Here is a 144,179-nt window from a genome sequence, read left to right on the forward strand (position 1 = left end):
TCTTATATTTGTGGTAGGGCACATACCTCAAAAACTATAAGAATCTGGTTGTATATTTTTCAATTGTTAGTTTCCCTAACTTGTGCTCATAAAATTGGTTTTCCTCCATGCCATAGTACTCTCAAATAGGTATTCTCCTCGAAATATCTCTCAAATATCCTCCAATACAACTCCTCCTCTTAAATGTTCTTGACATTCATCAGGTCTTCCCACCAAATATCAACCTTGTCTCTCAGGCTGAATGTGGCTAATGTCTCCTTCATATTTTCAAAGTAATCATGCACCATGAAAATTTCCTCATTCCAAGTAGGCGTGCCTCTACTTCTTTGACCTTCATCACCTCTCCATTGAATGTAGGAGGTATAACCTTTTTACATTCTTCAGGCATGAAATATTTTCCTTTCCCTTTCTGATGGAAATGTCTATTAGTTGCAACACTAGAGAATTTTTCATGACTTCTCGATCTCCTATAATAGGGTACTTAGTGGAGATTCACCTCTCATTGTATCCTCACTTGCATGCCTATGTCTTTTCTTCGATCTACTACCTTCTACACTGTCGGTATTCAATTCTTGCCTTCCAAATCCTAATGGACTTTCCCTATCTTTATCTCTTCCTAGGTGGCTAACACTTGGATCATGTTTCCTTTAACTTTGTAAGTCTAATAGACTATACAATATGATGGGATTTACTTTTTTTTGCTTCTCCTCAGACATACCAATCCTTTCATTGTTAGCTTTGTAACTTCTCATGTCATCTCTTATGCTTCTAATGGTGTCCATCCAATAAGGAGAGTGTTCCTCCATCCTCTTTCCAACTGACTCTGCTTCCTCTTAATGCTGAAATTTTTCTTCATCATTTTGCTTCATCCTATTGTCATCCACAATGTATTCTTATGTTATGTCATACACATATAATTGTAAGCCAATTTGTAAAACAAATAAACATGCTCATTGTTACCTTGGAAAATTTTCAATAAGCTTATGGATGTGAGGCTATCTGAAGCACTACTTTTCAAGTTAGTATGACTATTAGAAAATAATAGTCACATCAAAATCAGTACTTGGATACAACATGCATTCCATGATCAAATGGTACAAACAACCTATAACAAACAATCAACATAAATGCTACACTCTATAACAAAATTCTTTGTTTCATCCTTCTATACCTCTCCTGTCCAAGTGTTGAACTTATGCACTATTTTGCCATATTGTAACAGATTTCCAAATCTTATCTTAATAGATAATGTAGACCCTTCACTTTTCATTTCATCAGTCTTGAACCCTTAAGTCCAAGTGTTGAACCTAGATTCTTTAATACCACTCTTTAATGCTCCCTCCCACCCCATTGGACTAATCTCGGTTGAATAGGAGGTGTTACTTTCAATTAACCCAACCTCCAAGGCCTCATTATGAAAATGGGTTTACAAAATTTCTCCTTTCCCTAAGAGTTAGCGGAATTAACCTTTGGATCGTACCATGAAATTCATCTAGTCAAGAGATTTTCAGTGATATAAAATTCATCTCAATTTGACCTATGGATTGATGGTTATTCCCATTTGAAGTTTGGACCCCATAACCCTTTCCACATCAACATAGATTTTCCACATCACAGTCATGTGGCACTTCTACCTCATGTGAAGTCCATCGTGGCACTGCCACATCGTACTTCCTTAGAGCCACCATGCCAATTCTTAAGATTGGAACTCATTCAATCCTCCTCGATGCACCATACATTGTTGCATCAGATAACAAGATGATTTCCATCTCGTGGCTTCTAACTTGGTCGCATCATGTGGTGATGTGGCTTCCAACCATGTGTGCTACCTCATCAACACCACATAGGGCTCAATGCTAGGTTGCACCACGAACCCCTGTCAAATTGCTTTCAATGGCATGTCAACATGACCTCCACATCACCCAATTCCAAAGCATCTTGTTAACATCACAATGTCATTATGGTGATTTCACCCAGCCAAGTGACATGCTCTCAAGTTATGACACGTCATACAAATTTTTTCCAGTTGACCATTCCAAAAGGACCATAGCTTCATACCACGTGTCATATTGATAGTGTGTCAATTTGTGATCTAGGTGGCTCCAGAGACACTCAGAAGTCAAAGATGGCTCTAAATAACTCAAAAATAAAAGTCCTCATATTGAAGTGAAACTGGGACTAGATCGTAGTTCTCATTGCCCTAATTTCAATGGTGTGAATGACACTCAAATCCGAGATTGTATGCTCCTAATATTTGTAGTCAAATCTTTGTTCAAAGTTGGAGAAGTGGTAGGCTTAATGAGGCAACAAATGTACCAAGACCCGGTGCATGAAATCCAACCACCAGAACGGGTGAATTTTTTGAATGGTTAAAATGGCCAATGACCCTTGTTTTCGGAAAATTAAGAAAATGACATATTTCTCATAGAAAAAAAATTGGGGCAAATTGGCCCGTCAGACCCACCCACCCCACCAGCCACATTGTATTACAAAAGACATAAAATGTGATTGGGCGTTGGGTAGTCAAACCCTATCGACCCCAAACCTTAACGTTACAACCATTACACAATGCATATGTTAATGCTCCCAAATATGAAACAAAACCGGTGGGAGTTGAACCCATGAGCAGCAGTCCACCGACCCCTCCCACACGGTCGTCCTATATACCACAACAAATCTGCCAATGCTATATGTTAACCATTGGTTAACAAATGGTAACTGTGTTTTAGTTAATCATCGTTACAATAATATACAACACTCCAAAATGTTATGTAACAGTCGGAACTCATAAAATGTATGCCTTCGAATAACATTAACCAACGAGTTTAAATAAAGAAATCATGCCAAAATAAAAAATGATTTGTGCCATTACGGGGAGTCGAACCCTGCTCTTCTGCCCCACAAGCTCAATGGGCTAACCATATGCCCAAACGAGATTTCTTTGTATTGTCCGCCTCCAACATTACATATAAGCCACTCAAATTAGTCGACCAGACAGAGGAGCATAGAGCCAATGCCAAACAAAACCATGTGTGCATCCACAGAGGAGGAACCATGAAGGCACAATTTTCGAGACATATTTGCAGGGAATATTCTTTGATGCTAAAAAGATCCCATTATAGGGCTAAAGAGGTGAGTGACAAAATTTTTCAGGCTTATAGCCATTTTTGTATGTTTTCTTGCCATGAGTCTAAAGGTGCAGTCAAAATCTCCATCTAGGCAACGGAAATTTAGGTGTCCAACAACAAGGAATCATTAAAGAATCTTGTGGAATCTAACAGATTCCATTGGGGGTTTATTTTTGACCGAGGAATAATGTTGCCAGCTTTATAGTCATTTCTCATAGAATTTCGTAGGAAGTGCAGTGGTGTCCTCAGAATCTTCATCCAAGCGGCGAATTTTTTGGCCATCTTGAGGAAGGAATCTTTGGGGGAATCTCGAAGATTCTCGAGGGTCCAGAATTTGACAATTTAAAAAAGGGGTAAAGTTTATAGTCATTTAACACCATTTCGCGCCACGAATTCAACAGTGTTTTCTGTTTTAATAGTCGACCTTTGCATTTTTTGGTCATCCCCGAAATTGGAGGTATATGATGCAATTATGTCATGCTTTGCTTTGATTTGCTGAGATGATGCTTTGTTGCTGAGATCCCTAATTATCATTATGTTGAGGGGTACTTGTATGCCACATCATGTGAGATTTTATTAGCTTTCAATGCTGAAGGAATCCCATTTGAGTGAGAGTTCCAATATGGAGAACGTCTCATGGAGAGACATGTCACTCTTGTTGAGGGAATTTTCCCATATGAGTGAGAGTTCCTGAGAACGTCTCATGTAGAGACATGACACTCTGGTTGAGGGAATTATCCTTGTAATGACAAAGAACATACCATGTACATCATCATCACTTGCACCATTCAATGAAGTGGCCACCCCACTCTTGACACCAGGGCCCGGAGACGTAACCCACACTAGTTGAACTTCATTATCAATGTCTTTATGTTCTATGATTTGATGGTTGTAGTATGTTTCTTCTTCTTTCAGTATGCACATGTGGTTGTGTTATACTTTTTTACATGCAATTCTGATAACATCACAAAATAAAAAGATCTTGGTTAATTCCAGTAGTTGAAGAGATTCAGATCAATTTTGGTATCAAAGCAGTCTTCTCGCTTATGCAAATTGTGAGTGTGAACAATTGAACATGCAACAAGAAAGAAAATGGAGGATGACAAATATCTTTATGAGGCCTTCTACAGGATGTCAAAAATGATATATGTAATGTATGCAGGCTATGAGGATAAGATAGAAAGAGAGGAATAGGAGAAAGAAAGAGCAGAGGACGATGCTCCATCTACCCCCTCAATTGAACATTCATCTTCTTCATCGTCTTCTCATCATTCAAATGAGGAGATCAATTAGAGCCTTTAAGCAGAGAATGTTGAATTGAGAAGACTTCTACAAGAAGAAAAAGAGGAGAAGCAGAGTTTGCATCTTTAGTTACGAGCCATAGAAGAGGCCTTGGAAAAATTGAAGTGCAGTGAAGGCTTATCAAAGCCATCATCACCTATTTCAGAATTGACAACTAATGTAAACAATGTTGATCGTTCTTCAATTTCATTTTCACATGACACTATTTTTTTGGAAACGTGGAGGTACCCATTTCAGGAACTAATATGAGACTCCTTACCATGATGGGGCATAAAGGAGGAGGATTTCGTTTTAATGGCCAAGGAATGCCTCAACCATTGGAGGCTGTACAAAGACCTTGACTTATAGGTTTGGGCTACACTGAAGGAGAGTGCTCAAAGCTATCAGAAGCTTCCAATACATTGTTGAAACCATTGAGGAAAGAGAATGATGGGAACAAATGGCCATCCTCCCATGACAGTGCACATTGCAGAGGAAGATCTAAGGCAATATCTCATTACCAAAATTGCACTAGAGACATTCAAGAGAGGTATAAAAAGTCTCAGTATTCTAGAGTTCATTTTGATTGCAAGAATGTTATTAATGATGAATAGAAATCATGTCATGGAAAACTATGTAATTTTTGTGGTTTATATAACCATGTGGTTGTTGAGTGCTTGAAGAGAATGGTAACAAGAAACATGATGAGGTAGGAAAGGCCTTCTCAACAATAGGAAAAGAAGCAGGTTACACAGGTTTTCAGGAAGAATACTTTTTCCAGTCATTACAACAAATGTGGACCTCAAAGAGCCACATGTTGGAGGCTCCATCCAGAGTACTATCTCAGGGACAAAGCGCCTGTGCAGAAATCAGCTGGTGAAGGCATTCAACAAGCAAATCTGCCACATTCCTTGTGGTTCACTTTGTTGAGTAAGAGATTGTTTTACTAGATTTGGTAGCTTTTCATGGCCGCATTTTGTAAATCATGTGTTGCGATTTAAATTGTAAAAGTGATGATGAGTTTTCCATCGCTTATTAAAGAAACAATGATTTTTTGACCTTTTATTTCATTTCTATTCTGATGTAAACTTGACCAAAGAGTATGTCTTATAAACTCTTAGCAAGTGTGGGGATGCTTGGGCCATGGTTGGTCATGCAACTGAGCATGTAATTTCGAAAGATATTGTAATACAGGTTTGCAGGGGATGAAGATGTCGGTTCATCAATTATGGCTCCGAAGGACATGGGTGAATGAGAAGGAAGTGTGACCTGTCAGGACACTTGTGGGGCAGACAATGTAACACAACAGTTGCAAATTATGTTCATGATTTTGGAGGGACAAAATATCCTTAGTGGGGAGGAGTGATTGTGGTGGCGCTAAAGATGCTCAGAAGCCAAAGAGGGCTTAGAATAAATCAATAATGAAAGTCCTCAAATTGAAGTGAAACTAGGACCAGATCGTAGTGCTCATCACCCTGATTATAATGGTTTGAATGAAGCTCAAATATGAGTTCGTATGCTCCATATATTCATGGTCGAAGTTTTGGTCAAAGTTAGACAAGTGGCAGGCTAAATGAGGCAACAAATTGATCGAGACATAGCACATCGAATCTGACCACCGGAATGGACGAATTTGTCGCATGGTTAAAATGCCCAATGACACTTATTTTTGGAAAAATAAAAAAATGCCATATTTGTTAGAAACAAGAAGGTGGGGGGGCAAGTCAGGCCCATTGGACCCGCCCACCCTACTGGCCACATTGTATTAAAAAAAAACATAAAATGTAATTGGTGTCGGGTAGTCAAACCTCGCGAACCCAAAACCTTAACTTTACAACTGTTATACAATGCATATGTTAATGCACCTATTGTAGCAGCTACAACAACCCTCCAAAATTTTTCCTTAGCCTATTTTGGAGCCTCCCTGCCAACCTTCATAGTAGCTTGCCTTGCTTTGTCAAGTCCTCAAGCTTCAATGTCTTTCATGCTCAAAGGTAGCCTATTGATCACAGTTTGATATTTTCCCTTCACAGGCTACTCATCGAGACTTGGTCCAGCTGCAGGCTGAGAAACTTCCAATTAAAATTTGCGCATTTCTGAAGGGGAACTAGCCTTCCCTCTAGGAATTGCGCAATTCCCTCTAATAGCCTGTTGGGCTCTAGGATTATGTAATTCTGCCAGCCAACACTCCCAGCAGGATTTGTGCAATTTTTTCCATCAACAAGTTGTTCATCCCAGGATTTGTGCAAATCTGGGAAGCAGTCAGCTGCTCTGCCCAAAAATTGTGCAATCCCCTTGGGCAGCCAACCCAACTTACAGTCTGAAATGCGCATTTTCTCCAACAGTTGAGCAGTCGCTTGCATGTGCAACTGAGTTGATCGGTTCCCTCTATGAGCGAGCAAAATCAACTTGCATGCATAGGGTTGCTTCTCCCAAGGAATCATGTAAAGGCATACCCAGTTTCAAGTATCTATGTTTAGCAGTTGGAGGTTACATGCAAGGAACAATTCAGAATCCTCCCTTCAAGTGTCACTTCCCCTAGATTTGTGGCATCTATGTCACAACCTCGATGTTATCAAAACTCATCAACTAGACACTGTAGAGCTCATTCCTCATGTCAACCTTGCAGCTATGGCATCCCACATCACATCTAGGAGCAATCGGCACATTCAGCTCAGTTATTTTGGGGTAAGCCCACTTCCCATGCCTTATGCTGCATTTATGTCACTTTTTATGTTTTCACTTGTGGGAGTACTATTTGCTTGATTTCTTCGAATGCTCGATGTCGTTTACATATATTCTAGCTTGTCCTAGCTTTGTTTCAATTTTCGTTGCTATCTCACCACTGTCACATGCATGAAACTGTTTTGCACAGATATTCGGCCAACCAGTGAGCGACCTCACCCACATGCATGTTGATCTTTTTTCTCAATCCTCCATTCATGTTTTTCATGCACTGTTTATCACTTTTGCTATCACTTAGTGTCATCATGAATTTCATCGGCTTACTTGCTTTCAGTTGCCCGTCGGCGAGTCGGGCCAACCTTGGCCCCGTTTGTGCCTTCACCAAGGCTGCATTGCGCAATCTGGAGAAGGAAGGCTCACCTTCCTCTCCATATTTGTGCATTTTGGCCCAACACTGGCCCCTTAGAGTGAATTGGGCATTTCTGGAGGTTAGTGCCTGCATGGCCCAAAAATTTGTGCAAATATGTCCTTAGGTCAAAAGTCTTTCCCAGCTGGAATCACACATTCCACAATCCCAGCAGCCAACTTCCCAACTAGATTTTGCATTTTGTAGTTCCAGCAATAAGTCAATCTCCTAGTAGCCAGGACTATGCCTTGTGGAGTCTTGGCAATCTGTCTCCTGACCTCCTGACTGAAATTGTATAAGCTTCATGATCATTCACCCAGGTATGTTGCAAGTCAGTTCTCATGTTCATTTTGCTTTTCGACTGACACATTGATTGCTATGAGTGTTTCCATGTCTCCAAGTATCATAGGTGTTCATCTACCTCTCAGCAATATAGGTAAAATGGTTTCCAAGAGAGCAGAGATGAAGACATCGTTCAGAGCACACTTGTGGATGCAGTCAATCATATGTCCATGGGATTACCTACTCACGAAGACATCAAGTTGTTCATGGACAAGGACATCAAGCAACAACATCACAGCGAGCAACATCATGAACAATAGCTGAAGGTAACATACCAAATGCAGTGAATGGAACAAATGAAGTGAATGCAGCAAATGCAAGAGGAAGGTTGTTGACAACATAGAGGCAGAGGAAAGTTGAAAGATAAAGAAGATCCACTGATAATGAAAGAAACTTTGGAGACTCGGGCTATGAAGTGACGACACAACATGAAGATTGTGTGAAGCTAGAAGATGGAACAAAGAAGGAGTTGTGTGAGCTGAAGCAGCAACTCACGAAGAACATGAAACTGCACAGATAATCCAATGAGTTGCAATAGGAACAGAAACAGCAGTGGGTGCAACATGCACTCACGAATGAACCTGTGCTAGTACAAGTTAAGGATCCATCCCAGTAACTGACACAGAGAAAACATGGTGAGCAGTGTTGTTGATCGCATGCAAAGGATCCAACAAAATGCATGTTGTTGACCACACGCATGCAATCCAACCCATTCAATGCACTCACCAAGGTGAAGATAAGAAGCAAGTCAACCTGGGGCTAAACATGCACTTTGGAAAGTTGATGCGCATGACCACCAACACACACTCGAATATCAGCATGGACACTATGCATCAGCGTGTTGCTAGTTCAACCGTAGCCAAGAAGTCCATGTGCATGTTAGCAAAAGATTTGGATGAAGGGGCCGAACCAATGCACCGGTTGTAATGGAGGCAAGAGTTTGCTTCAGCAATATGTCACCATGAGGTGCATGCACACCATCATGGACAATGAAACTTGGCATCAGCTCACCAGCTTCACCATCACAAGCAAGTCAAAGAGTTGGTCTCACCATAGTGGACTGGGTGTTAGTGATGTCTTGCAAGGATTGCTCAAGCCATGTTGGCTCACATGAGTACATGTGCATTGTAATGTTGAGTCATGTCAAGTGTAAGTTGAGTGTCAACAGTTGGATGTAACAGTCATAGAGTAGGTGAAGAGTCATGAGGGTAGTTGAACTAATACACGGGGGAATGTCAAGGGTCACCCCACCCTTTGCTATAAATAGTCCCTCATAACTCATTGTATATGCTTTTGGTCAGCCAAGCTTCTACTAAGACTATCTTGAAGAAGGCTTGGATAGTATTGTAACGCGTCTTGGCTTCTCCACTGCACGGAGCTAGTACATCTATTTGGAGGAGCAAGCAGATGTGGCTATAACGTCCCACTCATGGGGCTAGCCGTTTTACATGGTGTATTATATGATTGTGACTTACACTTCTTTTATAATAAGAGCCAACACATTTTCATGCATATGTTGTTATTGTAGTTGGACTGTTCTAGTTACCTTAATGACATATGTTTTTTAATTTACGTACTTGTGTATGAACTGATTTGTATGCAATTATATGAATCTTGTTGCTAATGTGTTGCATATATTGTTAATGTTGTCACTGTCCATGTCGACTGCTCTACTGGACATCAGACAAACCTTTCTCATGAACCTGGTTATATCAACCATCACACTCATCTCAGACTAATCTGTGAGTGTTGTTCATGTTATCTTACCTTTTATGTTGTGACTACCACATCTGTTTCGACTGCTCTGCTGGAAGATGTGCATGTCCATTGTATTGTGTGTTCCTAGCCGAGTTGGGACTGATCCCTTTCAACCTGGAACCCACCTTCACCTTCCTGTCCCTTTGAAGTGTTGGAACCTCTCATACTCATTCCTTGAATCACTCCATAAGTCACACCCTTGCTACTGACCGAGTTATCTTACCTGCCTCTGTGCAACATCATGGTCAAGGCATTACCTTACGACCCACTGTTGGGATTCCTACACCAAACAGTATGAGGTCTAAGTGGGACTTCTCCTTGACATGTTGGTGGGTCCAGCACCATCAACATTTCTGGCCCTAGAAGGAGGGCCTGATGACAAGAAGTGACCTCTAATCTAGTTTTGAACCTTTGCATATCATTCATGGAGTCTTGCATTCTTCCTCCCCCGAGGTGTTTTTTGAATCGTGAATATGTCTTATCTCGGGGAAGATTTTCATTCTCTTTTCCATCACACGTATGATGGTGAAGGCAAAGTGGCCTGGCCTCAGCACTTAAATAAATTTCTTTCCATGATTTATGAGGAAGATGAGTTTACTGATGAACAGGTCAGTCTGTTGCTTTCATTCACACTTCATGAATCTCCATTTCGTTGGGTGCTCAGCCTATTGGCCGACACCGTGCACCCATGTGAGCACTTTTGTGATCTTATTGAAGACACATTCTATCATTTTGATCCAGAACATCTTGACCAAAAAATGTTACATCAACAGAGGGATCCGCATGAATCCATTATTGATTTTTGGCAGCGCTTCCGTGACTTAAAGTTTCAATCTTCGAGGAGCGAGATGAAGTTTCTTATCTCTGGGACCAGTTCGAGTACTGCCTTAAGAAATATTCCCATCCCAAGACGAAGCTTCAGATCAAGCCTCGCTCAAAATTCTTAGTTGGTGGAACTACGCAATCTCATGTGGGAGCAGACACTGTCTCAACAGACTGTCTGCCTCCCTCTCATTCAACAGTTCCACCATCACCCTATGATGTTGAGGACCATGTTCACACACATGTTCATCCTTCACACCCTCCCAAAATCACTCCACTCAATTTGCGCAGATTTAGTTGTGATTCTTTCGAGTTCCCATGTGCATTCTTTTCGTCAACCTCTGTATTCACACTCAAGTGTTCCTCCGGATGATGATGTCTTGTGTTCATCCATTCCGAACTATTCACTTGTTGTAAATGAGGAACAACCCACTAATAGAGTTGGTGTTGCACAACCACCACGTGCTGTCATTCATGAAGAGTATGAGTGGGAGCTTGAACATTAACAGTTGGCAAAGGATGACTCCCTTCCATCCGAGCCCCCTTCTTTCTTTCCTAACTTCTTTGGTGAACCTGTCATCCATGATTTTGCATGTGTGTCTTCATCAACAAATGCAGCCATTATTGATCACTTGTAGGACTCACCCGATGTTAGCCCATCATTTGACAATGGAGAGGATAAGTTATTCATTGAAGATCCACTTGATCCTTCATCTGTCTTTTCTAGAAACATAGAGGATGAGTTCGTTCACTTTTAATCTACCCCTCTATTTGATTCATCTGATCATGAGGATGCCAAAGAATTCATTGATTTTTCTAATTGTGGCAGTCGTGATCCATTTTCTTTCATTTTTTATCATGATCATGAATCTATCACTGTTGATGTTTCAAACCCACCGATTTATGATGATCTACCTGATGATGAAGTTGAGACACCCGAGACTGTCAAGGCACTTCAGCCCAAGTTGATGATTATGTCAGGCCCTCGCTCTCTCAAGGTTAGTTTCACTTTTGATCATGAAACTGTTCAATCATCCAAGGCTCATCATCACTCATCTGTATGCATTGAGGATCCATCTCACACACAGATCACACTTTCTCCACTTTTACTGCATGATCCCATTGCTCATGCATTGGAGGAGTCTTAGATTGCAAGCACTTGTTCGCAACATAAGTTATCTTTGTTTATTTTGTTTGCTTGCATGTCTCAGTCAAGAGTGTGCTTTTGCTTCAAAGTTGCACGTAGTGTCACACAACACCATGATAAGTCCACGAACTGTCCGTCATGCACATGCACTCACTTATGTCCCGTGGGTACTTTGAAACATGAAGTGTCATTGTATTCACTGTTATATCTTTCTTGTATGCTGGTCCGCACAACTGGGTTACTCACGAACCAAGCCTTCACCAACATGGGTCTACCAATGCGCTGATGGCTGCATTGGAAGTATCATTTCACGTGATCAAACCCATGCACCATTAGTGTAGGAGTAGGAGTGGTGTTTGCTTTCAGTTGTTTGCTTGCATGCTTGTTTTCATACATGCTTTGTTTGCTTGTTTTTTCACTTGCTTGTTTGTTTACTTGCTTCGCTTTCATTTTTACTTCTTCTCTTGCTTTGCTTTATTGATTGCTAGTTCGTTTGCTTGTTTTGCTCATAGGTTAGTTTGCATGAAACCATGTGTGACTCATGAAACAAGCTGGGTAAAGTACAAGGGGGCTTGTACAACCATGACTACTTCGTTATCTATCATCGTTCCTCTGTATGGTGAGCTTGTTACTCTTATTCCATGATACATAGAAGGAAAAAACGTATTGTTCAAAGTGAACCTTGTTGAAAGCACAACGCTTGCACGCTAATTGGTGTCACCTACTCTAGTCAGTTGTTTTTGGGTTAACCCTTGTCAGCTCAGTCAAGTAGAGTAAGGTGAGGGGGGAAACCTTAACAAGCATGTCAGAGATACAATAAACTACTTCTCTGTTGGAACAACCTCCTCTGCTCTCAATAAGTCGGGATCCCTCTTCCACCTCTGAAATGAATAATTGTTATGCACAATGAAAATGAAAAGAATGAAAATTCAAAAAAATCAAATGAAAAATGAATAAGGAGAAATAAGAGAAAAGCTTCTTGTGCAGGGAGGTGATGCACGTAACTCCATCGAGGTACTGACCAGGCTCGCTGGCAACGGAACCATGCTTTTTTTCCTATGTGACTCCACCAAGGTACTGTCCAGGCCTGCTGGCAGTGGAGCAACACCATAGATGAAACTTAGACTCTGACAAATATACTACTTGTGCACTTATATACCTCTCAACCCTAATCAAAACAACTGTGTTGCCTTGGTTTGGAATGTGCTTCAATCGGCCAAGAGTCTAGTAGATGATACATCTTACAATCAAGCTAGGGTTAAGCCAAGATGAGTTGAGAGCTGAACAATACTTCCGGAGGTGTTAGACTTGCTTTTCATGAACAAGGTCCATTGAGAGAAATGGAGTTCTACTAGTGTGTCACTAAGTGTTGTAATGGCTACAACCACCCTACAAAATTTTTCCTTAGCCTGTTTTGGAGCCTCCCTACCAACCTTCACAACAAATTTTGTTGCTTCGTCAAGTCCTCAAGCTTCAGTGTCTTTCTTGCTCAAAGGTAGCCTGTCAATCATAGTTTGATATTTTCCCTTCATAGGGTACTCACCTGGACTTGGTCTAGCTATAGTCTGAGCAACTTCCTAGAGAAATTTGCAAATTTTTGGAGGGAAACTAGCCTCCCCTCCAAGAATTGCACAATTCTGTCCAACAGCTTGCTGGTCTCCAGGATTGCACAATCCTACTAGTCAACTCTCCCAGCAGGATTTGTACAATGTTTTCCATGAACAGGCTGTTCAGCCCAGGATTTGCACAAATATGGGCAGCAGTCAGTTGCTCTGCCTAGAAATTTCACAATCCCCTTGGGCATTCAACCCAACTTACAGTAAAAAATGCGCATTTTTCTCCAGCAGTCGAGTAGTTGCTTGCATGTGCAGTTGAGTTGACTGGTTCTCTCCAGGACCGAGCAAAACAAACTTTCATGAATAGGCTGCTTCTCCCAAGATAGCATGTAAAGGCATCCCTTGTTTCAAGGATCTACGTGTAGGAGTTGGAGCTTACATGCAAGGAACAATTTAGAAACCTCCCTCCAAGTGTCACTTCCCCTAGATTTGTGGCATGCACGTCACAACCTCAATGTTATCAAAACTCGTCAACTGAATGTTATAGAGCTCATTCCTCACATCAACCTTCCAACTATGGCATACCATCACATCTAGGAGTAGTCGGCACATTCAGCTCAGATGTTTTGGGCTAAGCCCACTTCCCATGCCTCGTGCTGCATTTCTATCACTTTTTGTGTTTTCACTTGTGGGAGTATTGTTTCCTTGATTTCTTCAAACACCTACTATCATTTACATATATTATAGCTTGTCCTAACTCTGTTTTATTTTTTGTTGCTATCTCACTGCTATTGCATGCATGAAACTATTTTTCACGGATGTTCGCCCAACTGACGAATGATCTCACCCACATGCATCTTGGTCTGTTTGCTCAATCCTCCATTCATGTTTTTCATGCACTGTTTATCACTCTTGTTATCACTTAGGGTCGCCCTGCATTTCATCGACTTACTTTCTTTCAGTTTCCCATCAACGAGTCAGGCCAACCTTGGCCCAGTCTCTGCCTTCACTATGGCTGCATTACGCAATATTGAAGAAGGAAGGCTCATCTTCGTCTCCAGATTTGCACATTTTGGCCCATCACTGGCCTCCTGGACTGAATTGCGCATTTCTGGAGGCCAGTGGCTGCTTGGCCCAAAAATTTGCACAAATTTGTCCCTCGACCAACAGTCTTTCCCAGCTGGAATCGTGCATTATGTAATCACAGTAGCCAACTGACCAACTGGATTACGCATTTTGCAGTTCCAGTAGTCAATCAGTCTCCCAGTAGCCCAGACTATGCCTTATGCAGTCTTGGGAGTCGGTCTCCCAACCTCCCAACCAAAATTGAGCAACCTTCATGATCATTCACCCAGGTATGTTTCAAGTTAGTTCTCATGTTCATTTTGGTTTTCGACTGACAGATTTCTTGTTATGAGTGTTTCCATGTCTCTAGGTATCATAGGTGTTTATCTACCTCTCAACAGTACATGTACAATGGTTTCCAAGAGAGCAGAGACGAAGACACCATCCAAAGCATGCTTGGGGATGCAGTCGATCAAGTGTCCATGGGCTTACCTACTCACGAAGACATCAAGTTGTTCGTGGACAAGGACATCAAGCAGTAGCATCACAGTGAGCAACATCATGAACAACAGCTGAAGGAAGCATACCGAATGAAGCGAATGCAGAAAATGAAGTGAACATAGCGAATACAAGAGGAAGGTTGTTGATAACATAGAGGTAGAGAAAAGTTGCAAGATCAAGAAGATCCACTGATAATGAAAGCAACTTTGGAGACTCAGGCTATGAAGTGACAGTGCGACATGAAGATCACGTGAAGGCAGAATATGGAACAAAGAAGGATTTGCATGTGCTGAAGCAGCAACTCAGGAAGAACATGAAGCTACACAGATAGTCCAATGAGTTGTAGCGAGAACAAGAACAACAGTCGGTGCAACATGCACTCACAGATGAAACTACGCAAGTACAAGTTAAGGATCCATCCTAGCAGTTGATATAGAGCAAACATGGTGAGCAGTGTTATTGATCACATGCAAAGGATCCAACAACATGCATGTCGTTGAGCGCACGCATGCAATCCAATCCATTCAATACACTAACCAAGGAAAAGACAAGAAGAAAGTCCAACTGGGGCTAAACATGCACTTCGAAAATTTATACGCATGACCACCAACACACACTTGAAGATCAATACTGACACTATGCATTAGTGTGTTTCCAATTCAGCCGTACCCAAGAAAACCATGTGCATGTTAGCAGATTAGTTGGATGAAGGGGCCAAACCAATGCACCGGTTGCAACAGAGGCAAGAGTTCGCTTCAGCAAGATGTCACCATGAGGTGCATGCACAGCATCACAGATGACCAAGTTGGGCATTAGCTCACCAGCTTCACCATCACAAGCATGTCAAAGAGTTGGTCTCACCACAGTGGACCGAGTGATGGGCCTCTAAATTAGACATAAATTAAGGCCCATGCCTCTAATTTAAAACATAAATTAAGGCCTATAACCATCCTTCAGCACATTAAACCTCTCTTTTTGCATTAGATAATATATTTTTAACTTTACTATATTCATTAGGAAGGTTTATGAAAAATTGAATATTTGTGGCTAATATTATTTATTTTTTATGGAATATTATGATAATATTGGGCAGGTTATGAAGAGTTGGAGGAGGAGATAATTTAGGGACTTGTTCCCCTCTACTGGAGGATCAATAATAAATAATAATTCAACAAGATATTATGGAATTATGACAAAAATTGTGGAACTCCAATGATTGAGAAAATCTAGGAATGTGTTCCACTAATCAAGGGAGCAGATCCACCAATCAAGGGAGCAGATCCACTAATCAAGGGATTTCGGTGGGGAAATTTTCCTCCATCCATGGGGAATTATTCTTAATCATGTTTTATAAGTACTAGGTCAAAGTCCTCTAGGGAATGATTGAGAAAATCTAGGAATGTGTTCCCTGCCATTTAATGCAAATTCCTAGTATTGGGGACTAGATCCATTAATCAAAGGATTTTGGTGGGTAAACCTTCCTCCATTCATGGGGAATGATTCCTAATCATTTTGTATATGTATCAAATTAAATTTTCCTCTAGGGAGAGATTTTCATTAGTGTTATTGTGAAGAGAGCTTGTATTTTTGCAACTCCATTGTATTTTCTTGCATGGATGTAATTTTATTGATGAAAATAAAGAAGATTGGTGTCATGTTCAGCTTCTAAATATTGTTCTCCTCCATAGGTCTTTGATTTTCCTTGGGATTTGCCATTCCAGGAACCTCAAATCCCTTTTGTACCATTTTCTTTCCTTCTTTACATTGCTTATTCACATGCATCTCTAGTTTTTATTTTTTTCTACTTCTGCATTTAGTATTAATGATTTCTTGTTGTAGGATTGAGTTAAATGGCTGATGTAAGTTGTTTTTCAGGATCACAATCATTACATCATCCTTGGAAAATCTTTGGAAGTTCATTATAATCATTGAGTTTCTTGGGTTAGTCTTCTTATTCGCAAATCTAGATTGCTGGACCTCCTTTTTAACAAAGAACAATAAATTTATGTTATTTTTTAGAGCATGCTAACGAGATTCAATCGACTTGATTACACTTGCATTAGATCAAAAAAACATTCTAGTTCATAAAAAAAATTACCCCATTGCATCTGCACTTTATTTGGTTAGGCATTTTTTAGATTTACTAGCTCACTAGTTCTCGAATTCCTAGATTTTCGACTAGTAATGTTTTTTTATTTTTTATTTTTAGAATGGGTTAATAGAGATATTTTTCAGTGATTCCACTTGGAATAGGGACCTAAGACATCCTATTTAATACAAAATTTTTCCCATCCAATTTGGATTTCATTTTCTTGGTCATTAAACCCTCACCAATTTCATCATTTCATAAGGAAACTTCTCCAAGCTTTTTGAGCAAATGCAACCATATCCTGACTTTGGTTTTGAGTTCCGAGTGATCCTAGGAATTTTCCCACACCATTCCACCCATCAAACACATTTCCTAAGCCTCCCATTATGTCCAATACCTCACATTTTTCTCTCAGTTGTATCATGTAGGTTTCCTGTAATTCCTACAGGATCATCCTGTAAGTTTCTAGTACATCCTGTAGGATTTCCTGAAACAACCTATTTTGAGGCCGAATTGATGGAAAACCTCTAGGAAGTCACCAAAAGCCTCCGAAGGGTCTCCCACACCATCAAACCATCTCCTAACCCTTCCATCCAACCTTCAACATCCTTAAATTCACTTGCCACATCACCAAAAGAAATTAGTTTTCATACTTGATTTTGCATAAAAAGACAAAAAGACAAAAATAGATTTATTTCATTCCCTTTACTTGCACATTAGTGATGTTTGATGCTTTTTACTTCCATTCTTAGATAGTAGCATTGTTTTCATGATAATTTAGCATTATTGCAAAGCATAGTTTCTTGGCAGTTAGTTAGAAAATGGTGTGTTTTAGCATTTGATTTCAATTTCTTTCCTTGTACTTTCTTTCTTGCAATAGGTTAAGGTTCCATTTTGAACATTTCCTTTTTTGCAATTAGTTTAGGATTTGACTTCAGTACATCCACTCCATTACATCATGACAGCAAAGGAAGGACACATTGTATGCTGCACATATAGTGTTGACACTTCTTAAGTTAGTACGAACCCCTGGTTGATAATTAAAGTCGGTAACCTTGGGAGTTGCACCATTCTTCTTGGAATACCGAGGCTCATCACCGAGTGTTAGTGATGTCTTCCAAGGCTTACTCAAGCCATGTTGTCTCACATGAGTACATGTGAATTTTAATGTTGAGTCATGTCAAGTGTAAGTTGAGTGTCAATAGTTGGATGTAACAATCATAGAGTAGGTGAAGAGTCATGAGGGTAGTTGAACTAACAAAAAGGGGAATGTGAAGGGTCACCCCACCCTTTGCTATAAATAGTCCCTCATAACTCATTATATAGGCTTTTGGTCAGCCAAGATTCTACTAAGACTATCTTGAAGAAGGCTTGGACAATATTGTAACGCGCCTTGGCTTCTCCACTGCACGGAGATAGTACATCTCTTTGGAGGAGCAGATGGATGTGGTTGTAACATTCCCCTGATGGGGCTAGTAGGTTTACATGGTGTCTTGTATGATTGTGACTTACACTTCTTTTATAATAAGAGCCATCACATTTTCATGCATATGTTTTTATTGTAGTTGGATGGTTTCGGTTACCTTAATGATATATGTTTTTTAACTTACGTACTTGTGTATGAACTGATTTGTATGCAATTATATGAATATTTTTGTTAATGTGTTGCTTATGTTGTTAATGTTATCATTGTCCATGTCGACTGCTCTGCCAGGCATTAGATATGCCTTTCTCATGAACCTGGTTATATCAACCATCACACTCGTCTCAGACTGATCCGTCAGTGTTATTCGTGTTATCTTACCTTGTATGTTCTAACTACCACTTATGTGTCGACTGCTCTACTAGAAGTTGTGCATTTCCTTTGTGTTGTGTGTTCCTAGCCGAGTTGGGATTGATCCCTTTCAACCTAGAACCCACCTTCACCTTCCTCTCCATTTGAAGTGTTGGAACCTCTCATACTCATTCCTTGACTCACTGCATGAGTCACACCCTTGCTACTGACATAGTTATCTTACTTTCCTCTATGCAACATCATGGTCAAGGCATTACCTTATGACCCACTACTCAGACTCCTACCCCAAACGGTCTGAGGTCTAATTGCAACTTCTTACTGGGGATATCCCCTTGACATGTTGGTGGGTCCAGCATCGTCAACATTTTTGGTGCTAGAAGGAGGGCATGATGACAAGCAGTGTCCTCTCATCCAATTTTGAACCTTTGCATATATTTCATGGAGTCTTGCATTATTCTTCCGCTGAGGTGTTTTTCGAATCATGAAGATGTATCCATCTTGGGGAAGCTTTTCAATCTCTTGCCCACTCACACGTATGATGGTGAAGGTGAAGTGGCCTGGCCTGAGCACTTACATAACTTTATTTCCATGATTTATGAGGAAGATGAGTTTACTGACGAACAAGCCAGTCTGCTACTTGCATTCACACTTCATAAATCTCCATTTCATTGGGTGCTCAGCCTACCGACTGACACCGTGCACTCATGTGAGCACTTATGTGATCTTATTGAAGACATGTTCTATCATTTTGATCCAGACCATCTTGACCGAAAACTGTTACATCAATGGAGGGTTGCGCATGAATCCATTATTGATTTTTGGCAGCGCTTCTATGACTTACAGTCCCAATCTCTGAGGAGCCAGATGAAGTTCGCTTATCTCTGGGACCAGTTCAAGTACCACTTTAAGAAATATGCTTGTTCCAAGAGGAATCTTGAGATCAAGCCTTGCTCAACCTTCTTCATTGATGGAACTATGGAATCTCATGTGGTTGCAGACATTGTCTCAATGGACTGTCCACCTCCCTCTCATTCAACAATGTCACCATCACCCTATGATGTTGAGGACCATGTTCACACACGAGTTCATCCTTCACATCCTCCCAACATCAATCCACTCAATTTTTGCACAGATTTGGTTGTGAGTCCTTCAAGTTCCCATGTGCATTCTTTTCTTCGACCTCCCTCTTTGCACTCAAGTGTTCCTTTGGATGATGTTATCTTGTGTTCATCCATTCCAGACTCTTCACTTGTTATGAATGAGGAAAAACCCAGTAATGGATTTGGTGTTGCACAACCAACATATGCTGTCATTCATGAAGAGTATGAGTGGGAGCTTGAACATCAACACTCAGCGAAGGATGATTCCCTTCCATCCAAGCCCCCTCCATTCCTTCCTAACTTATTTGGTCAACCTGTCATCCATGATTTTGCATGTGTGTCTTCTTCCATGGATGCACCCATTGTTGATCACTTGCAAGACTCATTGGATGTTAGTCCATCATTCGACAGTGGAGAGGATAAGTTATTCATGGAAGATCCACTTGATCCTTCATCTGTCTTTTCCGAAAACATAGAGGATGAGTTCGTTCGCTTTTCATCTACCCGCCTGTTTGATTCATTTGATCATGAGGATGCCGAAGAATTGATTGATTTTTCTTATCGTGGCGGTTGTGATCCATTTTCTTCCATTTTTTATCACGATCATGAATCTATCGTAGTCGATCTTTTAAAGCCACCAGTTTATGATGATCTACCTGATGATGAAGTTGACACACCCAAGACTGTAGAGGAACTTTAGCCCAAGCTGATGGTTATGTCAGGACCTTGCTCTCTTGGGGTCAGTCTCACTTCCGATCATGAAATTGTTCAATCATCCAAGGCTTCTCATCACTCGTCTGTATTCACTGAAGATCCATCTCACACACAGATCACAGTTCCTCCACTTTTACTGCACAATCACATTGCTCATGCATTGGAGGAGTCTTACATTGAAAGCACTCGTCTGCGACGTGAGTTATCTTTGTTTCTTTCATTTTCTTACATGTCTCAGTCAAGAGTGTGCTTTTTCTTCAAAGTTGCACGTAGTGTCACACAGCACCATGATAAGTCCATAGAATGTCCGTCATGCACATGCACTCACTTATGTCCCGTGGACACTTCGAAACATGAAGTGTGTATGTCTTCATTGTTATATCTTTCTTGTATGTTGGTTCAAACAACTGGGTTACTCGCAAACGAAACCTTCACTGACATGGGTCTATGAATGTGTTAGGGCCTAAATCTACCTTAGGCTGAGAAAGGTAGGATCTAGGGTAACATCAAACCATGCTTAACCTGGTAGCTAGCCCTACCAGGTCAGGAGAGGGATCTCTCCTTGTCAATCTCAGCAAAAATATGATCAATGAGGGCTTGAGATGACTGATATAAATACTGATCTTAGGCTAGGTATGTGTGCAAAAGAGTTTGATTGAATAAAATGATGCTTTTGTTGGCTCAAATGGAAAAGCAGATTTTGGGTGTGGGGAATGAGTCTCAGTTTTGTAGAGATCTCAATGGGGCAAGGTAGGCAACTGATTTGGCATTTCAAATTGAATGAGATGGAGAGATTAGATAGGTGAGGAGTTGAAGAGGGAAAGAAAGCTTAGGGATCCCAGCTGAAAACATCAAAAGTTGAAGCAAGCCCTAGGTAGAGCACCACAATTTTAATGGATTCTACCTTTTCCCTTGTTGGTTTTAGTTAAGAAGAAACAAGATAGATAATGGAATACATAACACATAAGTAAATCCACAATTACAGAAGAAATCACTATACCAAAACAAAATGCCACATGAATCCCAAAGAGTTCTGTAAACCCTAGTCTCAATTCCTTAGCCAAAATGTTGATATGAGTATACAATGAAGCTCCTTGCTTTCTCAAAAGTCCAACCATGCTAATGACTGAAAGATCACAAGATATAGACAAACCATAACTCATCCTTTCCTCTAGGGGTCAACCTCACAAGTTTAGGAGCTGTTCCAACTAATTCTAAATTGAGAACTAGAAATCAAGCAGTGGAACAACTTGCCTCTAGAAACTAGGGAACTGATTCATTCAGTTTCAAAAAACTTTATGATAGATGAATCTACCTCCATAAGTGAAAATTAGACATAATTACCTCAAGATCCATCAATTTACATTAAATGACATCACAAGTTTGACATTGAGAAGGAGAAAAGTCAAATTGTCAAAAGCCAGGGGAAAAACAGAGTTTTCTTGGTCAAACTAAGCAAAATTTACCCAATGCGCCGCGTTGATTTCCCTATGCGTAGCGCCTGTTTGCAGCCACTTTTAGAGGCCTTTCCGATGTCCAAATTTGCTCCAAGTATGCTTCTTGTAAAGGTCCACCTGTCTACTTTCCAACCCAAGTGAAATTTTTGAAATTGGCCTTAACTTGCCCCTCCAAAATTTAGTTCGCCCAACACTACTTCCTGTGTGTCAAAATAGGGGCAATAAGGTCATTTTTTGAGTGTTTTTTACCTTTTTGAGGGCTCAAAACCTGTCAAAATTTCTTGGCCATTGGTAGGCAAGCATATTTTTCCATGCCAAATCCAAAAATGCTGAGTTTTGTCAATTGGAGGCTACCATCAAAAGCGAGCGCCAGGTGGCATGGCGCATAGGGCAGAAAATTCTGTTTTTTGAGCCAAAAATTCCGAAAATGTAAAAAGTGCCCCAAATTTTTTGAAATTTGGGCTGAGTACTCTCCATCAAGTGATGTGTTGGGCCAAGGAAGCCTTAGCCAATATTTGAAGTTTATCTTGCGCTTTTTGCCTCCTCGATCTCTTCTTTAATTTTGCTTTCATGCTCCTGATTCTTGCTTGGCACACCATATTCCTTGACAAATAATGATATGCCATGTTTCTCAACATATTCTTCCCATTGATGACTTTCTCCAACCTCTTCTCTAAGTGTATATTAGCTCTTTCAAGCCATGATTCTCGATCGGCATTGATTTCTTGCTCAAGTGATGTGAGCTTCACCTTCCTTCTTTTGGCAGCTTAGTGGTTTTCTCGTATGTTTTGCAACTCCATAATCACTTGCTGATCCTCAAGCTGCTTGTTTCTTTGCTCTAGGTACATTATTATCCACTCGGATCTTTCCAAGTTGAGGGACAAAACATTGATGTCCACCTGTTGCTCTTGGATGACTTCCTTGAGCTTTGAGCTTTGTTGGACCAAATCAGTATCATCACCCTCAATGAGAATGAACTCAATCTCCTCCTCACCTGATGGTCCCTCATCATGTACTGGCCTCTTTTCCTTGTCCTGAACCTACTGTGCTGATGAAGGAAGCGAGACCCCTTCCACCTCGGGTGGAGATAATACTCGCTTTGCTACTGCAAATGACCATCTAGTGCCCCTCTGATAGGTGACAAGCATCGGCATACTAGCGATCTGTGTCTCATGACCCTCATGCTGATGTGAAAGTCCACCTGTCTCATGTAAAGCCTCTGGAGGTCCCTGAGGAGCTGTTAAGAACTCACGAGTAATGAAATCCGCCCAAGTGATGCCCTGCAAACCAAGTTGATTGATGACCACAATCTTAATGAGAGCAAAATGATATATACTATTGAACTACTGCTGAGGAGTCTTTTATGTACTAGGGTGGTCATCTTCTCAATATTTCAGCACATGAAGTAGGGGAGATTCGTCATCCTCACCCTGGTAAAATGCATTAGCAACTTGATATGATAGGCATATAAACGAGAAAACTGGCCCTCACAGTTGAAATACTTCATTATCAGTTTCATCAAAGGAGCATAGGAATCTTTCAGGTACCGAAAAGGAAAAACACTACTGAGTTGTCTCAAATAACAGGGCTTGATGTATGGTTCATAATGCTTCCAATCAATTTGCTGCCTTTTGTTCCATTGCTCTCCAATATTAGGAATACCGGTTGCTAGAGAAATAGATTTTGGTGTTAAAGTGAATGTTACACCAGCTAGAGTGGCTTGACCATCATGTAAATGAAGCACAAACAACCGGGCCAACTCATGGTGAAACTGGACTCTAGCAACCATCTCACAGAACTCATAGCAGGATTGGTGTTGGAAGCATGTGATGGCGAGAGGGCAGGCCTGTAGCTCAGCAAGGGTAGTAGGTTCCTCTTGTATATGTTTGCCACCCTTATGAGGCCTCCTCGGTGCATGTACCTCTGTAGGAGAATCACTGTGTGTCTCTTCCTCACGGTCATATGAAGGATCTGACTCCATTTTTTGCTAGTAAGTGAATTTTCTTGATGAGTAATATGAAATTTATGGTGTCTTTAATTTTCTGCCACCAAGGGAAAAGTTTATGAGGGACTGTGGAGGGAGAGAGTATAAGGGATTTTGGGACTGTTGGGACAGGGGTTTTTTAGGGAAACAGGGGATTAGGGAGTGATATTTAAGCTTTAGGGACAACACTTGGGTTTTAGGGATTTATATTTACAATTTGGGAAAATGGGATTTGAGGATAGGGGAAGATGATTTTTGGGAATATGGGAGTTAGGGAATGGGGGAATAAGATGAGAAAATGAGTGAAGGAGTGAAAAGGTGAGGGAATGGCAGAATGAACTTGGCATCCAAAATAACCAATGCAAACCCTAGGCAATAGTTTCTTGAGAAATGGCAAGGAGATATGGTTTGATTTTTCTTTTAGACAACCACCATAAATTGTATGAAAAACTCCTTTAATAGCAATGAAGAGATCATGACTTACTTGTACAATGAAAGATTAGAGCGATTTTGGCGATTTGAGGGAGTTATTGAAGAAATCAAGCTTGGCAGCTCTATGCGCTGCGCCTCAAACCCAACGCGCCACGCCTTCTGTGTGCACCGCGCTAGAACAACTTTACACTGGAAATCGCTATCCTATGCACCGCGCCTTACACCCAGTGTGCCGCACCTCTGATTTTGCACAGTTTTCTCCAAGTTTCTCTCCTTTTGCTCAAACATCGCTTCCACTTTACTCACACTTTGTTCTTTGAATGCAAATGACCCTTTCAATTGAGAAGAATGATTTATACCCAAGAGCTTTAATTTTTGTTTCATAAAACCCACTTTTACAATGTTTGCAATATGACTTTACTTTTCCACTCTGGTTTTTGAGCTTTTCACTTTATTTGAACCTTTTGATGAACTGAATGACTTAATTTGGCTTGATTTTTGTTTGCTTGCAGGGAATGGAGCTACTAAGGCTTAGGAAGGGGACCAGGGTTGCCTCTAAACTGCTTTACATACAAAAGAACTGAAAATACATGAATTAATACAATAAAATCTAAAATACTCTGTTTTTCCTCAAAACAGAGTTTTCAGGAAAAATACATCTCTGAGGAATTGATTATGATATTTATTGGTACTAGAACCTCCTCATTTGCCTGCTGACTGTTATTGGATATTTTAAAACCCTTTTTGATGAAACCCTAGACCTAATGACAGTGAAACCCTAAAAGAATGACTCTTGAAATTTTTAAAGAAAAAAGGGTGACTGCATATGATTTTGATGAATAAAAATGGGTCAGCAGGTAAAGGACATGAGGGAAAATGTACAAGAAGCCACTACCATTAGATGATCCATGCTCCTAATGGAATGCAACTGACTGGGCAGGACACCTAATATGCAATGCAACAAGAGGATTTGATCTCTGACGGAGGGATGAAGATACCGACAATAACATTGGCTCCAATGGGGATGGTAGCTCCTTGGAGGTGCCAAGAACTATGAATCTTTACGAAAGCACGCAGTGCCTTCATCCATTGGGCTATGGAGTCAATAACTTCGACAAATCAATACCAACTCTTTGACTCAATTTTAGGACTAAAATGTGACTCTAAATTCACTCAATTTTAAGACTGAAATGGACTGAAAGACTTGACTCTAACAAACCAAACCAAACTAAAATCAAACCTCAATTTTATAACCTTCACCCCAGGCCCCAAACTGAAGAATGAAAATAGTACACACTTGCAATGGACTTTAAACAAACCAGTATGTACAATGACAACAGAAAACATTTCACAAATAGTACCGTTTGAGTAGCCGACCATTGACCGGCCCACCAGGATAGTCTTCGCCATTCATTTCTTGCAAAAGGAAAGCATTTTGGCCCCGATATGCAACGATCCTGTAAGGTCCTTTCCAAAGATTTTCAAACTTGCCATGTTTACCTTTCTCTTCATTCCTTGCATCCCATTTCAACACTATGTCTTCTATTTGAAACCTGTCCGCCTTTGCCTTTCGATCATATATATTTTTGATTCTCTCTTGCAGCTTGAAAGTGTTCTGAAATACCTCCTCTCTAGTTTGCTGCAAATGAATCATTTGATTGATTCTCCGCTGCATATGATCATCTTCGCTACCCGCTTCTTGTAGGAGTTTGACCACCGAGACTGCAAGAGAGGTCAGAAAAATTGTGTCCACACCATACACGAGTTCCAAAGGAGACATGCCTATAGATTTATTTTGAATCACTCTATCTGCCCAAAGTGCATTGACCAGCTTTTTATGCCAACTTTTCTTGTTCGTTTCCAGTAGCTTTTTGATAATGTTGACCAAAAATTTATTTGAGGATTTTGCCAATCCATTACCTTGTGGGTAATAAGCAGTCGAGTGCCCCAAAGTGATTTTATATTTATGAAAAAAGTCAATCATCCTCTTATTTTTGAAGGCTGCTGCATTATCAGTGATCAACTTATTTGGACAACCAAAACGAGACAAAATGTTGTTTTCAGGAAATGAGATAATTACCGAATCAGTGGCTTGCCTCGTGGGAATCACCTCAATCCATTTATGAAATAATACATTGCTGTGAGGATCCATTTATGCTGCGCCGAAGAAGAAGGATGGATCTTGCCAATGAAATCCAAACCCCACTGCTGAAATGGAGCACTTACTTCAATGGGCTTGAGTGGTAAAGGCTGCAACTTCCTCTTACCTTGAAAAATTTGACATTAATGGCAGCTTGCTACTGTTTTGTACACATCAACAAAAAGAGTTGGCCAATAATATCCCACTCTCAAGATTTTATTGGCTGTTCTTTTCTAGAAAAGATGGCCTCTGCAATCTCCCTTGTGAAAGTCTTCCATAACCTGTTTTGCCTCTTCTTCAACCAAACAATCGAGCAAGACACCACCGGGATCTTTCCAATAAAGCACATTATTCATGATACAAAACTTTGCAGCCTTCAATTTCAGTGTCCTACTTTTGTTCTTAGCCACTCCGAGTGGTGATGACAAATTTTGGAGTACATAAACAATGTCTGAATACCACGGAAAAAGCAGAAAAATTTCTGATACCGGAGCAGGCAGACTTTCCTCATTTTCCTCGGACATAGCAGCATTGAGATTGATGTCCAAGGCGTGCAAATTTGACTCATCCATTAGCGTAGCCAGCCCTTGTCATTTGATGAGCTTTGTCGGTTTGATCTCCACGTCATATTCCAACAAGGCAGCAATCCATTTGCCTCTCCTCCCTTCTGGATCTATTTGCACTAAGACATCTTTAACAAAAACATTAGGGACATAAGCAAGGATGTGAGAATGTAAAATATAAACTCGAAAGTCTTTCAATGCCTTTACCAAAGAAACAACCTATTTTTCAATAATATTGTGCTTTAGTGTTGCATCCCTTATCGTTCTGATGAAAAATGCAATTGGTTTCTTAAGATGGTCTCTTTTCTGCATCAAGATCGCTGCCATAGTATGATCTGAAGCAAATGAAAACAAAATAAAATCCTGAGTATAGTCTTGGCTGATCAAAACTGGAGCTGAAGAAAGGGCTAATTTCACCAAATTAAAAGACTTAATTGCTTCCTCAGTCCATCTCACTACACTATCTTTTTTTAGCATGTTTGTGATTTCCCTTAAATGTTCTGCAAGATTAGGCACAAAGCGATGTAAGAAATTCATCTTACCATTGAATGATTGGATTTCTTTCTTACTTCATGGAAAGTCAATCTTTTGAATGGCTTCCACCTGAGCTGGATCAATACGGATTCCCTCCTTTCATATAATATGACCGAGAAGATTACCTTCATCCATGGCGAACAAACTTTTATTTGGATTGAGAGATATACCATACTTCCTACACCACTGAAATACAATATTCAAATTATAAAGGTGCTCTTCATTTGAATTAGAGAAAAATGTCAAATCATCAAGATAAACAACTAGAAAAACATCTTTTTCATTACCAAATGCGATATCCATCTCCCGCTGAAAGGTTGCACCAGCATTTTTCAATCCGAAAGGCATCTTTGCATAATGAAAATTTCCCCACAGATTGGTGAACTCTGTTTTTTCTTTGTCATCCTCATGGACCAGAATTTGGTTATACCCAGAATACCCATCAAGTAGCGACATGCGGGAAGCCCAACCTACTCTCTGAAGTATGTGATCCATCTTTGGCAAAGGATAGTTATCTTTCAAAGATACTTTATTCAGATTTCTAAAATCAATACATAGTCAAATCTCACCTATTTTCCTGTGCATGGGCACCAAATTAGAAATCCAATCGAAAAACCATATGGGAACAATGATACCTACTTTGTACAACCGATTGACTTCCTTCTCAATTGAGGGCAGCAGCTTTGTATTTATTCTTCTTAGCTTCTGATGAAAAGGCTTTTGATTTGGCTTGATCGAGATGATATGTTGAATGATGCTTGTGTCATATGACTTCAAATCTGAATAATCCCAAGAAAATACATTAGTAAAAGAAGATAGTAAAATGATATACTTTGCTTTTACCTGTGGAAGCAATGCCTTTGATAATTTCACCATGTTAGGATTTTCAGCTGATCCAATGTTCACATCCTCAACTCCTTTTTCGGTTGGCAGCAAGCTCGGTTTTTGAGCCACATCATCCTGATCGAAAATCTCCTCTAAAGGTATTAGACCTTTAGGAATGATGTTGTCTTTCAGCTGCAAAACTTCCATCTAATTGACTTCTATATCTGCCTCACCATCATCATACTCTACATCAATATAAGTGTCTTTGAATTTACCTTCATTTTGCAGAAATTCATCAATCTCATCATCATCTTGAAACACTTGCCAATACCTTTGGTTGTTGGGACAACGGGGCGATGCTTCACGTGAATCTCAAACTTGTTGTTTGAATTCATCAGAATTTTCAAATTACTTGCTGTTGTTGCAAGTGAATCCGCAATGACATTCTGAACACGAGGGACACATGTCAAAGTATAATCTAAAAATACTCTCAAAATATCGAGTACCACATTGCAGTAGGCCCGCATTCGAGGATGTTTAGCTTGGTATTCCCCTTTCACTTGCTTGATAACTAACTCAGAGTCGTCATACACTGAAATCCTTTTAGCATTCAATTTTCTAAGAATTTTCAAACCAACAATTAAAGCCTCATATTCAGCTTCATTATTTGAACAGTCAAAAGCTAATTTATAAGAATAGACCCTTACATTGCTTGGCACTTTGTTTGGGGCGAAAACAGGGCTGTGTTTCCAAATGAAAATTCCAACACCATCAAAATCCATGCTCCATAGGCCTGCTTCATCCTCTTCCAAATGCTTAAATTCTGTTTGTTCTGTTTCTCCTCCTTGCTGCCCATCAATATGTTGCTGCTGTCAGAAGGCTGACTGCTCAACCATACTATCAAGTCTTTGTTTTTCTTGCTTTAAGACCTCTCTAAAATTTTCAGTGATCTCAGGAATGTCTTCTATTTCAATTACTTGGCTATTTACATCATTAAAGCTATCTGAATACAAAACAAATTATTCCAAATCAGTATGTACATAGTTGATTGGATGATTTACCGGTTTCTCCTTGCTAGTGATCATGTACTTCATCCTTTGTTCCCTGTATAGTTTCCTCATCTGACAGAAGACGAGAATGGTAGCATAGGAGAAATCAAGCTGCATTGTCCCTTTAATCCTTGCTCCCCAAGATCTGGAAAGAAGCATGCCAAATATAGGAGATATATCTGCCACAACCACATCCATCAAAACATTTTTAGCTGGAATCTGATCCAAACTGACCACCAAATCCTTGATAAGACCAATACATCTTACTCTACCAGAATCAATAGAGTAAAGGTCATGATATATTCTAGCGATATCCAATTCCAATTTCTCCATGATGGCCTTAGGCATGAGATTATGAGAGGCTCTGGAATCAAACATAGCATTATGTAACACATAGTCATGCACCCTGAGACTAATGTAAAAAGGAGCTACATCACTATCTTGAGACTGATCTTCCAATGTGGGACCAAAAATCAATTCAGGTCTATCATATTCCATGTTCACCATATCAGATGATGGATCCAAATTCAAAATCTTAAACACCTGACATTTAGAGTTGCCGTTCTTCATCAATTCAGTCAAAGGAATAGATATTTTTAACTTAGCAATTTCATTTTCTAAGTTAAAAACTGAAAATTTCTCTTCCTCTTTCGCTGAAACCTATTTATTTTTAGTTTTCTCCTTTGACACACTAGGCTGATTGGATCTTTCATTTGTTGATGGCGTTTTATTGGTGATGGGATCAGCTGTCTCTTTTCCCTTTTTCTGCACAATGGGAGGATCATTCTTTGGCGTTGCTGCCTCCTTCCTTTTCTGAATTGGATTTATGGGCACATCTCTACTCCTGAGGGAATATTGTCATTGCTGGGCTGATAAAGCATTCATGTATCCTCTTTGGTACTCATCAAACTCTTCCTCAACAACTGTTTCATTTGCCAAAATGAAATTTTTGTCCCTTTGTACAGTTGAATTCCCAGAATAATCCTCATCTTCAGTGATAAAAATTGGCATATCATCAGGCATAAAGAAATGATTCTCTTCTCCAATTACATTCTCCTCATCATCTGATTCCAAACCATGTACAAAATTCTGCTCCAAGGGTGTCTTCACCTGCCATTGCGCCGTTTGGTCTTGTGTCCGTTGCTCTCTTTGTTTGATTCTAAATTGTGGTTTCTGCTGACCACAGAAGTTGGGATTTCTAACTTGTGGTTCAAACTTGTCAATTTTCAATCTGTCAAACATCTTCTCCATCTTCCTCAGCACTTGATCTAAAGTGGAAACCTCTTCCTTTATTGTTACCTTCTTTTCAGCCTTTGTTCTAACTCTCTTGGCAAGGAGATTAGCTTCAACGCTGACCACAATTTTCTGCATGTCTTCCAAAGTAGCTAGATCTCTTTCTCTTAATTGATAGGCCATATTAGGATCGAAACCATCTGGAAACTTAATCAAATCCAGCCTCATAGGTGGTTTTATATGATCAGGAATTGCATTGTAAACTGAATTGAATCTAATACAATAATCTTGAACAGACTAACCAACATTCCACTTGATGTTCTCATATTCAGAAAGGATCTGAAGGGGATTTTTCTTCACTTCCCAGTGATCCAAGAATTGTCTCTGCATATTGTCCAATGTAGGGATACTTGCAGCCGGCAAAGCTCTGAACCATTTCCTCACTTCACCACCAAAGGTTTGTACAAACAGTGTCATTGTCACATTTTCTGCATCAATATCATGAAGGTTGAAGAAATCTGTCATCCTGTCCACATGTTGCTGAGATGTAACACTGTGAGGAGTGCCATCAAACAATGGAATTTTTTTTGATAATCGGTGGGCATATCATCTAGATTTTGAGGCAGCACAAGGGGTGCAAAACGAGCAACCATTGCTCTTGGTGGATTTTCAATCGGTCTTGGAGATGTTGGGGGAGTGGGTACAACTAGTGTATGGGGTGTATGAGGTGGGGATGGTGGTGAAGAAATCTTGGATGCTTGAGGGGTAGAAGGAGTAGATGGAGGTGACACCACTGCAGATTTTTGATCAGAGATAGAAGGTTGCACGGGGATGGTGGGAATGAAAGGAGGTTCGGTGGGAATTCCAGAGCTAGATGCGATTGCAGAAGACCCAAGGGTTGCAGATGCAGTCTCTAAGAAATCAACGATATTTGAAGCCACAATTGAAGTTTGGAGCTGATTCAAGATATAATCGTCAATTGATTTATTGGCCCTTTCAGTTTCAATATTTTTAATAAACTCTGGATTTAAGGCAGTAGAGGCGACAACACTTTCAGATTTGGTTTCAAACAAAGACAACTCAAACTACTCATCAAACTCAAGATCTTCAAGATACTCAAAAACAACAGGACATGAATGAGATTTGAACATGGGAATAACAGAAATTTCTTGGCGAAGGATTCTCGGAATAAGATTAGGATTTTCGTACACAGGAAGTGGATCAGGATCCAGATTTGCTCTGGTATATCTTCTGGAAGCCAGTGTGTTATTATTTCCAAGAAATCAAATTGACATTAGCAACTTGTTCAGCCTATCAAATCCTAAAATTATCATCCAAAAGCTTAGAATTATGAGATTTACTAGGGCAATTTGCAGATTAGAAACTCCGTTTATAAGACTATACCACAGATTGACTGAAGTAGCTTTTATCTATTTACGCTAATGCAAAGCAAAAGCGTTTCGAAGGCTACTTGGCTAATCTTAAAAATCGGTCTGTAGTTTATAAAATGAAGAATACCAACAAACAAACAGTTTGATTACCCAGTACGGTTGCCACTATGTTAGTGCCTAAATCTACCTTAGGCTGAGAAAGGTAGGATCTAGGGTAACATCAAACCACGCTTAACCTGGTAGCTAGCCCTACCACGTCGGGAGAGGGCTCTCTCCTTGTCAATCTCAGCAAAAATATGATCAATGAGGGCTTGAGATGATTGATATAAATACTGATCTTAGGCTAGGTATGTGTGCAAAAGATTTTGATTGAATAAAATGATGTTTTTGTTGGCTCAAATGGAAAAGCAGATTTTGGGTGTGGGGAATGAGTCTCAGTTTTGCAGAGATCTCAATGGGGCAAGGTAGGTAACTGATTTGGCATTTCAAATTGAATGAGATGGAGGGATTAGATATGTGAGGAGTTGAAGAGGGCAAGAAAGCTCAGGGATCCTCTTCAAACAGCTGAAAACAACAAAAGCTGAAGCAAACCCTAGGTAGAGCACTGCAATTTCAATGGATTCTACCTTTTCCCTTGTTTGTCTTAGTTAAGAAGAAACAAGATAGATAATGGCATACATAACACATAAGTAAATTCACAATTACAAAAGAAAGCACTATACTAAAATAAAATGCCACATGAATCCCAAAGAGTGCTGCAAACCCTGGTCTCAATTCCTTAGCCAAAATGCTGATATGAGTATACAATGAAGCTCCTTGCTTTCTCAAAAGTCCAACCATGCTGGTGACTGAAAGATCACAAGATATAGACAAACCATAACTCATCCTAGCCTCTATGGGTTGACCTCACAAGTTTAGGAGCTTTTCCAAGAAATCAGGCAATGGAACAGCTTGCCTCTAGAAACTAGGGAACTGATTCATTCAGTTTCAAACAACTTTTTGATAGATGAATCTACCTCCATAAGTGAAAATTAGACATAATTACATCAAGATCCATCAATTTACATTAAATTACATCACAATTTTGACATTGATAAGGAGAAAAAGTCAAACTGTCAAAAGAAAGGCAAAAAACAGAGTTTTCTTGGTCAAACTGAGCAAAATTTACCCAATGCGCCGTGCTGATTTCCCTATGCGTAGCGCCTGTTTGCAGCCACTTTTGGAGGCCTTCCCAGTGTCCAAATTTGCTCCAAGTATGCTTGTTGGAAAGCTCTGTCTGTCCAATTTCCAATCCAAGTGATATTTTTGAATTTGGCCTTCATTTGCCCCTCCAAAATTCAGTTCTCCCAACACTGCTTCCTGTGTGTCAAAATAGGGGTAGTAAGGTCATTTTTTGAGTGTTTTTTACCTTTTTGAGGGCTCAAAACCTGTCAAAATTTCTTTTCCATTGGTAGGAAAGCATATTTTTCCATGCCAAATCCAAAAATGATGAGTTTTTGTCAATTGGAGGCTCCCATCAAAAGCGAGTGCCAAGTGCTACGACGCATAGGGCAGAAAATTCTGTTTTTTGAGCCAAAAATTCCAAAAATGCAAAAAGTGCACCAAATTTTTTGAAATTTGGGCTAAGTACTCTCCATCAAGTGTTGTGTTGGGCCAAGGAAGCTTCAGCTAATATTTGTATTTTATCTTGCGCTTTTTTCCTCCTCGATCTCTTCTTCAATTTTTCCTTCAAGATCCTCATTCTAGCTTGGCACACCATATTCCTTGACAAATAATGATATGCCATGTTTCTCAACATATTATTCTCATTGATGGATTTCTCCAACCTCCTCTCCAAGTGGATATTAGCTCTTTCAAGCCATGATTCTTGATCGGCATTGATTTCTTGCTCAAGTGATGTGAGCTTCACCTTCCTTCTTTTGGCAGCTTGGCGGTTTTCTCGTATGTTTTGCAACTCCATAATCACTTGCTGATCCTCAAGCTGCTTGTTTCTTTGCTCTAGGTACTTTATTATCCACTCGGCTCTTTCCAAGTTGAGGGACAAAGCATTGATGTCCGCCTGTTGCTGTTGGATGACTTCCTTGAGCTTTGAGCTTTGTTGGCCCAAATCAGTATCATCACCCTCAACGAGAATGAACTCAGTCTCCTCCTCACCTGATGGTCCCTCATCATGTACTGGCCTCTTTCCCTTGTCCTGAACCTGCTATGCTGATGAAGGAAGCGAGACCCTTTCCACCCCAGGTGGAGATAATACTCGCTTTGCTGCTGCAAATAATTGTCTAGTGCCCCTCTGATAGGTGACAAGCACCGGCATACTAGCGGTCTGTGTCTCATGACCCTCATGCTGACGTGAAGGTCCACCTATCTCATGCAAGCCTTTGGAGGTCCCTGAGGAGCTATGAAGAACTCACGAGAAATGAAATCCTCCCAAGTGATGCCCTGCAAACCAAGCTGATGGATGACCACAATCTTAATGAGAGAAAAATGATATATACTGTTGAACTGCTGCTGAGGAGTCTTTTGTTGTACTAGGGTGGTCATCTTCTCAATATGTTGGCACATGAAGTAGGGTATATTCATCATCCTCACCATGGTAAAATGGATCAGCAACCTGATATGATAGGAATATAAACGAGAAAACCGGCCCTCACAGCTAAAATACTTCATTATCAGTTTCATCAAAGGAGCATAGGAATCTTTCAGGTACCGAAAAGGAAAGACTCTACTGAGTTGTCTCAAATAACTGGGCTTGATGTATGGTTCATAATGTTGCCTATCAATTTGATGCCTTTTGTTCCATTGCTCTCTAATATTAGGAATACCGGTTGCTAGAGAAATAGATTCTGGTGTTAAAGTGAATGTTACACTAGCTAGAGTGGCTTGACCATCATGTAAATGAAGCACAAACAACCGGGCCAACTCATGGTGAAACTGGACTCTAGCAACCATCTCACAGAACCCATAGCAGGATTGGTGTTGGAAGCATGTGATGGCGAGAGGGCAGGCCTGTAGCTTAGCAAGGGTAGTAGGTTCCTATCGTATATGTTTGCCACCCTTATGAGGCCTCCTGGGTGCATGTACCTCTATAGGAGAATCAATGTGTGTCACTTCCTCATGGTCATATGAAGGATCTAACTCCATTTTCTGCTAGTAAGTGAGTTTTCTTGATGAGTAATATGAAATTTATGGTGTCTTTAATTTTCTACCACCAAGGGAAAAGTTTAGGAGGGACTGTGGAGGGAGAGAGTATAAGGGATTTTGGGACTGTTGGGACAGGGTTTTGTTAGGGTAACAGGTGATTATGGAGTGATATGTAAGCTTTAGGGACAACACTTAGGTTTTAGGGATTTATATTTAGGATTTGGGAAAATGGGATTTGAGGATAGGGGAAGATGATTTTTGGGAATATGGGAGTTAGGGAATGGGGGAATAAGATGAGAAAATGAGTGAAGGAGTGAAAAGGTGAGGGAATGGTGGAATGGACTTGGTAGCCAAAATAACCAATGCAAACCCTAGGCAATAGTTTCTTGAGAAACGGCAAGGAGATAGGGTTTGATTTTTCTTTTAGACAACCACCATAAATTGTATGAAAAACTCCTTTACTAGCAATGAAGAGATCGTGACTTACTTGCACAATGGAAGATTAGAGCGATTTTGGCGATTTGAGGGAGTTGTTGAAGAAATCAGGCTTGGCAGCTCTATGCGCCATGCCTCAAACCCAACGCGCCGCGCCTTATGTGTGCGCCGTGCCAGAACAACTTTACACTGGAAATCGCTGCCCTATGCACTGCGCCTTCCACCCAGTGCGCTGTGCCTCCAATTTTGCACAGTTTTCTCCAAGTTTCTCTCCTTTTTCTCAAACACCGCTTCCACTTTACTCACACTTTGTTCTTTGAATGCAAATGAGCCTTTCAATTGAGAAGAATGATTCATACCCAAGAGCTTTAATTTTTGTTTCATAAAACCCACTTTTACAATGCTTGCAATATGAATTTACTTTTCCACTCTGTTTTTTGAGCTTTTCACTTTATTTGAACCTTTTGATGAACTGAATGACTTAATTTATCTTGATTTTTGATTGCTTTGTAGGGAATGGAGCTACTGAGGCTTAGGAAGGAGACCAGGGTTACCTCTGAACTGCTTTACATATAAGAGAACTGAAAATACATGAATTAATAGAACAAAATCTAAAATACGCTGTTTTATACATCTCTGTGGAATTGATTATGAAATTTATTGGTACTAGAACCTCCTCATGTGCCTGCTGACTGTTATTGGACATTTTAAAACCCTTTTTGGTGAAACCCTAGACCTAATGACAGTGAAACCCTAAAAGAATGACTCTTGAAATTTTTAAAGACAAAAAGGTGATTGCATATGATTTTGATGAATAAAAATGGGTCAGCAGGTAATGGACATGAGGGAAAATGTACAACAAGCCATTACCGTCAGATGATCTATGCTCCTAATGGAATGCAGCTGATTGGGCGGGACACCTAATATGCAATGCAACAAGAGGATTTGATCTCTAACGGAGGGATGAAGATACCGACACTAACAGAATGCGTCGATGGCTGCATTGGAAGTATCACTTCACTTGATCAAGCCCATGCACCGTTAGTGTAGGAGTAGGAGTAGTGTTTGACTTCATTTGTTTGCTTTCATGCTTGTTTTCTTACATATTTTGTTTGCTTGTTTGTTTACTTTCTTCACTTTCATTTTTTCTTCTGCTCTTGCTTTTCTTTGTTGATTGCTACTTCGTTCGCTTGTTTTGTTCGTAGGTTAGTTTGCATGAAACCATGTGTGACTCAAGAAAAAAATTGGTTAACGTACAAGAGGGATTGTACAACTATGACTACTTGGTTATCTGTCATCTTTCTTCTGTATGATGAGCTTGTTAATCTTAGTCCATGATACGTTGAAGGAAAATACGTATTGTTCAAAGTGAACCTTGGTGAAAACACAACGCTTGCACGCTAACTAGTGTCACTTTCTCTAGTCGGTTGTTTTTGGGTTAACCCTTGTCAGCTCAGTCAAGTAGAGTAAGGTTGGGGGGGAACCTTAACAATCACGTCAGAGATACAATAGACTAATTCTCTACTACAACAACTTCCTCTGCTCTCAATAAGTCGAGATCCCTCTTTCGCCTGTGAAATGAATAAGTTCTATGCACAATGAAAATGAAAAAAAAATGAAAATTCAGAAAATTCAAATGAAAAATGAACAAGGTGAAAGAAGAGAAAGGCTTCCTACACAGGGAAGTGATGCAAGTAACTTCGTCGGGGCACTGATTAGGTTCGTTGGCAGCAAAGCCATTCTTGTGTTCCTATGTGACTCCACCAGGGTACTGTCTAGGCCTGTTGGAAGTGGAGCAACACCAGAGATGAAACTTAGACTTCGACGACTATACTGCTTGTGCACTTATATACCCCTCAACCCCAATCATAACAACTATGCTTCCTTGGCTTGGAATGTGTGTCAATAGACCAAGAGTCTGGTAGATGCTACATATTACAATCAAGCTATTGTCAAGCCAAGACGAGATGAGAGCTGAATAATTCTTCCGAAGGTGTTAGACTTGCTTTCCACGAACAAGGTCCATTCAAAGAGCTGGAGTTCTACCAGTGTGTCGCCAAGTCTTGTAGCGGCTATAACCACCCTCCAAAATTTTTCCTTAGCCTATTTTAGAGCCTCCCTACCAACCTTCACAGTGGCTTGCCTTGCTTCGTCACCTCCTCAAGCTTTAGCGTCTTTCTTGCTCAAAGGCAACCTGTCGATCATAGTTTGATCATTTCCCTTCACAGGCTGCTCACTTGGACTTGGTCTAGCTGTAGGAGAAGATTCCCAATGAAATTTTCACATTTTTGGAGGGAAACCAGCCTCCCCTCCAAGAATTGCACAATTCCCCTTAACAGCCTGCTGGGCTCCAGGATTGCGCAATCCTGTCAGCCAACCATCCCAACAGGATATGCGCAATTTTTTCCATCAAAAGGGTGTTCATCCAAGGATTTGCGCAAATCTAGGAAGCAGTCAATTGCTCTGCCCAAAAATTGCACAATCCCCTTGGGAGGTCAGCCCAGCTTACAGTTAGAAATGCACATTTTTCTTCAATAGTCGAGCAATCGCTTGCATGTGCATTTGAGTTGACCTGTTCCCTCTGGGACTGAGAAAAATAGACTTGCATGCATAGGCTACTTCTCCCAAGGCAACATGCAAAGAAATCCCTTGTTTCAAGGATCTATGTTTAGCAGTTGGATGTTACATGCAAGGAAAAATTTAGAAACCTCCCTCAAAGTGTCGCTTCCCCTAGATTTGTGGCATGTGCATCACAACATTGATGTTAGCAAAACTCATCAACCGGATACTGTAGAGCTCATTCCTCACATAAACCTTACATCTATGGCATCCTACATCACATCTAGGAGTAGTCGGCACATTCAACTCAACTGTTTTGGGGTAAGCCCGCTTCCCATGCCTTATGCTGCATTTCTGTCACCTTTTGTGTTTTCATTTGTGGGAGTACTATTTCTTGATTTATTCGAACACTTGTTTTCATTTACATATATTCTAGCTTGTCCTAGCTCTGTTTCGATTTTCGTTGCTATCTCACTGCTGTCGCACACATGAAACTGTTTTGCATGGACGTTCACCCAACTAGTGGACTGCCTCACCCACATGCATGTTGATCTGTTTTCTCAATCCTCCATTCATGTTTTTCATGCACTTTTTATCACTTCTTCTATCACTTAGTGTCACCAAGGCGAGTCAGGCAAACCTTGGCTCGGTCTCTGCCTTCACCAAGGCTGCATTGCACAATCTTGAAAAGGAAGGCTCACCTTCCTCTCCAGATTTTCTCATTTTGGCCCAACACTTGCCTCTTGGACTAAATTGTGCATTACTAGATGTTCGTGCCTGCTTGGCCCAAAAATTTGCACAAATATGTCCCTGGGTCAGCAGTCTTTCCCAGCTAGAATCACGCATTACACAATCCCAACAGCCAACTGCCCAACTAGATTGCACATTATGTAGTTCCAGGAATCTGTCAGTCTCCCAGCAGTCCGGACTGTGCCTTGTGCAGTATTGGTAGTCGATCTTCTGACCTCTCGATCGAAATTGCATAACCTTCATGATCATTCACCCAGGTATGTTGCAAGTCAGTTCTCATGTTCATTTTGGTTTTCAACTGACAAATTTATTGCTATGAGTGTTTCCATGTCTCCAAGTATCACAGGTGGTCATTTGCCTCTTAGTAGTACAGGTACAATGGTTTCCAAGAGAGCAGAGACGAAGACACCATTCAGAGCATGCTTGGGGATGCAGTCGATCAAGTGTCCATGGGCTTACCTACTCATGAAGACATCAATTTGTTTGTGGACAATGACATCAAGTAGCATAATCATAATGAGCAGCATCATGAACAATAGCTCAAGGCATCATACCGAATGCAACGAACGTAGCAAATGAAGTGAACACACTGAATGCAAGAGGAAGGTTGTTGACAACTTAGAGGCAGAGCAAAGTTACAAGATCAAGCAGATCCACTGAAAATGAAAGCAACTTTGGAGACTCAGGCTATGAAGTGATGGCGTGACATGAAGATTGCACGAAGGTAGAAGATGGAACAAAGAAGGAGTTGTGTGTGTTGAAACAGCAACTCAGGAAGAACATGAAGCTGCACAGATAGTCCAATCAGTTGCAGTAGGAAGAGGAACAACAATGGGCGCAACGTGCACTCACGAATGAAGCTGCACCAGTACAAGTTAAGGATCCATCACAGCAGTTGGCACAGAGCAATCATGGTGAGCAATGTTGTTTAACACATGCAAAGGATCCAGCAACATGCATGTCATTGAGCGCATGCATGTAATCCAACCCATTCAACACACTAACCAAGGCGAAGATAATAAGAAAGTCCAACTGGGGCTGAACATGCGCTTCAAAAGTTGATGTGCATGACCACCAACACACACTTGAATATCAACACTGACACTATGGATCAGTGCATTGCCAGTTCAACCGTGCCCAAGAAGACCATGCACATGTTAGAAGACAAGTTGGATGAAGGGGTCGAACGAATGCACCAATTGCAATGGAGGAAAGAGTTCGCTTCAGCAAGATGTCACCATGAGGTGCATGCACACCATCACGATGACCAATCTTGGCATCAGCTCACCAACTTCGCCATTACAAGCATGTCAAAGAGTTGGTCTCACCACAATGGAGTGAGTGTCAGTGATGTCTTGCTAGGCTTGCTCAAGCCATGTCGTCTCACATGAGTACATGTGCATTGTAATGTTGAGTCATGTCAAGTGTAAGTAAAGTGTCAACAATTGGATGTAACAGTCATAGAGTAGGTGAAGAGTCATGAGGGTAGTTGAACCAAAATAAAGGGGAATTTCAAGGGTCACCCAACCATTGCTATAAATAGTCCCTCATAACTCATTGTATAGGCTTTTGGTCAGCGAAGCTTCTACTAAGACTAAATTGAAGAAGACTTGGACAGTATTGTAACGCACCTTGGCTTCTCCATTGCACGGAACTAGTACATCTCTTTGGAGGAGTAGGCAGATGTGGTTGTAACGTTCCAATGATGGGGCTAGCAGGTTTACATGGTGTATTGTATGATTGTGACTTACACTTCTTTTATAATAAGAGCTAGCACATTTTCATGCATATGTCGTTATTGTAGTTGCACTGTTCCGGTTACCTTAATGATATATGTTTTTTAACTTACATACTTGTGTATGAATTGATTTGTATGCAATTATATGAATCTTATTGTTAATGTGTTGCATATGTTGTTAATGTTGTCACCGTCCATGTCGACTACTCTGTCGGGCATCAGACATACCTTTCTCATGAACCTGGTTATATCACCTGTCACACTCATCTCGAACTGATTCGTGAGTGCTCTTCATGTTAACTTACCTTATATGTTGTGACTGCCGCATCTGTGTCGATTGCTCTGCCGAAAGCTGTGCATGTCCTTTGTGTTGTGTGTTCCTAACCAAGTTGGGACTAATCCCATTCAACCTGGAACCCACCTTCACCTTCCTCTCCCTTTGAAGTGTTGGAACCTATCATACGCATTCCTTGACTCATTGCATCAGTCACACCCTTTCTACTTATAGAGTTATCTTACTCGCCTCTGTGCAACATCGAGATCAAGGCATTACCTTATGATCCACTGCTGGGACTCCTACACCAAATGGTCTGAGGTCTAATTGGGACTTCTTACGAGGGAGATCCCCTTGACATGTTGGCGGGTGCAGCACCATCAACAATACCCAAATATGAAACGAAATTGGTAGGATTTGAACCGACGACCAACAGGTTCACCGGTCCCGCCCACGTGATGATCGCACATACCACAACAAATGTGCCAATGTTGTATCTTAACCACCGATCAACAAACCATAACTGTGTTTCAGTTAACCACCGTTACAAAAATATGCGCCACTCCAACATGTTAAGTAACCAACGGAACTTATAAAATGTATGTCGTTGAATAACATTAATCATGAGTTTAAATAAAGAAATCACGCCAAAATAAAAAATGATTTGTTGCATTATGGGGAGTTGACCCCTGGTTTTTAGCCCCATAAGCCCAACAACCTAACCATATGCCCAAACGGGCTTTCTTTGTATTATCTGCCTCCAACATTACATATAATCCACTCAAATCAGTCGACCAGGTGGAACCATGAGCTCATCCATAGAGGTGGAACCATGTCGAGACACTTGTGGAGAGGGCATCTTTGCAGGGAATATTCTTTGATGCTGAAAAGATTCCCTTAGAGGGCTAGAGATGTCAGTGACATAATTTGTCAAGATTATAGTTATTTTTACATGTTTTCTCACCAATAGTCCAACCATGTAGTTCGAATCTCCAACAACAAGGAATCTTTGGAGAAACTTGTTGAATATAAAAGATTCCCTTGGACGCTAATTTTTTATCGAGGTCGAATGTTGCCAACTTTATAGTCATTTTTCATAGAATTTCATAGGGAGCACAATGGTGTGCTAAGAATATTCATCCGAGCAATGGATTTTTTGGCCATTTTTAGGAAGGAATCTTTGGGAGAATCTTCAAGATTTCCGAGGGTCTAGAATTTGACAGTGTGAGAAAGGGGCAAAGTTTATAGTCATTTGACACGAATTTAGTGGTTGTGTTTGTTTCAACAACTGAACTTTGCAATTTCCTTTGATCCCCAAAAGTGGAGGTATATGATGCAGTTATGTCATGGTTTTATTTGATTTGCTAAGATGATTTTTTTTTTGTTGAGATCCCTAACTATCATTATGTTGAGGGATACTTGTATGCCACATCATGTGATATTTTATTAGATTTTCATGCTCAAGGAATGCCCATTTGAGTAGAGTTCCTCCAAGGAGAACGTCTCATGGAGAGACATGGCACTCTTGTTGAGGGAATTTTCCCATATGAGTCAGAGTTTGTGAGAATGTCTCATGTAGAGACATGCCACTTTGGTTGAGGGAATTATCCTTGTAATGACAAAGAACATACCATGTACATCATCATCATTTTCAACATTCAATGAAGCAGCCTCCCCACTCTTGACACAGGGCCTAGAGACATAACCCACACTGGATGAACTATGTTATCAATGTGTTTGTGTTCTGTGATTTGATGGTTGTCGTATGTCTCATCTTCTTTCATTATGTACATGTGGTTGTTTTATACTCTTTTACTTGAAATTCTATTAACATCACAAAAGTAAAATATCTTTGTTAATTCTAGTAGTTCAAGACATTTGGATCACTTTGGAACCATTTCCATGTCAAAAGAGCACATCCTCATTTTCCCTCATGGCTTTTGGCACCTCAGCTCAAGTCTTGGGCCCCATTGGTCCCCAAATCCTTATGTAGACAATTATTTTCCTGCTCAGCAGAAGGGAAAGACTTTCAGTCATACCTTAAGTCAACATCACCTCTATTATCATGAGAGGTAACAAAACCATCCTTCCTCTACGGCATGACAAAAATGTTGGTAGTTAGTAATAGACATATTCCTGTATCATTCCTTCGTTTGACTGCACCCACTTCTCCATGAAGTTTCACTGCAACCTTGGCCAAATGCGATGTGATAATACATGAATCCATGTCTCTTACCTTGCAGAGTGAAATATCCTTTCCCCTTGACATAAATGTATCCAACAATAGACGAACATTATTTATCCTCCATGGTTTTGACTCTTTCCAAGTCTTAACAAAGTTCATCCATCCTGAGTGCAAGCCTGTCATTAAAAAACAACTAAACTTAGAGTCTCAAGGACTCCTATGTGCCACAAAGCTATTGTAAATGACTGAAAATTCTCTGTACCATTTATATAACAAGGATAAATCACTTCTTTCCACACTAAAACTCTAGGTTTTAAAAAATAGCTATATCAAGGGAATAGACTCTCAACGTGTCTACAAGAGGCTCTAGCAAACTCACTAATATGAATTTTTCACATAAAGTAAACATAGAATTCCACTAGTATATACATAGCTTCATGCATTCATGCATATCAACCATAAAAATAACACATAGTGACAATAAACTAAGCTCAACAATTTAACCATAGTTATTAGGTAAGTGACCATGTATTGAAGAGTTTATCAATAGTCACAGGGTCTTGAAACCCCTTCCAAACCATCAGAGCATTCATACATGTATGTCGTCACAAGAAACTAGGAATAATACCATTCCTTCATAAGAAATCCAATTACATTCATTGTTATAACCCATAACAATAACATTCAACATTCATAAGGAAACAAAAGTACATGTAGATACACGTATATGTTTAGCTTAATGACTGGAAATTAAGGTAAGTACTTCAACTCTCTAGCTAACTATAGGCTAGTTACACTAGAATCATTCTTATAGTTGACCACCTACGATCTGGATTTAGACTCTAAGGAGGTAATTCCTCAGGATTTTTGTCACTAGCAAGTAGTCAACAACTTGTAAGAAGCAGAGTCCATTTCTTAGGTGATTTCTCGACAGCCCCTATTACTAACACCATAATGACTCTTTGTTCAGTAGAACATCAACCATAAGGGTTGATTCAAGGCTTAGTTTCATCTTAATTCCAAGAGATGGAATATATGTGTATACAAGGAGGTTTATCCGTGGATTAGTTACTACAAGAGTCAAGAGTACACTTCTAGGAGATTTATAAACTATTGAGCAAGTACCTGAGTGGTTCATCAACCTAAAGGCTAGCCACTTAGGGGTTTATCAGACCTTTCAACTAATTCCTGGGTGTCTCAACGTATCAATTAGTTTATCAACCCAACTACTATCCTAGTGGTTTCTCAGCCTTAAGGCTAGCCACTAATCAAGTGACCATCAAATCTTTGAGCAAGTACATAACTGATTTATCAACCCTGGCTAGCACTTGAGTGTCTCAACTCCACTAAACTGTCTTCTGGTCAATCGATACATAAGCACACTTAGAAGCCTCAACAAACACAAGGAATACCCTCCCAGTATAACACAAGATCTCACAAGTTATCACTTCCTAGAATATTTACATCCATTGCCCAATCATGTTGTGTTCTCTTCTCTCCACATTTGCTCATTCTTTTTCTCACCGAGCATTCTTCCTTTTCTCTGCTCACTCAATCTCCTTGTTTAACAAGATTATTCATCCTTTTCCACACCTTGTCTCCCTCGGACTTATCCTCTCGTAATCATGTGTGTTGACCACACTCACGTCTCTATAAGAACTGAAATTGCATGTTCATCTTGCATGCAGGGAACCCATTTTCTAAATTCAATGATGCACCAACAGTGTTGCAAATCTATCAAAGAGATATGCAGTGAAATAAATACAATGGCTTAGGTTTGCAAGCAACTTCTCCACCTCCTCAACTAATATGTTATATTTCCACATTATTTACATGAATTATAATTCATAATAGTATTTTACAAAAAATTGTCAGAAATCAATTAAATAAAAAAACAATTACAACTAAATTTTACATTATATAAAAATAAAAAATTATTTCTAAAAATATATTCATCTAATTAATTTATTTTATTTAAAACTATAAATATAAATATATTAATTATTAATATAATTCTCTAGGATATAATTCTTAACGTCTTTATAATAATAGTAATAAATTATTAATAAATAAATAAAAATATATATTAAATTAAAAATATAATTATAATATATATTTTGATTTAACTTAATAAAAAGAAATATATATTTTTTTAAACACTTACTCTTTTTATATGCTTTCAATTTTTTCCCTTATAGTCTATTTAGGCAAGAAATCATAGCCTTTGTAAACTGTAGCTTTGGAGAGATGCGAATACAATTTGAGGTGAATACAATTTTGAAACGTCAACAGTATTTTGAAACAGACGTCCAAGCATTTATGTTAGCCGTCATAAGTTTCACTGGCTGGGTTATATGCGGGAACGATTAAAATGAAATAGAGAGCTGGATATTGTTCTCAACAAGTTCGCACCCACAACGGATAGGATACAGACCCTTATTTTCTTGATTATGATGTGCAAGAGGAAGACCTCGTTAAAGAAGCTAACGAAGTGGTTTTGATTATTATGTGAATGTAGTGGTTATCAATATCAATATCTAGGCGCTGAACCAAAAAGATAAAATAAAATAAAAGAAAAAAAGGTGTTAGATCAATGTATGCAAATGAGGAAATTCACATCATCTGATTGCGGATAAGTATTTGTTAAACCGATAGGTGCACTCTCCACCCTAGTGTGGTAGAAATGTTGTAATGTAAACATTTTAACTCAGGGAAATAAAATACAAATACAAATAATAAAACAAAAATGACTTGTCCCATGGTATTCATGTGGAATATAACCTATCTAAAGCGGGGAATTGAACTTGCCTAGATCCATCTTAACTCTAGATCTATCAAACACATAGAGGGATCAAATCTCTTAGATTTGCAAACCTCTTTTAGAGCGAAAATAAATTTTATCCGTCTAGACACTCGGTAGATCTGGAGTTAAGATGGATCTAGGCTAGTAAAGCAAACATTTGACATTAGATTTTATTATTTTGGAATGGAGTTTATTGTTTTTCTATCTTGTGAAGCATGTTTTATTAAGAAGAGAAATTTAAGAAAGATAAATATAATTGATATAATATAGTAATAACATTATACCTTTTTTTTGGAAAATTCTAAATCAATTATCTTTTGATCAAATTTTGTTGAATTATTAGTGAAGTGAGTCTTAGCACACATTTTCACCTCTTGCACTTTACAATCATAGGATTCCAAGTATATCTATATGCTTCATTACATAAAATACTACGACCAACATAATATGTGTTACCAAAACCATGTGCTTGAAAATCACATATTGTAAACCTAACAAATTTGACTTACCCCAACGATCCTTCTTTAAACTTGGAGAAATTCTTTAGATCCAATATGGAAAACCCACATGTCCCCCTATCACTCAAAACTTTGTTAAGGGTATGCATGTCTTACAAGGTCTTATAGTTGTATGCCCATTTACATGTAGTTTAAAAAAAAAATATCTCCAAAGTAAAAACTTTTTGGTCGCTAGTTGGATAATTACAAATGCCACCATCCTCTCATGTTCTGATTGTTTTGACCTAAATATGAAGACACATTATCACATCCATGCAATTATGTGATCTTCATGAATTTTCAACAAGTTTTACCATTTGTTACTTCTCAAGCCGACCCATCATGCTAGTGGATCCATCCACTTTCAATTCATGCCACGTGATCATCTTCATGATAGTATCATGTAACAAATCACAACATTAGCTCTAATACAACATGTTAATATTAAAGAGTAAGAGAGAAAATATAATTAACCATAACAAAACAACACACATATAAATCACACATATGATTTATCTTAGAAAATCATAACTAGGAAAAAAACTAGCCATGAAACTTTGATTTCCATTTGGCCAAATCTAGCCAAGTTACCACCCAAATAAGCCCAACACTTATTCATTCTTACACATTCCAATGGGGGATTCCAAGCCCGTTTATATGCTTCATTACATAAAATACAATGAGAAACATGTTTCGTGCCACCAAAATCATTTACCAAAATATCAATGTACTAGACCTAACAAATTTGAATCTATGATTGAATCAAGTTTATTCAACAATGTCACTATTCAAACATAACATGCGAAAATTATTTAGATATTATATCAATAAACTTTTGTGCCTCCTCCTATCACCATATTATTTATTAAGGATACATATTCCTTACTAGATATTATAGTCATATGCCCATTTACATGTACTTAAAAAACAAACCTAAACAATAATATTTTTTTTGGTTGGTATCTAGGCACTTAAAAATTGTCACCATCCTTTCACCTTTCCATTACTTTAACTTCAATCTATAGCCATTTTTGTACATCCACGTAGTTATGAAACTTCCATGAATATGCTAATGAATACCAGTTGATACCTCTGATGATAACCTATCATGCTAGTTGATTTGTCCAAACTTGGTTCATTCCATTTGATCCTCTTCACAATAGTCTCATGCAACAACTGACAACCATGGTTATAACTCCACTGGTTAGGACTAACATGTTAGAGAAAGTTGGTAGTTCTTGTCATTAATGTCAAGTTTAGTTGTTGATGTCAAGGGTTGTCATTGATGTCGAGTCATCACATGGTCAGAGGCAATTTGTTGATGTTTTTATTTATGTATGTTGTGTTTTTTGATTACCTGATGTATATCCTAGTAGCCTACTTTATAAGACATTTTTCCTGCAGGTAACAACTTCCAAAGTACATGAAAAGTCCTTAGTTAAATAGTCCTCTCGAAGACCTTTCCAAGAGTATATAACACTTAGCCTAACTCCCAAGGAACAAGGAGCGATAAGGTTTTGGAGCTTAGACAAGGTTTCAAAGGCTCATGGTTCCAATGCAAACCCGTCACTGGATTGGCATCAAAAGATAATATAATGAGCATAGCACTGACCAACACATGGTCGAGAAACAAGGCACTAGTCATAATTCTCGATCAACAAGGAGATGGTAGCAAATGCCTAAGAACTTATGACACTCCTTGGATCAAAATATCCTAATGATAACAAATGAGTGACAAAAAATAGCTAACAAGGTTGTCGACCATACCCCTTGGTCATATGGTGCTTGGCCTAAGCACCCAAGTGCTTAACAAACCATCAAGTCTAATGTTGTGTACTAGCAGCTGATTCAGGTGGATCTCCAGACACCAGTGCCATGAAAAAGTCTAAAAATTCAAAGTGGCAGAAAGTCGATTAACTTGACATTAGATCGAAGTGCTCATCACCCTGATTCCAACGGTGTGAATCCAATCCGAGTCCGTATGAAGAAGATAGAAGCAATCAAATTTCACGGTTGACTTACCCATGTGGCAGGCTTAAGGAGTGTGCAATTTGGTAGAATCCAGCACCGAAATCTAACCAGTTTTCTGGGCAAAACTATGGGTCCGTTAATTTGTCTAATGTCCCCTAACCCTCGCCACCATAACCCTCGCTCGCCCCCGGTGGAACTGTATTTATTTTTAAATATAAAAAAATACAAAAAATATGGGGTGGGCGGCCATGACCCCGCCACCCTAGAACAGACACAACAATCTATGTTAAAAAAAGGGGCGGGCGGCCATGATGCTGTCACCCCCAGAACCACCACAGCATATAATATATATATATATATATATATATATATATATATATATGGGGGGTGAGTTGTTAACCATGCTGCCCCTCCACTCATCACCACACTATATAAGGTGGAAGGATGGGGATGGGCCACCGCTCCAGTGGACCCGCCACCCAGTATAACGAAAAAACAACGGTAATGTAATAAAATGGGAGGGGTTGGATTTGATACCCCGACCCCTCCTCAACGATTACATTATCTAACCAATACATCATCGGTCCCTCTTGGGATATCCACCCAAAAACAAAGTATATAAATCTTTCTGCACGATGCGACCAAGGGGGAGAGTGCGAACATTTTTTGAGGTGGATAAATTGCAGGAGGCGGAACCGTGAGCAGGCCTGTGACAGGGGGCGGAATCTTACCTGAGCACATTTTCCAGGGGGTCAGTTTTGGTCTAGTGTTAGAATTGGGCAAGTTTTATATCAATTTTGCACCTCTCGGCGATAAGAACTCGATGTTGATGCCAGTTTCTACAGCATAACTCTCCATTTTTTGGCCATTTTCCAGATTGGAGGTATAAGACTCCTTTTGTAAATGTTTATTGTACTTCTTCTTTCTCATGCCACTTAATGAATGAAGGCCTCCCCATTGATTGAGTAGAGCCTGGAGACGTAGTCTGAATTGGATGAACTCCGTTATCAAGTCTCTTGTTTTCTTTCATGCTTTTATATGTTTCTCCTCTTCTCTCATGTGCACATTAAATTTCTATGATTAAGTTGCAATTTATCCATGTAATTATTTAATACATCTATAAGAAAAAGATCTTGGATCAATTGGTATCGAAGCAGGTCTTTGTAGATGTGAATTTCATGTTTGTATGCTAACAAGAAACAAGCTCCGAAGAGGCAAAGGGAAACTAAAGTCTTTCGATCCTGAAGTGGGGCATGCACATCGAAGGAGAAACAACAGATGAAGAGGCTCATTATGAAGAGGAGCACAACTACCACAAAACCTTCTATACAATGGCATAAAAGGTTGATCAGTTCCTTTCAGGGCTGCAGAAAGAAGAAGAGAGAAATCTAGAAGAACAAGGTTCAGTGCATGGAAATGTTGGAGAAGAACCCAATCCTTCTCCTTCCATGAGTGAAAGTTCTTCTTCCTCTCATCACCATCATCACAGAAATTCAAGGGATGCATCTAAGAAACCTTTCTTTAAATTAGATGTCAAATTTGATCTTCCCATGTATAATGGTGAGAGTAATGCAGAAAAGATTAATAACTAGATTAGGCAGATTGAAATCTACTGCAAGATTCAGTAGATCTAAGAGGACGAGGCAAAGATCCAGTTGGCCTCTCTTCGGTGGAGTGGCGCCACTCTCATTTATCGGGAGAGCAAATTGCGAAGTAGTAAGGGTGTGGGTAATATTCTTTCCTCATGGCCCAATTTTATTTCTTCATTAAAGGAGAAATTTTATCCCTTGGATTATAAGAAAAAATCCTTAATGGATTGGAAATACGGAAGGCAAGGTAAAGGTCAGGATGTTCAAAGCTTTACCAAGGAGTTTAGAAAACAAGCACTTAATTTGGGCATTGCACTTGATTCACCTAAAGTATTAACTAAGTATATTGGATCATTACATAGGCATTCATTATTATTGTTTGAACCAACTACTATTGACTCGGCCAATGTAAAGGCAATTCATATTGAGAACAGGGGAAAATGAAGGAGATGATCATTCCAAGAAACCACCTTTCAAACCTCCAAATGGAAAACCCAAAATGAAAGGAAAGGGAAAGGAGAAGAGGATGACATCAACCAAGAAAGATGAAGGAGAAAGGCCTTATTTCACTCACTTCAAAAACTTGGAAGGTCATGATGACGATCATTGTTGGAAATTGTACCCGAAAAAGAGACCAAAGAAGTATGGAGGGAAATACAAGAAAAAGATAGTGGAAACTATGCAACAAGACCTTGGATCCAATTCTGGAGATGAAGCATTGACCACGACAGTAGGAAGAAAAGGTACTCTTACACCTCATGTTAATTATGAATCACATGAAGGCAGTCGTTCAACATATGAGTCTCCTCCTAATGAATGAAAGAGAATTGAGTTATTTCATATTAGAACTATCATAAATCATACAAAAGTGGAAACTCTATTTGATACCGGATCCCAAGCAAATTTAATTGCAGAGTATTTGGTAAAGAAGCTAGGCTTAGAAACCAAACCACATCTAAAACCTTACCCACTTGGATGGATACATGATAAAGCAAAATTGAATGTAACTAAGCAGTGCAAGGTTAAATTTGTGATCGCTTCTAAGTTGGTGGATGAGGTAGAACTTGATGTGATACCATTGGATATCTGTGTGGCATGGTGTTAGGGAGTCCATATTTATATGATATAAAAGTAGTCTTCTTCCATCATGAAAACAAATACCAAATCACAAAAGATGGGGTAGAATATATTGTAAGGGCTCATCAAACTAGAATCAATGCCAACCTTGTAAGTGTAGGACAAAGGAAGAGGTTGGTGAATTCCAGTAAGGGCTTCATGCTTATGGTTGTAAGGGGGAAAGATGCAAAATTATCCGATGCTTTCCATGGCTGTGATCATGTGCATAAAAAGGAATTATCTGAATTAATTTCTAACTATGATGAGATGTTTCAGGAACCAAGGGGATTATCTCCGAAGAGGGAAATCCAACATGAGATCCATTTTCAGCATGACTCTCCTCTACCAAACATTGGCATGTACAGGATGTTAGCTATTGAGATGGAGGAGATCAAAAAGCAGGTGCAAGAACTATTGAACCAAGGGGTCATCAGACCGAGCACTTCTCCGTGTGGATCACCGATTGTCTTAGTTCTGAAGAAAGATGGCACTTGGAGGATGTGCGTGGATTACCGAGCGCTAAGAAAAATCACAGTGAAAATTCATTACCCTCTACTGTGCATTGATGACTTACTAGATTAATTAAAGAGTTCTATCTATTTCACCAAATTGGATTTGCATAGTGGTTATCACCATGTCCAAATAGCAGAGTAGGATGTGTGGAAAACTGCCTTCAAGACCAAACAGGGGTTGTTTGAATGGATGGTGATGACATTCAGACTTTGCAACACTCCAATGACATTCATGAAGGTCATGAATGATCTTGTTAGGCCTTTCATTTATGAATTTGTTCTTGTATATCTAGATGATATTCTTGTCTTTAGTAAAAATTGGAATGAACATGTATGCCATGTAAAGAAAGTGCTTGATGTATTGAGAAAGGAAAAAATCTATGTAAAATTGTCAAAGTGTGAGTTTGGGAAAACCTCTTTTCTTTACCTAGGTCATATTGTTGGTCATGGTCAGTTAAAAATTGATCATTCTAAAGTTGAAGCAATTGTAAATTGGCCTAAGCCTACTAGTGTAACCGAGATTCGTAGCTTTTAGGGTGTAGTACAATATTGGAGGAGATTTATTGCTAATTTCTCTATTATTGCAGCACCTATACACACACTGAAAAGTGTAAATAAAGTATTTCAATGGGTAGGAAAGCAGCAGAAGTCCTTCGAAGCATTGAAAGAAAAGATCAGCACCACATCGGTCTTGGCCTTACCAGATCTCCAACATCCATTTGAGATTGAGATAGACACTATCAGATATGCCATGGGAGCTGTACCGATGCAGCAAAAGAAGCCGATATGTTACCATTCAAAGAAATTCTCTCAGGCTGTGATAAACCATCCCACTTATGACAAGGAGTTATATGCCTTGGTCCAGAGTGTGAAAAAGTGGAAACACTACTTGATCAACAACGAGATCAACATCCATACGGATCATCAGCCCTTGCAGTATCTTCAATCACAAACTAAGTTGCAACAAGCTTGTCATTTTAGGTGGATGGGTTTTCTTTAGAAATTTCATCTAGTAATAAAGTATAAGAAGGGAACTAACAATAATGTGGTCGATATGTTATCTCTCCCTCCTATTTCTGCTTATATTATTTTTCATAATGCTTCATTATCTTTTGAAATTTATGCTGAACAATATGCTAACGATGATGACTTTAAGGGTATTTATGCAACACTAACCCATGGTTCACAGGTGGAAAACTATCACTTGCAGGGGAAATTGTTGTGTCACCTTGGTAAATTGTGCATACCCATAGGGGAAAGGGTACGTGTAATCTGGGAGGCCCACACCTCCCTTGTGTCTGGTCATTTTGGTGTTGAAAAAACTTTGTGTCATGTACAAAGATTTTTATTTTGGCCTCATATGAATAACATTGTGACTCCTTATGTGAAGGGATGTGTGATGTGTTCTATTTCAAAGCCGTCCAATAGAAAACTTGGGCTCTACATACCACTCCCTATTCTGAGTCATCCATGGGGAAGTGTGTCGATGGATTTTGTAGGAGGATTGCCTTTGTCTAGAAAAGGTCACGACTATTTGTATGTCATTGTTGACCATTTTAGTAAGATGTCTATTTTAATGCCTTGTAAAAAGCAAATCAATGCAGAGCAGGCTGCTTATCTTTTATTTCAACATGTTTCGGTCCATTTTGGGTTTCCCACATCGATTGCATCAGATTGGGACTCTCGCTTTCTTGGAGAGTTTTGGACTAGCTTGTGGAAGATGACGGACAACAAGTTGAAAAGAAGCATAACATTTCAGCCAAAAATCGACGGACAGATAGAGGTTGTCAACCGCACCGTGGTACACCTGTTGCAACAATATTGTGGAAAATATCCTAATTTGTGAGATGAGAATCTTCCGTATGTGCAACATTCCTACAATTGAGCAGTGCAATCATCTACTCATCATTCACCATTTGAGACATGTTTTGGATACCTGCAAAAAGATCCTTTTGATATGGTCTTTGGAAAGGAATATGACTCCAGTGGACGTGATGACAGGGACAAAGCACAACGGTTCATTCAGCAGATCCAGTTGATTCACCAAGTAGTACAGGAGAAGTTGGAGAAAAGTCAAGCCTGGTACAAGGCTCGACATGTCAAACACCGAGTTGACATCAATTTTAAGTGGTTGACAAAGTGTGGTTCCATATCCGCAAGGACAGAATGAAGGGAGAAGATAAGAAGCTGCGACCAATCCGATATGGTCCATTTACCATCTTTATTAAGGATACATATTCCTTACTAGATATTATAGTCATATGCCCATTTACATGTACTTAAAAAAAACCTAAAAATAATTTTTTTGGTTGGTATCTAGGCACTTACAAATTTCACCATCCTTTCACCTTTCCATTACTTTAACTTCAATCTATAGCCATGTTCCCACATCCACGTAGTTATGCAACTTCCATGAATATGCTAATGAATACCAGTTGATACCTCTCATGATAACCTATCATGCTATTTTATTTGTCCAAACTTGGTTCATTCCATTTTATCCTCTTCATAATAGTCTCATGCAACAACTAACAACCATGGTTCTAATTCCATTGGTTAGGACTAAAATGTTAGAGAAAGTTGGCAGTTATTGTCATTAAAGTCAAGTTTAGTTGTTGATGTCGAGGGTTATCATTGATGACGAGTCATGACATGTTCAGAGGCAACTTGTTGATGTTTTTATTTATGTATGTTGTGTTTTTTGATTACCTGATGTATATCCTAGTATCATATTTTATAAGACATTTTTCCTGCAGGTAACAAGTTACAAAGTACATGAAAAGTCCTTATTTAAATAGTCCTCTCCAAGACCTTTCCAAGAGTATATAAAATAGCCTAATTCCCAAGGAACAAGGAGCAATAAGGGTTTGGAGCTTAGACAAGGTTACAAAGGCTCATGGTTCCAATGCAGACCCCTCACTCGATTAGCATCAAAAGATAATATAATGAGCATAGCACTGACCAACACGTGGTCGAGCAACAAGGTGCTAGTCATAATGCTCAATCAACAAGGAGATAGTACCAAGTGGCCGAGCACTTATGACATTTCCTGGATCAAAAGATCCTAATGATAACAAATGAGTGATGAAAAATAGCTAAAAAGGTGGTCGGTCATAGCCCTTGGTCATAGGGTGCTTGGCCTAAGCACCCATGTGCTTAACAAACCATTAAGTCTAATGTTGTGTACACAATAGCTGATTCAACTGGATCTCTAGAAACCAATGGCATGAAAAAGGCTAAACATTCAAAGTGGCAGAAAGTCAATTAACTTGACATTGGATCGAATTGCTCGTCTCCCTAATTCCAATGGTGTGAATGGCACTCCATTCTGAGTCTGTATGAAGGATATAGAAGCAGTCAAAGTTCAGGGTAGACTTACCCATGTGGCAGGCTTAAGGAGGGTAAAATTTGGCAGAATCCGGCACCAGAATCTGGCCATTTTTCTAGGCGAAATTGTGGGTCCGTTAATTTGTCTAATATCCCCTAAGGTTCTAGAAAATTTCTAAAGTGGGCGGCAAGCCATAACCCCTACTGCCCCTGGTGGAACCATATTTATTTTTAAATATAGAAAAATACAAAAATATGGGGCGGATAGCCATCACCGCACTGCCCCGGAACTGCCACAACAATCTATATTAAAAAAAGGGGGTAGATGACCATGACCCCACCACCCCTGGAACCACCACAACATATAATATATATATGGGGGGGGGTTGTTAACCTCGCCGCCCCTCCACTCATCACTACACTATATATGGCGGAAGGATGGGGACGGGCCACTGCTCTGGTGGACCCGCCACCTGGTATAAAAAACAAACAACGGTAATGTAATAAAATGGGAGGGATGGGATTTGATCCCCTGACCCCTCCTCAACAATTACCTTATTTAACCAATGCATCATCGGTCCCTCTTGGGATATCCGCCCAAAAACAACGTATATAAAATTTTCTGCACAATGCGGCCAAAGGGGAGATCACACACATTTTTTGAGGTGGATGAGTTGCAGTAGGCAAAACCATGAGCAAGAGCCCTATGATAGGGGGCAGAACCTTGCCTGAGCACATTTTCCAAGGGGTCAATTTTGGTCCAGTGTCCGAATTGGGCAAGTTTTATATCGATTTTTCACCTCTCGGTGACAGGAACTCAATGGTGATGCCAATTTTTGAAACAAGGCTATCCATTTTTTGGCCACTTTCCAGATTGGAGGTATGAGACTCCTTTGGTAAATGTTGATTGTACTTCTTCTTTCTCATGCCACTTAATGAATGAAGGCCTCCCCATTGATTGAGTAGAGCCCGAAGATGTAGTCCAAATTGGAAAAACTCTGTTATCAAGTCTCTTGTCTTCTTTCATGATTTTATGTGTTTCTCCTCTTCTCTCATGTGCACATTAAATTTCTATTGTTAACCTGCAATTTATCCATGTAATTATTTAATACATTTATAAGCAAAATATCTTGGATCAGTAGCAGTGGGTAATGAGCGATGAGCAGAAAAATGACATGATGTGGCAGGGACATGATGTGCCCAAATGAGATGATGACATGTGGTGGTGATGTGTAGAGGATGAAACATGAGACGTTGTGGTCATGTCCCATGGCAGGTTGATTTGGCCCTTTTGGGTGGCCAAGTAGCCCTTTTTTTAGTGACATGTGGTGATGACATGCCATGACAGGTGTGAGAGAGCTAATGTGGCACTGATATGGAAAATGATGTGGTAGAACTTTGGCACATGATGTGGTAGAGCTTTGGAATTTGTGCCAAGTAGTTGTTTTGCGAAGCTTCACAGTGTTAATATATTTTGATGTTTTTTTGTGTTTTGGATTTCATAGGTAGAAGACTATCTATGCATCTAGTGGTCTAGAGGTGCACACAACATGCTTCATTACCAATGGAGTGGTTAAGCATATTTTTTTTATATGACTTTCAGAACAGGTTCCATTATGAAGCAATCTGGGCATCTGAGAGTTGAATGGTGCAAGCAATATAATACATGGAGAATGGGTCAAACGTTGGATCCCCAAATGCATGATTGAATTCCATTCTCAAAGTAAGGTGGACCCCATAGTGAGATTCATCTAATTGTGTTTGATTCTAGCAGATAATCCGATGGTATAGAAGTGCACGTAGCATGCACTAGAACAAAGTGCCCAAATCCGACTGGAATCAAGTGCTAAAGATGCATGTCGAGGTTCCACATAAATAAGGTTCTAAGATTGTAGACATCTAGGCATTCATAAGTCAAGTGGTAGCTCACATATGGAGAGTTGATATTGTCAATTGTTGTTTATGGCAAGTGAGATATTCCAAACCCGACCACTTTGTCGATTGTTGGAAAGACAAGGGAGCCTCAGGGTGATTTTCCAACAATCAAATGTAACTGACTCACATGATTAGTTTGGAATGCTCAAAAAATGTGGGGGTGATTTAATTACATATGCAATAAATCACAAACCCATCGTCTTTGTTAATTATTGGATAAATTGAGGGACCCTACAGTGTCATTTAAGCCAATGATTGAAATCAAAGCACTTGGCACACCTATAGATGTGTTGTATGTTTAACTATTGGGTGAATTTCTCTAGTCCAAGGATGAGCACCTTTTTTACTTAAGCTTGCGGTTCAAGACTGTGATCATGTCCACTTGGGAGCTCACCATCAAGGTTTTTGAATAAAAATTTAGTGTTTGAGCACAAAAATATAATTAAGTGATTAAAGGTTATCTTAAAAGAAAAATTAAATGTGCAACATCTATAAAATGGAAATCAAATGACATAGGAACAATGTGTGTTTTTCCATGCAAAATGTAGAGTAAGAACTATAGTTGACCTACAAAAGCAAAGACATTCAATTTGTATGAGGAGAATAAAGGGGTGCCAAACTATAGAAGTTAAAGATTGTATATTTGAAGCAAAGTGAACTGAATCAGTGAATTAAAGGAAAAAGGGTTGTTGTAGAATGGTGTAATCAGTTCTAAGAATTAAACAAATGTTTACGAAATATTTTAATTTCCATGAATCAAACTTTGAAAATTAAATGAAATGAGGATCTGGAAGGATAAGAAAGTAGGTGCTTGCGAACCTAGGGGATTGGAGCCTTCTTCGAGTTGGTTCATGTAAATATTAGGGAGTTGGTGCTTCCATCAAGTGGATTCTTGCAAATAAAAGGGGGTTCAGAGCCTCATGTAGGTTGGTGCCTACATAGTTTGATATAATTTAGAGCTTAAATTTACATCAAAATAAAAAAGAATTTTTAATTTCCTCTTACATGGGTTTCCACATAAACATTTGGTGTTCAAATATTTATGAGATTGACGTGTCTTTCCTTGTTGGATGTGTTTAATTGGTTAATTAATTATTAAAACTGTTAAAATATTGATTCACCCCCTTTCCTCTTAGTATTTTCCTAGTTTCTAGCAATTGGTTCCTTCAGCAACAGTTTAACAACTATAAGGTAGATAAAAGACATGGGAAACCAAGATGGAAACTTCACCAACAAGGTCCATTTTTCACCAAACAAATTATGCATTTTGGAAGGTAACAAAATGAACTTAATTAATATCTCTTGGTGCAAATGTTTGGGATACAATGTAGAATGACTATAAATAGCTAGATGTATTGCTTGGAAAATATGATAAGCTCAAGTTTACCTACAATGTTGAAGAAATGAAAGAAATCCTAGGTGGTCTTCCTAAAATTGAGTTAGTTAGTGTCATGTAATGCAAAATATCCAAAGGTATATGGGATAAATTTATGAGTGGTTATGAAGGAAAATGTAAGGTAAATAAAGTCAAAATCCAAGTCTACATAATGTATTTTGAATCATTAAAGATGAATAAGGATAAGGACACTACTAAATTTTTATTTTGGATGGATTAAATAGTTAAAACCATATGAGGACTTAATGAACCTATGGGTGATTGGTTTGTAGTTCAAAAGGTGATGAAACCTCTTGCTTCCAGATTCAATGAGAAAGTATCAACCACTGATAAGATGCAAGATGTCAACACATTGATATTGGATTAGTTGCATGGAACATTGATTTCCTATGAAATGTAAACCTCAAAAAGTAGATTTATATCAAAAGAGACATCCTAAAAAGATGATAATAAGAGCAAAAAAGATCAAGAAAACATGATCTATGGATTTTATAAAGAAGAGAAAAAAAAATCAGAAGATTGAAGAGAGTATCTGGAAAGCACAAAGGTAAGTTACCCTTCAAATGCCTTAATTGTGGAAAGTTAGGCCATTATGCATCTAAATGTCCACATAAGAAACATAAGAATGAATATGACCATAAGGATAAGCAAAAAAAAAACTAAATAAGGAAAATAACTTGAAGAATAAGATTTATTATATAGAAGAAGACATCAATTCCTTAGAAGATGAAGATGAACAATATTATCGTGAAGAATAATGAAAGAAAGAATGAAGGTTTCATTCTCATGGCCTTAGAAACTATAGATGAAGTACAAGTTGAGTTTTATGAATAAGAAGATGAAGTAGATTTGGAAGGTGAACTAATCAGTTCCTTAGAAGAAATTCAAAGGATTATAAAAAAGAATAAGAAGCAGAAAAAGATGTTGGAAAATTTTGAAAAATAAAAGGATGAATTTGAAGATTCATCACTTCTTCTTTTGAAATTGGAATTAGAAGAAGCAAAGAATATTGAAAGCACTCTAATGCAACGGATGAAAGAGAAGGGAAAGGAGTGTGAAAAGATAGAAGATGGAGTAGTCTCTCTTAGAAAGGAACTAGAGAAAACCAAGGCTTTGTTGAACTACAACTTAAAATTATCAAAGGATCTTGTTGAAAATAGCAACAAGAAATCATAAAAATAGAATCCAAAATATTCCAATTTTAATTTGTCCTTGAATTAAAATTGTCAATTAAAATCGAATTTAGTCTCACTGGCTACTTGGAAATAATTAATTAATTCATTATGGACTAATTAGTTGGAGAAATTCAAGTTAGAAGTCTTTCTGAAGTCATTCAACAGTTATCCCTTAAATTAAGGAGATTATCCCTTAATTAAGGAGATAATATTGAGTTATATTTGAGTTGTAATTAGTTAGCTCAGTTTACTGAGTTAAGTCCATTTAAATTAGTTCCAAACTATTTGAGGAACTAATTGTGAGTTATCAGTTAATTGATGCATGCATGCACTCAACTAGTGTGCTCCAGATAACTGAATATTCTATCATCAGAAACTCATGCATGTATTATGAGAAAGACCCAGTTGAGATTAAAGACAAGGACAATGTGCTAACAGTTGTATGTCTTTTCCTATAAAGGAAACTCATGAATGCAGTCAAGGAAAGATTTCTTGAGGATTGCTTAGTTCTGACAGAGTGTGAGATCAGTGTGAGGGATCAGTGTTCCACTTGGTAACGGGAGGATCACCCAGGAGAAACTGTGCAAGGAAATAGGATCTTGGAGGGTAGAGTAGAAGGCTTGTGAGAAGCTTTGATTGCCTATGAGCATCCAAGAGGATTGTACTGAGAGCTGGCTAGATGTGAAAGCTAAGGCTTTGTATAATTCTGATGTATTTCCACCTTGTATGATAATAGAGATAGTGGGGTTTTTAGCTGAGGCTTTCCCCCGAGTATCTTTTGTGTTTCATGTGCATTGATTCTTCTTCTTCTGGTTATATGTGTTCAGATTTGATTAAGCTCGATATTTAAGCTTCCACAAATAAAATTGATAGTAGAAGTAGATTATAGTATTTTTCTTAGGCTATATTGCATTATTGGGTTAATCTACAGTCATATTTTCTACAGAGGTCTTAGAGGTAGATTTGTAGAGAATTTGCAGAATTTCTACATGGTATTGGAGCTAGCTGATCTATAGAGAAATTTATATAGATCTAACAAATAAGATGATACTCTGAGTGTTCAAAGACCCCCTCCCATAAAAAATTTCTTGGGTTATGAAGGAGGGAAAAGCACAAATAAATATGAATATAAAAACCAATCAACTTTGCTGAAGATGTTAAAGGACCAAACAAAGTGTGGCCAAGGGAAATGATCATAATCAACAACAACAAAGGAAATAAAATGACAATAAAATGACTCAACAAGAACAAAGGAGTGCAATCTATAAGCATTCGAGCAACCGCAAAGACAAAGTGTGAAGTCATCAAAGATCTCATGTCCTTCAAAGAGAAATCCATCAAAAAATAAAAAATTCGTATCCTCAAAGGAAAATGGATCCTAGGTACCAAAATATCTTCCATGGTTATTGTTATTCATGTAAAAAATGTGCACATAAGTGTGTAAATTGTAGAGTATATCTTCGAAATAATTAAATAAGAAAACAAATAATTGAATCCTACTAGATAAACAAAAATAATGGATTTGTAGATTCATGTAGAAATAATATCAGGGACAACAATCATTTTTCTCCTTTATGTGATTATATCGAATTTTATAAATGTATTAACTATGACATAAATCATTTGATTGTAGAACCAAAATATTCAAATCATCTCCTCAGATCAAACAAACACAAGAAGAATCCAAGACGTGGAGGAAGAAAAATTAAGAAAAGAGTGAAGAGTATGGCATTTTACTCATATGTCCAAAATGAAGGTAGCCATTGGTATGTATATAGTGGATGATCCAAGAATATGACTATTAATAGGAGTAAATGTTTATCACTTGGAGAGGATAAGTTAGGAAATGTTATTTTTGATAATCATGCTCTACGAAAGATCATGGGAAAGGGCATATTTGACTTAGTACATTAAAGAGGAAAAGCCAAGAACATTCTTTTTGTGGATGGGATCACGCACAATTTGTTGAGTGTGATTCAAATGTATCACCGGGGATATTATGGCACTTTTCATACCAAGGGATGTGAAATAAAGATTGCAGTCACAAGGAAAGTGGTGGCAAGAGCTACAAGAACATTGAGTAATGTATACATATTAAATGAAGTAAATGAGAATTATCTGAATGGAGGCTTTTGTGAGTATAATTGTTTATAAATATATGTTCTGAATCCATCACACAAAAAATATTGATTGCTAATGGGTTTAGAACCAACTAATGTGATTCATCATCAAGAGAAAAAGATGAAGAAAATCTGATACAAAATGGGTATAAAAAGGGAGGAAGAAGTATAATAAGTCAAAAGTAAAAGAAATTAGTCATTAGACAAAAAATAACCTAATACAAGAAATAAGGGTCAACTAATGATTAATTAATAATAAAAAATAAAAATTATAAATATTAAAATAACTATAATAATCATATAAATATAAAAATTATAAATATATAAGTATTTAAATAACTCTTATAATTATATAAATATATAAATAGAAAATCTAAAATATATAATAAACTAGAATTGAAGATAAAAATACAAGAATACACGAAATAAGGGTCAAAAAGTAAATAATAATTAAATAATAATAAATAATATATAAACATTTAAATAATTATTATAAGAAATGATAATTGTTGTTCGGGGAAGCTTGGTGAGAGCTAGTTATGGCACATAAAATTAGGACATTTGAAATTTTAACATATTGTAAATTTCAACAAAATGGAGGGAGTAAGAGACTTACCAAAAAATTCAAAACCTAGCAATACAATTTGTAAATCATGTCAAATTGGCAAACAAATTTAGGTGCCTTTCAAAACCAAAGAAAACGCATCTATTAGGCCTCTACAACTAGTTCATACAAACTTATGTGGGCCTTCAAGAACTGAAACTCTAAGTGGAGAATGATACTTGATGCTAATCATTGAGGATTATAGCAGGCTTACATGGGTTGAATTCTTAAGAGATAAGTATAAAGCATTTGAAAATTTCAATATTTTCTAAGCCATGGTTGAAAAAGAAACTAACTGTGAATTAAAGTGCATAAGATCAAAAAGGGGTGGGGAATTTACTTCAAATGAGTTTAATGAGTACTATGAGGAACATGGTATAAGCGGACAAATCACCATTGCAAACAACCCACAACAAAATGGTGTGGATGAGAGGAAAAATAGATCAGTATACAAAATGGCAGGAGAAATGTTGGATGAGATAAATATTTTGAATACATTTTTGGCTGAAGTTATTCATATGGGAATCCATATACTAAATAAAGCTCACTCTAGGGAAAACATTGACAAGACTCCTTACATATTGTGCTATGTAAAACCAACCATAATAAAGAACTTCAATATCTTTGGCAACAACTTATACATCAAGAATAATGATGAAAATCTTGGTAAGTTTGATGGAAGGGATGATGAAGGGATATTTCTAGGGTATTCAACAAGAAGAAAATGCTACAAATGTTATAATAAAATATCATTTAAAATTATTAACAACATTGATGTAAAGTTGGATGAGGAGTTACCTCCCGAAAGAAAGAAACTAAGATATGTAATTCCACCTAATTAGACTAGCAATGAATATGAAGTAGAACAACTTGAAGAAACAATAAAAGAAGAAGTAGAAGAGGTAGAATGCTCTCACCCAAAAATCCCCTCATGATATGTACAAAGAATCACCATACAAATCAAATTGTCAATAACAATGAAAGAAAGAGTCCAAAATAAAATAAGAATAATAAATAACTCAAGTTAAGCTTATATTGCTATGCTCTCCATGATTGAGCCATTTTTTTTTATGAGGCTAGCTAAGATGAGCAATGGATAAAACTTATCAATGCAGAATCAGTTAAGATTGAGAAATATTAGACTTAGGAATTAGTTCCAAGGCCATTGAGAAAAAAAATCATTGGCATAAAGTGGGTCTTTAGGAACAAATTAAAAGAGGTTGGGAAAGTTGTGAGAAATAAGGCCAAATTGGTATGCAACAAATAGGCTTTGGTTGAAGAAATAGATTTTGAGGAGACTTTTGCCCCTATACAAAGATTATAGACAATAAGAATGTTAATGGCATTTGGATGTCATGGGAATTTCAAAGTATATTATATTGATGTAAATTCAACATGCTTGAATGTTGATGTTGAAGAAGAGCTCTATATAGAACAACATGAATATTTTGAATTATCAAACTATCTTAAGGAAGTATGTAGGTTGAAAAAGACATTGTATGGACTAAAGAAAGAACCTATTAAAAATTAAACAAACACCTACAATAGTAAAGTTTCAAAATAAGGATAGTTGATAGTAATTTATATATCAAATCTGAAAATCATAGTATTTTAGTTACTGTTGTTTATGTTGATGAACTAATATTTTATAGTGATGTAGATTTAATCAACCAAAAATTTTCAGCTAATATGCAATCTAAATTTGAAATGTCTATCCTTGGAGAACTTTCATTTCTTTTGCCTTACAAATTCATCAATTAAAAAAATATATATTCATTTCCCAAGGCAAGTACTTCAAAGAAATGTTAAATAAGTTTTGAATGGAAGAGTGTTCTCTTGTCAGTACTCCTATGGTCACTGGATGTAAACTAACCAAAGATGATGAGTCAGTAGAGGTAAATCAAACAATGTGAAAATTAATAATTGGTAACCTCTTGTACATAATAGCCTTAAGGCTAGACATTATGCAAGTTGTTGGTTTAGTTGCAAGATATCAATCAACCCAAAAATAAGTTCATCTCTTAGCTCTAAAGAGAATTTTGAGGTATTTGAGAGCCACAATGTACTATGGTTTATGGTATCAAAAAGCACAAAATTTCTCATTCACTGGATACATAGATGTTGTTTGGGATAAAAGTGTAGATGATAGGAAAAGCACAGGTGGTGGTGATTTCTTCCTAGGGAAATGTTTGGTGGGTTGGATGAGAAAAAAGGAAACTTATATATCACTTTCCATTTCTAAAGCAAGTTACATAGAAGCTACAATAATTTTTACTTAGATTTTGTGGGTGAAGCAAATATTAAAATACATGAATGTAACTTATGATGAACCCATTCCCATTATATGTTATAACACAAGCACTATTATTATATCCAAGAATCCTATTGTTCATTAAAAACCCAAGCATATCCCTATAAGGTACCATTTTCATAGAGAAGTAGTTGATTATATTTTGAAGTTAGATTATATCTAAAAAAAGGAACAAGTTGTTGATATCTTCACCAAGCCTATTGCCTGATAACCTTTTGAGTATTTAAGGAAAAAGTTGGGAGTTATGTCTCACTCTTATCTTCACTAGATTTCTTCCCAAGCAAGGAGTGAAGTTGTCCAAATATGTCAAAGGATGGCTGTAATTATTAGAGGAAGTAAAAGGAACCAAGCTGAAGGCGACTTTTAATATCAACATGGGTAATATAAATTTAGGTGGAGTAGAGTGAAAATTCAAGGATAATGACATGGAAATTCTACATTAATATCAGTTGATTTTTGTCAAAGGGGAAGAATAATATATATATATATATATATATATATATATATATATATATATATATATATATATATCTCCTTTTAGGGGAAGAATGGTAAGAGGGTGAGTACCAAGGCTTCTTTTACTTTGATTTCAAAGCGGGATAGTGAGAAACAATCGGAGATGAAAAATGTATAGAGATATTGAAGATAAAGAGTGATTAGTCATTGACTCTTCAACAATAAATGGGGAGAGTGATTAGACAATGGAAATTTCTTTATCTTAATCAAGGAAATGTTGTCAAGTGGTGGTTCTTCCATCAATGACTAATAATTTTTTGTGATGTTTCCATTAATTCCAAAGGGGGATATTGTGGAGAAAGATGGAAATTATTGTTGTTGATGTCAAATTTAGTCTTTGATGTCAAGTGATGACAAGTTCAAGGGTATATTATTGATGTTTTTATTAATGTGTGTTATGTTTGGTGAATTCTTAATATATAGCCTAATAACCTATATTTGAAGGAATTTTGTCTATAGGTAACAACTTCTAAAGCACATGAAAAGTTCTTGGTTGGATAGTCATTTCCAAGACCTTTCCAATGATGTATGGAACTTAGCCTAATTCCAAAAAGAAAAGAAGAAATATGGATTTGAAGCACATATAAGGTTCCAAAGCTTCATGGTTATAGCATGGGCCCGTCACTGGATCAACATCAAATAATAATACAATGAACATAGTGGTGATTGGCATGTGGTGTAGGGGTAAGGCATTGGTCACACCACCTAGTTTCCAAGGAGCTAGTGGTAAGCACCTCAGTGCTTATCGAATTTCCCAGCTCAAAAGGTCCTACTCATAAAAAATGAGGGGCGAGAATTGGCCAACAGGGTACTTTGCCTAAGGACTCAACTACTTAATGGACCACCAATGTTAGGTAAACTTGAGTCAAGATAGAGTCAAAGTTGACCAGGTTAAACAGTGATGGTTTCGGGGCACATGGTATTGTGCACCCATAGTATTCTACCCATGGTATTATATGTAATGGAGCTTATAAAAGGCTGGAAGGACTTCATTGTAATGCAAGACGTGGAGGTGAGCAGTGAAAGCTCACTTGGTCGGATTGGCCATGGTTTTGGCCAATGCTAATAAGATCTTATTAGGTTGGGTTTTTCCTTGGATTTGGGGTTTTCCCGGATAAACATTTGTGTTTATGTGTTTATGGTTGTTGTTGGTTATTTTTATATTTATTCCATTCAGTAACTATTTATGTTATGGACTAAATTTCTTAACAACTGGTATCACAGATAGATATTGGCTTTAAAGGGATTCTTTGATGCCTGGGGTTTATAGTGCCTGATGAGATCAATGCAGCCTTTCTTTTACAGATCTAGGTCTAAAAATAATGGTGGAACAATATTACACAGAAGAACCTCAAGGAGAATGTGCGGAAGATAGTGCCGGATAGGGATCGCCAGTGCTGGAATCTACGAGGGCTCCCAGTTAGAGCAGTTTGATAGAAGTTTTTGAGCACATCAAATTGAGAGTGGATGGATCAGAATCGCAGCAGTAATAAACAAAAAGAAAAAGTCAATGAAGTCAAAATTATTGCATGTAAATGGGCATACTACTGTAAGACCTGGTAAGGCATGTGTACCCCTCAGTGATCACTGGTAAAGTCTGGGCTAGACCTAGGTGATAAGGGGGATGTCGGATTAACAATACCCCAGGTAAAAATTCTAAGGGGGGTAAGAGCTAGAGCGAGCAGGATTGTCTCACTTAGCAGGTTTTGCTGGAGTTAGTGAAGGAACCCCAAGTCAAGTTTAAGGGGGGAATTGTTAGGTAAAGTTGAGTCAAGATAGAGTCAAAGTTGACTAGGTTAAACAGTGATGGTTTTGGGGCACATGGTATTGTGAACCCATAGTATTCTGCCCGTGGTATTATATGTAATGGAGCTTATAAAAGGCTGGAAGACTTCATTGTAATGCAATATGTGGAGGTGAGCAGTGAAGGCTCACTTGGTTGGGTTGGCCAGGGTTTTGGCCAATGCTAATAAGATCTTATTAGGTTGGGTTTTTCCCTGGATTTGGGGTTTTCCCGGATAAACATTTGCGTTTATGTGTTTATGGTTGTTGCTGGTTATTTTTATATTTATTCTGTTAAGTAATTATTTATGTTATGTAGTAAATTTCTTAACAACCAACTCTAAAGATGTGCACATAACAACAACAGGTGGTAAGAAATGAGCAACACAACATGACGTGACAAGGAGATGATGTGGTCTAAGGAGATCATGAGACATGGTGGTGATGTGTATAGGATGATACGTCGCACTCTGTGGTCGTGATGGATGGAAGGTGGATTTGGCATTTTTGGGTGGCCAAGTGGCCCTTTTCTGAATGACACATGGTGGTGATTAGAGAGTTAACACGGTAGATGATGTGGTAGATATTTGGAATTCGAGATAGGAGTTATTCTTTGAACCCTTGCAATGTTAAAAGATGTCAGCGTTATTTCATTTTTTGGAGTTTGGAGGTAAAAGACTATCAGGGCATCTGCTGGTCCGAAGTTGCACATAATATGCTTCATTACCAAAGGACTAGAAAATTGCATTATTTGGATAAAAATTTTAGAACAAAATCCATTGTGAAGTGAGCTGGGAATTTGGGAGTTGAAGGGTTCAAGCAATTTAATACATGGAGAAGGGGTTGACTGCAAGATCCTTGAATCCACGACTTAATTCCATTCTCAAGTTAAGGTGAACCTTATAACAAGAGGAATCAAAGTGTATATACCTCTGATAGATAATCCAATGATTCAGAAATGCATGCAACATGTACTATTACAAAGTGCCCAGATCTCGATCTAATCAAGTCCTAAAGATTTGCATTGAGGTCCCACACAGACATGGTTCAAGGATTGTAGATATTTTGGAATTTCGAAGTCAAGTGGTAGCCAAAAAATAGAGACTTGATAATGTAAATTACTATGGTAAGTGATAGAATATGAACCCCCCACCCCTTTTTTAATTTACAGATAGACGGTAGGGTGGATCGTGGTGATTTTCCAACCGTTATATGTAATTGTCTCTCAGGATCAGTTTGCCTCATTTGAAAAAGGTGGGGACCATTTAATCTTATAAGAAACAAATTGTAGATGCACCCCCTGCCCCCCTTTAGTTAATTTTTGTATATAATAAGGGGCCCTATGGTGTCATTTCATTTGTTGATTGAAATCAAACCACATGGTGCACTTATAGATATGTTGGATGTTTAACAATTGGGAAAAAATACCCTAGTCATAGGCTCAACTCCTTTTGAGCTGAAGGCAATCATTCGAGGTTGTGATCTTATTTACTAGGGACATAACCATCAAGGGCGAAAAATATAAATTTAATGTTCAAGCACAAAAATATAGTTAAATGATTAAAGGTTTTTTTAAAATAAAAGTTAAAGGTGAAATGTCTATAAAATAAAAATCAAATGATGTAAGAACTGTGTGTGTGTTCCCATGCAAAATGTAGAGTAAGAACTGCAGTCGACTTGTAGAAGAAAACAAAGTGTGATTTGTATGAGAATAAATTGGAACCAAAATACAAAAGTTAAATATTGCATATCTGAAGCAAAGTTAGATAAATTAATGAATTAAAGGACGAAAGGTTGTTGCAGAAAGGTGTGAGGAGATATGATAATTAAATTGTTGTTTATGAAATATTTTAATTTCCATATATCTAAGTTTTAAAATTAGATAAAAGTATGATCTAAAAGAGTATGCAAGTAGGTGCTCACAAGTGTAGGGTGTTGGATCATCCTTTAGGTTGGTTCCTATAAAAATTAGGGAATTAGTGCTTATAGCATGTGGGTCCTTGCCAAAAAAAGGGCTTGGAGCCTCCTGTAGGTTGGTGTCTACAAAATTTGATGTAATTTAGAGTTGAAATTTACATTTACATCATCATAATAATAAAAAATGTGGGAGAGGTTTCCTCCCATATGGGTTTCCACATAAACTTCTGGTGTTCAAAGACTTATGTGATTGATATGTTGTTGTCTTGCTAAATGTGTTTAATTGACTAATTAATTGTTATAAGTGTTATAATATTGATTCATCCCCCCTCAATATTTCCCTAGTTTCCAAGAGAAAATATAACTAACCATAACAAATAAAGATGCACATAAATCACACATAAAAATTAAAGTGGAAAATTCCACCAAGGAAAAAAAAGCTATTAAAATTAAATGATAATTTGGAAAAATCTAGTCAAATTGTTAGCCAAATAAGCCTAACACCCACTTACTTCTTACACCTTACAACGTAGGATTCTAAGGATAGTTATAGGCTTCATTACATGAAATATTATGGGAAACATATCTTAGGTCACCAAAACCATGTGCTCAAAAACCACATATTAAAAACCTAATAGATTTGCCTCTATGACCGAACTAACATCACTTAATAATACCCAATTTAAACTAGTCTAAGGGAAATTCTTTAAATATAGTTCAAAAAAATATGCATACCCTATCATTCTACTAAATATACACATGCATCACCCAATTTGATCTCTGCTATAAAATTTAATATTCACCTGATATTCATCTCCATCATTTTTTCAAACCGTGGTGAAGAAAAATATGTTGGGCGTCTTTAGATATAAATATGATTGTTGAGTGATCATCTCAACAAACTATCAACCTGGAAAGTATCAAACTTGATTGCTTAGAATATTCAAAAACACTTTGCAATGTGATTAGCAAAAGCAAAAAATCATGCAAATTTTGATTTTACTCATGGATGTGTCTTGAGGGCATAGGAATATGGAGAAATACTGAAAAAGGATCCTAATCAACAATGTCTAAAATATATATACTTTTAGCCATCCTTTTTAATATGGTCCTATGAAGTGTATGAAATGCAACAATCCATTTGCCCTTCAATTTGTGAATTAATGATAGAGTATTCATATTGTAGTTGCTAATGAATAAGGAATTGATATGGTGTGTATTTTTGCGTGGTATAGTGAGTTGGATCACAAAATTAAATTTATGTAACTTTCGCATAAGGAAACAAAGTATATATAAAAAATCCTTCTCTTGATGATCTATACCTCAAAAAGAGACTGAAGATTTGATCTGTAAATGGTAGGCCTATGGCATGCCAATTCACCAACATGGATCCTCTATAGAAATATGTGTTTGATCTTTCTCTTAGTCTTGTATAGGGAATTATATATGCAGAAAGGCCATTTGACTTTGTTCCCTGTCCTATATAAGGATTCATATCTTCTTCTTCTTATGATGGTTGTAGGGTCTATTCTTGGGTGTGACCTTCTAGAAACAACCTTGAATTCATTGGCTTTGCAATGGATTTCATAGCAAATATCTTAAATAATCACCAACTTCTTTAGCCTTTTTAACAACTTTTGTAGCAAACAAATTTTGTGGTAGAAGATTTTGTAGCAATAGCCTCTGAGCATAAGCTTCTATGCAATACCTTCTGCGATAAAAGCTTTCGTAACAATAGCTTATGTTATAGAAGTTTTGTAGAAATATTTTCTTTGGTAGAAAATTTTGTAGTAATAGTTGTTGTAATATCAACTTCTATAATAGAGTACTTGCTACTTATTAGATAACTAGGGGTGCCCATTGAATAAGGAAACAACCCAACAATTAAATACATCGATAAATGGGAATAATCGATCCTTTGAGAAATAAAAAGAGTCACCCTATGAAAAATAATGCTCATTCTGATGTCTAAGCCAACCAAAAATAGAAGAAATGCTCAGTAGATGATTTTTAACACTTGGTAGCAAAGAAAATGCAGAGGGGTAGATTTAGACACTTAATAATTGTAGAAAATGTCTAGGAATAGTTTTTTAGGCACTTAACAACACCAGAAACATCTAGGGATAGATTTATATTCACAACAACAAGGAAATTTTTTTATTATGGAACAATTCCAAAATACTCCCGTTGATGTGTTCCTATTCATAACAACCAAGGAAAACATTTGAGGATGGATTTTGATGCCCAACTACTCCAAATAACTCCTAGGGATGGATTTATGTTCATAACAACAAAATAAAATTTCTGGGATGAGTTTGGACTCTTAACAACTTGGAAAAACATATGGGTACATGTTTGAAATCTCAATAACTTGGAAGAATGTTTGGGTATCTGTTTGGACTCTCAACAACTTGGGAAAAATGTTTTGGGACATGTTTAGACTCTTAGTAACTTGGAAAGTCAACCAAGAATGGATTTTCATTCCTAGCAATGTAGAGAAGCATATGGAAGCAAATTTTGATGGATTACAAGAAAGTGAAAAATCCCAATAGTCTAGAAAACTAGTCTAGCAACCCTTACACTTTTGCAACATCTTTAGAATGGGAAAAATTGGTTTCCATGTCTGAAATTAACCAAGTGTGGAGAATAGATAGAAATTGGAATAGTTATCCACCATTAAACCTTTGTGCTATGAAGTAAAAACCTTCCACACACACAAGTATGTAGCACATATCTCATTAACTTCTCAACATAGATTAATAATATACAAAGCAACTGTCAATAACTTTAATGAACATAAATGCAAGTTAATAATGTAAATACTCAATACATATAAGAAAATGATGCACATGGAGATAATATTTACGCTATAAATCCAAATGGGGAAAGCAACTTTTTACAATCTATGATAACATGCTTTGATGGATCCTTATCCTTGACATTGTCCTTGGCCAAAATACCCCTGAGAATGAGATAGAGGGAGGAAATAGGGATATATAGGGGGGTAGAGCCAAGGACAATAACCATGCCAATTTGTTTCCTCTTCCTCAACCTTCTTTCTTATTTCTTTTTCTTATTGAATTAAATTCTCTATTTTCTTCTCACAATCTCATTTTTGTTTTATTCAACATTACACAAGCATTGGTTTACAATGTTTTCCAAAATTTATTATTTGTTGAATTAAATTGTAGGTACTGAGACTTACACCAAGTCATCAGTTCAAATCCATTTTGGATCACACCTCCCATTGAGAGGATTTTTTAGTCTCTAAAAGCTTAAGGAAACTAGTTTGGATTAGTGTGCCTTCTATTTACTTCTATAGAACATGGTTTTGACTCTTGATCTTGGTAACATATTTGAATCTAGCTCCATATCTGACTCTTGGCTTTGGTCCTTACCTATGGAACTAACTCTACCTTTGGATCTCTTGTTCTCACCGACTCTCAACTTTGAGAAATCTCAAGATCCACACTCTAGACTCAAAATTCATTTTCATCGCCCTCTTTATCTTGAAGATACTCCTTGGAAATTACAAAGCCAAGTTAAATGTTGGTCTTCATATTCAGTGTGAACCTAACATGCTACCATCACATAAAAAACCCACAAGAGGAAGTGTTTTTACCTTCTTCTACTATGACCATTTACTTATGACCATGTCAATTGAGAGATCATCTTGTAGACCCCTTATTAGAAAGTGTAGCAAGAAAGGATGAATTTTACTTTAGCCTTAGTCAAATTGAGTAAATAAAATTTCCACATCAGAAGGAAAATTTGGACGCAGTTAACTAGTGTGACATGGCTCTTGTCACTCATTTAGCTCAGTAAATTCAAGTTATTGGGCTTGGACTTCAATCATGCATGTGTTGATTGCTAAATTTTAGCAATATAGTTCAATTATTTTTAGTTTGACTCAGTTAACTGAGCTCAAATACTTAGTTGAGTCAGTTGAGGGTCAGTTGAGTAGTAGAACTATTGTTAACTCAGTGACCTCTTAGTTAACTAGTCAATCAACTAAAAATAGCCACAAGCATGGAATTCAAATTACCTACTTGAAGTGGAGGAATTAAGGCTAATGTAAAATTATTTGTATACTAGTGGAGTGTACAAAATTTTGCATGTAGGCAGTTGATCAATCCTTGGGAATTGTGCAAGGAAATAACGATTTCCCTATTGTTTAGGAGATCAAATTAGCTTAGGTTTGTGAAATAAAATAAGAGGTTGGAGGAGGCATAAAGTGGCTAAGTGTTGGCCAAAGGTCCTCATTCAGTAGGGAGAACAATTTTACCCTTGCAGGTGGTGCTCAGAGCTGAAGCATGCAATTGTAATAGTTTCTCTATTCAAATGATTAATGAAAAGAGGCTTGAGGTGTTTTTCCCAGTTGGGTTCCCCTAGAAATCACTGTGTACTTGTGATTTTTCTTGTTGCATGTCTATGCATGTGTCTCTAAATTGTGATTTATTTTCCTCAGAATTATAGAGTAGAATTGTGTCTCATGTTTTTTAGTTTGAAATATCGAGCAGTTGCAATTTATATCAAATTTCTACATGGTATTAGAGCCCTAAAATCACATTAGAACCAATATTTCAAATTTGTCCATTAGGAGTTTTGAATTTGCAACTTTAGTGGAGAAGATTTTCTTCCGTGCAGGAAAACTATCTTTCAACAGATTGAGACTTGAGTATGCATTGGATAGAAGTTTGAATTTTTAAGCTTGGAATAGATTTAGGATGATCACAAGTGCCCTAGGAGCAACATTCTGGAGCAACCAAAATATTGACTACTAGGTAGTCCTTGAAGTCCTCATGTACAGTGATCATTGAAGAACTAATGAGATGTTAGGAGGTAGAGTTATGGATCCCTAGTTCAAGGTAGATCCAAAAGGCCCTATGCGCAGACTTCTTAATTGAGCTATAACGCTACTAGTGGGAAGATTAGTGAGCCAATGTTTAGTGACAGAAAAAGGAGTTGTGATAATTTATATTGGCAGATTGAGGAGCAAAGATATTTCCCATAGGGAGATTGAGACTCAGAGGGAGTTTATTTTATGAGGGAGAAACCCTATGGAAGCTAGTACTTTAAGATATGGGGAGATTAGACTCCTTATTGCAATACTTGCTACAGTAGAGCGGAATTAGAAACATAGCAATAACAATAGTAATATGAGTAGATCAGATTTCACCATGCATGCAACTGTACCTCGAGGAGTGAGGTGGGGAAATGTCGAGCCTTAACCCTAGTGTTGCAAAGAATTGGGCAAGATCCATAGGAGAGAAGTTATAGTATACTTTCCTCGTGGATCATTAGCTTTCTATAGGGGCCAACAATGCTCATTAACAGAAGGATCAGTGTTATTTGGTGCAGTCAGATGTTGAAGAGCACAAAACAGTGTTGATAGCAGTGCATGAGATATTGAAAAATCAACAATAGTGCAGTTTTCCCAGTAGAGAGTTGCAGAGACATAGTTGATTATGTATTTTTGGATGCTTCACAGTTGTAGTTGTTGCAACAACAACAACAATAGTGAGAGGTAGTGCTACAGTACATTCCACAAGTGCTAGATATGGGTGGTGCAAAATCCATTTCTTGCTAAGAGGGTGTGTTAGAAAGTGTAGCAAGAAAGGTGCAATTTGACTTTAGCCTTAGTGAAATTGAGTAAATCAAATTTCCATATTAGCAAGACAACTTAGAGGACGTTAACTAGTGTGATATGGCTCTTGTCACTCAGTTAGCTCAATAAATTCGAGTTAGTGGGCTTGGAGTTCAATCATGGATGTGTTGATTACTAAATTTTATTAATCTAGTTCAATTATTTTCATTTTGACTCAGTTAATTGATCTCAAGTACATAGTCGAGTCAGTTGAAGGTCAGTTGACTAGTAGAACTATTGTTAATTTAGTGATCTCTCAGTTAACTAGTCAATCAACTAAAAATAGACATACTCATGCATGGAATTAGAAGGGTTTTCTTCCTAGAATAGACAAATATTATTCCTAGAATAATCATGCATAGAATAGACAACTACTATTCTTCATTCTTTAACATAAACCTTCTATGTACTATTTCTTCCTTTTATGTTTTCTTCCTTCTAAAATACTTACTATTTCCTCAAATGACAACTTTATGAAGCCTTACTCTCAGGTATTACAATTAGAATGGTTTTCATGAGAATGCATATTGGATGAATCCACTACAGAAATTTGGTATTCTTTTGGATCATGAATATGAGCTTGGTGACTAACAAAATCAGACATTGATATTCCTTGATCTTGTAGATCTTCACCTTGGAGAGAAAAACAACATCTAGATATACTCACATCAAAATGAAACTACCTTTGTAGCAAGTCTTACATACTGTATAATCCAAGGCTAAAGACTCACATATAATAATGATTTTTTAAGTATATTAATAAATCATCATTTCTAATTATGGATTTTGTGGGAGCCTAAGGATTTATCTCCTCATACTGATTGCTAGGTTCCATATTGAACTTCAAAGGAAACTGTAATCTTTTATGATTTTCACACTTCATAGTGCCTTGTGATTAATATGTATGTTCTCATTCTCCTTATGGAATATATTTGATTCAATAGGGCTTCTAGTCCAAGGGTTCAAGACTTTTGTGAGCTTTGGGTTCACCCACACCATACCAATTTACTCTCCCAATGTTAATTTATAACCTTAGGCCATTTATAAAAGCTATTCCCCTCACATTTTAGGGTGTCGTTAATGCTTGCCTCCCATTTTTGTTTTGGTTTTTCCCCAAGGAAAAATCATAATTTTATTTAAGAAAACAAAATTACATGTTGTAGGATCTCCAAAAGAATTTGGAAAAAAACCAAACAAAATTTGGTGCCCAAAAAAAAAAATAAAAAAAAAAGGAAATTAACTTGGGTCTAAGTGGAAATACTTAGTTACCATTTTCCCCTTTCTTCTTATATACTTTTCCCCATCCTCCTTAATCAAGAGAGGTTGTTACAATAACTAGCTAGGTGTACTCTAACTGCCTCTGATTTTCCTTTTCTGAGTTTGAGCTTTCTGATGAATGAGGGTGTTTGACTCCTCTTGTCTCCTTCTCAATCTGCATTGCTTGGGCTGAAATTCCTACTATTCTTGGATGTGAGTTTGGTACCATGGTCCCATCTTGATTAATTTTCCCATTTGCTGAAGGTTCTAGTGGGTTCTACTTTTGCTTATTTATGGGGTTGCCCAACTCCTCCTCTTTCTCTTCTTCTTTTGGTTGCTGCTATGGAAATTTCCATCCCTTGGGATTTTTAGCTAACTTATTTTTCTTCCGTGGATATTTCTTTGTCACGGGACAAGAAATTTGTAAATGTCCTGTTTATAGATGGGCGTGACACCTAGAAGCCGTATTCTCGAAATATAAAAATTGGTTCCAACACTGATTGTTGTGTTACAAGAATATGGGTAGGTAGTCCTTTGCTAAGGTATACCTCTATGCAAATTCTGGTGAAAGTCTATATTGCTTATTTGGTTCTTTGTGTGTCCATTTTTATGAATCTCGTCAATATATTACCATCATTCTAATAATTTTTTATGCCATAAATGAAGGGGAATATTATGCAATCTTATCCAGATTGGAATTTGGGTGATCACCATTGAATTTTCATCGAGTTCCAGGAACCATAGGGTGATAAAAAGACCCTCGTTTTCCTAGAACCATGGACCATCTTGTAAAACATACTCTCTGATCTGTGATGATTCAAATTTTATGATGAAGAAACCTCTGGAGCATAAATGAACCTCACAATTTATTGTCTAAGTCGTGAAAATTCATTTAAAAAGATCCATTGGTTTTGGCCAGAAACCATTGAATCTATAGATGACTGCTTGGGATTGGAAGGATTTCCATAGATCATTTATCTTCGATAGATCTATTGTCATTATAGGAATTTATTCAATTGTTCCACAATCTAGGGACCAAGAATGTTTAGAGTCTATTCAAATTTAACATAGGCTTCAATCCTCCCTTTCAGAATGTCTTTGAATGAAGTGGATCCCTGGCATTGTCCCTAGACCAATATAGTTCCCTTGGGGAACGTAGATCCAGGCGCACCCCCCAACAATCACAAGTTTGTGATAATAGAAGAATTCCGTTCAAATCCATAGTCTTGTAGCATCAAATAATCTTGCATAGATCTACCCGCAAAGATCAAGCTTTGAACCTCCATTGGAATGCCTGATCTTTTATGGATCTCCCTTTTCAAATCTCACATTAAAGAGTCCTTTTGAACCCTAATCAAAATCGATCAACCATTTGGGATTTTTGAAAAAAATTGGACAAAGGCATCCTTGCCAAAACTAGATTGCTCGACTTTCTCATCAAGGGGTTTTACGAAGGATTGAGATTGATCTCTCACCTCCAAATCTAGATTTCGACTGTAAAAAACCTCTAGATCTATTGAAAAAAATATTCTCTAGATAGATCCAACTCATTGACCATAACTTTCTTGTCAATGGGTAGTTAATCCAATCTTTGCCTCCAAAAATCCATGGACAACAAGCCACCAACCTCCAATCTGAGCCATGGGCCTCTAGCATTTGAAAAAAGTACAAATCTGAGGTCATGGATGCATGGAACCTTGGAAACACAATGATGAAACCATACTAACTCAAAAATTATCATATAGAAGTGAGGATGTCCAAATCTGACCTTTTGGAGGGCCGATCTACAATTGCAGATGACTCCGTCAATTATATTTCTAGCACTGCATAACCTTCGATTTTCTTTCTGTTTACCTTGATTACTGTGGCACAAGTCTTCTCGCAGTCTACAGAACAAATGCATAGTTCCTTCCATCTGTCCATATCCCATCCATTTGTGTTGTATGGATGCCAAGCATTGTTGGAGTAGGTTCAGAGGGCATTGAGGGCGCATTGTTACCCTTCAATGCAACCCTAGAGCATTCTGTAGCCCAAAACCCTTGCCATCTCCATCATTGACTTTCTCTCACACCCCAATTTTTCTTTTGTTGAAGAGAGAATCCTCAAAACAAAAATTTCCCTAATTCCCTTATCCTTGGATTAGGTTTCTCTTCTTAAATGTTTTTTATTTTTAAAACAATGTGTGTGCACTTGCTTGTGCATTGATTCAAGTTGTTGAGTTCTTTTGTAATGTTCCAAACTACGAAAAATAGTGTTACGCAAAGTAAACATTAAAAACAACACTATAAAATTGAAACATTTGGTGCACACCCATAAAAGTTTCAGGAATAACCAACAGCTAAGCCATTTTATTATAATCTGGGATAAAAGTACAACAATGTGGAAGTGGTGCACCTGGGCTTGCCTCAATGGCAAGTATGATCAAGCCTAGGTGGTAATATGTCAAGCCCAGTTGGTACAAATCACTACTGTAATGATGCCATGTGTTACCTTGGTGAAACTATGTTGTATGGTACTAGAAACCCTACCTCTGGTGCTCGGAAAATTCTAAGAAATTAACTTTGGCCTGTCCACCAAATACCCAGAATAGCCCATGAAGGAATTGGCCATCTCTTGACCTCAGAATTTTGGCCCAAATTCCCCCCTAGCTACTGGCTGAGTTGGGACCCTTGTTTCACCCCTCAGATCTACCTAGAAAATTCTGTGAAATTAGCCCAACCTCCTTAACCAAAACCCAACGAAACCCAGAAAGGGTTTGGCCTGGTTTTCACCCAGAAATTCAGCCTCCCAAGAGCCACACCCTCCTCCAATTGCTAAAGTGAACAACTTGCATGTAACTCCAAAATATGTGCTCCAAAACACACTAAAATTGTTGAGATAATCTTCCCCGAACTTCCCCTTATCTCTCTCAGCAAAAACTCACTCCAAATCTGAACCACGAGCTCCCCACGTGTGCCTAGTGATGAATTCATGGGCTATTCCTGAGTGCTCGCTATCATGCTACTCCCAAATAGAAATCTCCAACTCCCACAATCCTCCTAAAGGCTAGCCATCCCCTTTAGTTCCTTCTCCAAAACTCCTTCGAAAATTTTTCCTTGGAAGGCCACTCAATTATCCACTACATATGCCACTAATGCGTCTTTTTGGAGTATGCACCGATTGAATGATGGCTAAGTCAGTAAATCTAAATATCCACCTGCAATTTCCCATAATAATAGAAATAAACCTCACTATGGTGGCACTCGAGGTCCAACTAAGAGAGGGTGAGTTCTCTACTTGAAGAACTCATGCTAAACAGCAGGTGGCCCGACTAAGCAACTCGAGTAACTAAGGTTCAGTTAAATGTGTCCAAAGGTGAATGAAATGAGGATAGTTTCCTTATATAGATTTCGTGGAGCACTTTTCACTCCAATTTTACCTCCATCACGGGAACTCACTTAACCACCTCCATGCAAAACTTAACCACTTCAAAATAACTTCTCTTAAGTCTAATCTCATAATAAAATTGAATGGGCCCCACTATCTCCAAAATTGGCCACAAAATGCAATAATTTGTCTTGTTTAGCAAGGGACATGATAGTCCTCCCATCCCAAATGTTGCTTATCCCCAAGCAAATCCAGTGCTAGATTCTCAAGTATGTGCTCACCCTCCCATGTAGCATCCTCATCTAGAAAGCTCCTCCAATGCACCAAAAATTGTTTGTCCTCAAGAAGTGCCTGAACAAGTGCTCTCTCCGACATTGGATCCCCACTGTCATTTAAAACTTCACCAGGGTCCAAAATATTGCATTGGATCGTCCCTTATCGTTGTACTATCCTATAGTGAAGGAGTCCCTCGATAAAATGATCCCAATCCAACCTAATCAACATGGAGCACCCCTTGCTCCACTCACTATCCTACTAGATAGGGGCATTAGAACCCCTTTGTTTGCTTCTAATAAGTAGAGCATCCTGATGATGTAAAAATTCGTCCAAATCCTCATGAAGTTTCCCTACCGAATAGTCCACCCGGTGCACTCTAATTGTGGGCCCTTGAAGATACAAATTAATCCCCATGTGAATGAAGCCTCTCTTGCATAATATCCTCCTTAAATCCTCTTGTTGGTCATCCTACCATGCTGATGAAGGCTCCCACACCATCAATGAAGCACGAAAACCCGTTGGAAAATCTGGATGACCCTCTCCTGTAGAGACCAACTCACCCCTATGGGCTATGGGTAGCTAAACGGCTAAGTACTGTGATGATAGTGCTCCTTGCTCAGCATAGCAAGAAACTATGCTGTTGACCCCGTGAAAATATGGTCATCACTAATTATCTAGCACGCTCGTACCATAACCTCCTCTCACATAACCCTCAGTCACAATCTATGCGATGATCGAGGTTAGGCCTAACCTGCCAAATCTCCTCAATAGTGCTAGTGCTTATTGCCCCATGGCTGGCTCCAATCCTAAGAAATATTGTGCCTCACCCTATGGTGAGGGATTTGGTAACTCCCCATGTGTCTACTTGTGAATGAATTAAATCGCCTGTTATTCTGACCAGGCTCATTGAGGAGTGGAGTATCCCATCAATCCACTAGATCCCTGGATCCCATAACCATATTATAGGTCCACAACACCAAACCCTCTCTGCATGCTTCTGCGTTATGTTACTAACTGTTGGGACCCCTTTGTGCCCCATCTCTGTCTCGTGTAGGTATCCAATAGGTAGACGCTGAGCATCAAAAACTTGTGCTGTGATTATCTAACTCCTTTTCTCTTGCCAAATAACATAGTGAGATCTACTATCCCAACTCCTGATGATGTGCCTAGGTATTGCCAGAAGCCTAGGCATCATCCTACCAGCAAGGACTACAGTCTTTTGCACCTCATGCTCACCTAACGCCTTGAGATGTCCAACTGAAAAGCACCATGTAACTCCCTCTTGCCACCTCCCCAAGTGCAAGCCTAGGGGTGGAACATATGCTACCTCAACAATTAACCATGCCATCCCTAAGCCTGTATTCATCAACTGGTGCACCTACCAAGTGTCTCAACTGGAGCGTCTCCTCCTAGCTCATGACAAGAGGTGTCTCATCTAAATTCCTAGGGTGAGCCTCCCAAGCCCTATTGCATGAATGGAGAGAGTCAAGGGACAACAAACAAACACTCTGAAACTATAAACAACACCAGTGGAGGATGGGTATGATCAAGTTTCCGCTGGAATGCTCAAGAGTAATCCTAGAGACAACCTCCTCTCTGTCTCAGATCTGATGATAACCCCCTTGAAGCCCTACCTCCACTAAACATGGTGTCCCTACATGCTCAACAGTGTCCTCATCGATTTTAGGTTGGCTACATCCAATGGTACACGTAGTGCCCCTATCCATAAGTCTCCTGGCAGGCAACACTCTAAGTGCCCACTACATTGCATCATCTGCTGCTGCATACCACCCTGTGTGGTCGAACTCCTCGACATGCCATTGTACAGTGCAACTTGTCCTGGTACACCACTGGATACTCACCGCTATAGCTATACCATCCTCTATTGTCCTGTGTCCCACCTGTGTTACTACACTTGTCACTCCTCACATGTACTCAATGTGATGTGAGGCACTCCCACTCTACAATTGAATCCAACAGAGTACGACACACCCCCATGCGTCTCCACGCTAGATGCTCCTACCCATCCTTGGATGTGATGACCCAAAGCTATGTCGATATGCATCGACCTGCACCCGACTTGTATCATCACCTCCACCATTGCATCACTATGCTCTCTGGCGTGGGGATCTCCTCTCCAAATCTCCATTTGCAGACCACTACTCCACGCTAGATGCTCCTACCCATCCTTGGATGTGATGGCCCAAAGCTATGTCAATATTCATCGACGTGCACCCAACTTGTATCATCACCTCCACCATTACATCACTATGCTCTCTGGCGCGGGGATCTCCCCTCCAAATCCTCCCTAAGGGACCCAAGAGGTGAACCTCCCTAGTACCAATAACAATGCATTCACTACTCTATTCCTCCATGTCCTCCATGCCCCACACAAATGTGAAGAATCCCCAGCTCCATAGAAGGCGTTATCAGGTGGCCAGTCAGAGCCACCTCCTCCAACAAACTCCCACCAGAGTATATGATGATTGTCGTGTGATCCCATGCACAACTATCATACCAAGACAACCCAAGGAATCTACTCATAAACAAGTTGGTTATTGGTATTGGCCAAAATTCCCCTAGTGAATGAACCGCTAGGCCAACTACACCACCATTCGCAGTCAGCCGATATATCCGGGGAATGATAGGTAGTCCCACCTGGATCCCAATGTCATTCTGGTATTCTGATATCCCCAATGCATGAAAGCTCTTGCTCAGCTTTATGTCAGTCCACTACCATTCCATAACCCAATACATCGAGTACCAGTTCAAAATCTCTCACCATCCAACCCCAAGAGAGGGATTCAATATACAAACTCTTATACATAAGACAAGATCTACATCCAGCGAAATTTGCACCCTACACCGCTCATGTCGCCTCATCTCGTCGGCTTGATCAACGCATAAAATATGTCGAAGTGGCTTTGCCTCTCTCCCTCCAAGGTGTAGAAGCAAACCACTGACACTACAAGCCTCATATATGTATTTCTAAAGAGGGTTTCTCTGACGCTCTAAAGTGCACTCTAGTGGTAGCATTAGGGAATCCAATTGTTCCCCAACATGAGTCAGTTTTTCCGTTGACTCAAAATAAACCACTCTTATGCCCTCCAGCTCCTCGTTTTGTTGTAGAATGGCCTCTCATACTGTGGTGACCTTCTCTCTCAATGTTAGAAGGCCAACCTGGAACTGAAGAAACTACCATAGGAATTTATCACTTGTAGACTCAGTCACAACTCTGGATACCTTAACAACTATCATTATCTCATCCATGGGTGGCTCCTCCTCAACTGATGGCTCTATATGTGTAGGCTCTATCCTCTCCACCAAGGTGTCAACTCAGGCTATCAAAGAGGTATCAAATAATGGTGACTCCTGCGCCACACTGGGTAAATCGATGTGCTCCTCACCATCATGTGGGCTCTCATCATCATTCTCAACCTCCTCACCATCATGTGGGTTGCTCGCCATCATGTGGGCTCTTGATATCTAAAGCCAGGTCTCCACTAGCAAAAGCGCCCCCTGGTGTCACCCTCTAATTGTCCCTGTCATGCCTGCTCCTTTTTAGGAGATCTGGTGCCCATATTCTGTCGGCTTTCCCCACATGGTGTAGGTGGTTGTACTCCCACGACTTGTGCACCTCTACTGTCTCTACTATAATGACAAGGATGGATCTGGTCTAACACCTTACTCAATTGAGCCAAACTCTCATCGTTCTAGCGGATTTCACCCCATAATTCCTCTATACTGAATCTCCCTTGAGCCATGGGTGGTGTATGGTGTAACCCGTCACTGTGCATACATGCCCAAATCTCCCATGATATTACTAGTTACCCATAACTAGGCCATTATCATGCTCTCGTACCACTGTAATATTCCAAACTAGGAAAAATAGTGCTATGCAAAGAAAACAATAAAAACAACACCATAAAATTGAAACATTGAGCACACACCCATAAAATGTCTAGGAATAACGAACAAATGAGCCATTTTATTATAATTTGGGAGAAAAGTACAATAATGTGGAAGTGGTGCTCCTGTGCTTGCCTCAATGGCAAGTGTGATCAAGCCTAGATGGCACAAATCACTACTGCAATGACGCCCTATGCTACCCTAGTGAAACTGTATTTTCTGCTATGAAGATGATGTTGCAAACCCTACCTCTGGTGCTTAGAAAATTCTGAGAAATTAACCCGGGTCTCTCCACCAAATATCCATAATAACCCACGAAGGAATTGGCCAAATGTTGACCTCAGAATTTTGGCCCAAATTCCCCCCAGCTGCTGGCTAAGTTGGGACCCCTATTTCACCCCTCAGATCTACCCATAAAATTATGTAAAATTAGCCCCAAGCTCCCTAACCAAAACCCACCAAAACCCAGAAAGGTTTTGGCCAAGTTTTGACCCAGAAATATAGCTTCCCAAGAGCCACGCCCTCCTTTGACTGCTAAAGTGAACAACCTACCTGTAACTCCAAAATAATCCCTCCAAAACACACCAAAATGGCTGATATAATCTTCCCCGAACTTCCACTTATCTCTCCTGGCAAATACTCACTCCACAACTGACCCACGAACTCCCCACGTGTGCCCAGTGATGAATTCTTGCTCTGGTCCTGAGTGTTGGCTATCACGCTGCTCCCAAACGGAAATCCCCATCTCCCAAAATCCTCCTAAAGGCTAGTCTTCCCCTATACTTTCTTCTCCAAAACTCCTCTGGCAATTTCTCCCCAAAAGGCCACTGAATTATCCACTGCGTATTCCACTACTACGTCCTTCTAGAGTACAAACTGACTGAATGATGACCGAGTTTGGGGATCTGAATATACACCTGTAATCTCCCAGAATAATAAAAAGAAACCTCACTAGCGTGGCACTCGTGGTCCACCGAAGAGAGGGTGAGTTCTTCGCTTGAATAACTCATGCTAAACAACGGGTGACCCGACCAAGCAGCTCGAGCAACTAAGGTTGAGTTCAATGTGTCCAAAGATGCATGAAATGAGGATAGTTGCCTTCCTTTTATAGATTTTGTGGAGCACCTTTCCCTCCAATTTTACCTCCATCATGGGCCCTCACTTAACCACCTCCATGCAAAACTTAACCACCTCAAAATAACTTCTCCTAACTCTAATCTCCTAATCAAATCGAATGGGCCCCACTATCTCCAAAATTGGCCCCAAAATACAATAATTAGTCTTGTTCCAAATATTTTTAGAAAAAAGCATGGCATCTTTCAACTTTTCTTTATGTATTAGGTATAGAGGGTTATTAAATTTTTCTTTCTCATATATAAAGAGAAAATAATCTAAATGAGTCTCTTAATACAATATAAATTTATATATTTTTATTAATATATTTAATAAAAAATTGATATTCTTATAATTTAGTTATAAATATTAATTAAAAAATAAATGTAATATTATTCCTATGGTTAGAAATTTAAAAGTTTTATTTTTTTATACCTTAATACTTAAATTTCATATTAAAGTAATATATGACAAACATAAAGTTAGATATGAGACTTTTGTGATCCATATTGTAGATAAAAATATTTCTTATCTTCTTGCTAAATTCTTAGCTCTTAAGCTCAAACCTCTTGCAAGTTGTACAGATTCCTATCCTAAGGACTTTGCGTCCTTTGTTAGGGAATGGAAATATCTAAGCTTGGACCCAAGGGATCTTCTTGTTAGCTTCGACGTTATTTCCCTTTATACCAAAATCCCCATTCAAGAGGCCATTGATGTCATAAGTCGGATCATTGACCAAGACACCACCAAATTGGTTGATCTATACCTTAACTCGACTTTTTTCAGTTTCCAAGGTGAATTCTATGAGAAAACTTATGGAGTTGCGATGGGTTCCCCTATTTCCCCCATTGTTTCTAACCTTTTTATGGAAGATTTTGAGACCAAGGCCTTAGTCTCAGCTCACTTTTTCCCTAAGAAGTGGAAGAGGTTTGTTGATGACACTTGCGTCATCTGGTCCCATGGTCATGAGAAGTTGGATCTATTTTTGAACCACCTTAACTCCAAATTTGAATCCATCAAGTTCATGATGGAAGTAGGGGTGGGTGGATGCCTTCCTTTCCTTGACATTCTCCTCTCTAGATTGAATGATGGTTCTGTTTCTCACCAAGTTTTTTGCAAAAAAAACTCACACAGAATAATATCCTCATGCTAGTTCTCATCATTTTCCTGCTCAAAAATTTTGTGTTCTCAGCACCCTTGCTACCCGTGCTCTGAGAATCTCTGATGAAAACCACCTAGAGAATGAGAAATCTCATCTCCTTGAAGTTTTTAAAAATAATGGGTACAACAGAAATCAAATCCTCAAGGCCTTTCAAAGGGCGTGTAAAGAATCTATAGTTAAAGCTTCTTGTGTTGATCCTATTTCCAAGGTTCATCTCTTGTTTATTCAAGGGACCACAGATAGGATTGCCCATATCCTTATACAGAATAATGTTTCCTCTTCTTTCAAACCTCTGAAGACCATTAGAAATTCTCTAGGTTCAGTTAAAGACCCTATCGACCCGAAGGACATGAAAGGCGTTTCCCTACTTCCATGTTCCTGCGGTACTCCATATATTGGAGAAATGGGTCAATAGATTAACTAGAGGATCCATGAGCAAGTTGCAGAAATAAAGCACAATCTTTCCCGTTCATCGGCTCTAGCTAAGCATGCGGAAAAACCTAGGCACCATGTCTGTGTTGAGGAGTCTAGTGTCATTTCTAGGGTTGACAATTTCCACCATAGGAAGCTTAGGGAAGCTATTGAGATTGAAAGACATGCTAGGAATCTCCACAGAGATGATGGTTGGAAATTGAGTAGGAGTTGGATTCCAACTCTCTCCTTATGATCCTCTTGGCTATTTTCCCTTCATATTTTTTCTCTTTGTTTTTATATATGTATCTCATAATATTTGTAACATAATTATAATAAATTCTCAAGCTCATAACTTCTTTATTCGATGTAATTTCCCTCCCCTCTATATTTTTATAACATATATCCTTTTTCATTTTTCGACCCTATTTTTAACTAAAATCTATTATTAAACTCGTAAGTACTCCTATGATATTTAACCTCTCTTTGCTTTATAATATATAATATCTAGATCTAAACCTTATTTTTAATAGTATCTATAATCTCCGTGCATATGTTTTTATTGAGATTTATAGCTTACTCTTAGCCACTTAATTTGTAACTAAATTTACAATATTTATTATTTCATTTCCCTTTAGTTTGTTTTTGAAACCTCTCTTTACCTTATTCGTTATATTAGTACTATATCTCATAACTTTATAACCTAATTATTTAATAACGACTATTTTTAACTTATTCTCAGCTCCCTTATAACTCTATTATTAACGAACATCAACTATTTTTAATTACTTATTCTTAGCCACCCTTATTAATTTTCTTAACTTCAAAAAGAGTGAGGGGATCTCTAGTTGAATGGTTCATGAGGCACAATACTTGCTAAGGTTTTGCAAATGGGGTAGCAAGCTAAGTGGGCATGATTGTGGAGAAATCTCCACATTTAAGCGTGCTTAAGCCAAAGGCGATCTGGGATGTGTGACCTCCCGGGAAGTCCTAGTTACCGGGTGCAAGCCCCGAAAGTGATGATTGATGCTATGTGATTTATTCCACTAGTTTCAATCCCACTTCTTCACCCTTGTGAGCATCACACGATGCAATAAGTGGTAAGTGAACTATTCAAAAATCATGAGAAATTAGTCAGTTATGACTACCTCTCATGGAAATGCAAGCCTCGGAAGTGATGATTGACGCTATGTGATTCATTTCACTAGTTTCAATCCCACTTCTTCACCCTTGTGAGCATCACCCAATGCAATAAGTGTTAAGTGAGCTATTCAAAAATCATGAGATATTAGTAAGTTACGACTCCCTTCATGGAAATGGTCATACGTGAATGACTTACTTAACGCAGTTAAATCCCAAAATGATATCTAATATAATGCACTTCATAAACCCCCATACTTAAATATCAATACTCCTATTATCTATTTTATAACTAAATTTAGATCATTAATTAATTTATAACTAAAATACTAAATATTTATAATCTAAAATATTATTTTAAGTTTAAGAGAGATTTTTCGGCGTAAATCACAAGACATTTCATTTGTCAACGCATTTCGAACAACCACACTTATTGGTTCGAAATGCGTCGAAAAATGAAATGTTTTGTGATTTACGCCGAAAAATCTGTCTTAAACCTATCTAATATGGATCACAGAAGCCTCAATTCAACAATATTATTTTAAAATAAAAATTATTTAATTGTTTGACTAGTTTCCAATAGACATTGGTTGGTTCAAAACTTCCAAATCTTAATGATATGATTAAACATAAAAAATATAAATATAAATATAAAATTAAATAAGTGAAAAAAAATATAAAATTAGATAAATAAATAAAAATATAAATTATTTAATATTAAAAAAAATAAATAATAAATTAAATTAGTTATTATTATTATTATTTAAAATCGGATTAAATTTAAAGCAAAGCCAACATGTTTATAGGGTGAAAATACCATTTATCCACCATAAATTGGTATTCCCAAAATTATGAAAAACTCCATCCCAATTAAAAAAAATTTAATTATGATTTTCATCCTCAACCTGCGCTTCTTGTTGGGAATTTCTGAGGATTCCAAACAAAATTAACTGAACAGAGAATAATACTTTGTTTTTGTTACATGATCAAAAAATTTGTTTCCAGAGCACAGAGTTTTAACAACACACACAAAAGAACTTTGTATTCATTAATAGACTGCCTGTTACAAAAAAAAGGTCTTCCTCTTCCAGAGGGATTACAACAACAGAACTGCTTCAGATGCAGTTAAAAAAAAATTATTGTCTCTGCTTTAAAAAAAAATTACTCTGTCTCAGCTTTCAAATTTTCTTACACTGCTTTGTGTAAAAATATTCCTTACATTCACACTACTATGTGTAAAAACTTTTCATTCATTTGAGCGCTGTTGCATCTCACATTATGTTGCATCTCACATTACATTCCCTCTCTGCATATTACACACTATTGTGCGTGTAAAAACCCCCTTTTTTTTACTTCTTCATACGCTCTGCTGCGTATTACAAAAACTCCAGAACCAAAAAAACATTACATACATTGACTTTTTGTTTTACCTATACCCTAAAACAAACTCCCGTGAGAATTAAAAAACAATAAAATTAAGTTCTACCTACATTTACTGACCACGGGAAATTCATTAAATGTTTTAGCATGGTGATACATTCCTTTTATTATTAACCTTGTTATACGGCTACTACGGAGGTCCTCACGATAATAAAAAAAAAAAAAAAAACATGTGCCCACAACCATAACCGTAGATCTCAATCGGACGGCTGACGCTATTTCCCAGGAGGTTCCTTTCATCCGAAGTTTATGCCCCGTGGGATGGTGGTTTTGCAAAGTACTGCCCGGACACGCGTCAACCATCGATTGTGATCGTGCCTCTAGAGAGAAAACCACAATCGGCAAAAAGCAGTGCAGGGAAGGCTTTGGTGGTTTTCCTAAAACAAGAATACGCTGCACGACAGTTGGAATTACATTTCAACACTCCCCCTTAATTTCAACTGTTGGGTTATCAGTCATACCCAGACATTTCCTCAAAAACTCGAAACTTTTCTGCCCCAATGGTTTGGTCAGAATTTCTACAACCTGCTCTTGAGTTCTGTAGTGTTGTAAAACAATTTCTCCATTGTTTACCAATTTCCTGATGTAATAAAACTTTGTGTCAATGTGTTTCGTTCTCTTATGAAACACAACATTCTTGGATAATGCAATAGATGAGCTATTGTCACAAAAAATCATAGTTCCTTTTGTTTGCTCTTGGCATAAGCTCCTTAACATCCTTCTCATCCAAATTACTTGACATGATGCTGCTGTAGCTGCCACATATTCTACCTCTGCTGTAGATAATGCTACAATAGGCTGTTTTTTAGAAGCCCATGAAATGGTTCCTGAACCCATGTGAAAAACATAACTGGATGTGCTTTTCCGATCATCTACACTTCCAGCCCAATCACTATCAGTGTATCCAATTAAATTTGAACATTTTAAAGTAGTATATAAAATGCCAAACCTTTTAGTACCTTTAACATACCTCAGAATCCTTTTTGTTGCATGCCAATGTGCTTTTTTTGGCCTCTCCGTAAATCTGGAAATTAAACTAACAGCATACATTATATCCGGCCTAGTTGCAGTCAAATACATGAGGCTGCCAACTATGCTCTTGTACAAGCTAGGATCAAAATCCTTACTGCTGTCCTCTTTGCTGAGTTTTAATCCCATCACTGTGGGAGTGATTGCTTCTTTGCTCTCCTGCATATTGAATCTTTCCAACACTTCATTAACATATTTCGCCTGTGAGATAAAAATCTCATTTTCATTTTGTTCTACTTCTATTCCTAAGAAGTATCTCAGCAAACCCATGTCAGTCATTTCAAATTCTTCTTTCATAACTGTCTTGAAATTTTCAATAAGATAATCATCGTTACATGTGAAAATAACATCATCAACATATAACACAACAATTAGTAATTTACCATCATTTTCTTTGATGTAGAGGGTGGGTTCTCCCTCACATTTTTCAAAACAATTTTCCAGTAGATAGGAATCTATCCCACTGTACCATGCTCTTGGTGCTTGCTTAAGCCCATAAAGAGCTTTCTTCAATCTGCACACTTTATGCTCTTGGCCTTTATTTTCATAGCCTAGAGGTTGTTCAATGCAGACCTCTTCCTTTAACGCTCCATTTAGGAATGCTGACTTCGCGTCCATTTGGTAAACTTTCCACTTGTTTTGTGCTGCTATGGACAACACTACTCTCACAGTTTCCATTCTAGCAACCGGTGCGAAAGTTTCCTCATAATCTCTCCCATACTGCTGCTAATATCCTTTGACAACCAGTCTTGCCTTGTGTCTTTCTATTTTGCCTTTAGCATTACTCTTGGTCTTGCAGACCCATTTAACTCCAATGACTTCTTTTCCTTTTGGTAGTTCAACTAAATCCCATGTCTTGTTTCTTTCTATGGCGTTGATCTCCTTATCCATAGCTTCTATCCATTTCCTATCCTTAATTATTTCTTTGAAATGAACAGGGTCATCAACATAACAATATAAAGCAAACAAATAATTCATACCTTCATTTGCTGCCTCTTGTTCATAGATGTCACTTAAATTTCTGAACTTCTTACCTCTTTCATTTGGCGTACAAGTGCTTGAAGAAGCACTTGAATTTCCTCCTTGTGATGTGCTTGGAGAAGCACTTTCATTTCTCCTCAAGGGTGTCCCTTGCTGTCCTTGTGTTGGTGCTGCTATTTGGGGATGTATTTCACCATCTCCTGATCATCTTCATCATGTGACAAAGAATTTTTAACATTCACTGTTTTCTCTATGCTTCCATCCCAAGCTTCCTCTTCAATGAATTGAACATCTCTACTCACAATAAGCTTCTTGGTGCATGGGTTATACAACCTGTAAGCTTTGGATTTCTCACTGTATCCAATGAAAATACATTTCTCCCCTTTGCTGTCCAACTTCTTCCTTAGCTGATCTGGAATGTGTGCATAGGCCACACATCCAAAAACATTCATGTGGGTGACTCCTTACTTTGTTCCACTCCATGCTTCTTCCGGCACTCTATTCATGACTGCTTTTGTAGGGTATCTATTCAAAATGTACGCTACACAATGTACAGCTTCAGCCCAATAATCATTTGGCAAATGCTTTGCCTTTAACATACTCCTTGCCATATCCATGATTGTCCTATTCTTCCTTTCGGAAACTCCATTTTGCTATGGACTGTACCTAGTGGTAAACTGCTTATGAATCCCATTTTCTCTACAAAAACGTAGAAATTCCTTGGAGATATACTCACCTCCTCTATTAGTTCTTAGAACTTTGATATGCAGCCCGCTTTGGTTTTCTACAAGTGCTTTGAAATTGCAGAATCTTTCAAATAGTTCCTTTTTGTTTTTAAGGAAATAAACCCAAGTTTTTCTAGTAGAATCATCAATGAATGTTAGTATATAGTGGCTGCTGGCAAGTGATGGAGTTTGCATTGGTTCACATAGATCTGAGTGGACAATCTTTAAAGGTGATTTTGCCCTTATGCTTTTCCCAGATGGAAAACTTTCTCTATGTTGTTTCCCCAAGATACAACCTTTACAAACGATGTTTGGTTTCTCTATCAATGGTAATCCTCTTACCATTCATTTTATATTCAACAAGTTAAGACCTCCAAAGTTGAGATATCTAAATCTCAAGTGCCACAACCAATTTTCATCTTTTGGTTTGCTTTGGAAAGCCTCTTGTGTCACTGCTGCAATTTCTTTATTTTTTAAATCTGCTTTCATTCTGAGAGGGAACATCATGTTCCTTTTCATCTTTACTTCAGCGATACATTGTTTGTTGGGTTTTTTATCCATGATGATGTATACATCATCCACAAAGAAAACATTGTACCCCTTTTGAACAAGCTGTCTAATACTTAAGAGGTTACATTTCATTCCATGAACATAATAAACGTCTGCTATGGTTTTCTTTATCCTTTCTTTGCTAAGACATTTACTTCTCATTTTCCCATAATAGAAACTTTATTATTAGTCCCTAGTGTGACTTGTGACTTCACACTTTGATCTAACATAGAAAACAGGGCTATGTTTTCTGTCATATGGTTACTACAACCGGAGTCTAGGAACCATACATCTTCACTCTTTTCTTCAGCCATATTACAGGCTAAAAAAAAAGTATTTTGGTTGATATTTTCTCTAGTGAAATTTGCACTAGTTCTATTACTCATATCATGCTGCTTCTTCCTACATTCATTTGCATAATGCCCATATTTTTTACAATAGTGACATTGGACATTGGATTTATCATACCTTTGTCCTTGAGCATGATGTTGTCCACTTTGTTGGTTGCTGCCTTGGCCTTAGTTCTGATTTGGATTGCTACCTCTTCCTTGAACATTTGTTGCACTGTTTCTTCCACCTCTGTTTTGGCTTCTGCCTCTTCCTCTCTTGTTTCCTCTACCTTGACCTCTTCCTCTTCCAAAGAACATCTGGGTCTTAAAGGCATGCTCTAGAGACGAGTTTTCATTTCTACTCAATCTCTGCTCATGTGTTATCAGTGATGCATGTAGTTCATCAACTGAGAAGTGTGTGAGATCCTTTGTCTCTTCTATGGTGGTGATAATAACATCGAGCCTTGAGGGTAGGATCCTCAATAGTTTCTCCACAATCCTCCTTTCTTCAAGAATCTCTCCATAAGACTTTATCTGTGTGACTAGACCAACCACATGTGTGAAGAATGAGTCAATATTATCTGACTCCTTCATGCAGAGGTTCTCAAAATATCTCCTCAACAACTGTAGTTTTGTTGTCTTCACTTTCTCCGTTCCTTGATAGGCTATCTTGAGATTTTGCCATGCTTCTTTGGATCTCTTAGCTGCTGTTATCCTTGGAAACACTCTCATGCACTGCTTGATACAAAAAATAGAGGGCTTTGGAATCGTTTTTCTTATTGCTCTTCAACAGATCTTTCTCTGCGTGAGTCAAATTATTAAACTCATTTTCATCTGCTGGTTCTTCAAATTCATCTTCAACAAATTCTCATAAGTCTTGGGAACCAAGTAGAGCTTTCATAGTTATTGCCAATAGTCATAGTTTTTCTCATTAAATTGTGGGAGCTGAGTATTAAAGATACCCATGCTAGTGCTGGCTCTAGCCATTCTTGCATTCTTAACTATGCTTCAAAATACTTGAGTGTGTATTTAAAATCACTGATTGTCCTCAGCAGTAACACAAAAACTAACTTGAGAAATACCTTGGATTTTTTTTTGACTGAGTCTAGCAGCAAGAAACCCTTCCTTTACCTTCTTTGACACCTTCAAAGAGCCTGGACAAACTTCGATACTATGTTGGGAATTTTTTATGATTCCAAACAAAATTAACTGAACAGAGAATAAACAGAGAATAATACTCTGTTTTTGTTACAGGATCATAAAATTTGTTTCCAGAGCACAGAGTTTTAACAACACACAAAAGAACTTTGTATTCATTAATAGACTGCATGTTACAAAAAAAAGTCTTCCTCTTCCAGAGGGATTACAACAACAGAATTGCTTCAGATGCAGTAAAAAAAATTTACTCTGTCTCTGGGTTTCAAATTTTCTTACACTGCTTTGTGTAAAAATATTCCTTAGCAGTGTGTAAAAACTTTTGCGATGCTGCATCTCACATTACATTCCCTCTCTGCATATTACACACTGTTGTGCGTGTAAAAACCCCTTTTTTTACTTCTTCTCCCGTGATAATAAAAAAACAAAAACCGTAGATGTCAATAGGATAGCTGACGCTATTTCCCCGAAGGTCCCTTTCATCCGAATGAGCCGGGGATGGTGGTTTTGCAAAGTACTGCCCGGACACGCGTCAACCATCGATTGTGATCGCTGCCTACTGAGAGAAAATCACAATCCGCAAAAAGCGGTGGGGAGAAGACTTTGGTGGTTTTCCAAAAACAAGAATACGCTGCACGGCAGTGGGAATTGCATTTCAACACTTCTAAAATTTAAACCATAAAAACCCGTTTTATTTTAAATATATCAAATACATTTAATTAATAATGTGGGACTGACCGTTATAATGTGGACATGCTTATATAACTATATTTCATATGATGATAGCCAGCCCGCCACCCCTGGCACAAGGAATTGACAAAAAGAGTGAACGATTTAAGATTTGGCCTATTGACCACTACATGGGAAGCGGAAGACACAACGTGAGCCGTTAAAAGAACAAGCAACTGTAAAATATATGTTGCAGAACATTTTTCCTCCTAACTGGGTTCTCTGCACATCAATCTCACCGGACGCCTGTGCTGGGAAATCATCATAATTTGGATTGGACACAGTAGTTATGGTTTCACCTCAACAGTAATGGCAGCCCCAGCACGAGCAACAGCCACAGCTCCAGCTCCAGCGCCACCCACATCCCCAGCTCCAGCCCTAGCAATAGCGACAGCCCCAGCTCCAACCCTAGCAATACCCAGAGCCACAGCCCCAGCCCCAGCCCGAGCACCAGCCACAGCCACAGCCACAGCCACAGCCACAGCTCCAGCTCCACCCACAGCCCCAGCTCCAAGCATAGTAATAGCCACAGCCCCAGCCTCAGCCCTAGCAATAGCCACAGCCACAGCTCCAGCTCCACCCACAGCCCCAGGTCCAGCCCCAGCAATAGCACCAGCCCCAGCCCCAGCTTTCGCTCCCACGCCTTTATATCATACCATGGTATGGTCTGGTCTGCTTTGTTTCACAGTGAAATATATTCTTGTTCTCCTGCTAATTTGCTTTTGATGGTCTGGCCATATTTGAGAGCATTATATTGTAGAGATTTTTCTTTTCTTGAAGCACTGATCCACTTTCAACATTCTCTAGGTTGTGACGCAACTGCTTAGTACGTACAATGACATACTCCAGCGCTACAATGAATATTTAATATGGTACTAATCTTTTTAACCATGGATATTCTGTCATTCATATGTATATATAAATGGTTCGAGGTCATATATATGTATATATTCTTGTTCTTGTTCTTGGCAGATAGATAATAGGGTTTAAGGGTAATGTACATTGTAATGATATATGGGTTTATATTGCGCAGGATTGTGGCAAATATGTCATCACATGAGCAAGGTCCTTTACTCACACGTGCTCCGGGCGCGGAAGGTGAGTGGCTGACTGATGGATCTACATTTCTTTATGTATATATGCATTTGTGAGAGAGAGTGGATATATTAATTGTGTATGTACACTGTGTGATCGTGAACGATAATTATAACAGCGACGGAAATCGTGGAACATGAAGTTCCGTTAGGGTTGCCACCAGGAGGGCGTGGGCAATTCATAGTCAGACTCTTCGTTCAACCGAGAGGGAGAAACGGGTTAACACGGCGTCCCATGCGGCGTGAATATTTCGTATACGAACTCTTCCAAGATGAGAATAATCTCGGCGACCCTGTAACTACGCGGACATTTACGCCGCCATCTGGTTTTTGAATGTTAAGCTGAAGCTGCTAGGGCTGAACGATTTTAGAATCGCTGTGAAGAGCCCATTCTAAGTGAACAATTGCCATTACTTGGAACAATGATATTGCCATTTTGAAAATTTGCTCTGGATACCTTTTATTTAGTTGGTTTTATGAAATTACGCATTTAAAGAATAATATGACGTGAGTTATTTCCTGAAAGCATTTTGAAAGCGTAATTATGGATGTAATGGATCTTGAATGCAGGGAGTGCCTCTAACAATGCCAGATTTTAGGAAACTCCAGGAATTATTTAATAATATTTGTTTGCATTTTTATAATCTATTCATTTATGTAGTAGGTTTTAGCAATACATTGCAAACATTATATTACCTTTACAGGCTTGTAGTTTTATTGAGAAAAATGTAATATGTTTTGTTTTTTTAAATGATAAAAACTCAGTAGCGAATGTCTTTATCACTTGAGAGGACTTGGTGCTCATGGAAACTTATCTAGATGAATTTATAATTAAGGATTTTTACCATATTTATATTATTTATTTATCATGATTACTTTTTTCACTTTTTTTTATTGAATTTTCTTTTTCTCCATGCAATTTCATACAGGTCCCATTTGATCCTTCATTAATGCCAATTGCCCCCTTGATTTGAGATCTTTTACTTAATATCAACACTTTTTTGTGGTCATGTACTTCATTCAGGAATTCGATTTCCCCTTGATGTTCCATGCATGTAACTTGAGTCCAATAAATCAAATTCTCATGCCACATGCACTATTGTTTTTGTTTTCATATGTAATTTTACATTGAGTGCCTACATTTATTTGATATGAAAGCTAGTTGCTTTAGTAACAGACTTGTATTAGATCATGATGCATTTTCCTTATTTTCCTCCCTTGAAATATGGTTGTAAGAGCACTCTCGTAGTTTGAGCTAGTAACCTGGTTGATCCATCTTTGCATTCACCCTTTCCTAACAATATTACTTTACTTACATAAATAGACATGTATTATACCCCATTGAAGTTTATAACCTATGTTATTATTTCCCTATTATTATCAAGAATCCATATATTCTATGTGTCAGGGTTTAGCCTCATAATCATTCTCATCATGATATTGGCTTGTTTCCTAGGATCTCAAGTGGTTCAATTATATTAGCATTCTTTGCTATGATTCACTACATGTTGTGGACTCTCTACATTAACCATACTAAATATCACTTGCATTGTTTTTCCACGATTTATATATTGATAAGTATATTTACATTAGTGCTATCGCTTGCATTGTTTTTCCACGATTTATATATTGATAAGTATATTTACATTAGTGCTATCGCTTGCATTGTTTTTCCACGATTTATATATTGATAAGTATATTTACATTAGTGCTCACCCCTTGGTTTCTTCCATTTGTCATCATTATTTCAAGTTGATTCATTTGGTCATCTTTTGGGAACTAATATTCTTTCTTGTATGATTATCACAATTTATTCATCTTTTTGAGAAACCAAAAACATTCTCATTAGCACACTTATAATGTATATGATCTCTTTGGAAGCATCCCTAGTCACCCTTATATAGAGCATCATGCTATGAGTCATGTTTGGAATATTTTTCTTTCAACTCTCATGTTGTGTTGATCATGTCTATCAACATCATCCAATACCACTCATTTAAGTCTACCTTTCTCGTTCAACACTTGTATTCACCTTCTAAGTTGTCATCACTAGCACATTGCCCCTTGTTGACTATATCTTGAAGTTATACATTTGTATCTATGTGATACTTTACATAATGCATTAAACAATGAAATTATTTAGTTTATCAATCTTTTAAATACTTTTCCACTATTGTGTCAATCACAATTAGTTTCATATTACTATCCTTGTAATATACCTCATGAAAGTTTCCTTTTTCTTTGATCCTTGTAGGACTTCCCCTATAAACATCAACACACTTATTCTAGGGGCTTAGTCTAGAGGGGTATGCACATTTCCCCCATTTTCCTCATCAATAAGTTACCTTAGACTAGGAAAGGAAAGTTATCATTTCTCCTTGACTATGTAGTTTCTCACATGATTGAATTAAGCTCAATATTGCATCATTGATAATTGTACACTATGATGGTTTTGGTATTTCAATTTTGTTCACAAAAACTAAATGTGTGAATCTTTTTAATGGTATTGAAATTTTTTATTTTTTATTTTTATCAAGTCTAATATTATCCCTCTCCCTTCACATTTTTGAGTTCCACTAATTTCTAGATTCTAGATTCATTGAATTGTAAACCCTTAAAATAAAATTCAACCCTTAAAGCTTATTTTAGTGGATGTTGGCACATTGGGAAGTGACCCATGGTTCATGTATATGCAAATAAATCCCCCTCATATACTGGAATTTTCAACACCCATGAGTAGGTGAGGTATCACCCAAGGTATACCAGTGGGTTTGTAGAACCTTTGAAGGTTATGCAAGAAGATAGGGGAAATGCAGATAGCTCTAGCTCATAGTAACCCAACCCAATCAAGTGTAATAGCTGTATGTCATAGACAAACCCACTAATAGAAAATACATTCATAAGCCATTAATACATAATTTAACATATTCCCAACAACTATAATGGGTATGGGTCACACATAATATATGGTTCAACCTGAGAAGTAAATTTTCAATAGCCCTTCATCACATGTGCATAGGACTAACTTTGACATGAACCAGTAAAAGAAATAGAGTTCATTCATTTATGCAATGCCACAATTATTTACAACATATAAAGTGTCAACACAAAAATTAGCTAGATAACTTACACAAACTCTATAGCTTATTCATTAATTCCACCAGTAATGCACAACACATAAACAAAAAAAACCATGAATCTAGAACAAAACCTCTGCATAACTCATATTTATATTAAACATTGAAAGGAAACATATACAACTCCATATATTCAACTACAAGAACTTAGATTATTATCATTCATATAATATTGAATGACTAACACCATTATAATAGATAAAATGGATATCATCAATAGAAGGACATACTATTAGAGCCTCAATACAATCATCTCCAAAAGCAAAGTATAGACTAAATAAAATATTAGATAACACAAGTAACATAGATTTAACATAAAAAACATAACCAACATAGAATTGAACAATGAATAGAATAAAAGCAGAACATAATATGAGTAGAAAAAAATGAATTGTTGATCATAAAAAATAGTTTCTTTTATAACCTTGGTCTTTTGCATCTAGCTTAAGGGAATCTCCAACCAACTCACTTAGCCAACTCACCTTGATAAGCTATCCTGATATGTGCCTAACCACAATTGTCCACTAAAACATACCAAGCCAAATTGCCACCTTTGCCCATATTTAACCAACCTACACAGTTGGAGGATACCCTATGGGCTAGGAATATTTTAGTTATTGCAGAGTCAACTCGGCCTTTGTCACACATCTGTGTGGTCTATCAAGCATCCACATAACATCCCCATACTTAGGAAAATTTTCAACAAATCTCCTCCCCATCCCCCTTCTTAGCATCAATAGTCTCCCAACACTATTAGTGGCTCATCGTTGAGCCACCATATTGTGATTATGCCATGGAAGGGAGGACCTTTATAGTCTTCCCCACAATATTTTCAAACATTTCTTAGGATTTGTTCATGGTGGCCTTGGTTGCTTCCACTATTCCAATAATGTTTACAATGGTTTCTACAGGTATAGGGTTAGCTTGGAACAAAAGTTCATTTTCAATAATGGCGTTGTGTGCCATATTTTGCAATGCAACAAGATTATCTATGAGTTACATAGCCTCTTCTTATAGTTGCTCAAATTTTCATGCTAATTGTTGCTACTCTACTCTCCATTGGTTAATCTTTTTTCCTAATGTCACACTCTAGACCATTGCAACGTTCAGGTGTGGGAAAAGATATGAGATTGTTGTGTATAGCTTCATTTTGTTATTCAACAGTTTGAATCCTTGAACCGATATCCTTGAGCTTGATAATATTTTGCATTTTGTTTCATAACTCTATGCCAACCTCATATTGTTTTGTGCACTCATTTTCAATGTCACATGCAATTTCAAAATATTTGGAGGTTGTATGAACGTTTTCTCTCTTGCTGACTTCTTTTGGTGGGGTAGCAAGCTTGATCTGTAATTGTAACTCCTCCACCTTTACTTACATGGCGTGAATAGCCTCTTCAATTTTGGATATATTCTCCTTCGTGGGAGTGTTGAATTCCATGTGGATGTCAATTTTTTTCTATATACATCCTTGACAATCCATTGGAGTTCCCCTTCACTTTGCTCAACTCATTTTCATGCTTCCTCTAGTTGTGTATGTGTTTCTTGTAGATTTTGGTAGTCACAAGTAGGATATACTAGGTATATTAAGGTTTCCTGTGCCAAGAACTAGACTTCTTGGGAAATGGATTGTTGCAAAGACTGTAAAATAAGCATGTGAAACTAAGGAATAATTAATTTTACTTGAGGTAGGAGTTGTGCTCACTATTGTACATTAGTGTGTGTGGAGTGTACTATAACCAGTGGCATGGCTAAGGTGTGAGGCAAAGTCATCGATGGTTGGAACAGTTCCAACTAGTGCCCAGTACATGAGGTGCACTAGTTTCCTCCATCATAGTTGTTTTCTTAGTGGTGCTTGAAACAAGTGTAGCTTCCCTGGATGCCTTGATTATGTGACATAGTTTCTCCAACTACTTTTTTGTCTGACCTTGTAACTCCCTTTCCTCCTGCACATACTTCTCTATAGTTGTGATAAGAGGGGAAATTCCTTGCTCTATCACCTCCTTAAGTTGCTATGGAATTCCCTCCAAGTCATCCTCTGATAGTCCTAGTTCAAGACCCATGGTCTTCCTTACTTTATTTTTCTTTCTTGTGCCCTTTCATTGGCCTAGAAACAACCTTTTCTCACCTCATGGCACAAATTATTCTTCCTCAGGGTCTTGTTGTGGCATTCTAGGATGCTCTTCTTTTGGTTCTTGGCATGGGGGCTTTGGGTGTGGCACAATTTGTCCCCCTTATTGAGCATCTTGGTTCTTTGTCTCTATCTATGTCTTTGTTTCAATATCTTTCAGTATTGGTTACTCATCAAGCATTGGTACCTACCATTCCTCTGACCAATCATTTATTGTTTGTGGCACGATAAATTCATCCAACTTATATCGGCATTGGAGCCATACTTGTTGGGGTTGACTTAGGCCTGAAAGTACATATAATGTGGGGTGGCATGAAATTGCACCATTGTGCCATAGGTGATAATAATATTGACTATTAAGCTTTGTACCATCTTTATTATGTGACTGATCACCTTCTTCTAGATGTAAAACACAACATTGTTGTCTTGATACCACTTCTTGTCCACTATATACCATAGAGACACAAATATAAACATGATGAAGTCAAGATTGTTCGTGGTTGGAAATTTGGTGTCCTTTGTAATCTTCCATGCCATAAGGGCTATTAGGATCAAGAGCCAAGAATAGTGTAAGTCAAAATTATTATGTTGAGCCTCAATACAGTATTGCATTAACTAGTTTAGCAAGAAAGTGGCCCACTTCATCTGCACCCCCTCTATACACTTTGTGGCATTTGCAACTGTGCCTACAGGGCACTTTTATTTCCTTCATTTTCTTAATAGTTTGCACACAATGATTTGGGTGGAAAAACACACTCCATCTAGCTCTATGTTGGAGATTATTACTTTTCACTTCCTGCAATCCATTGAAAACTTCTTTGCGACTTCTTTGGCCATTGCTTTCTCATTATTTTTGTTGAATAAGGGATGTGGATCCTCGTTGTTAGCATGGATCTCTATAATTTAAGCAATCAATTTTATGTCAATTTCAATTAGCTTGTCACGCCACAAGAAACCATGAACACTACTAAATAGAAAATTGATGCAAATTTTCCCCTCTAAACTCCTACTAAAGTGTGGGATATATAGCAGGTTTAATATGCTAGAATTTTCTAGTCTAAAGACCCATTGTTGCACTTCAATGACCACTAACTATCCTAGTTGTTCAATCCATCTAGCATACCTATCTTCAACAAATTCTGGGAACTTCTTCATATTCTATATGTTGTTATCGTTATACTTCAGTTTATCAAGCATACCCAACGTATCCCCCTCCTATATAACCCCCTTTGGAATTGGAGTCATAACTAGCATGTACTTTGGCTCTTTAGGTAGTTGAACTTTAAATTTGGCATCAGGTTGTGGAGGTGGCATAACACCAACACCCTTAGCCCCTAATTTCTTAGAAATTGAAGATGATGTCATTGTGAATGTGTAAAAACTAGAAAATAACTCTACAAATTACACTCTAATCTCTAAAATTCACTCTATTCTCTACGAAGGATTTAGATCTACACTTGAAAATATGTTATAATGAATTTGAAAATAGAGGAAATACTAATGATTTTCATGGCTGGTGCACATTTCCAGCTGCAATAAATTTTTGGTGATCATGGCTATATCTTGTCATAACTTCGCCAATCTTTACATGGTATAGCTCTCTAGGTAGGAACATCGTTTATGGTTCTATCTAGATTGGAAGTCATCTCATCAACCCTTCTAACATAGCCATTGATCCAAAGAAAAAAAATCATTTATTAACTTTAGTTCTTTTTTCTTAATCTAGTTCCATTGTGTCCAATCCACGTGGGTGGGGCACACTTTTTCAATGCCTTTTTATACCCTTTCTTGGTTCTTGTGCCTATCATCGACTACTAGCTATAATCCACTATGAAATTTATCATTGATATTGAATGCTCTTCTGACTACCGATTCCCCTGACAACATGGTGTTATTAGTGCATGTTGCGCTAGACCCCTACCGTGACAAGAAAGTATATAAAAAAACCTTCTCTTAATGATCTATACTATGAGTGGTATAGTTCAAATGAATTTACATCAACACTTTCGCATAAGGAAGAAGCATGTAAATTCTTACCATTTTTGGCATCTTTTGACTGAAATACAAAGATGTTTTCAAATTCCCTTTTGATTTTGGAGGTGTCCTCTTGGACTCTTTGGATATATTCTTTTAGCTCCTTGAATTTGGGTTTTGATAGAACCTCATCTTCCACATCATATGCACAAAAGGTACAAAGTTGTCCATCTTCCTTCTCTAAGCAACTTTCTACACTAGCATCTTGCATATGAGTTGTAGAAAAACATGAAGATTGAGGAGAAGATGGTGGTTTATCACCATACTTGTTACCTTCTTCCCTTGGACAACATTCTCCTCTTGGAGGTCTAGATATTTCACCTTGCAATTTGGTATTCCACTCTTCATAGAGGATTTTCACCATTTCTGCCATGTCTAAGAAATCCTTTATAAAAGCCTTCACATCCTCTGACATTCTTGCAAGCTCTCCTCCTTGGCACATGCTTTGCTTGAAGCTTGTACTGCAATTTGAGGTAGAACTTTGTGGTAGAGATTGTAAAAATCTTTCTCTCCTTTCCAAAACCTTCTCCTCAATGAGCTTCAAAACACATTCACTTGGAAATAACAGTCAATTGCTCCTTTCACAAAGAAAACCTATGCTCTGATACCAACCTGAGCTGAAATGGAGCAAATTAGTAATGTTGTGTTAGTTCCCCATTCAGAATATAAAAATTTTCTTAAGGTTTGTACTCCAAAATGGAAAGTAAAAACATGAATTTTATGTGTGTTTACTTATGTTAGTTTCATGAAGAAAACTTAAAACATGAAACCAAAACACTAAATGGAAGCATGCATCAAATTGTAATACACCATCCTTTGATAAAGGAGTTCATCCCTCCTAGGCTTCATCTCCTTGGATCATCTCTAAAGGCATGATTCCTTCTCATTATGCTCAAAATTCTTCAGTAATAAAGAGTACATAAGTGTGTTGACAAAAAGAGTGGCTAGTTTCCCCTTCAAAACAAATGAAAACCTATAGTTAGTCACGAAACAATGAGAAAGCTAAGGGCTCTCAAATCAAAACCCCATACTCCAACTTCCAAGAGCATAAACAATACTACAATCCATTAGAAGTACATAAACAAGTCTCTTTCTCCATAAACATATAGAGAAAAGAAGAGATAAAGCTACAACACTACTGTAATTTCTACTGTAGAAAGTATGTGGAGGATGGAAGACCCCTGCAAGGTCATCTCCATCTTCATACTCCTTACAATGAATCAACACTCTAGTTGACCAGAGCACCCATAGGCTTCACTTTTCAAAAATCCTATCTAGAAGTGCTTCTCTGATCCTAAAACCCATTTCAATGAGTGCAGAATGTCCAAAAAGGGCTATCTAGCTTCTTTTTGCATCTCATTTGGTTGAAAATTTCGTTACTTATGAATTTTGTTAGTCTTTCCATAGTTTTCTCCTCCAAATCTGGCTTACTTCCAGTTAAATTCATTATTCACAGTTAAAACTAGCAGTTTTGATGAAATCGGTGGTCCCTTCGTCTTTCCCACCTATCTCGTGGTTAAGGTCTGAGTGGTTACATGCGGATTATTTCTAGCGGTAAATTCGACGATTTTGCATCCTATCAAATATCTCAATAGCAATCCTATCACATATCGCATTGGCGCACTATCGCATTGGTATCGATGGAACCGACGGGGATTATAAATTGCAACCCATACTTTATCACATCTGCGCCTTATCACAGATCGCAATCGGTGGATGTCCTAGGGTTTTATTTATGCAGAACTTTGTTTTCCTATGAGTTGTGATTGTGATTTTCAATCACATCATAACCTATCTTTGTCGGGGCTCATGTTGCTCCCTTCTTTGATGTGTGATTGCAATCCATCGCAATCGCAACTCCGGCTGATTTCTGAATACCTTCCCGCCCGCCTTTATCGCATTGCACCCTTCCCTACTCGGCGGCTGATTTTTAATGTCGACTTTCCTGCGATTGTGATTTACGACATGCAGGGGCCAATGGAGGGTTTCCACTTGGCACCTCCCGATTCGCTAGGACCTTTTCCATGTCATTCAATCTTGCCACATGAAAAATTCAAACTTGAACTTTGACTATCTCTAACTTCTGCATACGAGCTCGGATTTGAGTGTCATTCAGACCATTGGATTTAGAATGATGAGCTCTTCGATCTAAATCTAAGCTTATCAAGATTTTGAGACTGAATTTTTGTCAAATTTTGAGCCACTAATCAGGTCCTCGAAAATGTTTTATATGGTTGCCTCTTCTCAACAGAGTTGTATTCACTACCCAAAGCCTCTCAACACTCACATCCTTTCTCTTTTAACGTAATTGTAGCAGCTCATTTACATGTGGGTTTCAGTTAATAATCTATTGAATGTTGAACTAAGTGTCTCAATACTAGGTTCACCATACCCTACAGTGAACCAAAATATCGAATCCAATAATAGAGACTGATTAACTATAAATCTCCAGCCTCTACTACTACAAAATTCCTCAATTTAATTTATTGTGAATTCTTCTGTCCTATTTCCAGTCTTCTACCATTTGGCCCTTTTTTTTGGACGAGTTTCTCTTTGTCTATAGTTGGTTCTGGGACTATAATTAGGGCTAGGGATAGCTACAATTCTACATCTGGGAGCCCTAGTATCACTTTCAGGAAATATACTAGGAAAATTATCATTTGTTTGGACTAACTTGTTTGAGACGTCTTTCTCTTGTTCCCTTTTTTTATGATTAGGATGACAAAGATGGACGTGGTACTCTTTCTGAAAACCAAATATTTCACCATTTTCCATCGAAGACATACCTTTGTATCTGGCATCTATACCACCCAGAATTTCCTATAGCCTTAGTTGACATCGCAACATGAGACCCATTCTGGGTAAAAATGCCGAGACGATAAATCGACCCTCCTGTTACAACAACTTTCCAGGCTTCAAATAGATATTTTTTCATTCATACCTTCAATCTTGTTCTGGTTTTACACGGGTAGTTTCAAGGACTTAACTCCACAACTACAATTGGATACAGGTGAACATACTTCCTCCTCGTCTCGAATCCTAAGATGAGGATTGTCTCCTGCATTGCTTTTTCTCATTCGACTAGTATTCGGTTTTATTGAGTGATTGGGTACAAGGCCACTTGCCTGGAGTGCTACTAATGTACTATACTCGAACCCAATGATCATATGCATCAGGGAATACAACCCGCCCCTAGAATCATTGCCGCTAGTTATGTTGTGGATGGAGCATAATCATTCAAAAGTCATAACATCATGAGAGTGTCATAATGATTCATAGTAATGACTCGGAGTGGGAATTGTTAGACCTGTCTCTATTACTAGTTCTTAACAGTAAAAAAATCTTCTTGACCTTGTCTTACCTTTAACAGTGAACAAAGATCGCTAATCACTTGAAACACTAGAAGAGGTAGTGAAAAGAAAATGCTAAGCTTCCCACCCCGCTACGTCTATTGGTAACACTATGTATGAAACTCCAAAACCATGGACAAGGCGTTGTACATCGCTTCTTCAAAAATTCAAGCATATTTTAAGGAGAAAAATCATCGTTTTCAGCTAAATTCAACAACGAAGCAATTATTCAGCTCTCATTCTGTGACCATAACTACATACGTAATACATAAGTAGGGTTCCAACATCCTCTAATAAACTTGCAATTAATAATACTAACAACTACTTGTTATGGTTAAACCTTTAATAATAACTTCTTTTAAATTTATATTAAGAAGTTGTCACCCTTCTTGTATATATTCATCTTATAAATAAGAAGATCACATATATATATTTATTTGTATTCTAAATAACAACAACATAAAACATAAGGAGTCAAATGATATAAAAGTATACAATGCAATGGATTCAAACCAGAATGATTGATAGCGTGTCACTTGTAAAATCAAACACCACCACCCAACCTAAAAATGAATTCCTTCGGTTCACCCTCGGGTTGAGAGTACTTGCCATTGGATCAACAACCTCTTGTTCATCTCTTAAATGTGTATTTAATTCCCTTATTTCATGGTCTCCTTTAGCAGTGTCCCACTTTTATGGATCTTTTTATCCACTTGTCTAGGTTTTTCCCATAAAAGCTTGTTTGTCTCTCCCATAATGATTTTATGTTTTTTCCAAGCTTAGGATATTTCTCCAGCTAAGAAGTTTAATGGATATTTATCTCTCATCCATTAAGATTATCTAGAATTCTTGTCATGAAAGAATTATCCATTCCCATTCACCAATGGGATTTTATTTGGCAAGAGTCTCATCTCTAGGTGTCTCATTTCCAAGCACTTAAATTACCTTTATCTATTTGGTAATGAAATATTTAGTCACATTTTTACCCCTAGTCCTAACTTTTCTTTTATAAATTAGTCTAAAATTTTCCCAACATGACAACAACGGAGGGGTATTATAGTCAACCATGGTCCAATGTTGCATTGTGACAAGGATTATCTCCATATGGAAATCCACCATGGTCAACCATGTTTATTTTAGGGTTTATAATATTATCTTAGCGTTTATATACCTTGGGTTTAATTTTTTTCTGTTGGGTTTATAATATCAATCCCTTGGGTTTAGTAATCCAAGGGTTCATATTCCTAGGGTTTAATATTATTCCCTTAAGTTTATAATCCCTAGGGTTTTTAGTATATTAAAATAAACCCTCATTAAGGATGGTCAACCATGGTCCAACGTCGCATCGCAACAAGGATTGTATCAATATGAAAATCAACCATGTTCAACCACGTTCTTTTTAGTGTTTATAATATTATTCCTTTGGGATTTTAGTATTAATCCCTTGGGTTTATTATTCCCATGGGTTTCTAATATTGATCATGGTCAACCACGGTATGGTAAATCATAACCAACCATGGTAAACCATGGTCGAATGTCGCATCATGACAATGATTGTCTCAATATAAAAATCAGCCATGATCAACCATCGCATGGTGACAAAGATTGTCTCGATATGAAAATAAATCATGGTAAAGCATGGTCAACCATGGTTAATGTTTCATTTTGATAGGGCTTATCTCAATATGGAAGTTCACCATGGTCAACCATGTTTATTCTAGGGTTTATAATATTTTTCTTAGCGTTTATATACCTTGGGTTTACAATTTTTATACCTTGGGTTTATTATTCCCTTAGGTTCATATTCCTAGGAATATAAATCCTTACATTAATATACCCAAGGGATTGATATTATAAACCCAAGGGATTAATACTAAAAACCCTAGGGTTTATTCTTTAGGTTTTTTATTATTAATTCCTTGGATTTATTATCGATTGGGTTAATATTTTTGTATTCTCAACGGGTTAAAATTATTCCCTTAGGTTTATAATATCAATCCCTAGGCTTTATTAATCTAAAGATTCATATTTATATTACATAATTTAAAACTAAATAGTAATAAATAAAATTTAATATTAAATAATTATTATTATAAAGAAATAATTATTTTATAGAAATAATAGTTATTAATTATAATGATAATAATAATATTTTTATTGTTACATATTTATCAATACTAAATATAAATGAAGTTTTCCACTATCTCAACCATATTAATATTTTTAATATTTTTGTACTAGTTTAATAGAATATATAATCAATTTTACAATTTTAAATTGAAAAAATTTGAAATGTTCAAAACCTCAATCTCGTACGTCCGCATACAAGACAATCAGGTTGAACCAAAGTTTCCTAAGAAGTGGAAACTTCACAAAGTTTTGATTCAAAACCTATTAAAAGTTCATATTTCGTATATCCCACGAATTTAAGCGAGTTTCCTAAAATGGCCCCTTTAATCCCACTCCCTGATAAATTGCCAATGAATTTCATACATTTGTCAATCACGTCATACTACGTGAGAAAGAAGTCCTTGTCTTCTTTTTGTTGGGTATGATAATGAAAGTGGCCCATATAGATGGAAGCAAAAAGGTAGAGGAGGAAGCCAATCTAGCAAAAGAAAGGAAGCAAAAGATATCAGTTCCTCAAAATTGTCGGTTTCTTGTAAGAACACAGGAGAAGGTGTGATGAGGGTTAAGCTTGTGATTAGAAAGAATGAACTGACAAAATTTTTGTCTAATGGTTTGGCTAAGAAGAAGGCCATGGGGGATTTGCTGGTGGAGCTTCAAGCTAAATTAGGTGATCAAAGTACTACAGTGTGTGATCCATATGAAGAGAATTTTGGTACTGCAACACGGATGAATAGTCACAGTGTATGGAGGCTCTCATTGGGTAGCAATCCCGAAGACAAGAATCATAATTATAATTATTATTATTATCATCATCATCATCATCATCTAATTTTAAGGTCACTGCCAAGCCAGACACCAAATTGGTGTATGAGATCTCCTTACTTGTCGGACAAGGGACCCACCTCTATGCAATGATTTGACTGTTAGGTCTACAAAAGCATACATACTCTACCCCTCTCTAGTTTAGAACTTGTGACCTCTTAGAAGGAAACACATGCTCTTAATATGTAACTAGATTGATCTGCTCATTTGAAATGAGTTGCCAAGCACTGTTGACCTTGAAAGAATCACTTGGTGTTTGAGTGTTATAATTCTTTAATGTCATTATCATGCATCATGTTATCATCCTAGCTATAATTATTATGTAAGTTTTTCCCAGAAATGGAGATCTCTATCATATAGGCCAGAGAATGGACATCTCTATGTTAATTGCGCAATTGCAGGGTTCTGAAATATTTTAGAATCTAATGGAGAGTCGCAAAATCAATTGTTTGATATCGCTACTATACATTAAATGAAAAAACATTTCCAGAATTGGAAATGGGTATAAGTTAAGCACTAGAGAACAATCGTACTACTATCAATTGTAGTTTTTTGGGTTTGAAATCCACATATTCAATATGAATTACAATAATAATGTAGGCAAATATCATTTGTGAATTGTGAATCTAGCATCATGGTGCCCATTGTTTATGGAACGCTTGTCTTGAGCTCTTAGATGCAAGATACGTTTCCGTTAGAGTTAGATAAAACAAAATAGGTATTTTATTAGTTGTTAGAAGCACCAAGGAAATTAAATGTGTGTAGCATATCTTCCAAGACTCCGGTGAATCCATTAAATCCATCCAATATCATATTGTTAATGGAAAAATCCATTCATACTTATGAGGATGTAATTTAAGACTGCTAAACTAAAAGTAATTTAATTCAAGTACAAATTTCAAAATATTCCAAAATTCTAAGAAAAACACTCTTTCAAGCCCTAAAACAAACAGTCCCACGAACATCACCACATTGCACACTACGAATGTGTGAGATTGGAATTTTTTCGCCAATCCTAGGGAAAATTTGAATAGATACTCGGAAATGAGCATAATGTTTTCAGAAATAATGTAAGTGAAAATAAAGTTGCTTGGTTATATATTTTTGAATTTCCATATTCATTTTATTGGGAATTGATCATGTGGACTAACCGCCACTTTGGGATCCACCCTGGGACCACTAGAAACGGTAATGATAAGGGGTTAGAAGTTTACTATTGCGTGCAGCTTTTTGGTGTAACAGAAAATCTCAACATGGTATAAGAGCCTTGGCCCAGGTTCATTTCCATATTTGCATTTGAGGGAGGGTGTTGGATTTTCATATTCACCTCATTAAGGTGTTAGCCTCTGGTATCCACCTTGGGACCACTCAAAAAGGCAATGTGTTAGGCCCCTATAATACTAGTGACTCCCCCATTACTATTGTCATTGTATCCCTTATTGTTATTATTGTTCCCCTATTGTCCCCATAGTTTTATTAGTATGCCCCAAAGAAACCCACTATTGTTATATTTGTGCCCTGATGTTATTATTGTTATGTCGGCTTGATTATATTGTGACCCCTTAGACTCCTATATCTATAAGGGAGGTTTAGTCATTTGTATCATCCAATAATTGCTCATTTGTATAATGTAAAGGAGATTTCCCCCTCGAGGAGGCTTATTTCTAAGGCATTCATATATCTTTTCTATCTTTTTGTGAGCTAGTTTCATAACATTTGGTATCAGAGTTTTGGATTCTAGGGTTTCATTGCTCCAAATAGGTCATCGTGGCATTTTCACAGTAACTTTTTTTTGCAACATTTCAGAAACTAAAAAAAAACTCATTTGAGACGAAATCGTGTTAAACCACTGATCCAAATTTCAGATCCTGTCTCACTATATTTTTAGAGATATAATCTGAAGAAGTTAGGGTTTTTTCAAACCCTCGATTTAGATTCCAAACAGGTCACCTTGGGAAAATCGTCATAACTTTCGCTCTGAGCATCAAATTGAATTTTCGTAAGAAGTTGTAGAAAGAGGATGGACTATAGTGGTTTTGGGTATAATTTTTAGAACCTAAGGTTGAAACAGTGACCTGCGGCGTGTTGTACAAGTTTGCTCTATTGAACCTGTCTATACTCAGGTCATCATGGGAGATTTGGGATAACTCTTCATTGGAGAATATAATATTGATCGGACCTGTGGGGTTAGAATGATAACTCAGAGGGTTACCACAAGAAGCAATTTCAGACCTGGGAGATCCAAAATTACAGAGATACATTAGATTCAATATCGATCTCCTACAAAGTGAAAAACGGTGTGTAGTTTTTTTTAAATTTTTGCATAAGCTTGGTTTGAAAAATTAGTTTGAAGGAATTCAAAGGGCATAGTGAAGAATTATTATTGATAATTGATGCCCCAAAGAAAGAAAATGGAAACACCTAGTAAGAAACCTAAAAGCTCTAGCATGACTCATGAAGAAGAGGAAGAAATGCAACATGATATATGATCAAAATTACAAGACCAAGTGCAACACATTTCACTCACACAAAAAGTAAAATAAAATAAGATGGATGGTTTAAAGAAAGATGTAAAGGCTAAGATGGATGGTTTAAAGAAAGGCGTAGAAGCTAAGATGGATGGTTTAAAGAAAAGCATAGAAGCTAAGATGGACGGCATGGAAGCTAAGATGGAAAGCATGGAAGCTAATATGGAAAGCATGGAAGCTAAGATGGACGGTGTGGAAGCTAAGATGGATGGCATGGAAGCTAAGATGGATGGCATGGAAGCTAAGATGAATGGAATGGACGCTAAGATGAATGGCATGGACGATAAGATAGAAGAATTGAAGATAAATTTGAATAAGTTGCTACAAGAAATGATCACTAGTGGTGAAAGGGTAGTAAAGGAAACTCATGATGAGAAAAAAAAAAATGTTAATCATGATCTCATAGACTCTAATATTGGATTCAAGACCCACCATGTTCCAAAAATTGATATGAGGAAGTTTTATGGGAAGGATCCTGGAACATGTATACTACAGATGGAGCAATTTTTCGATCTCCATAATGTGCAAAAACACAAAAGTTACGTATTGCAACTTTATATTTGGAACCAAATCGGTTTGTATGGTATCGATGGCTTTGCTCTTGTAAAAAAATTGTCACTTGGGAAATTTTTATGGAAGAAATGATAACACATTATGAGGATACAAAAAGCAACACCTTTTTTAGCCAATTGATAAATCTCAAAAAAAGGGGTTCAATGACGAAGCACAATGAGGACATCCAAAAATTGAACATAAGGGTAAAAGGTATTCCAGAGGAGCATAATGTTGATGTGTTCATAGGGAATTTAAAGGATAATATCCAACATGAGGTTTGCCTTTGGGAACCTGATTCATTGGAGAAGGCATTCAGGTTAGGAAGAAAAATGGAAAGCAAAATTATGGAAACCAGGAAGCCTACCAGTCACAACAATAAAGATGGAAGTGTTGTTTCCCCTAGCCTTCCACAACCTACAAGGTTGACACCACAACAATTGGAAGAAGAAGGGGCAAAAGGGCTTTGTTATAGCTATGATAACAAGTACACCGAAGGTCATAAGTGTGATGAAAAGAAATTATTCTACACAGATTGTGAAGAGGAGGAAGAAAAAGAACAAGAAATGTTAAAAGAAGAGGATATACTCTAGGAACAAACCCTAGATAAAGAAGAAATGAATCCAACCATGTCTTGTAATGCATTGGCTGGAATTACCACTCCTCAAACTATCAAGATAGAAGGACATATCAAGAAGAAAAAGGTAATAGTGTTGATCGATTCCGGAAGTACCATAATATCAAGCTATCCATGGGAGAATATGTATTGAATAGCCCAATGCTTTCCATTCCAATGGGTGGTGTTGATGTTGTACTAGGAGTCCAATGGCTACATTCCTTGGGTATAATAGCTTTTAATTTTCAAGAACATTTCATGAAATTTTGTGTGGAAGGAAAGGAAGTTCAATTAAGGGGTATTGCAAGGAAACCAAGAAAGATAATCAGCTATAACGGTATGACAAAGCTTCTAAAGAAGGAACAATGACATGTAATTTCACAATTATGTTCACTAGAGGTTCCCACATCGAAATCATTTATTTCTCTAGATCTCCAAAAAGTATTGGACAATCATTCCAAGGTATTTGAGACTCCCAAAGGTCTCCCACATATTCGTAATTATGATCATGCTATTCATTTGATTCCAGGAAGTGTTCCTCCATACATCAGGTCGTACAGATATCCCTATGCCCAAAATAGTCAAATTGAATGTATGGTTGTAGAAATGCTGGAGGTTGGTATAATTCAACATAGTTAAAGTTCTTTCTCTAATCCAGTATTATTGGTGCATAAGAAGGATGGATCATGGCGCATGTGTCCAGATTATAGGGAGCTCAACAAGCTCACTATTAAAGATAAATTTCCCATTCATGTCATTGATGAATTATTGGATGAATTACATGGATGAATTTACTTCACCAAGTTGGATCTTCATTCAGGATATCATCAAATCTGAATGAAGACTGAAGACATTTCGAAAACAACATTTAGAACTCATGAGGGTCATTATGCATTTTTGGTCATGCCTTTTGGCCTTACGAATGCACCTTCTACATTTCAAGATTGGATGAATTCCATTTTCAAACCCTTCTCTAAAGAATTTGTGTTAGTATTTTTTGATGATATACTAATCTACGACAAGTTTTGGAAGGATCATGTTGAACATGTTGACAGGGTGCTCAAAATGTTGGAGGAGAAACAATTATATGCAAAAAGCTCCAAATTTTTCTTTAGAGCACAAGAGGTGGAATATCTGGGTCATATTGTATCTCATGAAGGTGTTAAGGTAAACCCTAGCAAAATTAAATCCATTAAGGAATGGAAAATCCCCACATCCATAAAGCACCTGCGAGGATTTCTTGGGTTGACAGGGTATTATTGCAAGTTTGTTAAGAATTATGGGAGAATAGCAACACCTCTAACAACATTATTGAAGAAAGATGAATTTTCATGGATTCCAGAAGCAACAAAGGCCTTCGAACATCTTAAAGAGGCAATGTGCCAAGCACCGATCTTAGCTACAATGGACTTCACAAAAAACTTTATTGTGGAATGTGATGCTTTAGGAAATGGAATTGGTACTGTTTTAATGCAAGATGAAATATCCATTGCTTTCGAAAGTCGTCTAATCAAAGGAAAGTATTTACAAAAAGCTATTTATGAGAAGGAAATGTTGGCAATACTACATGCACTTAAGAAATGGCGACCCTACCTAATGGGAAGACACTTCAAGGTAAAAACGGATCATGATAGTCTTAAATAATTTTTAGAACAAAGATTATCCTCTGAAGAGCAACAAAAATGGGTCACAAAGACGTTGGGTTATGACTTTGAAATCATCTATAAAAAAGGGAAGAAAAATGTTGTGGCAGATGCACTCTCAAGAAAGGATGAGGATGTGGAAGCATTGTTGTGCGCCATTTCTATTATCCAACGAGATAGGATAAATGAAGCAAGGGAGGAATGGAAGAATGACGAAGAAGTGTGGGCACTCATTCGAAAGTTACAACAAGATACCAGTACATCTGATACATTTAGCTAGAACAATGATTCGTTATGGTACCAAGATCGCTTATACCTATGTAAGAATTCCCAACTCAAACAAAAGATTCATATGGAATTGCACACTTCTCCCTTAGGAGGGCACTCAGGATTTTTAAAAACTTACCACAAGGTTAAGAAGGAATTTTTCTGGGATGGCCTTAAATCGGATATTCAAAAGTTAGTGGCAGAATATTTGGTTTGCCAACAAAATAAAGTTGAAACAATTAGGCCCCCATGTCCATTACAACCTTTATCTATTCCAAGCCAACATTGGGAGGAGGTTTCAATGGATTTTATCACAGGTTTACTCAAGTCCGAATGAAAGAGTGTCATCATGGTGGTACTTGATAGACTTACCAACTATGCAAACTTTTGTGCATTATCAAATCCATTTAAAGTCAATACAGTTTCTACTACATTTATGGAAACAATTCAAAAGCTACATGGAAACCCAAATATTATTGTAAGTGACAAAGATCCTATTTTCACTGGAAATTTTTGGACAGAATTATTTTCTTGTCTCAGTACTCAATTAGCTCATAGCTCATCTTATCATCCTCAATCTGATGGGCATTGGAATTTTACTAATGCCTGAAGGTTTTGGTGTAAGAGAAAAACCTCAACTAAAACCTGTACTAAAATTAAATTAATTTAACTTAAACTAAAATTAAAACTGCTAATTTACTAAAACTAAATCAACTTAATTTAAATATAGATTTCAAAATATTCCAAAAATTGAAGAAAAAATCTCTTTCAATCACTCAAACAAACAATCCCACGAACATCACCACCTTGCGCACTGCAAATCTATGAGATTGAATATGTTTTCACCAATCATAGGGAAAACTTGAAACACATCCTGGGAAATGAGCATACTACTTTTAGAAAGATTGTGGGTGATAATCATGTTGTTTGGTTATATATGCAGGTCAACGATTAGTTTTAAAACATCTTGGTTGTAATTCTGAAAGCTATTTTGGTTGGGATGGATTTGGAAAAAATCACTAATCCACTATGAATCTATTACATTGAGGATTTACATGTGAAAGATTGTTATTGTCCTACAAGATACAATTTAGGGTTGTTGTTAAGGAGCTCCATAGGTTGCTGTGGACGAGGTCCATGCCTGGTGGAGACTTATGAATTATATCTTAAGGATATCTCTTAGAACAGGCTATACCAACACACGAGGGAATATGGAGATTTTCTTCCTTATGTTCCCACTGGACATATATTGACCACCTATTAGTATTAATATGAAAGCATATATGTTTTCAACTTTTAATATATAAAATCATATATGTTGATATCATATATGTTTTCAATTTTTAATATATGAAATCATATATATTAATATGAAATAATATATTTACCACCTTATCGTATATGTTTTCAATTTTTTCCCTTATCGTCTATTTAGGCATGAAATCATAGTCTTTGTAAACTGCAGCTTGGAGAGATGCTACCCGGAACATTTTCCTCTTTCAAAATCATTTGATTGTGAATACAATTTTGAAACATCAACAGTGACACATAAAAAGAATTTTGAAACACACCTCATAAGTTTTACTAGCTAGTTTATAGGCAAGGAAGGATTAAAGTGAAATAGAGAGTTGGATATCATTCTCAACAAGTTTACACCGACAAGGGATTTGATATATTCTTCATTATGATGTGCAAGAGGAGATCTTGTTAAAGAAGTGGCCTTTCTGCATGCCCATGTCTTCAAAGGCTGAAGACAAACATGACTGAAGAAAAGTGAGTCTTATCACACATGTTCACCTATTGCACTTTACAATCATCATATTCAAGTCTATTTATATGTTTTATTACATAAAATACTACGGTCAACATAATAGGGGTTACCAAAACCATGTGCTTGAAAATCACATATTGTAAACCTAACAAATTTGACTTACCCAACAATCCTCTTTTAAACTTGGAGAAATTATTTAGATCCAATATGGAAAACCCACATGTCCCCCTATCCCTCAAAACTTCATTTAGGGTATGTATTCCTTACAAGGTCTTATAGTTGTATGCCCATTTACATGTAGTTTAAAGAATAGAAGGTGTTAGTTTAAATTAACCCAACCTCAAAGGCCTCATTATGAAAATGGGTTTACAAATTTTCTTCTTTCCTTAAAAGTTAGTGGAATTAAATTTGGACCATACCATCACAGTCTTCTCATTAAGAGCTTTCATGCGATATAAAATTCATCTTAACTTGACCTGTAGATTGGAGGTTATACCCATTTGAATTTTGGACCCCATAACCCTTGCCACATCAACAAGGATTTTCCGCATTAGTGCTTAAGAATGGCACCCATTTAATCCTCCTAAGTGCATTGTACATTTTTGCATCAATGAATAAGATGATTTCCATTTCATGGCTTCTAACTCCTTCTCACCCCATGGTCATGTCGCTTCCAACCATGTGTGCTACCTCATCAACACCACATAGCACTTAATGTCAGGTTGCACGGCGAACCCCCGTCACATGTCTTTCAATGCCATGTCAACTTTCCCTCCACTTCACCCAATTCAAAAGAATCTTTCTAACATCATGATGGCATTAGGGTGATGTCACCCAACCAAGTAACATTGTCTCAAGGTGCCACGTGTCATCCAAAAATTTTCCAGTTGACCATCCCAAAAGTACCATAGCTTCCTGCCACATGTCACATTGATAGCCTGTCACAATGGAAACCTTTCCATGTCACAAGCACACATCCTCATTGTTCCTCATGGTTTCTGCCACCTCAACTCAAGTCTTGTGCCCCACAGGTTCTCAAATCTTCATGTAAACAATTATTTTCTCGTTGAGTAGAAGGGAAGAACCTTATGTCCAACCTTGAGTGAACATCACCACTATTCTCATGAAAGGTGACAAAACCATAATTCCTCTATGGTGTGACGAAAATGTTAGTGGTAAGGAATATATATTTTCCTGTCTCGTGCCTTATTTCAACCACACCCACTTCTCCCTGAAGTTTCACTGGAACCTTGGCACAATGCGATATGAATATACACAATGGCATATCTCTTGTCCCACAAAGGCACATCTCCTTTCCCTAGGGTGTAAATGTATCAAGCAATAGACAAACATTCTTTATCCTCCATGGTTTTGAGTCTTTGCAAGTCTTAACAAATTTCATCCATCCCGAGTGCAAGCTCGTCATTCAACAATGAATGAAATTAGAGTCTCAAGGACTCCAATGGGTGATGAAACTATTCTAAATGACTGACAACACTCTGTACCATTATTATAATAGGGATAAATCCCTTCTTCCCACACAAACACTCTAGTCATTAAAAATAGCTATAGCAGGGAAATAAACTCTCAAAATGTCTACAAGAGGCTCTATCGAACTCACTAATATGGCATGTCTTACATAGAGTAAACATAGAATTCCAATGGTCTATGCATAACTCAATGCATTCATAACATTCATGCATATCAACCATAAAAATCACACATAGTTACAATCAACTATACTGAAAATTTTAATTGTATATATTAGGTAAGTGGCCATGCATTTAGGAGTTTATCAACAGTCACAGGGTCTTGAAATCCCTTCCAAACCATGAGAGCATTCACACATGTATCTCATCACAGGAAACTAGGAATGAGACCATTCCTCCATAAGCAATGAAATTACATTCATTGTTATAACCCTTAACAATAACATTCACCATACATAAGGAAATAAAAGTACAAGTATATACATGTATATGTTTAGCTTAATAGGTGGCAATCAAGGGAGGGACTTCAACTCCCCAGCCAACCATAGGCTCACTACACTAGAATGACTCTTATAGTTGACCACCTTTGAGATGGATTCAGACTCTAAGGAGGTAATTCCTTAGGAGTTACGTCACCAACAAGTAGTCAACATGTGGTAAGAATCAGAGTCCATTTCTTAGCTGATTTCTCGTCAACCCCCAGTAGTAACACCATAATGACTTTTTGTTCGATAGAGCATCAACCATAAGGGTTGATTCAAGGCTTAGTTTCATCTCCATTCTTGGATATGGAATATATGTGTATAAAGGGAGGTTTATTAGTTGGATTAGCTACTACAAGAGTAAAGAGCACACTTCCAAGAGATTTATAAACCTATTGAGAAAGTACCTGAGTGGTTTATCATCCCAAAGGCTAGCCACTTATGGGTTTATCAGACCTTTCAACTAATTCCTGGGTATCTCAACTTGTCAAGTATTTTATCAACCCAACTAGTATATGAGTGGTTTCTTAGCCCTAAGGCTAGCCACTACTCAAGTGTTCATCAACTCTCTGAGAAAGTACTTAATTGATTGATCATCCCGACTAACACTTCAATGTCTCAACTCCACTCAACTCTCTTCAGGCCAATCAATACATAGGAGCACTCACAGGCCCCAAAAAACACACGGAATATCCTCCCAGTGTAACATAGGCTCTAACAAGTTATCTCTTCCTCAAAGATTTACATCCATTACCCAGTCATGTTGTCTTCTCTTCTTTGCACATTTTCTCGTTCTTTTTCTCAGTGAGCATTCTTTCTTTGCTCCGCTCACTCTTCAATTCCCTCTTTTGACAAGAATATCCATCCTTTGTCTCCCCCCGACTTCTCCTCGCATACATCATGCATGTTGACCACACTCACATCTCTACAAGAAATGAGACTACATGCTCATGCTTCACTCACAGATCCCATTCCCTAAATTCAATGATACACCAATATTGCCGCAAATCCATCAGGAAGATAGGTGGCGAAATAAATACAATGGCTTGGGTTTACAAGCAACTCCTCCTCAGTCCTCTTAATCTATGTCAACTTCCTCAGTGAATGTGTTACATTTCCACATTATTTACTTGAATTGCAATTCATAGTAGTATTTACAAGAGAGGTTAACAAGAAAGATTGACACAAGTCAATTAAATAAAATAACATTATAACAAAATTTTACGAATAATTTTTTTTATTTTTAAAAATATATTCATCTACGTATTAATTTATTCTATTTAAAACTATAAATATAAATATGTTAATTATTAATATAATTTTATATGACAAAATAATATAATTCTTAAAATCATTAATAATAATAAGAATATATATATATATATATATATATATATATATATATATTAGATATATATAATAAATTAAAAATATAATTTTATTATATATTTTGATTAAAATTAATGAGAAGAAATAAAATTTTAATTTAAACATGTACTTTATAATTTATATTTATATAACCTATCTTATTCTTTCAAATTCATGCCTCTCCCTCTGTACATTCTTTCAAGCTCAATACATTTTGAATGGAACGTGAACTAACCTAATCTGTTTGAAACTGTCGTACCATTTGAAAGGAATCAGCAACATTGAGATTTCTCGTTCAAAACCGTCGGAAATTGCAACCAAACGAAGTTTGAAGATATCAGACTTGGTTATACGTGGAAAAATGGAACAAAAAGGTGACTTCAATCTGTATGTTGATCCAAGCATAATCATCATTGATGTCGATGCCTTAACAAATTCATAGTGGGGCATTGATGTCGATGCCTTAACAAATACATAGTGGGGTACACCTAGGACAAATAGTAAAGAACTTCATGGTCATGACAGTTACAAATGTATGCTAGAAAGCTAAAGTGGCATACGATTGAATTCAATTTTGTTTAAACTAATTTTGTTAGGTTGGTAGGTGTTTTTATTTTGAAAGTAGGATAGAAAGGTGTATGATTAAATGATGGAGATATATGTAATAAATATATATTTTTAAAATTTTACTGTTATATAATTTAATAGAATATATAATTTATTTTAAAATTTTAAATTATTGAAATAATTAAGAAATAAAAGGAATTCAAATTGTGAAAACTTCAATTTCATATGTCTCGAGACAAGTAGGTTGAAAAAAGTTACCTGAGGTTTGGTAACTTAATGAACTTTTAGTTAAAACCTTCTAAAAATATAATTTTATATTTGGTAGATTTAGTGGATTTAAGAGAGTTTTTTAAGATGGATCTTTTAATCATACCATCATGAGAAATTGCCAATGAAAATCATACATCTGTCAATCATTTTTATTTTTTATTTTTTAATATTACATTACACTCATTGAAGCTTTCCACAACTTTAATGTCTATGGGGAGGACATGGTGTTTTTCTCTCTCTCTCTTTCTCTCTCTCTCTCTCTCTCTCTCACACACACACACACACACACATATATATATGAACCACATACCATCAATCGGCCGATGGGTTTCCATTAATTGATAGAGAGAGGCTTGATTGGAATTGAATTGACCACACAACACAACCATAAATAGAAAAACCACATATTCATAGCGCCCATACCTTGTTCTAAATGCCATTTTATGAGTGTCATCATCTTTGATGTGTACTTGGTGGTACGTATACCTCAAATCAATCTTCGAAAAGACCACAACTTCTCTAAGTTGGTCAAACAAATCATCAATATTCACCAGAGGATATTTTCCATTGATTGTGGATTTATTGAGCTATTTGTAGTCTATACATAGCCTCAATGTTCCATCCTTCTTCTTTAAAAATAATATAGGTTCTCCCTAGGGTGATATGCTAGGTTTGATGCATGCTTTGTCTAACATCTCTTTCAATCGCAACCTCAGCTGTACTAGTTCAGGTGTACTCATTCAGTATGGAGCTTTGGATACTGGATCTAATCTTTGTAGTAATTTAATTGAAAATGCAATTTCCCTCCTTGGCAATAGTCCTGAGATCTCTTCTAAAAGCACATCGCTAAATTGTTTTATTATTTGGTGCTCTTCGACACTATCCTTATCGGCCTCTAATTTGTTGGTCACCTGAATAACAAACAGTTCATAACCCTTCACGTTGCACCTCTTCAATTGTAGCAAAATGATTTTCCCAATAGTCACGGGCCTCCTCTTTCCTTACACTGTCATCTATTCTCCTTCCTCATTAAGAAACTATATCAAATTTCTCTAACAGTCAATCTTGGTTCTATAGGCCGATAGTCGGTCCATTCCATCCAGCACATTATACAATCCCAATGGTAATATGTTTAGGTCTACAATCATGGGCATGTTTTTTAGCGCAACTGGGAAAGGATTTTCCACACCTTCAACTCATTTCTTAGTCCCCGAGGAAAAGTAGGCCAACCACAACCTCTCTTAGGTTGTGCTTTACAACAAGCACTTTTCTGCAACTTGTGGAATCACATAACTAAAATTAAAGCTAGTGTTAATCCAAAATGAAACAAATTGGTTATTGATCATACCTTCTATTTAGATCATTGAGGATTGGTGTTTGGCTTGCCTACTTTCCAACACCACATAAATGTGTGGTATGCTATGAGCCACATCATTTACTATCTCCACTTCCTACACATTGTACAGTCTTGGAGAGTTATTGAGTAGTTGAGGACAATACATCTATAAGTGGCCTTCCCCACATTTCCAACACTCTATGGGTTTTCTCTTTGACCCATGAACTTCCTCTCTTACTGTTTTAGAGAGTTTGTCTTGATTAAAAGTAGTGTGTTTCTATTGAAATTCATCTCTCTTATAAGTGGTGAACCTCACACTTCCACTTGGCTGATGTCTTGTGGTTTTCTACCCTTTTCCTTTATAGTTGGGATTTCCTCTCTGCTCTTCAATGAGCCTTGTACTTAGACTTCTGCTTAGATTTCTTGTAGAAGCACTTCATTTCCTAATAGCATCGTCTAAATTTTGTGTCTCATAAAACTCTAATTTGGCCTTGAATGCTTGTGGCAACCCATTGAGATTACTTTGAATATTTTATTTCTCTTCTTTGTGGTAGGGAACATATCTCAACAACTCTAAGAATCTGGTTTTATATTTTTCAGTTGTTAGCTTCCATAACTTGTGCTCATAAAATTATTTTTCCTCCATGCCATAGTACTCCCAAAAATGTATTCTCCTGGAAAGATCTCTCAAATATCCTCCAATGCAACTCCTCCTCTTAAATGTTCTTGATATTCATCAGTTCTTCCCACCAATTATCAACCTTGCCTCTCAAGCTGAAGGTGGCTAATGTCTCCTTCATAGTTTTAGAGTAATCATTTACCATGAAAATTTCCTCATTCCAAGTACGCATGCGTCTACTTATTTGACCTTCATCACCTCTCCACCAAATGTAGGAGGTATAACCTTTTTACATTCTTTAGGCATGAAATATTTTCCTTTCCCTTTCTGATGGAAATGTCTAGTTGTTGTAACACTAGAAAATCACTCATGACTTTTTGATATTCTCTAATAGGGTACTTAGTAGAGCTTCACCTCTCATTGTATACTCACTTGCATGCCTATGTCTTTTCTTGGATCTACTACCTTCTGCACTGTCGGTATTCAATTCTTTCCTTCCAAATCCTGATGGACTTTTCATGTCTTTATCTCTTCCTTGGTGGCTAACACCTGGATCATGCTTCCTTTGCCTTTTTAAGTTTAACAGACTACGCAATATGATGGGATTTACTTTTTCTTGCTTCTACTGAGCCATACCAATCCCTTAATTGTTAGACTTGTACCTTCTCATTTCATTTCTTATACTTCTAATGGTGTCCATTCAATTAGGAGAGTCTTTCTCCATCCTCTTTCCAACTGAATCTGCTTCTTGACAATGTTGAAATTTGTCTTCATCATTTTGATTCATCCTGTTGTCATCCACAGTGTATTCTTATGTTCTATCATACACATATAACTATAAGCCAATATGTAATACAAATAAAACATGTTCATTATTACCTTGCCAAATTTGCAATAAGCATATGGATGTGAGGCCATTTGAAACACTACTTTTCAAGTTAGTGTCACTATTAGAAAATAATAGTCACATCAAAATCAGTACTTGGATACAACATGTAGTCCATGATCAAATGCTACAAACAACCCATAATAGACAATTAATATAAATACTACACTCTGTAGCAAAATTCTTTGTTTCATCCTTCTATACCTCTTCTGTCCAAGTCTTGAACTTGGGCACTCTATTTCCATACTGTAACAAATTTCCAAATATTATCTTAATGTCTAGTGTAGACCCTTCACTTTTCATTTCATCAGTCTTGAACCCTTTCAGTCCAAGTGTTGAACCTAGATGATTTAATACCACTCTTTAATGCTCCCTCCCACCCCCTTGAACTAAACTCAATTGAATAGGAGGTGTTACTTCAATTAACCTAACCCCCAAGGCCTTATTAAATGGGTTTACAAAATTTCTCCTTTCCCTAAAAGTTAGTGGAATTAAATTTGGAACATACCATCAAATTCATCTAATCAAGAGATTTTCGGTGATATAAAATTAATATTAATTCGACCTATGGATTGGAGGTTATTCCCATTTGAAGTTTGGACCCTATAACCCTTGCCACATCAGCAAGGATTTTCCACATCACACTCATGTGGCACTTCTACCACATGTGAAGTCCATTGTGGCACTGCCACATCTTAGTGCCTTAGCACCACTATGCCAATTCTTAAGAATGGAACCCATTCAATCCGCCTTGATGCGCCATACATTTTTGCATCAACTAACAATATGATTTCCATCTCATGGATTCTAAATCATTCAGACCCTGTGGTGATTTGGCTTCTAGTCACATGTACTACCTCATTATGCCACATAGGACTCAATGTTAGGTTGCAACGTGAACCCCTATCAAATGCTTTCAATACTATGTCAACTTGACCTCCACATCACCCAATTCAAAAGCATCTTGTTAACATCATGATGACATTATGGTGATGTCACCTAGCCAAGTGACATCCTCTCAAGGTGCGACATGTCATCCAAATATTTTCCAGCTGACCATTTCAAAAGGACCATAACTTCCTACCACATGTCACATTTATAGCGTGTCACTTTGTGATCCAGGTGGCTCCAAAGACACTCAGAAGTCAAAGAGGGCTCTGAATAGCTCAAAAATCAAAGTCCTCATATTGAAGTGAAATTGGGACCAGATCGTAGTGCTTGTCACCTTGATTCCAACAGTGTGAATGCCACTTAAATCCATGTTTGTATGCTCCAGATATTTGCGGTCAAGTTTTTTGTCAAAGTTGGACAAGTGGTAGTTTTAATGAGGAAACAAATTGACCGAGACCTGGTGCAGGAACTCTGACCACCGGAATGAGAAAATTTGTCGAATTGTTAAAACTCCCAATGACCCTTGTTTTCATTAAATTAAAAAAAGGCCATATTCGTTATAAAAAAAAGTTATAGGGGGCAAGTTGGGCCTGTAAGACACACCCACCCCACTGACCGCATTGTATTAAAAAAAACATAAAATGTGATTGGTCGGTGGATAGTTAAATTTTGTCGACCCCAAACCTTAACGTTACAACCATTATACAATGAATATGTTAATTCACCCAAATATGAAACAAAACAAGTGGGAGTTGAACCCATGACCAGTGGGTCTGTCAACCCTTCCGTCGTCGTGGTCCCACATATCACAACAAATGTGCCAGTGCTATATGTTAACCACTGGTTAACAAATGGTAACTTCATTTCAGTTAATCATCATTACAATAATACATAACACTCCAACATGTTATGTAACCTCCGAAACTCATAAAACATATGAAGTGGAATAACGTTAACCAATGAGTTTAAATAAAGAAACCATGCCAAAATAAAAAATGATTTGTGCCATTACAGGGAGTCGACCCCTACTCTTCCACCCCATAAACTCAACGAGCTAACCAGATGCCCAAATGGGCTTTCTTTGTATTGTCTGCCTCCAACATTACATATAAGCCACTCAAATCAGTCGACTAGACAGAGGAGCGTTGAGCCAAGGCCAAATGAAACCATGAGCGAATCCACAAAGGAGGAATAATGCAGACATGATTTTCAAGATGACATGTTTGCAGAGCATATTCTTTGATGCTGAAAAGATTCCATTAAAGGGCTAGGGAGGTTAGTGACAGAATTTTTCAAGCTTATAGTAATTTTTGCACGTTTTCTCGCCATGAGTCTAAATGTGCAATCAAAATCTCTATCTAAGTAGCAGAAATTCAAGTGTCCAACAACAAGAAATCTTTGGAGAATCTTATGGAATCTAAAATATTCCCTTGGAGGTTGATTTTTTACCGAAGGCATAATGTTTCCAACTTTATAGTCATTTATCACATAATTTCGCAGGGAGTGCAGCGGTGTTCTCAAAATCTTCATCCGAGCAGTGTATTTTCAACCATCTTGAGGAAGGAATCTTTGGGGGAATCTTCAAGATTCCTGAGGGTGCATAATTTGACAGTGTAAAAATGGGGCAAAGCTTATAGCCATTTGGAACCATTTTGTGCCACAAATTCAGAAGTGGTGTCTATTTCAGCAATTGAGATTTTCATTTTCCGGCCATCCTCGAAAGTGGAGGTATATGATCCAATTATGTAATGCTTTTCTTTGATTTGTTGAGATTATTTTTTGTTTTTGAGATCCCTATTTATCATTATGTTAAGGGATACTTTTATGCCACATCATATGAGATTTTATTAGCTTGCCATTCTCAAGTCATCCCATTTGAGTAAGATTTCTTATAGGGAGAACATCTCATGGAGAGACATGCCACTCTTGTTAAGGTAATTTTCCCATATGAGTGAGAGTTCATGAGAACATCTTGCGTAGAGACATGACACTCTGGTTGAGGGAATTATCCTTGTAATGACAAAGAACATACCATGTACATCATCATCATTTTCAACATTCAATCCCCACACTTGACACTAGGGCTTGAAGATGTAACACACACTTGGTGACCTTTGTACTAATGTGTTTGTGTTCTGTGATTTGATGGTTATCGCATGTTTCATCTTCTTTCAGTATGCACATGTGGTTGTTTTATACTTTTTACATGACATTCTGATAATATCACAGAAGTAAAAGATATTGGTTAATTCTAGTAGTTGAAGAGATTCAGATAAATTTTGATATAAGAGTGGTCTTCTCACTGATGTGAATAACGAGTGTGAACAATTGAACATGCAACAAGAAATAAAATGGAGGAAGACAAAGATCTGTATGAGGCCTTATATAGGATGTCAAAAATGGTAGATGTAATGTATGTAGGCTATGAGGAGAAGATGGAAAGAGGGGACCGAGAGAAAGAAAGCGCAGAGGATGATGCTCCATCTACCTCGTCAAGTGAACATTCATCGTCTTCTCATCATTCAAATGAGGAGATCAATTGAGCCTTCAATCAAAGAATTCTGAATTGAGGAGACTTCTATGAGAAGAAAAAGAGGAGAAGTAGAGATTGTGTCTTTAGTTATGAGCCACAAAAGAGGCCTTGGAAAAATTGAAGTGCAATGAAGGCTTATCAAAGCCATCATTACCTATTTCAGAATTGACAACTGAGGTAAACAATGTTGATTTTTATTCAGTTTCATTTTCACATGATACTATTTTTGTGAGAAACATGGAGGTACCCATTTCATAACTGACATGAGACTCCTTACCAATATGGGGTATATAGGAGGAGGAATTGGTGTTAATGGCTAAGGAATGACTAAGCCATTGGAGGTTGTACAAAGATCTTGATTCATAGGTTTGAGCTACACTGAAGGAAAGTGCTCAACTACATCAGAAGCTTTTAAGACATTGTTGAAACCGTTTAGGAAAGAGAATGTTGCGAACACATCACCATCCTTCCATGACAGTGCACATTGCAGAGGAAGAGTTAAGGCAATATCTCATCACCAAAATCACACTGGAGATAGTTAAGAGTGGTATAAAAGGTATCAGTATTCTAAAGTTCATTTTGATTACAAGAATGTTGTTAATGATTATAGAAATAATGGCATAGAAAAATTTGTAGCTTTTGTGGTTTACATAACCATGTGCTTGTTGAGTGCTCAAAGAGAATGGAAACAAGAAAGATAGGCATGAAAGGCCTTCTCCACATCAGGGAAATAAACAGGTTACACAGGTCTAGAGGAAGAAGATTCATTGAAACGAAGGTTGACATCAAAGAACCACATGTTGGAGGTTCCATCGAGTGTAGGATTTCAACGATGAAGTGTTTGTGCAGAAACCAACTGGTGAAGGCATTCAACAAGCAAATCTGCCACATTTCTCGTGGTTCACTTTATTGAGTATGAGATGGTTTTACTAGATTTGGTAGCTTGTCATGGCCATATTTTGTAAATCATGTATTGTGATTTAAATTGCAAAAGTGATCATGTGTTTTCCATTGCTTATTAAAGAAATCATGGCGTTTTGGTCTTTTATTGGTAGTTGGGGTATTCATTTCTTTTCTGATGTAAACTTGACCAAAGAGTATGTCTTATAAACTCTTGGAAAGTATGGGGATGCTTGTGCCATGGTTGGTTATGTAATTGAGCACATAATTTGGAAATATTGTAATACAAGTTTGCAGGGGATGCAGGTGTTGGTTTATCACTAATGGCACCGAAGGACATGGGTGAAGGAGAAGGAAGTGTGCCCAGTTAGGACACTTGTGGTGTAGACAATGTAACAAAACATTTGTATATTATGTTCATGCTTTTGGAGGAACAAAACATCCTCAGTAGGGAGGAGTGATCCTTGTGGCTCCTGAGATGCTCTGAAGTCAAAGAGGGCTCAAAATAACTCAAAAATAAAAGTCCTCATATTAAAGTGAAACTAGGACTAGATTGTAATGCTCATCGCCCTAATTCCAACAGTGCAAAGGATGCTCAAATCTGAGTTCGTATGCTCCAGATATTCACAATCAAAGTTTTGGTCAAAGTTGGATAAGTGGCAGGCTTAATGAGGCAATAAATTGATCAAGACCCGGCACACGAAATCTGGCTATTAGAAAAGATGAATTTGTCGAATGGTTAAAATGCCCAATGACCCTTATTTTTGGAAAATTAGAGAAAGGCCATATTCATTATAAAACTAAATAAAAAAGGGGTAGGTTGGGCCCACAAGACTCGCCCACCCCACAGGCCACATTGTATGAAAAAAACATAAAATGTGATTGGTCGATGGGCAGTCAAACCCCACCGACCCAAAAATTTAACATTACAACTGTTATACAATGCATACGTTAATGCGGCCAAATATGAAACAAAATCAGTAGGATTTGAACCCACGGCTTGTTGGTTTGCTAGCCCCGCCCATGCGACGGTCCCACATACCACAACCAATGTGCTAGCGCTATATCTTAACCACCGGTCAACAAACCATAATCATGTTTCAGTTAACCGTTCTTACAACAATACGCACCACTCCAACATGTTATGTAACCGCTGAAACTTATAAAATGTATGCCACCGAATAACGTTAACCACCAAGTATAAATAAAGAAATCGTGCCAAAAAAATCATTTGTGGCATTATGGGGAGTTGACACCTGGTCTTCTTCCCCACAAGCCCAAGGACCTAACCATATGCCCAAACGAGCTTTCTTTGTATTGTCCACCTCCAACATTACACATAAGCCACTTAAATCAGTCGATGAGACAGAACCATCAGCGAATCCATAGAGGCAGAAACATGTTAGGACACTTTTCAAGAGGGCATCTTTGCATGGAATATTCTTTGATGCTGAAAAGATTCCCTCAGAGGACCAAATATGTTAGCGACAAAATTTGTCACGCTTATAGTCATTTTTGCATGTATTCTCGCTAGGAGGCCAGCCGTGTAGTTAGAATCTCCATATGAGAAACAGATATTTAGGTTTCCAACAACAAGGAATCTTTGGAGAAACTTGTGGAATCTAAAAGATTCCCTTAAAGGCTAATTTTTTACCGAGGCCAAATGTTGCCAACTTTATAATCATTTTTCACAGAATTTCGCAAGGAGCACAGTGGTGTGCTTAGAATCTTCATCCGAGTAGCGGATTTTTCGACCATTTTTAGGAAGGAATCTTTGGGACAATCCTCAAGATTCCTGAGGGTCCAAAATTTAACGCTGTTAGAATGGGGCAAATTTTATAGTCGTTTGACACGAATTTAGTGGTTTTGTCTGTTTCAGCAGCTGAGCTTTGCATTTTCTAATCATCCTCGAAAGTAGATGTATATGATGTAGTTATGTCATGATTTTATTTGATTTTCTGAGGTGTTTTTTTGTTGTTGAGATCCCTAATTATCATTACGTTGAGGGATACTTGTATGCCACATCATGTGATATTTTATTAGATTGTCATGCTAAAGGAATGCCCATTCCAGTTTGAGTTCCTCCAGGGAGAACGTCTCATGGAGAGACATGCCACTCTTGTTGAGAGATTTTTCCCATATGAGTGAGAGTTCCTGAGAATGTTTGATGTAGAGACATGCCACTTTGGTTGAGTGAGTTATCCGTATAATGAAAAAGAACATCCTATGTGCATTATCATCATTTTCAACATTCAATGAGGCGGCCTCCCCACTCTTGACACCAGGGCCCGGAGATGTAACCCACGCTGGGTGAACTCTGTTATCAATGTGTTCATGTTCTGTGATTTGATGGTTGTCGTATGTCTCATCTTCTTTCATTATGCACATTATGGTTTTGTTACACTCTTTTACATGCAATTCTACAAACATCACAAAAGTAAAATATCTTTGTTAATTCTGGTAGATGAAAATATTTGGATCACTTTGGAAACCTTGCCATGTCACAAGAACATGTCCTTATTGTCCCTCATGGCTTTTGCCACCTCAGCTCAATCTTGGGCCCCATTGGTTCCCAAATCTTCATGTAAACAATTATTTTACTTCTCAACGGAAGGGAAAGATTTTTTGTCGGGCCTTCAGTCAACATCACCTATATGCTCATGAGAGGTGACAAAACCTTCCTTCCTCTATGGCATGACAAAAAGTGTTGGCCGTAGCCAATAAACATATTCACATATTGTTCCTTCATTTGACCTCACCCACTTCTCCATGAAGTCTCACTGCAACCTTGGTGCAACGCGATGTGAATATACATGATTCCATGTCTCTTGTCTTGTAGAGGCATGTCTCCTTTCCATTTGATGTAAATGTATCCATCAATAGATAAACATTCTTTATCCTCCATGGTTTTGAGTCTTTGAAACTCTTAACAAAGTTCATCCATCCCGAGTGCAAGCCTATCATTCAACAATGACTAGACTTAGAGTCTTAAGGACTCCAATGGGTCACGAAGCTATTCTAAATGACCGACAATGCTCTGTACTGTTAATATATTAGGAATAAATCCCTTCTTCCCACACCAAAACTCTAGGTGTTAAAAATAGCTATAGCAAGGAAATAGACTCTGAACATGTCTACAACAAGCTTTATCAAACTCACCAATATGACATGTCTTACATAAAGTAAACATAGAATTCCACTAGTCTATACATAACTTCGTGAATTCATAACATTCATGCATATCAACCATAAAAATCACACATATTGAATCAGCTAAACTCAACCATTTAACCATATATATTAGGCAAGTGACCATGTATTGAAGAGTTTATCAACAATCACAGGGTCTTGAAACCCCTTCCAAACCATCAGAGCATTCACACATGTATCTCATCACAAGAAACTATGAATAATACCATTCCTCCATAAGAAATGCAATTACATTCATTGTTATAACCCATAACAATAAAATTCAACATTCATAAGGAAACAAAAGCACAAGTAGATACACGTATATGTTTATCTCAATGACTAGAAATTAAGGGAAGGACTTCAACTCTACAACCAATCATAGGCTAGTTACACTAGCATCATTCTTATAGTTGACCACCTACGATCTAGATTTAGGCTCTAAGGAGGTAATTCCTCAGGAGTTTTGTCACCAACAAGTAGTCAATAAGTGGTAAGTAGCGAAGTCCATTTCTTAGGTGATTTCTCAACAACCCCTAGTAGTAACCTTGTAATGACACATTGTTCAATAAAACATCAACCATAAGGGTCAATTCAAGGTTTAGTTTCATCTCAATTCTAGGAGATGGAATATATGTGTATAAAGGGAGGTTTATCAGTTGGATTACTTACTACAAGAGTAAACAGTACACTTCTAAGAGATTTATAAACCTATTGAGCAAGTACCTCGGTGGTTTCTCAGCCCAAAGGTGAGCCACTTAGGGGTTTATCATACCTTTCAAATAATTCCTATGTGTCTAACCCTATCAAGTAGTTTATCAACCCAACTATTATCCTAGTGGTTTCTCAACCTTAAGGCTAGCCACTATTGAAGTGTTCATCAACTCTGTGAGCATGTACATAACTGATTTATCAGCCCTAGCTAGCACTTGAGTGTCTCAACTCCACTGAACTCTCTTCTGGTCAATCGATACATAAGCACACTCACATGCCTCAACAAACAAAAGAAATACCCTCCCAGTATAACACAAGATCTCACAAGTTATCTCTTCATCAAATATTTACATCCATTTCCTAATCATGTTGTGTTCTCTTCTCTCCACATTTTCTCATTCTTTTTCTCAACGAGTTTTCTTCCTTTGTTGTGCTCACTCCTCAATCTCCTTGTTTAATAATTTTATCCATCCTTTTCCAGAACTTGTCTCCCTCGGGCTTATCCTCTCGTACATCATGCGTGTTGACCACACTCACGTCTCTATAAAAACTAAGACTACATGCTCATCCTTCATACAGGGAACCCATTCACTAAATTCAATGATGCACCAACAGTGTTGCAAATCCATCTGAGAGATATTCAGTGAAATAAATACAATGGTTGGGGTTTGCAAGCAACTTCTCCTCCTAAGCCCTCTGAATCCTTGTCCACTTCCTCAACTAATGTATTATATTTCCACATTATTTACATTAATTACAATTCATAATAGTATTTACAAGAAATATTAACAAAAAAAGATTGTCACAAGTCAATTAAATAAAAGAACAAATATAACTAAATTTTACATTAAATAAATAAATTTTTAAAAATATATTCATCTACCTATTAATTTATTTTATTTAAAACTATAGATATACATATTTTAATTATCAATATAATTCTATATAAAATTATGATATAATTCTTAACATCATTATAATAAATGAATTTAGGCTTGTGTGATCCATATCAAGTTTATTGAAGAGAGTTATTGGCCAAAATCACATGGAAATTCATTTGTCCAAGCATTTCGAAAAAACAAGTATAATTCATCGTAAAAATAATAATAATAAAAAATAAATTATTAATAAATAAATAAATATATATATATATATATATATATATATATATATTAAATTAAAAATATAATTTTAATATATATTTTGAATAAAATTAGTAAAGTTTAATAAAAAAAATAAAATTTTGTTTTAAATACTTACTCTTTATATTTATATTTATATATATATATAAAATAAAACCTTTCGTATTCTTTCAAATTCATATCTCTCCCTAAATATATTTTGAATGCATCGTGACCTAACCTATCGTATTCTTTCAAATTCATATCTCTCCCTAAATATATTTTGAATGCATCGTGACCTAACCTATCGTATTCTTTCAAATTCATATCTCTCCCTAAATATATTTTGAATGCAACGTGACCTAACCTAATATGTTTGAAACGTTCTTCCCATGTGAAAGGAATCACTGATAATGATATTTCTCGTTCAAAGTCGTCTTTAACGATTGAGAAATTGCAACCAAAGGAAATTAGAAGAAATGAAAAATGGAACGAAAAGGTTACTTCACTCACTATGTACATATAGAGAGCACATACGTGTCCCCCAGGCGCCGTATAAAAGACCAATGAATACCGTACATCTGTCAATCACGTCATACTACGTGTGAAAGAAGTCCTTGCCTTCTTCTGTCAAGTCTTTCCAGACATTCCCATCTCCAATCAACTTTCAAATCATTTCTGAACGCTGAATTACACCCAGAGATCTAGTATCTATGGGGATGGCATGGTGTTTCTGATGGCTGTCACTGATTAACAGAGGCGAGATTGGAATTGAATCCATTTTCCTTCATTCTGTTAAAGAAAATATTTTCCTTAGAAGGTCAGATTGGAATTGTTTCTCTATGTCGATTGTAATTGCAAAGTTTTGAAATATTTTGAAATTCAATACCGTTATAAAGTCAATTGTTTAAACTCATTACTATCTATCAAATAAAAAAATAAAAACATTATTTTTAAAAATATCAAATTTGAGTATAAGCTCAGCACCAGAGAACAGTCTTACTCCTATCAACCGTAGTCTTTTGTGTTTGAAATCCACATATTCAATACGAATTACAATAATAATGTTGGTAGATATAATTTGTGAATTGTGAATCTGGCATCGTGGTGCCTGCTGTTTATTGAACGCTTGTCTTGATCTCTTACATTGGGTATAAGTTCAACAGCACGTAACAGTAGGACTGCTATCAGATGGAAGCTGCGTTGCCGTTAGAGTTAGATAAACAGAATAGGGATTTGATTAGCTTTCAGAAGCACCGAGGAAATTAAATGCGTGTAGCATATCTCCCAAGACTGCAGTGAATCCATTAAATCCCGCCAATATCATATCGTTAATGGAAGAATCCATTCATACTTATGAGGATGTAATTTAAGACTGCTAAACTAAAATAAACTTAATTCAAGTGCAGATTTAAAAATATTCCAAAATTCTAAGAAAAACACTCTTTCAAGCCCTCAAACAAACAGTCCCACGAACATCACCACATTGCACACAGAAAATGTGTGCTATTGATGAAAACTTGAACAGATCCTGGGAAACGAGCATAATGTTTTTGGAAAGATTGTAAGTGATAATTAAGTTGTTTGGCTGAGTATAATGTTTTTAGAAAGAGTGTAAGTGATAATTAAGTTGTTTGGTTATATATTGTCGAATTTTCATACTCATTTTATGGGAAACAGTTATCTGGACTAACAGCCACTCTAAGATTTACTTTCAACCATTAAGAAAGATAATGATAAGGGGTTGGAACTTTACTAATGTTTGCAGGGCTTTTGGTGTGACTGAAAACCTCAACATGGTATAAGAGCCTTGGCCCAGGTTCATTTCCAGATTTTCTTTTGACAGATAGTGTTGGATTTTCACACTCACCTGGTTGGGAATGGATCAAGTGGACTAACAGCCACTGTAGGATCCACCTTGCGACCACTCAAAAAGGTAATGGTCAGGCACTAAAAGTTTACTAATGCTTGGGTGTTTTAGTGTAACTAGAAAACCTCAACATATATGAAGGCATAGACTTAGTTTTAAAACATCTCAGTTGGTTGGACTAACAGCCACTTTGAGATCCACCCTTGGACCGCTCAAAAAGTAATGATAAGGGGTTGGAAGTTTACTAATGCGAGAAGGTTTTGGTATAATGGGAAACCTCAACATATATGAAATCCGAGACTTCGTTTTAAAACATCTTAGTTAGTTATAATTCCCAAAACTATTTTGGTTGAGACAGCTTTGGAAAAGATCTCTAATCCACTCCCAAAGCTATTTTGGTTGGGGTGGCTTTGGAAAAATTCTCTAATCCACTACGAATCTATTCCTTTGAGGATTTACTTGTGAATGATTGTTATTGTCCTATACAATTTAGGGTTGTTGTTAAGGAGCTCCATAGGTTGTTGTGGAGGAGGTTCATGCCCAATGGAGACTAATGAATTCAATCCGAAGGATATCTCTCAGAACAAGCTCTACCAGTGCAGGAGGGGATATGAAGATTGTTTTCCCACGAGACATATATTGACCACCTATTAGTGTTAATATCATAGCATATGCTTTCAATTTTTACCCTTATAGTCCATTAAGGCATGAAATCATAGTGTTTGTAAAGCATGAAATCATAGTCTTTGTAAACTGTAGCTTGGAGAGATGCGACCCTGAACATTTTCCCCTTTCAAAAGAATTTGAGCTAAATACAATTTTGAAACGTCAACAGTGACACTCAAAAGGTATTTTGAAACAGACATCCAAGAATTTATGTTAGCCGTCATAAGTTTATTGACTAGTTTATATACAGGAAGGATTAAAATGAAATAGAGAGCTGGATATTGTTCTCAACAAGTTCGCACCCACAAGGGATTGGGAATTGAACTATCCTAGGTCCACCTTAACTCTAGATCTACCAAAATCCTAGAGGGATCAAATTTCTTAGATTTGCAGGCAATTGGTAGATCTGGAGTTAAGATGGATCTTGGCTAGTAAAGCAAACATTTGACATTAGATTTTATGATTCTGGAATGGAGTTTATTGCTTTTTAATCTTGTGAAGCAAGTTTTATTAAGAAGAGAAATTTAAGAAAGATAAATATAATTGATATAGTATAGTAATATAGTATACCTTCTTTTTTTTAAATTCTAAATCAATTATCTTTTGATCAAATTTTGTTGAATTATTAGTGAAGTGAGTCTTAGCACACATGTTCACCTCTTGCACTTTACAATCATAGGATTCCAAGTCTATCTATATGCCTCATTACATAAAATACTACGACCAACATAGTATGGGTTATCAAAACCATGTCCCTAAAAATCACATATTGTAAACCTAACAAATTTGACTTACCCCAACGATCCTCCTTTAAACTTGGAAAAATTCTTTAGATCCAATATGGAAAACCCACATGTCCCCTTATCACTCAAAACTTTGTTAAGGGTATGCATGTCTTACAAGGTCTTATAGTTGCATGCCCATTTACATGTAGTTTTAAAAAAAAATCTCCAAAGTAAAACCTTTTTTGTCCCTAGTTGGATGATTACAAATGCCACTATCCTCTCATGCTCTAGTTGTTTTGACCTAAATATGAAGCCACATTATCACATCCATGCAATTATGTGATCTTCATGATTTTTCTAACAAGTTTTACCATCTGTTACTTCTCAAGCTGACCCATCACGCTAATGGATCCGTCCACTTTCAATTCATGCCACTTCATCATCTTCATGATAGTATCATGTAATAAATCACAACATTGGCTCTAATACAACATGTTAGTATCAAAGAATAAGAGAGAAAATATAACTAACCATAAAAAAACAACACACGTATAATTCACACATATGATTTATCTTAGAAAACCATAACGAGGAAAAAAACTAGCCATGAAACTTTGATTTCCATTTGGCTAAATCTAGCCATGTTACTACCCAAATAATCCCAACACTTATTCATTCTTACACTTTCCAATGGGGGATACCAAACCTGTTTATATGCTTCATTACATAAAATACAATAAGAAACATTTTTTGGGCCACCAAAATCATCTACCAAAAGATCAGTGTACTAGAGACCTAACAAATTTGAATCTATGATCAAATCAAGTTTATTTAACAATCCCACTATTCAAACATAACATGCGAAAACTCTTTAGATCTTATACCAATAAACTTTTGTGCCTTATCCTATCACTATATAATTTATTAAGGATACATATTCCTTACTAGATATTATAGTCATATGCCCATTTACATGTACGAAAAAAAAATAAAAAAAATCTAAAAAGTAATTTTTTTGGTTGGTATCTAGGCACTTACAAATTTTTCCATCCTCTCACCTTTCCATTACTTTAACTTCAATCTATACCCATGTTCCCCCATCCATGTACTTATGCAACTTCCATGAATCTTCTAATGAATACTAGTTGATACCTCTCATGATAACCTATCAAGCTAGTTGATTTGTCCACACTTGGTTCATTCCATTTGATCCTCTTCACGACAGTCTCGTGCAACAACTCACAACCACAGTTCTAATTCCACTGGTTAGGACTAAAATGTTAGAGAAAGTTGGCAGTTCTTGTTATTAATGTCAACTTTAATTGTTGATGTCAAGGGTTGTCATTGATGTCGAGTCATGACATGTTTGAAGAGAATTTGTTGAAGTTTTTATTTATATATGTTTTGTTTGTTTATTACCTGATGTATATCCTAGTAGCCTATTTTTTAAGACATTTTTCTTGCATGTAACAAATTCCAAATTACATGAAAAGTCCTTAGTTAAATAGTCCTCTCCAAGACCTTTCCAATAGTATATAACACTTAGCCTAACTCCCAAGGGAAAAGGAGCAATAAGGGTTTGGAGCTCAGGTAAGGTTTCAAAGGCTCATGGTTCCAATGCAGACCCTCACTGGATTGGCATCAAAAGATAATATAATGAGCATAGCACTTACCAACAGGTGGTCGAGCAACAAGGCACTAGTCATAATGCTTGATCAACAAGGAGCTGGTAGCAAGCGTCTGAGAACTTATGACATTGCCTGGATCAAAAGTTCCTAATGATAACAAATGAGTGATGACAAATAGCTAACAAGGTTTCTGGTCATAGCCCTTGTTCATAGGGTGCTTGGCATAAGCACCCAAGTGCTTAACAAACCATCAAGTATAATGTTATGTACACAACGGCAATGGGCAACGATTGATGAGTAGAAAACCGACATGATGTGGTAGGTTCATGATGTGCCCAAATGAGATGATGATATGTGGTGGTGATGTGTAGAGGTTGAAACATGAAAATTCGTGGTCATGTCCCATGGCAGGTCGATTTGGCCTTTTTGGGTGGCTAAGTAGCCCTTTTCTTAGTGGCATGTGGTGATGACATGTGCTAGAGAGCTAATGTGGCATATGAGGTGGCACTGATACAGAAAAGGATGTGGTAGAACTTTGGCATATGATGTGGTAGAGCTTTGGGATTTATGTCAAGGAGTTGTTTTTTGAAGCTTCACAATGTTAAAATATTTCGACCTTTTTTCGTGCTTTGGATTTCGTAGGTGGAAGTATATCCATGCATCTAGTGGTCCAGAGGTGCACACAACATCCTTCATTACCAATGGAGTGGTTAAGCATGTTTTTTGGATACAAATTTCACAACAAGTTCCATTATGAAGCAATTTGGGCATCTGAGAGTTGAATGGTGGAAGCAATATAATACATGGAGAATGGGTCAAATGTTGGATCCAAAAATCCATGATTTAATTCCATTCTCAAGCTTAGGTGGACCCCATAGCAAGATTTGTCTAATTGTGTCTGATTCTAACAGATAATCCAATGGTCCAGAAGTGCACGTAGCATGCACTAGAATAAATTGCCCAAATCCAACTCGAATGAAGTGATAAAGATGCATGTCGAGGTTCCACATAGATAAGGCTCTAGGATTGTAGACATCTAAGCATTCGTAAGTCAAGTGGTAGCTAACATATGGAGACTTGATATCGTCAATTGTTGTTTATCGTAAGTGAGATATTGCAAACCCTACCAATTTGTCAATTGTTGGATAGACAGGGGAGCCTCATTGTGATTTTCCAACAATAAGATGTAACTAACTCACATGATTAGTTTGGAATGCTCAAAAAAGGTGGGGATGATTTAACTACATATGCAAAAAATCACAAACCCATCATCTTTATTAATTATTGCATAAATGGAGGGACCCTACAGTGTAATTTAAGACATTGATTGAAATCAAAGCACTTGGCACACTTACAAATGTGTTATATGTTTAACTATTGGGTGAATTTCTCTAGTCCAAGGCCGAGCACCTTTTTTACTTAAACTTGTGGTTCAAAACTATGATCATGTCCACTTGGGAGCTAACCATCAAGGGTTGTGAATAAAAATTTGGTGTTTGAGTGCACAAAATTAATTAAGTTATTAAAGGTTATCTTAAAAGAAAAATTAAATGTGCAACATCTATAAAATGGAAATCAAGTGACATAAGAACAATGTGTGTGTTTCCATGCAAAATGTAGAGTAAGAACTATAGGTGACTTGCAAAAGAAAATACGTTCAATTTGTATGAGGAGAATAAAGTGGTGCCAAATTATAGAAGTTAAAGATTGTATATTTGAAGCAAATTGAATTGAATCAGTGAAGTAAAGGAAACAAGGTTGTTGTAGAATGGTGTAATCAGATCTGAGAATCAAACAATTGTTTCTGAAATATTTTAATTTCCATGAATCAAAGTATTAAAATTAAATGAAAGGAGCATTTGGAAGGCTAAGAAAGCAGGTGCTTTCAAATCTAGGGGGTTGGAGCCTTCTTCAGGTTGGCTCATGTAAATATTAGGGAGTTGGTGCTTCCATGAAGTGGATGCCTACAAATAAAAGGGGGTTTGGAGGCTCATGTAGGTTGGTTCCTACATAATTTGATATAATTTAGAGCTTACATTTCCATCAAAATAGAAAATAATTTGTAATTTCCTCCTACATGGGTTTCCACATAAATGTTTGGTGTTCAAATATCTATGATATTGGTTTGTCCTTCATTGTTGAATGTGTTTAATTGGTTAATCAATTTTTAAAAGTGTTAAAATATTGATTCACCCCCTTTCCTCTTAGTATTTTCCTAGTTTCCAGCAATTGGTATCAGAGTTGGTTCCTTGAGCAACAGTCTAACAACTAGAAGGTAGATATAAGACATGGTAAACCAAGATGAAAACTTCACCAACAAGATCCATAGTTCACCACAACAAATTACGCATTTTGGAAGGTAACAATAAGAACTTACTCAATATATCTTGGTGAAAATGTTTGGGATACATTGTAGAATGACTATAAATAGCCAAATTTATTGCTTGAAAAAGATGATAAGCTCAAATTTACCTACAATGTTGAAGAAATGAAAGAAATCCTAGATGGTCTTCCTAAAATTGAGTTAGTTAAAGTAGTGTAATGAAAAACATCCAAAGATATATGGGATAAATTTATGAGTGGTTATGAAGGAAAAAGTAAGGTAAATAAAGTCAAAATCCAAGTCTACATAATGCAATTTGAATCATTGAAGATGAATGAGGATGAGGACACTACCAAATTTTTCCTATGGATGGATGAAATAGTCAACACCATATGAGAAATTAATGAACCTATGGGTGATTGGTTTGTAGTCCAAAAGGTGTTGAGACCTCTTCCTTCTAGATTCAATGAGAAAGTATCAACCACTTAGAAGATGCAAGATCTCAACACATTGATATTGGATTAGTTGCATGGAACACTGATTTCCTATGAAATGAAACCTCAGAAAGTAGATTTACATCGAAGGAGGCATCCTAAAAAGATGATAATAAGAGGAAATAAGATGAAGAAAACATGATCAATGGATTTTATGAAGAAGAGAAAGAAAAATTCATAAGATTGAAGAGAGGATCTGGAAAGTACAAAGGTAAGTTACCCTTCAAATGCTTTAATTGTGGAAAGGTAGGTCATAATGCATCTAAATGTCCACATAAGAAATATAATGATGAATATTACCATAAGGATAAGAAAAAAAATTGAATAAGGAAAATAACTTCAAGAATAAGATTTATTATACCTAAGAAGACATCAATTGCTCAGAAGATGAAGATGAACAATCTTATCATGAAGAAGAATGAAAGAAAGAATGAAGGATTTCATGCTTATGGCCTTAGAAACTTTAGATGAAGTATAAATTGAGTTTTATGAATAAGAAGATGAAGTAGATCTCTAAGGTGAACTAATCAGTTCCTTAGAAGAAATTCAAAGGATTATAAAAAAGAATAAGAAGCAGAAAAAGATGTTGGAAAGTTTTGAAAAAGAAAATGATGAATTTGAAGATTAATCACTTCTTCTTTCGAAATTGGAATTAGAAGAAGCAAAGAATATTGAAGGCACTCTAATGCAATGGATGAAAGAGAAGGGAAAGGAGTGTGAAAATATAGAGGATGGAATAGTCTCTCTTAGAAAAGAATTAGAGAAAACCAAGCCTTTGTTGAACCACAACTTAAAATTATCAAAGGATCTAACAAATTAGATGAGATTCTAAGTGTTCAAAGAGCCCCTCTCATAAAAAAATTCTTAGGTTATGAAGGAGGGAAAATAACAAATAAATATGAAGATAAAAACCAATCAACTTTGTTGAAGATGTTAAAGCACCAAACAGAAGTGAGGCCAAGGGAAATGATCATAATCAACAACAACAAATGAAATCTATAACCATTTGAGCAACCACAAAGATAAAGTTTGAATTCATCAAAGATCTCATGTCCCTCAAAGAGAAATCCATCAAAAAATCAAAAACTCATATCCTCAAAGGAAAATGGATCCCAGATACCAAAATATCTTCCATGGTTATTGTTATTCATGTAAAAAAATTGGACATAAGTGTGTAAATTTTAGAATATATCTTCAAAACAATTAAATAAGAAAAAAAATATTGAATCTTATGAGATAAACAAAATAACGGATTTGTAAATTCAGGTAGAAATAATCTCAGGGACAACAATCATTTTTCTCATTTATTTGATTATATTGAATTTTATAAATGTATTAACTATGGACATAAATCATCTGAGTGTAGAGCCAACAAATTCAAATCAGCTCCTCAGATCAAGCAAACACAAGAAGAATCCAAGACGTGGAGGAAGAAAAATTAAGAAAAGAGTGAAGAGCGTAGCATTGTCTTATATGTCCAAAACCAAGGTAGCCATTGGTATGTATATAATGGATGATCCAAGCATATGACTATTGATAGGAGTAAATGTTTATCGCTTAGAGAAGATAAGTTAGGAAATGTTACTTTTGATAATCATGCTCTACTAAAGATCATGGGAAAGGGCATATTCGGCTTAGTACATTAAAGAGGAAAAGCCAAAGATTCTTTTTGTGGGTGGGATCAAGCACAATTTGTTGAGTGTGAGTCAAATGTATCACCGGGGATATTATGTCACTTTTCATAGCAAAGTATGTGAAATAAAGATTGCAGTCACAGGGAAAGTGGTGGCAAGAGCTACAAGAACATTGAGTAATGTATACATATTAAATGAAGTAAATGAGAATTATCTAAATGGAGGCTTTTCTAAGTGTAGTTGTTTAGAAATCTATGTTTTGAATCCATCACATAAAAATATTGATTGCATGGGTTTCAAACCAACTAATGTGGTTCATCATCAAGAGAAAAAGATGAAGAAAATATGATCCAAAATGGGTATAAAAAGGGAGGAAGAAGTATAATAGGTCAAAAGTCAAAGAAATTAGTCATTAGATGAAAAATAACAAAATACAAGAAATAAAGGTCAAATAATGATTAATTAATAATAAAAAATAAAAAATAAAAATTATCAATATTTAAATAACTATAATAATCATATAAATATAAAAATTATAAATATATAAGTATTTAAATAACTCTAATAATTATATAAATAGAAAATCTAAAATATATAATAAAACAGAATCAAAGATAGAAATTCAAGAATACAAGAAATAAGGGTCAAAAAGTAAATAATAATAAATAAATATATAAATGTTTAACTAATTATTATAAGAAATGAGAATTGTTGTTTGGGGAAGCTTGGTGAGAGCTAGTTATGGCACATAAAATTAGGACATTTGAAATTTTACCATATTGTAAAGTTCAACAAAATGGAGGTAGTAAAAGACTTACAAAAAATTCAAAACCTAGCAATAGAATTTGCAAATCATGTCAAATTAGAAAACAAATTTAGGTGCCTTTCAAGACCAAGGAAAACTCATCTATCAGTCCTCTACAACTAGTTCATACAGACTTATGTGGGGTATGTGGGCCTTAAAGAACAGAAACTATAAGTGGAGAATGCTATTTTATACTAATCATTGAGGATTATAGCAGGATTAGATGGGTTGAATTATTAAGAGATAAGTATGAATCATTTGAAAATTTCAAGATTTTCTAAGCCATGGTTGAAAAAGAAACAGTATGCGAATTAAAGTGCATAAGATAAAAAATGGGTGGGGAGTTTACTTCAATTGATTTTAGTGAGTACTATGAGGAACATGGAATAAGAAGACAAATCACCATCGCAAACAACCCTCAACAAAATGGTGCGGATTGATATCTTGTCAGTACTCCTATGGTCACTAGATGCAAACTAACCAAAGATCATGAGTCACTAGAGGTAAATTAAACAATGTGAAAATTAATAATTGGTAACCTCTTGTACATAATAGCCTTAAGGCCAAACATTATGCAAGTTGTTGGTTTAGTTGCAGGATATCAATCAACCCCAAAATAAATTCATATCTTAGCCTTGAAGAGAATTTTGAGGTATTTGAGAGCCACAATGGACTATGGTCTATGGTATCAAAAAGGACAAAATTTCTTATTCACTGAATACATAGATGTTTATTGGGATAAAAGTGTAGATCATAGGAAAAACACAGGTGGTGTGCTTTCTTCCTAGGGAAATGTTTGGTGGCTTGGATGAGAAAAAATGAAATTTATATATCGCTTTCCATTTCTAAAGCAAGTTACATAGAAGCTACAATAATTTGTACTTATATTTTGTGGGTGAAACAAATATTAAAAGTCATGAAGGAAACTTATGATGAATCCATTCCCATTATATGTTATAACACAAGCACTATAACTATACCCAAGAATCCTATTCTTCATTCAAAAACCAAGCATATCCCTATAAGGTACCATTTTCATAGAGAAGTGGTTGATTATATTTTGAAGTTAGATTGTATCTCAAAAAAGGAACAAGTTGTTGATATCTTCACCAAGCCTCTTGCCTGATAACCTTTTGAGTATTTAAGGAAAAAGTTGGGAGTTATGTCTCACTCTTATCTTCACTTGATTTCTTCCCAAGAAAGGAGGGAAGTTGTCCAAATATGTCAAAGGATGGTTGCAATTATTAGAGAAAAGAAAAGAGATAAAGTTGAATGGGACTTTTAATATCAGGATGGGTAGTATAAATTTAGGTGGAGTAGAGTGAAAATTCAAGGATAATGACATGGAAATTTTGCATTAATATCAGTTGATTTTTGCAAAGGGGGAGAATAATAATAAAAAAATATATCCATTTAGGGGAAGAATGGTAAGAGGGGGAGTACCAAGGCTTCTTTTAATTTTATTTCAAAGGGGACTAGTGAGAAACAATCAGACATGAAAAATGTATAGAGATATTGAAGATAAAGAGCGATTAGTCATTGAATCTTCAACACTAAATGGGGAGAGTGAGTAGACAATTGAATTTCTTTATCTTAACCAAGGACATGTTGCCAAGCAGTGGTGCTTCCATTAATGACTAATAATTTTTGGTGATGTTTCCATTAATTCCAAAGGGGGATATTGTGGAGCAAGTTGGAAATTGTTGTTGTTGATGTCAAATTTAG

Source organism: Pinus tabuliformis, chromosome 1_2 (genome assembly GCF_031772625.1).
Source record: "Pinus tabuliformis cultivar Carrire ecotype Pingquan chromosome 1_2, CPIR1, whole genome shotgun sequence".
Classification (NCBI taxonomy): Eukaryota; Viridiplantae; Streptophyta; class Pinopsida; order Pinales; family Pinaceae; genus Pinus; species Pinus tabuliformis.